Raw genomic sequence first — 144,179 nt, 5'->3', positions numbered from 1 at the left:
GACATCTACAGGCCGGAGGTATGAACACCACAATAAGTCAATTGCAGATCAAATAGACCTGTCAATAAATTCTGAATAATCTCAGAAGTTTCTAAAGCTAATGTCAACTTAATGTCGTCGACACAAACCCAAAGTCACACAACACAGGACTTTAAATAGTTTCAAATTGGAACTGAAGGGTGCTTTAACCCTTTTACTACCACTGATGTATGGCATACGTGGTAGCAGGCTAGGGGGTTTACACACACTGTTTACGTGTGTGTAAATCTAACAAGCCGACCATCAGCTGTCAGGTGCAAGTGAGCTATCCCCCCCCCCCTCCCCCCCAGTATGTTAGCCCTTTCCCTCTGCACAGGTCCCATGCTATGTTTCGTGGGCTCCGCTGTCCCTACTACAGACCCGAGACCAGCATGGAGGATCCTACCAGGTGGAGGGGAAGGAGACCAGCGAACGTCTTTTAACTAATCTCTCCTACCTAGAAAGGAACCCAGAGACGATGTGTGTTTCATCACTTCCTGGTTCAACTGTCACTTCAATGGAGGGCAGGTGAGAAATTTCTTGTGTCTCAATAAAAAGAACCTGTCACAAAAAAACATTATCACATAGGGGATTTTTGGTCTGTATGTGATAAAATATAAAGTTTGTGAAAAAAGTATAAAAAAATAAAATAACCACCTAACCCCAGCCCCTCAAAAAAAATTGAGCCCCCCCCGGACTGTCATCCGCTCTATGCTCTGCCCCTCCAGGACTCACTGGAGCGCACGGCTGTGGAGGGGGTAGGAGCAGCTGGCTCAGGCTCTCAGCAGCACACTGAGAGGCTGAGCCAGCTGCCGGTCAGGAGTCTGAGTGGATCCCAACCTTTTAACTTGGGATCCCTCCAGAGCTTGTACCAGCTCTGTGACTTCAGCTGACAGTGGACCTTAGCCTGCTAAACAGGTCACAGGAGTGCAGAATGAAGAAAGACCAGAAGAGCTTTGGCCCTACTTCTCCTTTAAGCTTCAGTGGCTGGATTACACCTTCTGCTACCAGTAGTTTTCTTTTCTTTGCCTACTGGATGAGTTTTGCTAAAGTATTTTCTGCTTGATGGATCCTGCTCTTTTAGCTGAAGAAGTTTTGTCATCTTTTTATTTATTCTGCAACAATGAATTTGTTAGTATGATGTAAACAGTCTTATGTGGCTATTTAATTCTGTCATGCAACTGCTGAGTTGAAAGAGACCAAATATTGCAGAATCAGTCATAAAATCCGTCACTGGGGCAGGAAGACACACAAATGAATATTTGCCAAACAAAGCAGAAACAGGTAACAGACTACTTATGGCAGACTGAACAATAGATAACTCTCACATGTAGGGAAAAGGGAAAAACCAGAAAGTCTGCAACACTCATATATCACTAAAAGTACCCTTTGGTATTAGATATGCATTGACTGATACAAGTTTTAACTGACAATAGGAAAAAGCAATTGTGCAATCTTTTGAATATGAACAAATAGTATATAGAAAATTTTGGAAACAGTCCATCAGCACTTCCTCACTTACACTTCCTTATTCATGCACAATCATTGACTACTAAGTCACCCAATCATCACTAATGCTGGAACCTGTAGTGTCACCACTGAAAACCAAGCTTTATATGCAGTGCCGGGACAAGGTCATCTGGTGCCTATGGCAGTGATGGGGGGGGCCCATCCAGTAGGAGTGCAGGGGCAGTGAACAAAGAAGCTGTCATCAAAGAGGAGTACGGGAGGGGGGAATCAGAAGGGTCCTCCACCAAGCAGGAGTGCAGGTGGGTGAGCAAGGGGCTCATATCCAGGAGGAGTATAGGGGGTCTGATCAGAGGGGCCCCCATCCAGGAAGTGTTCAGGGGTTGATCAGAGCCCCCCCCACCCCATCTAGCAGGAGGAGTGCTGGGAGTGATCAGAGGGGCCGCCATCCAGGAGGTGTGCAGGGGGAGTGATTAGAGCCCGCCCTCCGTCCAGCAGGAGGAGTGCAAGGGGGATAATCAAAGGAGCCCCCATCCAGGGGAAATGCAAGGGCAGTGATTAGAGGAACCCCCCATCCTGGAGAAGTGCAGTGGGGGTGATCAGATGGGCCCCCTTCCAGGAAGAGTGCAAAAGAGTAATCATAGTTACATAGTTAGTCTGGCTGAAAAAAGGCAAAAGTCCATCCAGTTCAACCATTAAAAAAAAAGTTATATTGCTATACCCACAGTTGATCCAGAGGAAGGCAAAACCAGAGGGCCCCCATTCAGCAGGTGTGTACAGGGGTGATCAAAGGGTCCCCCATCCAGCAGGAGTGCAGTAGGGGTGATCAGAGGGCCCCCCATCCAAGAGTGCAGGAGGGTGGTTAGAGGGGCCCGCCATCCAGCATGAGTGCAGTGTGGGATGATCAGAGAGCCCCCCATCCAGGAGTGCAGGAGGATTATCAGAGGGGCTCCCCACCCAGCAGAACTGCAGGGGACCATCAGATGGAGCCCCCATGCAGCTTGAGTGCAGGGGGTGATAAGAGGAGCCACTCAACCAGCAGGCATGCAGGGAGTGAACAAAGGGCCCCCCTTCCATTCAGCAGGAGCGCAGGGGGCCTTCTTCAACTTACACCCCTCCAGCAGCAGACACCCAGCCAGGAGTGCAGGCAGCTACACCTCCCACAGAGATTTTCACTAAAACTGTGACAATAAAGGGGGCCTCACACAAAAAAGGTAAAAAACAACCAAGTCAGGTCCCCCAAGTTCTATACTAAACCCTTCCTGTCTGATTAGCAACAAAAATGCATCATCATTCAGGTGTGGCGGGGCACCATGATGTCTAAATACAATCCTAGCATATATCCTGGCTGAGTATGTCAGGTACAGCTTGCACAATACTAGACATGGGTTGGGGAACTCAGGTACTTTCAGGTGTTGACATTTTTTACCCATATCACAATCCAGTGGAATTACACATTTAGACCTGCAGACTAATTTTCAGACAACAACAGGGTTGAAAGCAATGACGTCTATAAGTGTCCAGTCACATCCACACCCCGTGGGCCAGTCTACAAACTGCTTTTAGCTTATCTTCATCACTGGAGCAGACAGGACATGTCATGGGTGCTTAAGTCTGAGTCAGTAAAATGGAATTCCAATAGCAAGGAATCTTACAAGGAGATCTTATCATTGGCAACACTAAAAACTTTGGTTTACTAAGTACAAACCCAGCTGACCCTTTCATTTCCCAATTATAATGAACTTATGAATGTATATTGTCACAGAAATGACTAACTGCAGCTTCCTGGGACACAACATCACCACACTTGAATCTCATACTACTGATTAGGGATGAGTAAATTGCTTGTTTGAACTTAGGCTGGGTCCATACCAATATCCTTTTTTGGAGAACATGGCCTTCTTTTGACCGCACATTTTGGTGCATTTCTAGCACATTTACTGCACAACAAAATATGAGGCAAATACTCACTTGCTACCTGTACTTAGGGTGCCATTAACAATTAATGACACTGCAAACGTGACACGTGTTTGCAATGCATTTCCAAAAATGTGTGTTTTCTATACCGTTGGAAATGCCAAGTGTAAATGGAGCATTGGAGTTCTAGGCTCTTTGTGTGATAAAATCATAATAAGCGATGTTAAACTCAAAACCAATCATTAGAGGTGGTGTCTGCATTAGTTTTTTTTTTCTTACCCTAGGTTCACACCTAAGCATTTTCCGCAGCATTTTGCAGTAACATACTACAGTCCATTTAACATGATTTCCTATGGGACAGGTTTACATATCCGCGTTTCCACCCGGTGCATTTTTTGGAAAGGGTCACAGACTTTTTTTAACTACTCGCCTACCAGGCACTTTTACCCCCTTCCTTCCCAGGCCAATTTTCAGCTTTCACCACTGTCGCATTTAAATGACAATTGCGCAATCATGCAACACTGCACCCAAACAAAATTTTTATAATTTTATTGTGACAGAGCTTTCCTTTGGTGGTATTTAATCACCACTGGGGTTTTAATTTTTGCTAAACAAACTAAAAAAGACTGAAAATTTTGGGGCAAAAAGTTTTTCCTTTGTTTCTGTTATAAAATTTTGTAAATAAGTAATTTTTCTCCTTCAGTGATGGGCACTGATAGGAAGCACTGATGGGCACTGATAGGCGTAACTGATGAGGAAGCACTGATAGGTGGCACTGATGGGCATGGACAGGCATCACTTGTGGGCATTGACAGGCATCACTGATGGGCACTGAAAGGCAACACTCATATATGGCACTGATAGGCAGCACTGACTGGCACTAATAGGTGGCACTGGTTGGAACTGTTAGGCGGCACTGACAGGCACTGATAGACAGCACTGATTGGCACTGATAGGCAACACTGACTGGCACTGATAGGTGGTATTGACAGGCAGCTCTAATGGGCACTGATACGTGGCATTGATGGGCACTTACAGGTGGCATTGGTGGGCACTGACAGGTGACACTGATGGGGCTACACTGATCAGTGCCCTGATGATCAGTGCAGATGTCCGCTCCTAGTAATGCCAATTACTGGCTCTCCTCAGGAGCTGTCAGCAGGAGGAGAGGACTGCCGATAACCGGCATTTCCTATTTACATGTGATCAGCTGTGAATGGACACATCTGATCACATGACAGAGATGACATCAGCAACACATGACATCAGCTCTTTACAGTGATGGGTGATCCGCTGTGTCCCAGGGCGCGCACATGCAGTTGGAGTGGGAGGGCGTCATATGACGTCCTCCCAGAATGAGAGAACCGCCGCCCTCCTATCATTACCTTATATGTCGGGCGGGAGGCGGTTAAACGCAAAAAATTGAGTTTTTGGTTCTATAGACTTCAATGGAAACGCTGCAGAAAAGCATGTAGTGCATGTTTGATGTGTTTTGCATTTTAAATCTGCCTAGCAACAAGGAACAAAAAAGAAGGAATAAAAATGCAAAACAGTGCAAAAACGCAAAACGTACCGCAAAAACAGATCAAACGCAAACTGCATAGGTGCTAGGTTAATTGTCTCCTGTCTAATTAGGCAACACAGCACAGCAGTCCAAAATGCTGTGGGGGCGGTAGCGGTTTGGGCAGCAGGGTAGTATGAATGGGCCCTTAGATTTCTTTCATTCAGCCTGCAGGCTGTGTATGGCCAGCTTTAGAAATGTAATCAGATAATAATTCTTCCCAATGCCATGCCCCCTAACCCAGATATCAGTGAAAGCACATTCCTGGCGTGTTTTGGTGCCAGGGATATCCCGGAGCAGCATACAACTACTTATAGACATAAAAGGGTGAACGCAGCTGTACGCAGGTATGTGCTGCTAATTGCGGAAAATGGCCCATGTATACAGATGTAAGTTCCTGAACGTAGACTGTGAATGAGCCCTAAAATGAAGATCATAGTTTCACCTGCTTCTTTTTGCATGTAGTGTTTCAATAAGCTATAATAATCAAATGTAAACCATTTTAGGCAGAAAATCTGTTTATCAGTTTTTATTCAGCTGTCTCAATGTGTGACATGTACTGTGAGAAATATGGAGGCTTCATTTGCTGACCTCTTTCTGAAAATGCTAGTTGCATAGCTGTGTTTGGCTTCAATTTTATCAGTCACTAATCTCCATCAAGAATGCAGCATTGAACTCCAAACTTTTGCAAGTTTAAAATAAAGTATTAAAATCACTAAATCAAAATGACAGTCAGGCAACAAGAATTTTAACTGGTTCAGCACCTCCCTAATAGCAGAAATACAGCTACAGGGTGGCACGGGTGCGCAAAAGCATATATATATATATATATATACATATATATATATATATGATTTTGCAGCTCTTGGTAGGGGGCGCATGTACGCCCTGCTCGCACTGCCATTCGCGGCCTTGGGTGTCAATCACCGGGTCCCGGCCGGTGATTACTCGCCGGCATCCAGTGAGCTGAATATCTCCAGGGGGGAGAGACGTGTGTATAAACAACACAGATCTCTCCCGTCAGCTCCTGCACACTGCTTTGTGTGGCTCTGCATAGCAGAGCCATACAAAGTAGTGTGCTTACAGTGACGCACACACACAGCCCCCATAGTGAAACAGCACACAGTTTACCCTTTGATCGCCCAGTGCCATTAGTACATGTCGGTGCTTTTTATTAGCACTAATCACTATATTGGTGTCACTGGGGATGTCAGTGACACCAAGTCAGTTCCCCGCAGGGTCTGAATGCCCGCCACAGTCCGCAGTCCTGCTATAAGTCGCTGATCGCCGCCATTACATTTTTTAAATTTCAGTATCTATACCGCCATTTGTAAATGCTATAACGTTCATGTAAACCAATTCATTTACATGTAGTGGGATTTTTTTTCAGCAAAGACATGTAGCAGAATACATTTTGGCCTAAATTTATGACAAAATTAGATTTTTTAAATTTTTCATATTGGATATGTTTAATAGCAAAAATATTGTTTTTTTTCTCAAAATTGTCAGTCTTTGTTTGTTTATAGCGCAAAAAATAAAAAACACAGAAGCGATCAAATACCACTGAAAGAAAGCTCTATATGTGGGGGAAAAGAGGACGTAAATTTAATTTGGGTGCAGCATTGCATGACTGCGCAATTGTCAGTTAAATAAAAGTTTAAAGTTTAAAATGTCTATTTTAGGGTATGAATGTAAAATAAAAATGTAATATTAAATTTTAATTTTAACATACATTAATAACAGAGAAATCATTAACATTGTTGACAAAGGAAGCCATTTTCCAACACCAGTGGGCAAACATTTTTTAAAATTCACTTATAGGTTAACCAGTCAGAGTTCATAATGGTAGATTAGATTTACTCCTTCAAAAAAAGTTTCTCACTGCTGTTGAAGGTACTACAGACAACTGCACTAAGCACTGCAGAAACTGAATAAAGGAGAAAACTGGCTTAAACAAATTATAAAAATGCGTTGCCTGGCATGTAAAAATGTAAAAGCAGATCTCACTGTAATACCCAGCACTGTCCATTGAATGATGGATGAATTACTATGGGGGATGAATTACTATATGGGGGATGAATTACTATGGGGGATGAATTACTATAGGGGGGATGAATTACTATATGGGGGATGAATTACTATGGGGGATGAATTACTATATGGGGGATGAATTACTATGGGGGATGAATTACTATATGGGGGATTAATTACTATGGGGGATGAATTAATATGGGGAATGAAGTTTGCCCACCCCTGCTCTAGACCTTCCTCCAAAGCTCTACAGCAGGAAGAAATTCCAGAGGGGCTGGCCTGCAGTGCCTCTCAGCCCTGACCCAAATTTAACCTCCTGACTATCACACCCAGGCTGATACTCAGCCCTCCTCTCTGACAATCAGTATTCTAGCTCCCCCTAGGTAACTAGAAGGGTGCTACATACGCTTGGGGTGGAGTTTAGCTCAGGGCAATATAAGTATTGTTATTTGCGACCGAACTCGGAGTGTTTTCTGCCACTGCACCACGCTACACCTGCCCACATGCCTATAAGCTGTTCAACACTGAAAGTCCTGCTAACACATGATGTACTTTGCCAGTCATGGAAGTATAAATGGTAGTACTTAAACTGTTTTATTTATGGGATCATAGGCAGAACCCAACATTCACAAATAAAAACATTAATAATAAAACACTATTACACATTTTTGTTTGGACCGAAATGGCTGCGGCCACTTTATTGTTGATAATATCAAAATTATTTATTATAACCAACTTGTAACACCTATATATATATAACATATCTTTGACCAGTGAAATCACACATAAACCAAAATATATCTTCACTTACATTTAAGAATACTTCTATATACTTCTATATAACTCAGCTATTAAAGTTCCAGTTATGGCAACTAGTACAAATAACTGTCCCCTTTTGCATGAAAGGGATGAATATCACATAAAAAAGACCTCAACACGGGCAGAAGGGCAGGACGTTTCTTCATCTGTTGGTCTCGCCGACTGACAGCTTGTGATGTAGATTCAAATGTTTAAATTCACATTTCTTAGTGCTACAGCTGTTTAAACATGTGACTCTTTTCCTGTTTTCCTAACTGTTACAGTTGCTATGCAGAATCTGCGATTTTTAAAGCCTGCCATGGTCCCATAGGTGGGTGAGGCAAATTAATTGCTCCCCCACTTCCCATTTTTCCACCCATTCCCATAGTTGCCAACATTTAAAAAAAATTTTAGGAACACTTTTCTTTTCCTGTATGTCCAGAAAGACAGTGTAATTGGAGCAGTATGTTAATTAGGGGTGGGGCATTCATCCACGGGTGTGGCCTAACCTGAAAAGAAAACTGGGTGTGGTTTAAAGTATGCTAAATATTGGACTTGTCTTAAAGGGGGTGTAGTTAAACAGAGTTTGAGATTTTCTTGGGCTCCCCCAAGGAATTTTGCTCTCCAGCCAAACATCCCAAAAAACAAACACACACACAGACTTATCTAAAAAAAAAACTTAATAATGTAAACATAAACAACTGGTCCACATTCACTGATTGGCTGATAGAGGTTACAGCACATCATTACCACTCACTGATTGGTTTCTAGAGGTTACATCAGTCAGTACAGGAGTTGGTCAGAGACTGCAGGCGTAGTACAGAAGAGGGTCAGAGACTGCAGGCATAGCACAGGAGTTGGTCAGAGACTGCAGGCGTAGTAGAGGAGAGGATCAGAGACTACAGACATAGTACAGATGTAGTACAGGATAGGGTCAGAGACTGCAAGCGTACTACAAGACTGTGTCAGAGACTGCAGAAGTAGTACAGGAAATGGTCAGAGACTGCAGACATAGTTCAGCAGAGGGTCAGAGACTGCAGGCATAGTACAGGAGTTGGTCTGAGACTGTAGGCGCACTACAAGACTGTGTCAGAGACTGCAGGCATAGTACAGGAGAGGGTCAGAGACTGCAGGCGTAGTACAGGAGAGGGTCAGAGACTGCAGGCATAGTACAGGAGAGGGTCAGAAACTGCAGCTGTACTACAGGAAAAGGTCAGAGACTGCAGGCATACTACAGGAGAAGGTCAGAGACTGCAGGAATACTACAAGAGAGGGTCAGAAGCTGCAGGCGTACCACAGGAGAAGGTCTGAATTTAAAAACTGTGTAAAGCTTGCCACCCAAAAAGGAGTGGGGACAAGCATGCATAGGACAGCCCATTGAAGTGAATGGGCTGCCCTATGTGCAACATGCGGAAATGTGTGTCAATCTGCGTATGGTGACAGGTACTTACATTAAGCAATGCACATTCACCAATCCATTCTGTTCCCTGCCAAAGAGTCTGGAGTGATCAATCTCTTGGTGCAATTTATCCTTCCTGTGTCTCATGATTTGGGGGGAGACCGCTGAAGATAGTGGTTCATATTTCTGCACCAGCCTAGTGCAGTTAACCCTTTGAGGACCGTAAGGTTTTGGAACGCCAAAAGAATCGATTTTTTTGTTTTTAAAGTTCGTACGCTTCAGTTGCTGTAACTAAGCCATTTCATGAAATAATTGGCAAAAAGCTAGATTCATTTGTTGTTTGTTGATAAGAACTAATATTTTGACTCAAACCAAAAAAAAAAAGAGTTTTAAGTTCTTAATCAGATGATACACGCAATTACAAACATGGGATAAATACGTTCCTTGGTCCTCAAAGGGTTAAAAAAAAACAACTTTCCTGTTGCCATTTGCTATGCGGGAAGGGGGTGTAGCTGGCCAGCTAAGACCAGTCCTAGGTTGTTAATATGGGTCACATATATGTGTTTACCAAACCTGCCAATAACCTCAGTATATTATATATGTGCATATGTTAAAGCCAAAAGCAAAATCATTGCTGTAATTTATGTCTTTGATTGTTATATGACATTTATATATTCATTGTGTTAGCAGAAGCAGAAAAGGAAAATATGCCTTTAAGAGTTAGTATAGAGCTGAGCCAATCACAGACAGCCTCACACTGTACAGAGCCTTAACCAATCCCAGCCAGTTTCACATCTATGCCTGTGTAAAACTCCCTGCTAGGATTTTCTAGTGACACATGCTCACCAGACAGAAGAGGAAACAGACAGTTCCAATCAGAAGAGCTTTATGGAGGCAGAGCAGGCCAAATAGGTATTTAATGCACTTGTGTGTTCCCCTATTGTTTGGCAGTGCAGGTAGATCTGTGTGTTGAAACTGTTGTGTGTGTTTACTTGTAGTTCCACCGAACGAACGAATTTATCAAATATAACGAATCGAATATAGCAAATCGAATTTACTGAATCTAACGAATTTATCAATCTATCGAATCAACCCAATGTAATACAAATTAAACCATTGTAATATGAAAGAAACAAGCCATTGTAAGCAGTTATATGAAGAAGATTGAAGTTATTAAAGAAGTTAACTAAAGTATTCGGTGTGCTCTTTAAACCTACTGCATCCATAGAGCGGCATTGGAGGAATTACAGAGTAAAGTCAGTCTAATCAGACAAAGAAACAGCAATTGCATAATTTTTCTAATGCCACAGCGCACTAGGCACCAAAGGGTGCTGCGCCTGCCACAGTGGAACTATTACCCTCAGAGGTCAAGCAACAGCGCTCCTCAACTTGCACAGTAAAGAGTACACTAGAGAAATAGAGCGCCAACATATACCGCCACGCGGAGACACCTCAGCGAAACAGTACAGGCCATAGCACGTGCGCATTAGTCAGACTGCAACAGACTCTTAAAGTGGCATAACGGCAAAGGCAAGACAGTCAGAGAAAGAGCGCCAAACCTCCTGCACCCCTAGAGAGAGAAAGAGATGCATGGGGGGAGGGCCAGAGTCCAGAGCTAGAGTGCCCGCACCGCTATCCATCAAGAGACCACGTGTTGCATCCATAGAGTTCACGTAGAGCATCGCAAGTTACCGCAGAGTATCGCAAAGTCACCGCAGAGCATCGCAAAATTACCGCAGAGCATCGCAAAGTTACCGCAGAGCATCCCAAGTTACCGCAGAGCATCGCAAAGTCATCGCATCAAGAAAAGTCTCCTTTAAGACTGACATTTGTTTCTGCAACCTTCAGATCACGGTATCCTGTTCTTCAATTAAGGTCAGAGCTTTCCTTTATTACTCACTTATGCACATAGGTTTCTGCAAGAGACATTTTTTGTGCTCAAGAGAATACAGACTTTTAATAAAAGAGAGACATTTATAGTATATGATTTTGAAGTATTCAAAGTGAAAGTAATTTATTGCCTGTGTTTTGATGCTATTACATGTAAAGTGAAAGTCATTTATTCTTGCATTTGCTAGTATTGCATTTAAAGTGACAGGTCCTTATTATTCATATTAATTGTTATAGCATTCAGAAATGGCTGAGCCTAGCATTGCCACCCCACTGTTAGCAGATGCAATGATAGATATGGTAGAAGGTGAAGACCAAGAGAACCTGTCTGAATCTGAAAGGTGCAATGTAACGGTAGTCTCGCCCCAAACAAATATAGCTGAAACAGGTGAACTAAGACGTTCATCATGGGACAGAAAACCGACCCAAAAGGTGCTAGAAAATTTGGAGCAAGAGGCAGCACTGAAAGGAAAAAAGTTTGCCCGAATATATGAGAGGTGGAAAGTATACATTATAGGCATTCGCAGTAAGCTAAAACAAGAAAGCATAAAGGAGAATTTGAGTGAAATAATAGAGACAGTAGAAGATTCTGAGTCAGAGCTTATGACAGCATATGTCAACTTGCGGTCGTCCTTGACACCCTCCCAGGATATTGTAAGAAACATGGATACATGTACCGCAGTCACTAGGGATTTAGTGATGCTTATGAGAGAACTATCATCTGCAGCAAATTATGATGAAGTCAAGGCACGAAAGAGAATGAATGAGCTCTTCATGAAAGACTATGCTAGGTCCTTAGGAGGAACCACAATCTCAAGTCTGACTTCCATCACTAGCAGAAGTGCCAGCCACATAACAGAGTTCTCAAATACATCAGCCAAAAGAAAGGAATTAGCTGAACAACTCGCTGCCAAAAGAGCAGAAGTTGAGATGGAATCTGCCATTGAGGCTCAACGCCATAAAATGGAGGCCCAGCGCCATAAAATGGAAGCCGAAATGGAGGCTCAGCGCCATAAAATGGAAGCCGAAATGGAGGCTCAGCGCCATAAAATGGAAGCTGAAATGAAAAGTCTGGAAAGGCAGAAGGAAGTTAAGATTATAGAAGCCAGACTCAGAGTGCACGAAGAGGATACGAATCAGGGTAGTTATAGATCCAAATCAGTACTAAGTGGAGAAGCTGACTCCTACGTTCTTCCTTACGCCCAGGAAAATGGAAGGAAATCTCCAGCATGTAGTGAAGAAATAAGTCATAGTCCTTTCATCCCTGCTCAGAGACAAAAGAAGAGAGACTCACCTGATTCAGAACAAACTGGAAAAAGAGAACCAGATAATTCAACTCCCATATGTCATGGCAGTGGTCACGAGGATGTTACAACTGCTGACCCGGCGCAACCGCAGAGAAGCTTTCTCACTAGACTTCCTGTTCCAGAACCTACTATATTCTCCGGAGATGTACTGAAGTTTATAGAATGGAAGGCAAGTTTTGAAATGATCATTGAACATAATTGCTCCCGTCCAGTGGACAAGTTATTCTACCTCCAGCGGTATACTGGCGGAGAAGCAAAAAAGGTTCTTGAAGGTAACTTCTATAGGAAAGATGAAGAAGCCTACAAGCAAGCTTGGGAAAAATTAAATGCAAGATATGGTCATCCCTTCTTAGTACAAAGAGCTTTCAGAGAGAAGTTGATAAACTGGCTTAAAATAGGTCCTAAAGAACACTTCAAGCTCCAAGAGTATGGCGACTTCCTGCAAGCATGCAGCAACGCTATCCCACATGTTCAAGGACTAGAAGTATTGAACGACTATGTAGAAAACCACAGGATGCTAGCCAAGCTACCAGAACAAGTGGCTTCTGGATGGAATCGCTATGTGACTGAACAGTTAGATCGCGGCAAAAACTTCCCAAGTTTCAAAGAGTTCTCTGAATTTGTCAATAAGGAAGCACGAATAGCGTGTAATCCAGTAACTGCATCTTATGTCTTAAAACCCTTAGAAGAAAGGCCTACAAGAGAGATAAGACGCTCAAGAGCAACTAGCTTTGCAACCAACACAGCTACTAAAGGTCCAGATGCCCATGAGAGCAAGTTCAACATCACTACTGGGATCAGTAAAGAGTCAGAACCGACAAGTCTTCAGACTACCTTCAAGTGTATGTTCTGTGAAGAGAATCACTCCATACATAAGTGCCAACAATTGAAGGAAAGGTCTCCAGATGAAAAGAAGAAGTTTGTGTTTGATAATCAGCTGTGTTTTGGATGTTTAAGAAAAGGCCACATTACTAAAGAATGCAAGAAAAAGGCCACTTGCAGCGTTTGTAAAGGACGTCATCCTACCCCACTACATGAAGAACGTCCAAAGAAAGAGAAATCCTTAATGCCCAAGGACACTGAGGAAGAAAATAAAGCAACAGTATTCTCTTGCAGAGTGAGAGAAAGAGAAATCAATGGCACGTCAATGGTTGTACCAGTGTGTATTTCAAATCCTAAAAGGAAGAACAAGAAGGTATACGCATATGCGCTACTGGATGCCCAGAGTGACGTCACCTTCATTGATCAAGAAATCTGCAAGAAATTACAAGTGGCCACAGAACCAGTGAAACTCAAACTCACCACAATGACAGGAAGAGACACATTGGTGAACAGTCAAAGAGTCAAAGGACTGAGAGTTAGAGGACTCCACTCAAACTGCATATTAGATCTACCTCCAGCTTATACAAAAGACGACATACCTCTAGATCGAGATCGCATACCTACCTGTGAAACAGCCAACAAATGGGAACACCTATCTGTCATATCTCATGAAATGTCCCCGCTGAAGGAATTTGGTGTTGGACTGTTGATAGACTACGACTGTCCCGAGGCCTTGGTGCCACGAAAGATAATCGCAGGAGGAAAGGGTGAACCCTACGCAGTCCAGACTGATCTAGGATGGGGTGTTGTTGGAGGAAAACGACAGATTGCAGATTCAGGACAGGTGACAGGATTGTGTCATAGAATATCTGTCCAAGAGTTACCAACTGTAAGTCCAGCGAAAGTACTCAAAATTCTAGAATTCGACTTTGCAGACGTAAGTTGTAATGAAAAGAGTGTCTCACAAGAGGACATAAAGTTTGTACAAGTTCTAGAAGATAATATTCAGCAAAATCAACAAGGTTATCTTGAAATGCCCCTACCTTTTAGAGAACGACCTCATCTGCCAAATAACAGAGATCTTGCCCTGGCAAGATTGAAAAGCTTAAAGAAAAGGATGGGAAGAGATCCCAAACTGAAAGACGATTATTTGAAATTCATGAAAGAAATCCTCAAAGAAGGGCACGCAGAGAAAGTTGATGGTCAGCCTAAAAATGGAGAAGTGTGGTACATCCCACATCAAGGTGTCTATCACCCAAAGAAACCGGATAAGATCAGAGTAGTTTTTGATTGCTCAGCAAGGTACAATGATGTTGCATTGAACGATCATCTACTTAAGGGACCAGATCTTACAAACACTGTACCTGGAGTACTCTGTAGATTCAGAAAGTATCCCATAGCAGTCATGTGCGACATTGAAAGGATGTTCCACCAATTTCATGTGAAGGAAGAAGATAGAGACTTCCTGAGGTTCCTATGGTGGGAAGACGGAGATACAGATACAGAGCCAGCAGAATACAGGATGAAAGTACACTTGTTTGGAGCAGCATCATCCCCAGGTTGTGCCAATTATGGTATGAAGTATCTGGCCAATCAGAATGAAAAGGATTGTCCATCAGCAGCAAATTTTTTGAAGAAAAACTTTTATGTAGATGATGGTCTTATAAGCCTAGAATCCTCAAAATCGGCAATTCAATTGGTGAGAGAGAGCCAAGAGTTATGCGCAAAAGGAAACCTGCATCTTCACAAATTCATCTCAAACGACAGAGAGGTACTAGAATCCATCAGTGACTCCGAACGTGCATCAACAATAAAGAATGTGGATCTTAACTATGATCCTCTTCCAGTTCAGAATGTACTCGGATTGGGATGGAATGTAGAAAACGACAATTTTTTCTTTGAAATATCCATGGAAGAGAAAGTTCCAACTAGACATATCATTCTTTCCACAGTAGCCTCAATATATGATCCGTTGGGATTCCTATCACCAGTAATCCTCAGAGCAAAAGAAATACTGCAAGAATTATGCAGACAGAAGTTGGGATGGGACGAACCCATACCTGCAGGCTTGAGGCCAAGGTGGGAGAGTTGGATAAGAGACTTACAAAGTTTGAAAAAAATTCGGATACCCAGATGTTTTGTACCTCCTGATTTCGGAAAGTACAAGAAAATAGAACTTCATCACTTTTCAGATGCCAGTAGTAATGGTTATGGTCAGTGCTCCTACATCAGAGTAATAGGAGAAGAAAAGATACACTGTGCCCTAGTTATGGGAAAGGCCAGAGTAGCACCCAACAATATTCAGACAATACCAAGACTCGAACTAACGGCAGCCGTCGTTTCAGCATCAGTAAGTCAGTTTCTGAAAGAAGAATTGGAATTGAAAATAGATGAAGAGCATTTTTGGACAGACTCACAAGTTGTCCTAGGTTACATAAACAATGAAGCTTGAAGATTCCACACTTTTGTCGCTAACAGAGTTCAAAAAATTCGAAAAACTACAAATCCAGAACATTGGCACTATGTTGACACAAAGCAAAACCCGGCAGATCATGCTTCAAGAGGCCTAAATGTAACAGAGTTGAAGAATTCAAACTGGTTCACCGGTCCAGAGTTCCTTTGGGAAAGGGAAATCATACCCAGTGAAGGTTATACAGAACTGTCTATGGGTGATCCAGAAGTAAAGGTAGTTCAAACATTGAGCACTGCCGCCAAGTGTCAAGATGACATACTTGAACGACTAGCCAGATGTTCAAAGTGGAATACAGTCATAAACATAGTAGCTCGAATTCAACGCTTAGCAAAAGGAATCAGAAAGAAGGAATCGTTGAATGTAGAGGAAAGAGTGAAAGCTGAAGAAACGGTTATAAGACTCATTCATCAAAGATTCTATAGTGAAGAATTGAAGAGACTTAGTCAAGAACCTAAGAGACTTCCAAACAACCACCCATTGTACAAGCTTAATCTTATTCTGCAGGATGGTATACTGAAGGTGGGAGGGAGGCTGGAAAATGCATCGCTACCTAACAGAGTTAAGCATCCAGCAATTCTACCCAAAAATTCTACCTTCACAAGATTGATTATCAATCACTACCACAACAAATCCTTGCATCAAGGAAGAAGCTTTACTCAAAGCTGTTTGAGAGGAGGTGGTTACTGGATAGTGAAAGGAAGCAAAGTTATAGCGAAGTACATAAGTAAATGTGTAATCTGTAGAAAGACACGTAGACCTACAGAAGAACAAAGAATGGCTGATCTACCAGCTGATCGTGTAAACCCATCACCACCATTTCTTTATAGTGGAATGGATTGCTTCGGCCCACTTATCACCAAACAAAACCGCAAGGAGTACAAGAGATATGGTCTGATATTTACATGTCTAAGCTCCAGAGCAATTCACCTGGAAATGTTGGAAGATATGTCAACTGATGCCTTTATCAACGCCTTAAGATGTTTCATAGCCATTAGAGGTACTGTCAGAGAACTTAGATCTGACCAAGGATCTAATTTTGTTGGAGCAAAGAATGAATTGAACAAGGCTCTAAAAGAGATTGATAAAGAAAAGGTAACTGAGTACTTGTTAGAGAAACAGTGTGATTTTCACATGAATGCTCCACATGCAAGCCATACAGGCGGAGTCTGGGAGAGGCAAATCAGAACTGTAAGAAACGTACTAAGTTCAGTGTTGAAGAAGAACGCCGGAAGATTAGATGATGCCTCACTTAGGACACTATTCTATGAAGTAATGTCTATTGTTAACAGTCGTCCACTTACAGTCAACAACATCAACGACCCAACAAGTTTGGAACCTCTAACTCCCAACCATCTACTTCACCTTAAGTCTGATTACATACAGCCACCACCTGGCAACTTCACCAAAGAGGATTTATACGCAAGGAAAAGATGGCGAAGAGTTCAATATCTATCAGAGCAGTTTTGGAATAGATGGAGCAAAGAGTACTTAGCTCATCTCATACTAAGAAGTAAATGGCAAACGCCTAGAAGAAATGTTCATGTTGATGACATAGTGTTAGTAAAGGAAGACGACTTACCTAGAAGTCAATGGAAATTGGCCAAAGTCCTAGAAGCTCGAAAGGATGAAGAAGGACTAGTAAGAAGAGTATTGTTACAAATGGGAGACTCAAAACTCGACAAAAAGGGAAAACGTCTCACAACTCCACTCAAGTTGGAACGTCCAATACAAAAGTTAGTTGTTCTGCTTGAGAGTAACAAAGACACTTGAGAGTTGAGAAACTGATGGAAAATTCCTCAAATTCATGTTCGAATCCTATTACTGAGAACATAGAATTATAGGTAATTTTGGTGGGAGTGTAGCTGGCCAGCTAAGACCAGTCCTAGGTTGTTAATATGGGTCACATATATGTGTATACCAAACCTGCCAATAACCTCAGTATATTATATATGTGCATATGTTAAAGCCAAAAGCAAAATCATTGCTGTAATTTATGTCTTTGATTGTTATATGACATTTATATATTCATTGTGTTAGCAGAAGCAGAAAAGGAAAATATGCCTTTAAGAGTTAGTATAGAGCTGAGCCAATCACAGACAGCCTCACACTGTACAGAGCCTTAACCAATCCCAGCCAGTTTCACATCTATGCCTGTGTAAAACTTCCTGCTAGGATTTTCTAGTGACACATGCTCACCAGACAGAAGAGGAAACAGACAGTTCCAATCAGAAGAGCTTTATGGAGGCAGAGCAGGCCAAATAGGTATTTAATGCACTTGTGTGTTCCCCTATTGTTTGGCAGTGCAGGTGGATCTGTGTGTTGAAACTGTTGTGTGTGTTTACTTGTAGTTCCACCGAACGAACGAATTTATCAAATATAACGAATCGAATATAGCAAATCGAATTTACTGAATCTAACGAATTTATCAATCTATCGAATCAACCCAATGTAATACGAATTAAACCATTGTAATATGAAAGAAACAAGCCATTGTAAGCAGTTATATGAAGAAGATTGAAGTTATTAAAGAAGTTAACTAAAGTATTCGGTGTGCTCTTTAAACCTACTGCATCCATAGAGCGGCATTGGAGGAATTACAGAGTAAAGTCAGTCTAATCAGACAAAGAAACAGCAATTGCATAATTTTTCTAATGCCACAGCGCACTAGGCACCAAAGGGTGCTGCGCCTGCCACAGGGGGGCCGTGACAGACTAGGGACTATTTTTTCATTTTTGGGTCCGGCGGACTAATTTGCAGTGCAGAGGCTCTGTGAATTAAACGAATATCCTAGCCTTTTCTACATCAATCCACAGGGGGATTCTTTTTTTCACTGCCCTAGGCTCATGCAGAATTAAGAAGCAACATCTATGGCTGTCCCTGCCCTGATCTCAGATTTCCGGGACTGAGCAATGGCGGGACATCATTCAAAATATCAGGACTGTCCCGGGTAATCCGTGACAGTTGGAAACCATGCATTCCTCAAAAGGTATCAATAACAGGCAAAACTAGAGAAAACAGATTCCGTCATTTTGCAATTACTCTGGGGCTATCCTAGGTGGCAACGGGAGCAAAAAACATGCCATTCCCACCTAGGGGAGAACAGCACCAGGGTGCCGGACTAGAAAATGTTTTTTATTTGTAAATAACCAAAGCAGAAAAAAAATGTTTTTATATATGCAAGGTTGGGGGAGAAGGAGTACATGGACCTTGATTTGGGCAGTGAAGGGCCGCATTAATGATTTATTAATAATACAGATCTGCATTTATTTGTATCTTTTATATCTGCCTGTAGCTAGTTTTCTGAATCAGGCTTTATTCAGCATTTGCATTACTAGGGCTATCCCAGGTGGTAACTGAAGCAAAAAAACATGCCATTCCCACCTAGGGGAGAACAGCACCAGGGGGCCAGACTGGAGAATGTTTTTTATTTGTAAATAACCAAAGCAGAAACATTTTTTTTTTATATATATATGCAAGGTTGGGGGAGGAGTACATAGACCTTGATTTGGGCAGTGAAGGGCCGCATTAATGATTTATTAATAAATACCGATCTGCATTTATTTGTATCTTTTATATCTGCCTGTAGCTAGTTTTATGAACCAGGCTTTATTCAGCATTTGCATTACTAGGAGTTGGCCAGTCTTTGCCTCTGGATGTATACAGGATGTCGTTGATTTTGGATTCTGTTGGAGAATGCTGTTATTTTGAGAACCGGATATGTTGCTCTCGGCACAGTTGGGGCTTTGGCAGTCTAATCCGCCCTGTGTATATGTCTGGGAGTTGGAACAGGGGTGAAGCTGTCTGTCTGGAAGAAAACTTTCTTCCCTGTTTATTAATTCTTTCCAATCTATTCTTACAGAGAGTCCGATGTTTAAGTGATACCCTTCAACTCTACTACCAGCCTATTCATACCAAGCATACGTAAGATGTCAATGATCTGTAAAAACCTTTAATTATTCATCAGAATTTGTGGTCTAGACAAAATCTTGACTTAGCTTTCATAACCCACTCATTATACAAACAATCACAATTATGTGTGCAGAAAAAAATTAGATTAATGGATTATATTAAAAAGTATAACAATTTCTACAGTGGAAATCCAAACAGGCATTTTAGCCTTTTAAGGAGCTTTTCTAGCATGTGTTCCATATAAAAAGTATTTTTGTCTGTCTGAAAGCAATTCAGCTGGCATGCTAATTTGCATCGTTCCCATCGATGTTGGCCATAGCCGCAGAAAGAATGTAGCGGTGGAAGGTGAAATATTTGAAAATAATTTCAAGTTACCAGATAAGAGAAGAATTCTAAAGCAAAACAATTCTCCCTAGTTCTGGGTTCTAAATTCAAGAATAGGCTTGTATGTACTCTGTATAGGGGTTATTTCCAACATAAGGCAAAAGCACAAACATGTAGTTGTGCATTAGGACAAGGTAAACATTCCATTACCTTTACAAGTCTGTCCAAATAAATTCCTGACCTGTCACAATATTCAGCTACAGCAACAATTTATTAAAAAAAATAATGTGTTTGACCATTAAAGGTCAGTCATTGAACTCCAGTAATGTGACTTTGCCTAGGTCTGTGGAGAGCACCTTTTTCATACTTCCACTTTTGCAACTGTAGCACTACTACTGTAGAAGCTGCAGGGATACTTTCCAAGTCCAATCCAGGCGCATAGGCTCATTCACTCGTTTCTCCAATACCCAGTCTTGGGGGGTGTTTTGGTTTTTATTTTTTTTGGAGAACCTGAATAGGGATGAGGGAGATGAGTGGGATGCTCCAAAAATAGGAACTATGTACACTTGGGGCTTTTATCTAATCTTCAGGACAAGCTATGTCAGAGTCCGTGCTTGAATCAAACAGTGGACTTCAGCTTTAAGGCAGTAATAAAAAATAGTAGTAGTAGTTGTAGTAGTAACAGTAATGGCAGTAGTAGTAACTACTAGCCCCAGAGCAATGTCCTTTTAAAGTAGGCCAGTTGGACAAAGCTTTTCGGAACACCAGCCGGTGTTCCCTTTGCTAGAACCACAGCAGACTTCATAGCACCACAGCGGTAAAATGGCACACAGTCTCTAAAATCCTTTTGGGATTTCTGTACTAACAGGAGCAACTGAATGCCTTCCTCTGTGATGCCAGACCAGATTTTCAATAAACAGCCCCTCAGTCAGCATAGCAGAACCTAAGTCTCAGCATTCAGGCCGCATGGAAGTTGATGCTTGGGAGGGCAACGTGCCCTCTCCTAGGCTGGACCAATCCTGAACTTACTGAATATATAGTTACCCAGCATGCCATCAGAGGCAGTCTCTCTGGGATAGGCTGAGGGTGTATCAATATTCATGTGTCATTTACATAACTCCACAACTATCATCCAGAAACCTCTCAAGTTTCCTGGATATAGAGGGAGCTAGGCAGACTGGCAGCAGCTGAGCCCACAGAGAAGACCTTACTAAATGATCACAAATACAGTGAGCTAACTGTGCTTTTACCTAACAAATAATTACAGCCACTCTGACTACAGAGTAACAACTAAATGTACCTATCAACGACACAACTAATTCTATCTATTTAACCTTAGCACCTATCTGAGAGGGTGCTACGCAACCAAATAAGGAGAACACCTACTTTATATTTGTCACAAGCTCCCATCAACATAACATAAAACAATTAATAAAACTTGCTGGTTACCATTTTTTACTTGTTTAAAATACTAAGACCTTATTCACACGGGGCGTACTAAAGCGTGCATGACAATTACCGTCAATGGGACTATCTGCACAGAGATGTACAGAACACCTGTGCAACCTTGTGCGGGTATGCATACATACACCCTGTGTGAATGACGCCTAACAGGTTCTTCCTGCTTTGTAATGTTTAGGAGGAGAGTGTGAAGTAAAGTTTAACATACCAAGTACTATATTATTCCTACTCCAGACCCCAAACAAGTGGGAATGAAGGAGGTGGCTTGGGACTTTAAATGTTCCTTAGAGGGAATATATAATAACACAAAAAAAGTTAATATACATATTAAAAGCACAAAATATTGCTTGTTTATCATATCAATGTGGTACAATGGACTAGAAATTGCAATTCCAAAGCAGCATGATGGATAAACGCATTTCACACTATTGTCGCTTCCTCAGGATCCAAGCCTTGAATCAAATATGTGATATGGCTCAGGTTATTTTCACCAAAGAACTGACATCACACATGGTGTAAGGCAAAGGTCATTATATGACTCCAGGAATAGATGAATTGATATCCTTCAAGATATCCTTTCAGATGCCATTTTGTGGACCATGTTATGTTATGTGAAGGGGAGAGAGTAGTGCAATTAAGACCTATCTGCTTGTTCTGTGGACCTCATCCACAATTTTATGGTCTAGTGTAGGACAATTTTTGGGCACTACTGATAATGCAGAGCCAGCAGCACAAGGGAAAATTCTCATTCTCAAGCACCACCCCTTCTGCTTATTTTTTTATTTTTTTTTGTAAGCATTGACTATACTTAGGCTTTAACAGAGGCAGCGAAAATGAAAACTAAAATTAAATTTCTTCTTTGTCTTATTTTGCTCCACAATATTAAGATCCATATTTAGTGTGTGCAAAGATGAACAGCACTAGCAGTCAGATTAGTTGTGCTACCCATCTCTAGCAAAACACATTTTCTTTGAATTTGTTATGTTCACTCGTATTACACTTTTCCCAGGACCTTAGCTTAGAACTAATGATCCATGAATTATGAGCTCCTAGTTTTAGTATGAAAGCAAATTTATTTATACAAGTAAATGACCTGACCATTCTGAGCAATACAAGAGAATTGCCCTGCTGAAAAACCCTGTCATAACTGGTTGGCAGTGGTCCCATTTTTAATGCAGAAAGAAGAAGGAAGCTTTCAGTGTTTGCCTCATTCTCCTATCTGTAAGCAGACTGCAACAGGCCCTTATGCACACCATTTCAAGGACAGACCCATGTCTTGTTGTCTGTAGTTCTCTAGGCTATATCTTGTTATAGATTTCTACCATCACAGAGTTAGCAGAAGAATGGTTAGTGGGATCAAATCAATGTTTTTTTTTAACCATAGTGAGGATACAATTTGAAGAAGCAGAATGGAATTTTTTTTTAATTAAAGGAATGTTAACTGTGAATGTGGTTTTTGTTTGTGAAAAGTTGTGCATATTGAATATAAAATAAACCTGTAATACATTTGGGACTTCATTCAAACAGAAGGTATGAAAAAACTTAAAGGGGTTCCGAACAAACATTTTTGACTCAATGGGGGAGAATTACTAGAACTGGAGCACTCAGAATTTGGTGCAGCTGTGCATGGTAACCAATCAGCTTCAAAGGCCCCTTTCCCTTAGACATTCTGATTGGGTCCACCTGCCTGGTTTTCAGGCAGACCAGATCAGAACCTCTATTCTCCTTTATGGAGTGGAGAATATAAAAGGACATGTCTGTTTACACCTACTGACATCCAATCCGGTTTTCCAAAAAGAGATGGATGTGGATTTGTTCCCCTTCCGTCTGTCAGATTAGATCAGATGGCAGTTGGAATGAATTGGACAGGCAGTCCATTTCCATCTGACCGCCCATAGAGGACAGCAGGCTGTGTCCACGTCCACTCTGAATTATTATTATTATACAGGACTTATATAGCGCCAACGGTTTGCTCAGCGCTTTCCATTATGGAGGGAGACAGTACAGTAACAATACAGTTCAATACAAGAGTGATTTGAGGGCCCTGCTCCTTGGAGCTTACAATCTAGGAGGGAGGGGATAGTGGTACAAGAGGTAATTAGTTGTGGGGGATGGAGTGGTAGGAGGAGTAGTGGATTCCAGTATTAGCTGGGGGCGGGGTAGGTTTCCCTGAAGAGATGGGTTTTCAGAGTGCACCTAAAGGTGAGCAGAGTAGGCGATAGCCTGATAGCTTGGGGTATGGAGTTCCAGAGGATGGGTGAAGCCCTTGAGAAATTCTGGAGACGAGCATGGGAGGAGGAGACAAGGGAGCTAGAGAGTAGGAGGTCTTGCGAGGAGCGGAGAGTATGGTTTGGGTGGTACTTAGAGACAAGGTCTGTAATGTAATTAGGGCGGACACGGACCTGTCATCTGCTTGCTCAGTGGTGATCAGCAGACAAATCCTCCGCTGAGCAAGTGGATCTACTGACGGGTGCGCCCTGTGTGAAAGGGGCCTAACTTCAGATTGTTCACTTAAGCTTTGACAAAAAAACCTGGTTTCTTTGCAGAGCTGCATCAGATTTGATGAATGATGTCAAGAGAGAGTTTCTGGTTGAACATTCTAACAAAATTCTACTGGTGTATGGCCAGTTTGAGGCTGCCTCTGTCCTCTCTTCTTCTGTCTCTATATTCTTTATTAGCACATATGCATGCAGCAGAACCTAATTGGTTACTAGTACTAACTCTCCCCCTCTGAGTACTACTGTACTGAAGTTACTACTGGATTAGAGGAAGCCTACACTCACCTGCCACGTTATTAGGTACAGCTGCTCAATTGCTTGGTAACACAAATTGCTAAACAGCCAATCACATGGCAGCAGCTCAATGCATTTAGGCATGTAGACATGGTGAAGATGACTTGCTGAAGTTCAAACCGAGCATCAGAATGGGGATTTAAGTGACTTGAATGTGGCATGGTTCTTGGTGTCACATGGCTGGTCCCAGTATGTAAAAAACTGCTGATCTACTGGGATTTTCACGCACAACCATCCAGAGTTTACAGAGAATGGTCTGAAAAAGAGAACATATCCAGTGAGTGGCAGTTGTGTGGAAGAAAATGCCTTGCTGATGTCAGAGAAAAATGAGCAGACTGGTTTCTGCGATATTCTGATGGTAGGGACAGAATTATGCATGGATTCATCCTGCCTTGTTTCAGTGGTTCAGGCATCTGCTGGTGTAAAGGTGTGGGGGATATTTTCCTGGAACTAGCAAGGTGTAGCTAATAAAGTGGTCGGTGAGTGTATCTCAAGACAGAGTTATGTGTATGCAATAGCCGAATTAAAAAATTCACTCACAATTCACACAAATCCTCATTCTAACCCACCTCCCTCCATTACACATTTGCAAGCAATGTTCCTATTTTTTGGGAAGCATGTACCTTTTTCTGCAGGCTTTTGCACTTCCTTTTATGGTCTTTTAGTAAACCAGGGAGATATTGCAATTGGTCAAATCTGTGACCTTCCTGTCGCTTCACAATGAAGGATGTACTTGTAGGTAGTTGGTGTCAGATGGAGCCATTCCATTACAGATAATACAAATGGGGCGGCTCTGTTTGTGCCTTCTGGAATTCTTACCAATATCATTCCATAAAATGGCGGGGTCAAAGCTGCTACCTTGTCTAGGGCCCCATTCTTCTTTAATCCATCTCTGGACCTGACAGGTTAGAAAACAACCATCTTAAGTGAATTGATCTAGCATCTGAAGTGTCTCACCGGACACAACATTGTTTGTTGTGTTGTTGGACGCCCAGTACCCAGTGCATCCAGAGAGGGAGCTTGCACCCATCCATCTCTAAAGGGGAACTCTGGACATCCCAGGAACATCATCACCTAAGTCCCTGGACCCCAATGATCCTGAGAGGGAGCTCTTTGCATCTACTGGCCCAGACGACTACCTGTTGATACCAGGATATATTATTCAATGCACATAATTAGTGCACGTCCAGTGAGTGCGCATTTCTCATATTAATACAAGGCACAAGCACCAGTTTGAAATTCTGGGGACTTTTTCACTATTTAGTCACCTCTGCGGATATTTGTATATTTACCCATTTTTATACCTTTATCAGGGTAATATATTTTGCTATTCTACATATGATTATTTATCATTCCACATATGATTATTTGTACTTATCTTGGCATATTACCTTTTATATGCATTCGTTTTTATCCTGTTGTCTATTTGTCAATAATTATCGTTTATCTAGATTACTCCACATGATTTTTATACTATTATTAACGCTGCACTATTTGTTTTTGTCAAAATCACTGTTGCTGTCACTTCTCAGCTTTGTAACAGAAGGAAGGCCCCCCCCCCATCCCTATAGTAAGCCATTCTGCCCAGGATAGTCGCCCATCCCTTGTCCCAGTCCTGTTCGTATACCATACCTGTGGGATCGCTCTAGTATCTGAAATTCACTGCAGTAGACTCCATTACTCCAGTGATCTCCTTTATCTTCTGGGTCCTGTGTTGAGCTGCTACCTTGCTACATTCTGAACACAAGAGATTCCCTGCACAGCATGGGTGCCACTAAGAGATACTTTATATTTTCTCAATGAATGCAAAGAGTTCTCTGATTGGACGAGGTGGGATGGTGAGGTCACACGTTCCACCTTGTCCAATCAAAGAATGCTTTGCATTTATAGAGATAATGCAAAGCATCCTCTGAATGGTGCCCGTGCCTAGTGGCCAACCTACTATGTTCACTAAGCAGACGTGCAGCTTTTCCGCATGGGACCCAGAAGCTAGAGGAGATCACTTTAGTAGCAGATAATGCTGTGGTAGCACTTCTTTAATTTGGCCATACACGCATAGATTTCTCCATCACTAAACAGCAAGGATGGATGAATTTCCCTTGCCAGCTATTATATTCTGACAGCCGGCACCCATGGCTGGCTGAATACCCAAACTGTGTCTGCATCTGATTGAATGCAGATACGGTGCAACCAACATTTTTCCACCTGGCTCCTCTGAAAAAGTCGATTGTAAAATCACCTTTTTTTTCAAGCCAGATACTGCAGACTGGGGTATATCTATAGCTTGAATCTCAAATTCCAGCCGTGCAGGGCAATCTTTAGTTACAACTCCTTATCCTGAAACAAGCCGAAGCTTGTAAATATACATTGCCAGTACTCAGTATTGAACTTGAAGGTACAACCGAATTCTTATAAAGATAACAATTTTGCACCTTACATTACCATGAAAATGCAAATACACTGAGCTGGCTGTTCTCTGTAAACTCTTTTACCTAGGCAAATTACAGAGACCTGGCAGGTTTCTCCACCCTTGTGTTTTCACTATAGGAAAAGCAGGGATTAAATACTAATCTGAATTAAACAAGAACCGCACAGCCATGCTGGCCACATCTCGCCAACCAATCACATGCCTCCATGTGTCATTTGCTGCACTGCCTTCTATGCTCCTAACATACAGCGCTTAATCATCGAGAAATCCAACACGCCACTATGTACAGTCGTCTCAGTACAGACAGCACACGGGGGAGGACACCTGGGGATGATGAAATCCTTTAACTACTTACTCGCCACGATATTACTTAATATAATAGCAAAGTCATAGTGTTGGTGGGGAAAACGTACACAAACACGAGGGGAACTTGCAAACTCCATGCAGATAACATCCCTAGTATGGTTTAAAGTGTATATATAGCCAAAGCTTTTTTTTTCAATTGTTCACAGAGCATGGAAATATCAGAACCCCTGTCCAGTGTTGTTATTGCTGTCTGAGTCCCCCATCCAATAGGTTGATCCTCTCCATTTGTTCTGATGAACACTGTCACCAAGAAGGTAACCGATTGGTTATCCAAAGTTTTGCAGCTGTCACCAGAACAAACACAGGCAAATGTTCCTGTGACAGCTGTCTAAGAGGGAAAACTGTGTCTGCATGGGTTTCCCCCGGGTACTCCGGTTTCCTCCCACACTCCAAAGACATGCTGGTAAGTGAATTGGCTCCTGTCTAAATTGGCCCTAGTATGTGTATGTATGAATTTGAGTTAGGGACCTTAGATTGTACACCCCTTGAGGGTTAGGGACTGATGTGAATGTACAATATATATGTAAAACGCTGCGTAAAATTGACGGCACTATAAAAGTACCTGAAATAAATAATAAATAAATAACTCCCCTCACTTTGGAGAGATTTAATCTCCCATCCTGTTGCATCTCCAGGTCAGGAAGTGAATGGAATTCTCTCCATTGGGACACAGACAAAAAAACAAACTTGCAACCCTTCACTACCTACACTATTCAAAAGTAAAAAACATTTTAGCTAAACATATACCTTAACCTCCCTAGCGGTATGATTATGTCAGTATTTCTGTGATCAAAGCAGTACATTGTTTTCAATGGAAATATGTTGTTTTTTATTGTAGGCCTGTAATTCTTAGGAATAACTCACTGAAACCTGTCCGAACAAGAGTCTAGTAAACATCCTGTGTATGATAAAACTTGAAGCACGAAATCATAAATTATAATATAATAAATAAACATACAAAATAATAATATAATAATAAATGTAATTAAATAATGTAATCAAACCAAAAACACTGAAATGTGAAATATAGCACCAAGTTTGCACATCACTGAGCAAAGTCACAGAATCGTTTTCAGTGTCTGATGACGAATTTCCCCACGAATCATCACTCAATTCTGCAAGTGGTTCTAATTTACTATCGCTGTTCTCTAGCTGGTCTAAAACCGCTTTTGACCTAAAGGGACGCTTTTTGGATGCCATGGACATTTCTCAGTTTCCAGGCAGAAAGAACAGTAAAAATGCAGGCAGGGCACAGGACAAAGCACTCGGGACAAAATGTATGTGAAATGCTTTGATACAGTAATGTAATACTATCAGATTTTAGTGTATTGAGTGAATGTCAAATTTTTACATTTTGAATTTCCCGCCGGTTCCTCTCCCCCCCCCCCCTTCCCCGTACGTCCCGCACCTCCCAACGCTCGCAGGGAATGGAACCAGGAAGACGGATGCTGGCTTCTGCCAGATGACATTGCTGGGGACGCTGCAGGGGGGACACCGCGGGAGCGCAGGAAAAGGTAAGTGCTGGAGGGATCCCAGAGCAACGCTGCAGTGTATTCCCAAGTGTAGCTCGGGGTTACTGCTTCTGGTACTGAAAGTTAACCCTGAGCTACACTCGGGAATACCACCAGGGGGCTTAACTTCAGTGTCCAGAGACCTTATGAATCTAACCTGTAAGTTACCACAATGTAGTCAATATTGTATTAAGAAATAAGGGCAGCACAGTGGGATAGTGGTTAGCACTTCTGCTTTGCACCACTCTGGTCATTTGTTCAAATCTTGGCTAGGATGCTAGCTGCATGGAGTTTGCATGTTCTCCTTGTGCTTGATTGGCTTTCCTCCCACATTCCAAAGACGTCCTATTAGGATAATTGGCTTCTGTCTAAAACTGGCCCGTGTGTGTATGTGAGATAGGGACCTTATATTGTAAGCTCATTGAGGGAAGGGACTGATGTGAATATACATGCTGAAAACCACTGGGTAAATTATTGGCTCTACATAACTACCTATAATTAAAAGAAATATAGCCCTAGATAACAAGCTAGACTGGTCAATTAAAGCAAGTAATGCCTCAGTTTCATGCATTGCTTTATCAGACTGTCTCTGAAATACAAAAACATGATAAAGAGACCTTTGTATAATTTCTGTCAAAGTGGTTTGATTACCACTCTTCTATGTAACAGACTGAAGGATCAGAAGTTCTGAGCACATGTTGCTGTCAGCATTGGACAAAGTTGGAAGGAGGTCCCATCGGCTGTCTAACATGGAGCCGATGTCCTGTAGGTTGCAGGTATCTGCAGAGTTTTGAAGATGCCACAAATTTAATGGTCCCTCTTTGCATCTATGGAGCTACCCCCATAAGGGCTTTTGGATATTGCTTGTCCTGTTGCTGCCTGACCCTGGGAACGTCCCAGCCCTAGTGACACTCCAGCTTCTGACACGTTGTATACCCTTTAAATGAGCAAACATCTGTGTTGACCAAAGCAAACAATGGATTCAAAGGTGTCTGGGACAGTACCCAGGCAATTAGGTACTTTAGGATAACAAATGCAAACAGTAATGAACAATAACACTTGAATATACAGCGAATGATAGATACCAAACAAGTGAATGTACCCAGAGAACTCTCTGGTGGGAGGAAAGTTATAACTAGAGAGGGGCTTGACTGCAGGGAATTCTAGTCTTATGATGATGGGTTAAGCTCTATTTGGGCCAGCTCACACCCTGCAGATAATGGGATAAGGGTAGTCCAAGTGTCAGGCCTGAACAGTCTTCCCTGGCACTTTAGAGCTCAGTAATGGCGAAGGGAATATCCTCAGAAAGGGGGGATTTAAGTGGTCAGCAAGCAAGTAGTAGATGTAGCAAAATTGGCGAATTTCTTTGTGATCCAGGTTATGATATCTGCATGCAGTGCCCATGTGCTGAGTGTAACTGAAGAGATTGGGGTTTGGGCTTAAGCCCAATCACCAGAACCTGAAGGTAGTCGACACACGCAGGGAGCGATGCAGGGTCTGTACATCAGCCAGTGGAAGGATGGATGTGGTAGGTCAGTTGAATGTGAACACAGCAGTCCAGGTTGGCGCCCACAGCACGATCCACCAATCGCCAGCAGGAGGGACAGAGGATCTTCTAATGCTGCACAGCGATGCAAACTCACCCATGCACAGACAGCAATGGCTCACAGGATCCTGGTAGGCCACGGTCCCAGCAGCAGGACATCAGCTTTGATGCACCCTGCTGGATCATGAGAACAAGAGAGAGCAGACCCTCTGAAAGCAGCTCTTTAACCCCTTGCCTACTGGGCATTCTTACCCCCTTCCTGCCCAGGCCAATTTTCAGCTTTCAGTGCTGTCGCACTTTGAATGATAAATCCGCGGTCATGCAACACTGTACCCATATTTAATGTTTATCATTTTTTTCACACAAATAGAGCTTTCTTTTGGTGGTATTTAATCACCACTGGGTTTTTATTTTTTGCACTATAAACAAAAAAAGAGCAGATTTTGAAAAAAAAAAAGTTTTCTTTGTTTCTATTGGTTGCCACCTCATTCCTTTAAAACTAAACACATAATAATTACACAGGTTCTGTGACTGATTAAGGTGGTAATTAAACTCACTTAGTGGCTTATCTGCAATAAATTAGCCTCAGAACCTGTGTCATTAATAAGTGTTCAGTTTTAAAGGGATGAGGTGGCAACCTTGGAGGAGCATGTTCTGGGAGGAACTGGATGACCATGCTGTAGCTGTCATTCGGCTATAGCGTGGTAAAGAAGTGGTTAAATAGTCTTTCCTATAGTTCAATTAGAAGCTTGCTGGGGGATGTATTCTAAAAGAGACTTAGGAGTCCCACTGTCCTTGGCTTCTGGGCTCAGAAATATGATGCAAGCAGTCTGAGTACAACACTAAAGGGAGAAACTGGAATGGTCTGCAGCAATGAAGGTAATGTCCTCTGCATTCATATTATAGCTTACACCTGGCTACACATCCATAAAAAAACAAATGGAAACATGCTTAAAGCGGAGTTCCCCTCAACCTATCAAAAAATAAAAGTCAGCAGCTACAAAAACTGTAGCTGCTGACTTTTAAAAAACAGCCACCTACCTGTCCCTCGGTCCTGCAGTGTGTCCCCCGCAGTCCGTTTCACCAGCTGTCCTGTATTCCAGGAGGCCGGCATCTTCAGTGTGGGCACCCGGCTGTGATAGCTTGTGGCTTGCGCATGCGCATGCACGAGTAGCGCTGTGCTTCATGAATGGCCCCGTGGTCTTCTGGGACCTGTCACGTGTCCCAAAGGACTACAGGGAGGGAGGGAGGGTGGACACCTTCCGCTTGCGATCGAACCGGAAGTGGGAGCGGATACCTGACAAATTTGGGTATCCGCTCCTCAAAGGTGCCAATCCTTAATGGGGAGTGGGTGAGCAGTCCTTAAAGCGGAACTTCCCCTTTTGGGTGGAGCTCCTCTTTAAAGTTCTAAAGTCAAAATAGTTTTTCACCTTAATGTATTCTCTGCATTATGGTAAAAAACAGCCCTCTATTTATCCTACCTACCCCATCCCTGAACACTTACCTGACTTCTCTCACTGCTATAGTACTGTTGCAGCACCACTGACATCCTGGCATCATAGGAGACACTGAGAGCAGCCACAGCACTTCGACGGGTGCCCCCATAGCACCCAGCTTGCTAGGGAGGTACCCAGTGAACAGAGTGGATATCTCCACTGAGGGACTTAGCAGAATTAAGGGACTGCCTTGTGCAATATCATTGAACACAGCTGTTAAGTATAACAGATTTTTTTAATTAAAATTATTTTTTTTAAAAATGTTAGTATCAATTTTATTCACAAAGCAAATACAATTTCACTATTGCTGAACACTACAGATTCAGGTATCAAACAAGCAAGTTGAAAGATGCTAGGTGTCAAGGAGCACATCATTGCAGAACCAGTTTTGCTACCCTCTACATTCCAATTAGAGCTCAGGCACAAAATGTCCAACTCTGGCCTGAACGTCTGGTGCATGGACACCTCACAGGATCCTGTCACCCTAGATCCATAAAAATAGAGTGGTGTGTAATAGGGCTAAGGTCTAAATCTGCATGACTAAGCCTGTTCGGGTGAAACGTGGTCTGTAGCTGGGGAATTTCAGTGTGTTTTGTGTGACTACTTGCTAGTTTCCATAGAGTTACCATTTCCACACAAATTGCCTAATTTGTTATAAAGCACATAACTGTATATAAGTTTGTGTATCAATATTTCATGTATCTGAATGTCTAAGCCTTGCTTCTACACGATTGTCGTGGGGGTGGTAAAAACAGGCATTTTCCCTCGTCTGCCCATGTAAATCTTAACATACCTCTACTTGCCTTTGCATTGTGAAATTTAAACACGGCTTGTTGATTTGATAAGGGGTACCTTTCAAACTTGTTTATAAAAGTCAATGCTGTTGCACCACAACAGCAGGCCAAACGCTTGGCAGGATCACCTGCTCAACACTTAAAAGCCGCCTAGCTGCCCTCTGAAAATCCTATATGGATTGCTTTTCAGAGATAGCCACAATGTGAACCTAGCCTTAATCACAAAAAGCTGATTCTAGAATTCGATCCATAGACACTGATTTAAGGATTTGAACCAGGGATCCTGAGATATTTCAGTACTAAAAATAACTCTATGTTAGACTTTAATGGGATTAACATGTAACACTTCCCAGGGGACATAACTTTGTATTTCCGCTCTTCCTTTGTTTTTAATGGTGTCATTTTCACACAAGGGTCCTATACTGCCCTCTCGTGCTGACTGCATGGATCTATTCTAGAATGCTGTATATATACGCAAAAGCTACTCAAAAGCTAAGTAATGTTGATCTTGATTATACATAATATTTTAAAAAATCCTTCTTGGTTTATATGAACTTTCAGGAAATTGCTTTTTTTGCTTACCTAGGAATGCCATCAGCTCCCTTACAGCTCACGCAGAAGCTCAGCCAGGCATGTCTGTATTATAGGGCTTTTAGTGCCTGGGTTATATTAAGGATAGAATGACTGGCTGTCCAGGGCCCCAGATTTCAGGAGGGGGGGGGGTGTCCACAAGGATGTTATAACTTAATAAATGTTATAATTCCTGAAAGCGGATCTTCTCCCTGAAAAACAAATTTATTTTAACCTGGCTCCAGCCCTCACCCTTTCCCACAACTGGATATATTTTGTTTAAAGTGTTACTAAACCCAGGACCCTGCATTCACTCTGTCTGGTCTCCCACAGTACACACAACATGGAAATGACATTATGTTAGTAAATATAAACTATTAAATGCCTTTTCCCATCAGCAGTTAGAGCAGTCTTGTGACTTCTATCAGTGTTCAGCAGAGCACTAGTTTTCTCTAGGAGGATGCAGAACCCCTGACCTATAACTATATTCCCTCATTATACTCCTCAAGAAGCCGCAAAACATGTAAAGATCGGTTGACTAAAGACTCACCTATATCATGGAAAAATAGCTTGTTGGTGTGAGATAGGACCAATGGTGTGATTGTAGTGTATGTATCAAAAAGGTAAGGTTCTTCAGCAAGGGAGCTAAAGGAAAAATGTTTTTCCTATGTGACTCAATGAATGATAATTGTATCGTAAAAAAAAATCTAAATTTTATTGTAAACCAAAAAAGTCTAAAACATACAAAATTATTAATGCACACTCAATATCCTAATTAACATTAAAAACAGCTGAATGTGTCAGATGTGGTGGAGGTGATTTAGTAAAGGCAAATAGGCTGTGCACTTCCAAGTGCAGTTGCTCTGGATCTGAGGGGAACATGCAATGATAAAAAATTATTTTTGCTTGCACATGATTGGAAGAAAGAAATGAACATAGCTTTGTCTCATTTCATAGCTTCCCCTCGGATCAAAGGCAACTGCACTTGTAGTGCACTTAGTGTTACTAAACCCCGGACCCTGCATTCACTATATCTGGTCTCCCACAGTACACACAACATGGAAATGCAATTGTTTTAGTAAGTTTAAACTGCTAAATACCTTTTCTCATCAGCAGTATATAGCAGTCTTGTTGCTTCTATCAGTGTTCAGCAGAGCACTGGTTAAAGCTTGTAGGAGGAGTTTTACTTGCTGCTCTAGGAGGATGCAGAACCCCTGACCTCTGTCTGGACAGTGTTGATTGGCCCTAAGCTGATTACATGCACTCTCCCAAGAAAAAAAAAAAAAACCTCTCTAGTAATACACACCAAACTGAGCATGTGCAGCGTCTCCACACGATATGTCTTATCAGGAGATAAGAGGAAGACACTGGAAGAAGAGCAGGATCAGAAAAGACAGTATCAAACAGCATTTTTACACAATGCAGTGGATTAACCCCTTAGGTTCCACAGTGAATATAACAAACATGCTTTACTGCATATACAGACTGATTTTACTGTTGTGGGTTTAATAACACTTTAATTGCTTTCTAGTTTTCTGTTCTGCAGAGCAGCATTTCCTCCTTTCTCATCTAGGCACGCTCAGCACTTGCACAGATGCACTATTGGGTTCTGCCAGGTTCCAAAGGCTGGACAGAGCCCTCCAGATACATCTGCGCACATGCTAGGCCTTCAAAGATGGTGGCACCAGTGAATGGGAAAGACAGAGTACAATCCAAACGCACACCTTCCTGCATTAAAAATGGCTGTGTGTATAAGTGGGTGCTGCATGACCTTCGGCTGGAACTGAACAGAATCAGCAAGGGAAAATGTCACCAGCACACCGAGGATCACCAATATGGGTCCAAAAGGTTTAATGAACAATCACATAGTTACAGCAAGGCAATGTTTCGGAGTCTGCAGGACCCCTTCATCATTCCTATAGTTTTAATGAACGATCACATAGTTACAGCAAGGCAATGTTTCAGAGTCTTGTAGAACCCCTTCATCAGGCATGTGACCTCTGGACACAGTGGGCACCGGATCGCAGTGCCGCACAATCCCAGGGAGCAAGCAGGGGCAGTGAATGCGAAGGCCGTTTATAAACTTCCACCAGCTCCTGCACTGCTCCCGTCCGACCGTTTATGTACATGGCCCAGTTTCCATAGTGTAGTATTTTAATGTTAAAACCATAAATGTACAGAAGACATAAACGCAGGAAGCCAGCTTACATTTGTAGCCGCTGCTGACCCGCAATCAAGCAGCGGCGTGGCGTCAGCACTGTAACTCCTCCCCAGAGGATGCTCTTCATACACTGATTGCTGCGACAAGCTGCATACTTGCTGGTGGAATCTGACAGTTGTTTGTGCTGCTGTAGTGGCAGCCGATACTTCCGGTGAGTTTGGTGGTGACATTTACAACCATATTGAATTGCCATCTATCAAGCATACCTTTTTAAAGGTGGTGGATGAACACCTATTGAGCACGTTTTCAACATAGCCTGTACCACTTATATGGACGTTCACTATCATTTCCTTTATATCGTTCTTTCACTTTAATTGGCCATTAAGCGCTGCACATGCTGTGTATTTGTATTGTTTTGGGTTGTATACTACCTATTAGTGTCAGCTGCTCACTTTGGCAATCAGCGCAGATAATTGTTTTATTTGATTGGTTTAAAAAATATACATATACTGTAGCTGCTGACTTTTAATAGGACACTTACCTGTTCAGGGATCCAGCGTGGTCTTAACCCGAGCTCTTCGGGTCTCTGGAGCCAGCATCTTTAGTGTGGGACAGCTTGCGGCTTCACAGTCAGCTCCTCACTGTGCATGCCTAAGCTGTGCTGAGCTTTGTATATGTTCACATTGCTTTCTGGGACCTATGATGTGTCCCAGAAGGCTGTGGGGGAAGGGGAGGCCAAGCGTTTTCTCGGATCGCCGCGACAATCCAACTGGAAGTGGGAGCAGGTCCCTGTCAAAACCAGGAACCCCCTCCACCCAAAAAAGTTTTAAAGTGACTCTTTCAACATTATTCCTAGCATAAAGAACTCAACCTTGCCTCCTTTATCACATTAATTTTCTTTTGTCAACATGTCTTTCACTTTCTTTGCTCTCTGATTTTGACATAGCTAATTAGACATTTTTTATGTGTCAACTTTTAGGGCCCTTTCAGACGGTGGCTGGGGGGGTGGTAAAGACACGCAGCCAAATTTCAGCATTTTAAACTCCGGGTGCGGCCATGGCAATTTTAACTTGGGATGCAGAGTTTGACAGGCAGCGCTGCCTGTCAATCCTGCACATGGAGTTCAATGGGGCCGCTCTGCAACTGTGAGCTGAGCGCTTGCATGACAGTTGTGGTACAGTGTCGCAATGAAAAATCGGCATTTGGAAAGTTAAAAAAAAATTGCAGTAGCACCTTTCCTGAACACCTTTCAGCTGCGGTCCTTCAAACCTCAGAAAATAAATCCACTTTGGATTGCTTTTCAAAGGGCAGTAAGCAGTATCGCTGTGTGAAAGGCCTGATGGTCTCAGGCTCCATTGACCTTCTCACTAACATCTTATACAAGCTAGTAGTCATGTAGATACCAATGTTACCTCAATCTCACCATCTTGTGGTGCATTACAGAACTCTGTTTAGCAGCACAGTAAAGCCTTCTTAGAACAGAAATGTATGTCTTATTCACTTACATATCCCAAAAATAAAAGGATTTCAGGACAGTGGGTGGAGCCATGTAAATCATTCCTTCTCACCTCATCATATTCCCTAATAATATAGAAGCATACATTCCAAACTACACACAACTGTTCCAGCCTTTGATTAGTGCAAACCATGGCTTTGATGGTGTAGGACCCACTGCGACAGGAAAACCATACAGGTTTTCCTGTCGCATGTTCCTAATGCTGGCCATACATAGTCCCTGCTGAACAGGCTAGGTTGTGATCCATTAACCTCCCTGAAATTATGTCCATATTTCTGTGCTCAAAGCGGTACTTTTTTTGCATGGAAATATGTATTTTTTTTATTGTAGGTCTGTAATTTTTAGGAATAACTCACTGAAATCTGTCCGAACATGAGTCTAGTGAACACCCCGGGTATGTTAAAATTTGAAACACAAAATCATAAATTATAATTTAATAAATAATCATACAAAATAATAATATAATAATAAATGTAATTCAATAATATAATCAAACCAAAAACACTGAAATTTGAAATATAGCGCCACATTTGCACATCACTGAGCAAAGTCGCAGAATTGTTTTCAGTGTCTGATGAGGAATTTCCCCGCGAATCATTATCACTCAATTCTGCAAGTGGTTCTGATTTACTATCGCTGTTCTCTAGCTGATCCAAAACCGATTTTGACCTAAAGGGACGCTTTTTGGATGCCATGAGCGTTTCTCAGTTTCCAGGCAGAAAGAACAGTAAATATGCAGGCAGGGCACAGGACAAAGCACTAGGGACAAAATGTATGTGAAATGGTTTGATACAGTAATGTTTTACTATGTGATTTTAGTGTATTTAGTGAATGTCACTTTTTGTCATTTTCAAATTTCCCCCCGTTCCATCCCTGTTACGTCCCAACATCACAGGGAACGGAACCCCAATGACAGATGTCGGCATCCGCCAGAGGACATTGCAGGGGACACTGCAGGAGGGACATCGCGGGAGCGCAGGACAAGGTAAGTGATCGAGGGATCCCGGAGCAGCGCCGCATGGTAAGCCCTAGTGTGGCTCGGGGTTACCGCTTGTGGTACTGAAACTTTACCCCGAGCTACACTCGGGAATACCGCCAGGGAGGTTAATGGGTAAGCTAGTTGCACACAAGTCAATCTATTGATTGAAAATGTTCTTTCAATCAGCACTAATTATTATTATTATACAGGATTTATATAGCGCCAACAGTTTTCTCAACACTTTACAATATATACGATTCAACTATACAGTTCAATGCAAGAGGGTTAGAAGGGCCCTGCTCCTTGGAGCTTACAATCTAAGAGGGAGGGGCTGGTGGTACAAAAGATAATAACTCTGGGGGGGTGAACTGATAGGAGAAATAGAAGATTCAGTTATTAGCTGAAGGCAGGATAGGCTTCCCTGAAGAGATTTTCAGAGATCGCCTAAAAGTGGGCAGAGTAGGCGATAGTTGGATAGATTGGGGTAGAGAGTTTCAGAGGATGGGGGAGGCTCTGGAGAAGTCCTGGAGATGAGCATGGGAGGAGCAGACAAGGGAGATAGAGAACAGGAGGTTGTAGGAGGAGCGAAGAATACGGTTTGGGTGATATTTGGAGACAAGATTGGTGATGTAATTTGGGGCAGATTTATAAATGGCTTTATATGTGATTGTTAATGTTTTGAATTTTATTCATTGGGGAATGGGAAGCCAGTGGAGGGATTGGCAGAGAGCGTTTGGATTTGGGGGTGAAAGGACAGATGGGAGTCTAGGATTACACCTAGTACCCTGGCATGAGGGCAGGGACTGATGGTTGTATTATTGATCTTGATGGAGAAGTCAGGGGAGGGGGCATGGAATGGAGAGAATAGTATGAGCTTCGTTTTGGAAAGATTTAGTTTGAGGAAGTGGAGTGACAGACATGCTGATATGGCACTAATGAGTGCTGATGAGTGTATTCTGATGATGGCGCAGCCTCCCCACTGTTAGAATACAATAACACAGTGGGAGGGAATCCCTCATCCACATGCATTCTTTTTGGATAAATATGAATATAAGGAGAACTGAAATAGAGTAAATCTCTGCTTCAGTAGCAAACCTACAAAGGCTTGTTAAAATGCCCACAAAACCCTCTCCCAGCTCAAAACCCTGCAAGATTCTCCACCAATAACAAGATCTAATAACCTTGCTTTACTCATTTTGCCGCTACTGATTATTTACAACTCAGCATTAACTCTTTTTCAGGCCATCCATAGTTCTCTATGGAGCAGTGGGTGTCAGCGGACATGTGTCCACTGACATCCACTGGCACCTGATACAATCCTGTACGCTAAAAACAGATGGATGGGGATCCATTCCCCATCTGTCCAGTGAATCAGATGGGATGACAATCGGGTGTGAACGGACAAGCGGTTCGTTTCCATCTGACCACCCCATAGAAAACAGCCAAGCAGTCCGTTTCTATCTGACCACCCCATAGAAAACAGTGGGCTCTGTCTGTGTCTGCTCTGCAGCAGCAAAGCGAACACAGACCTGTCATGCACTTGCTCATCCGGATCAGCAGGGAGATCCCCCGCTAAGCAAGCAGATCCACTGACGGGTCTGCCCCATCTAAAAGGGGCCTTACCATTTCTGAAAAGACCTCTGCACACTTCATATCCTTGTGAATAATTACCATATTGTGGCTAAATGGTTCGCACTTCCGCCTGGCAGTGCTAGGGTTGTTGGTTTGATTCCCAACCATGGCATCACCTACCCGGACTTTGCATGTTCTCCCTGTGCCTACGTGGGTCTCGTCCAGGTACTCCTGTTTCCTTCCACACTCCAAAGACATGCTGGTAGGTTAATTGGTTCCTGTCTAAATTGGCCCTAGTATGTGTATGTTTGAATGTGAGTTAGGGACCTTAGATTGTATGCCCCTTGAGGGTTAGGGACTGATGTGAATGTACAATATATATGTAAAGTGCTGTGTAAATTGACTGCGCTATGTAAGTACCTGAAAAAATAAATATTTCCATGTGTACTTAAGCACTACATGGTACAGTATATGCCCATTCATTACTAGGCCATTTTTCTGTTTTTAGCACTATGATTGACTGACAATTACTTGGTCCTGCAATTAATTTTATATATTTGTTTAGACAGAGTTTTCTTTTGGTGATATTTAATAACTTCTGTCTTTTTCATTTTTTTACTATATAAAGGAAAAAATATAAAGACCAAAATGTGGGATTGCTTACGTTTACCTTGCATTTCCTTACCTGTGTCATTCCACAGTCATTAGTGGTCAGTGGCACTTTACAGCATATTTAGGCTTTTGCAGCCAAATTGAGAAAACACCTACTTTATATTTGTTCTCATTTGCATATCATAACTTAAAAAAATTGCTGCCTACCTTTAGATGTTCTTTTCTGATAGCTCCAGCACTGAAAATCCTACTTAGTGCTTCTTGTTTATGAGAGGAGTGGGGAGCTGTGTTTGCCACATATAACCCCGTCTGTACTGTGTTGGCAGATCTCATTATCAGTTGTAAACTTGATTTAAACACTGTGAGGCTGATTTAATAAAAATGGAGACTGCAAACTCTGGTGGAGGTCTGCAGAGAAACCAATCAGCTTCCAGGTTTTTTTTTAAGCTGAAGTTAGAAGTTGATTGACTACCATGCACAACTGCACCCGATTTTGTACTCTCCAGTTTTAGTAAATCAACCCATCTGTCCTAATCAGGGGCGGACTGACCATTTGGAAACTCGGGCACGGCCCGAGGGCCCGGGGTCAGTAGCGGGCCCCATGAGATGCCCCTGGTACCTTTTTCATAAGCTTTTTTTGAGTTTGGGCAAGGACACAGGGGCCCCATGATCCCCTATTGCCCGGGGGCCCCATGAGTTGTCAGTCCACCCCTGGTCCTAACAAAGGTTTAAAGATTTAAAAGCTGGCCTTCTGCATTGCATGTTAATCAGAGGAAAAACATGTGTTTAATGTCACAAGCAATTTTCTATCAATCACAAATTCTGGCCAATATTTTGCCCAATACACAGATTTCTTATGATCGTCCATACCTTTATTATTATTATTATACATGATTTATATAGCGCCAACAGTTTGCACAGTGATTTACAATGTGAAAGCAAACAGTACAGTTACAATACAATTCAATACAGGAGGAATCAGATGCCCTGCTTGTTAGAGCTTACAACCTAAAAGGGGAGGGTCAAGTGATACAAAAGATAATAACTGTGGGGGATGAGCTGATTTAGAAAATAAAAGTACAGTTGTTAGGTAGGGGCAGGATAGGCTTCTCCACAGAAAAGGGATCACCGGAAAGTGGACACAGTAGGTGATAAATGGACAGATTGGGGTAGGGAGTTCCAGAGGATGGGAGAGGATTGGGAGAAGCCCTACAGGAGAGCATGGGAGGAGGTGACAAGGGAACTAGAGAGCATGAGGTCTTGGGAGTAACAAAGAGAACAGTTTGGTTGGTATTTTGAGACTAGATTAGTGATGTAACTGAGGGGCAAGTTGTGGATGGCTATGTAAGTTATTGTTATTTTTCTATACCTTCATGTTAGGATGCTGGAATATACCCATTTGGATTGAAGTTATTTATACTCCATCACTGGAGTATACCTTTTGGACTGATATTTTACTACCTTGGACTGTTTAACATTCAGTTTATAGGACTTTTCCATTTCTGTCATATTTTGTCATACTTTAGATAGTGTGTTTTATTTGTATAGCGCTGCACACCCTATTTTCATGTCATATTCCTAGAAAGGCTTAGTGGTTCCTTTTTGTGCATCAGCAGCTTTTTATTGGTGCGCTCGCTAACTCACACATTTATACTCTAAGTTATTGTTAGTATTTTGAATTCAGTTTGTTGGGTGAGTGGCAGCCAATGGAGGGATACCATTTAGTGGCCATAATGCAGCATTTGTCTGATTGAGATATTCCAGAAAATGATGTATATTGTAACCACTATATTAGATCAAAGGAAATCAATGTATTAGGCAATCAACGCTGTCTGGGGCACAGGAGAAGCACAAAAGGAGCGCTGTGCATGCAAATGACACAGCCACCTGGGACAGGGACAAGGGATAAACAGGCAGTGCATTTCTGGGAAAAATAACCCCTTTCTCAAGTTTGGAGGGTGGCATACTAGTAGGAGAATTTAAAGTGTGACTGGAAGGTGCAGGGGGAGTAGTGGTCACCAGTACAAGGAAGGGGAAAATAAGCATTTTTTTAAAAAAACATAAGGTGACTTTAAATTTATCATATGGAAGGTGTCATTTCAGACAGAGGTCCATTTTTTTTTAAACAAAACATTAAGTATAAGAAATTGTGTGTATCCTGAATGGTGATTTATACATACTGTATACAGTAATGGAAATGGCAATAATCTAAAGTGACCAGCAGAGGGAGCAGGTGCACTGCAAGGTCTGTTTACACATAATGTAACAACCGAATGAATCATGAAGGAAATGAGTGAGTAAGCAATCAATAATTGCAACACTGTATGTAACAAGAGGATAGAAAAGAGAAGCAGCATGGCAATAAGTATGATCTAGGGCAGGGGTCTCCAAACTTTTCAAACAAAGGGCTGGTTTACGGGCCTTCAAACTTTAGGAGGGCCGGATTGTAACCAGTGGGGGTAGACAATGTCCCGGGCCCAGCATCAGTGAGAATAAACTTGGGGTACTATTCCTCCCATTAATACCCATCATTGGTATTAGTGGGAGGAATAATGCCCCATCATTGGTATTATTGGGAAGAATAGTGCCCCATCATTGGTATTAGTGGGAGGAATAATGCCCCATCATTGGTATTAGTGGGAGGAATAATGCCCCATCATTGGTATTAGTGGGAGGAATAATGTTTCATCATTGGTATCAGTGGGAGGAATAATGCCCCATCATTGGTATTAGTGGGAGGAATAATGTTTCATCATTGGTATCAGTGGGAGGAATAATGCCCCATCATTGGTATTAGTGGGAGGAATAATGTTTCATCATTGGTATCAGTGGGAGGAATAATGCCCCATCATTGGTATTAGTGGGAGGAATAATGCCCCATCATTGGTATTAGTGGGAGGAATAATGCCCCGTCATTGGTATTAGTGGGAGGAATAATGCCCCGTCATTGGTATTAGTGGTAAGAATAATGCCCCATCATTGGTATTAGTGGTAAGAATAATGCCCCATCATTGGTATTAGTGGGAGGAATAATGCCTCATCATTGGTATCAGTTGGAGGAATAATGTTTCATCATTGGTATCAGTGGGAGGAATAATGCCCCATCATTGGTATTAGTGGGAGGAATAATGTTTCATCATTGGTATCAGTGGGAGGAATAATGCCCCATCATTGGTATTAGTGGGAGGAATAATGCCCCGTCATTGGTATTAGTGGGAAGAATAATGCCCCATCATTGGTATTAGTGGGAGGAATAATGCCTCATCATTGGTATCAGTTGGAGGAATAGTGCCTCATCATTGGTATCAGTGGGAGGAATAGTGCCCCATCAAAAGGATCCAACTTCAAAAAGAGAAGAAGGGAAATAGAATAGATGGCATATATAATTTGGGTGGAGTTCTACTCACACATAAAGAAATAAATATTTTAAATACTGGTTTGAAATGTGCTATGAAACATCCAATTAACCACTTCCAGACCAGACACTTTTACCCCCTTCCTGACCAGGGCAATTTTCAGCTTTCAGCGCTATCACACTTTGAATGACAATTGTGCGGTCATGCAACACTGTACCCAAATGAATTTTTTACCATTTTTTTTAGACAGATAAAGCTTTATTTTGGTGGTATTTATTCACCGCTGGGATTTTTATATACAATTTTGCAAATAAATAATATTTCATCATAAATCTTGGCCAAAATTTATTCTGTTATCTTTTTAGTAAAAAAAAATGTTTTATTTTTTTATTATTATTTTTTATTTATTTTTTTTTACATACTGTCACCCTAGCAGTACAGTGTCACCATGGTGACACTGTACTACTTGTGGGGGGTGATGAAGATTTTTTTTTTTTTTACACTGATTGCTTTTACACCCATATAAGATGTAAAAGCAATCATTTCTCTTTCTTTCTGTCTGCATTCTTGCACTCATTGAGAAGTACTGAGTGAGCTGTGATTGGTCACAGCTTGTCACATGGTACAAGGCTGTTGTGAATAGCCTTGTACCATGTGACCTCTGTGATCATTCACAGATTTCACACGTAGTAAGCAATGATGTCACAAGTGACATCTTGCTTACTACTTTGCATGTGATCACTGATTGGCCAATCAGTGATCACATGATCGGGACCTCGTACAGAGGTCCCGTCCAACGATCGGTGTTTCACTGTGTTCGGAGGACACAGCGAGCACCGGATCGCGGTGCAGGGCGCTCCAAGGGAGCGCGCACAAGCAGGGTGCGGGGAGGCCATTTATAAACGGCCACCCGATCCTGTAGTGCCACCGTCCGACCGTTTATATGCAATGGCCAGTCGGGAAGGGGTTAATAAATTCGATGTTTTCATTGATACACAGAAATATATTAGAAAACTAAATATGAAGACCCTGGGTAGAACACTTTCTACCGCCTAATTTTGATAATTCTCTTCTCATTCCGTAACAAACACTTCAAGCGACACTGGTACCACCCCCACAAATCCTACGTTTTTCTCCTCTTAGCCGCAGAGTTGCATACCCTTCCCTATTCTTCCCCCCCCCCCCCCCCCTCGCATCCCTCACATATTGGTTTTCACTTGTTACTGTTTTGGACATCCAATTTTGTACCCTTAGAATAACTTATTGTATGAAAAATGTATACCTCTATTGTCTCATCTACTCTACCCTTCCCTGTTAAATCAATAAAATGTTTGAACAAGAAAATTAAATATGAAAAAATATTTTTTGGGACTTGGCACCAATAAACAATATAAGGTGGATATCCAGGGAGACAGCTTGAATAGTGGTTTAAAGAATAAGTCTTTGTTCAATCCTAGTATTTCATCTAATCAACATATAGATGTCTTCAAGAATCTAGTCTTGAGAGATTTAGTATCTGTTGAACCTAAACAGAATGTCAACCCAAGATATATACAGGAGGGGATAGAATTATTAGAGAAACATAAGGATATCATCATAGGCCCAGCAGACAAAGGAGGAGGGGTGGTAGTCCTGAATAAAACTTTTTATCATAATCAGTTGGCAGAAATGCTATCTGAAATGAATACTTATGTGACATTAAAGTAAGATCCTACCACTAGTTAAAGAGAGGAATTAAAGACATCGATTCATTTTGGTTATCAAACTAGGGTTTTAAACAAAAAAGAGAGGAATTATTTAAATCCAAGTGTAAGTAGGATCCCTATTATATACACTTTGCCTAAAATTCATAAGGACCGTGTTAATCCACCTGCTAGACCAATAGTCAATGACATTGACTCAGTCTCTGCTCGATTGGGACAATACCTTGACATATTTCTGCAAACCAGCGTATGTTCTACTAGAGCATATTTACGGGACACTAAACATTTGTTAGGGTACTTAGATGAGACTTTTATTGCAGACCATCCTAAAGTTTTCTTAGTGATTGCTGATGCACTACTGTCTCTTAATTGGGCCTTGAGTAGGAGAGAAGACATTCCACACACCCAGAAGATGTTCCTTAGGAATGCTCTGAGTTTTGTCTATCTCATGGTCCTCAACCATGGTCATAAACAGATTTTGCTGTATGAGAGATATATAGATGATCTGTTCCTTTTATGGGCAGGCTCTGAAGATGACCTAGTTGTCTTCCTTGAGGGATTCAACAATAATCATAATAACATCAAGCTTGATTACCAATATAGTTTGGAGGCTATTCATTTCTTAGATTTAATGATCTTTAGGAAAGAAGATACTTTACTAACTAAAACTTACTTTAAACCTATTGATCGTAATAGCTATCTCCCATGGTTTAGTGGACATTACCCATTATGGCTTAAAAATATTCCAAAAGGTCAGATCATGAGACTTAGGAGGAATTGTTGCCAGGATAGCGATTTTTTAGATCAATCAGAAACCATTATAGGTAGATTTGTTGATAAAGGTTATAATCAAGAATTTCTCCAAGAGGCTGTGAATGAGGTATTTAACATAACTTCTTGGATAAAAACCAAAAGTGGAATTGAATGATAAGCATCAATGGGGTTTCATATCTAATTTTCATGCACAATTTAGAGAAGTAGAAAGTATTTTTAGCAGGCATTGGCATATATTAAAAATTGATAGAATATTGGGATCTGTGATTCCTGATAAACCTATGTATATTTATAGGAAAGCCCCCACTATTGGGGATAAAGTAGTTAAAAAGATTTTGGATCCACCTAAACAATTGGGTATGTTTTGGGATAAAAAGGTTTTTACTCATGCAAAAAATGCTCAGCTTGCAGGATAGTCAATAACAAATGTAGTGGACTTACCATGTTCCTTTCTAATTCTAATGGAAGGGAGTTTGATATAACCACTTTCATTACATGTGAATCAACCCATGTAGTATATGCCCTTGAATGTCCGTGTGGTTTGGTTTACATAGGCTGCACAAAAAGACATTTAAAGATTAGAATCCTCGAACATTTGAAAAACATAATGAAAGGCTATAAATATAATAGTGTATGTGTATTTAGAAAATGTCATAATCGAGACCCTTCTTGTATTCAATTTTGGGGAATAGACACCATTCCCCGCATGTGGCGTGGGTCAAATAGAATAAGAGAATTATCAAAATGTGAAACGAGATGGATTTATCTAACGCTTTGACTCCTAATGGTCTAAATGTGGAATTGGATTTGCATTGCTTTATTAGTGATTAATAATTTGTGAATTATGTAATTTAATTTTTATGTTATGTTTTATATTGTTATTGTTGGTAATTTTAATTTGTTTATGTCGATATTATTGTTTATTTATTATATATTGTAAAGCACTGAGCAAACTGCTGGCGCTATATAAATCCTGTATTATAATAATAATAAGAAGAAGAGTTTCATTTATTATGTGATTGTGAGTCACCTTTCAAAGTTTTTTTCACTGCCGATTAGTTGTTTGAACACAAGATGGCAATAGGGAGTAAATGTTTTGTTCCCCTCCTGATAACAAGTCCATTTTAGGCAAATCAGTAGAGTATATGCCATTATGTGCTCATTCAGTAGATGGTGGTAGTACATCAATTAAAGCTGACCTATAGGAGTGTGAGCGGCTCTATAAGAGACCGTATGTCTGCCTGCTGATCACACCCTCAGACGAAGTCATGTGCCGAAACACGTTAGGGCGTGATCAAGCAGTGACGTCATCGCGTACGCCGCTACTAATTATACATTGCATGCTAATAATTATATATTGCATGTTTTGAGTGCAGCTGTCAGGGCTCCCAGGTATGACCAGAGGTGTGTGACTGATGCAGGGAAACGCAGACTTCAGATATGTGATAAACAATACAATTTATTAACACTAACCATACAAACATAAACGCAGTGCAATACTAAACATAATACAGTGCAAACAAACCAAACCACCCACAGATAACAGTACATACAAGCAAGCGTCGTCAGGCAGGCCGGGTCAATATCAATTGGGCAGGTAGGTACAGGGGGAGCAAGCAGAGAATGGTCGGGGTCACAGGCCAGGTTCAGCAGGTAGCAAGCAACGTAGTACAGAGGGTCAGGCAGAGGAATGGTCAGGGTCACAAGCCAGAGATCAAAACAGGTAACAAGCAGCGTAGTACAGAGGGTCAGGCAGAGGGACAGAAACAGGATGCAGGACAGATACAGGGCCCAGGACAAACACAACACCAAGGCAGAGTCTGTGGGTCTGGCCATCCCTTAAATACCCCAGCATCATCAGTTCCAGGTGTTAGCTGGCTGAAAGGTTGAGTCTCTGATTGCTGGGAGCACCCGCTGGCCAGCCCTGGTACTGCAGATCAAAAGGCAGGTGAGTCCCACCATTGCTGGCCAGTCCATTCCTAACAGTACCCCCCCCCCCAAGGAGCGGCCTCAGGACGCTCCAAACAGTCCTAGCTGGGCAAAATGTTCCACCGCCCGGGTCTGGTAACTGGCGGGATATCAAAGACTGGCACACCGGGCTGGACTCCGGGCAGCGGCACACCGGGCTGGACTCCGGGCAGCGGCACACCGGGCTGGACTCCGGGCAGCGGCACACCGGGCTGGACTCCGGGCAGCGGCACACCGGGCTGGACTCCGGGCAGCGGCACATCGGGCAGAGGCACATCGGATTACCAGGCGAAGCAGCGGGCCACCAGGCGGAGCAGCAGGCACCGGGCCCCCGGGCGGGGCGGCAGGCACCGGCCCCCGGGCGGGGCGGCAGGCACCGGGCCCCCGGGCGGGGCGGCAGGCACCGGGCCCCCGGGCGGGGCGGCAGGCACCGGGCCCCCGGGCGGAGCGGCAGGCACCGGGCCCCCGGGCGGAGCGGCAGGCACCGGGCCCCCGGGCGGAGCGGCAGGCGTCGGGCCCCCGGGTGGGTCGACAGCCCTGGTACTGCAGATCAAAAGGCAGGTTTTGGCTCGACAGGCGGGGCGACAGGCATCGTGGTACTGCAGATCATTTGGCTCGACAGGCGGGGCGACAGGCATCGTGCCCCCAGGCGGGGCGACAGGCATCGTGCCCCCAGGCGGGGCGACAGGTCTCGGGCCCTCAGGCGGAGCGGCGGGCGCCAGACCCCCAGGCGGAGCGACAGGTCTCGGGCCCTCAGGCGGAGCGGCGGGCGCCGGACCCCCAGGAGGAGCGACAGGTCTCGGGCCCTCAGGCGGAGCGGCGGGCGCTGGACCCCCAGATGAAGCGACAGGTCTCGGGCCCTCAGGCGGAGCGGCGGGCGCCGGACCCCCAGGCGGAGCGACAGGTCTCGGGCCCTCAGGCGGAGCGGCGGGCGCCGGACCCCCAGGCGGAGCGACAGGTCTCGGGCCCTCAGGCGGAGCGGCGGGCGCCGGACCCCCAGGCGGAGCGACAGGTCTCGGGCCCTCAGGCGGAGCGGCGGGCGCCGGACCCCCAGGCGGAGCGACAGGTCTCGGGCCCTCAGGCGGAGCGGCGGGCGCCGGACCCCCAGGCGGAGCGACAGGTCTCGGGCCCTCAGGCGGAGCGGCGGGCGCCGGACCCCCAGGAGGAGCGACAGGTCTCGGGCCCTCAAGCGGAGCGGCGGGCGCCGGACCCCCAGGCGGAGCGACAGGTCTCGGACCCTCAGGCGGAGCGGCGGGCGCCGGACCCCCAGGCGGAACGACAGGTCTCAGGCCCCCAGGCGGGGCGGCGGGCACCGAGTCACCAGGCACAACCGTGGGCTCCGAGTCAACTGGGATGACCGCTGGCACTGGGTCAGACATTGGATCGTCTGGCTGGACAGCGGGCATCGGGTCACCAGGCATCAGGCTCGACAGCGGGCACCGCGTCATCTGGCAAGGCAGTGGGCTCCGAGTCAACTGGTATGACCGCGGGCACTGGGTCAGACATTGGATCGTCTGGCTGGACAGCGGGCACTGGGTCACCAGGCATCAGGTCATTTGGCTCGACAGCGGGCACCGCGTCATCTGGCAAGGCAGTGGGCTCCGAGTCAACAGGCACGACAGTGAGCACCGGGTCATCTGGTACCGGATTGTCTGGCTCGACAGCGGGCATCGGGTCACCAGGTATGACAGCGGGCACTGGGTCACCAGGCATCAGGTCATTTGGCTCGACAGCGGGCACCGGATCAGGTACCGGATCATCTGGATCAACAGCGGGCATCGAGTCAACTGGCCTAATAGGATCGTCAGGCTGGATCAGTTCATCATGCTGGGTAGAGGCATCAGGCTGAATGCCGGCGTCCGGCTGAGTAGAGGCTTCAGGCCGAGTAGAGGCTTCAGGCCGAGTAGAGGCTTCAGGCCGAGTAGAGGCTTCAGGCCGAGTAGAGGCTTCAGGCCGAGTAGAGGCTTCAGGCTGCATACAGGCATCAGGCTGAGTAGAGGCTTCAGGCTGAGTAGAGGCTTCAGGCTGAGTAGAGGCTTCAGGCTGAACCACGGAAGGCAGGCTCACCGGTTTGGATACTGGCAGGATGGTATTGGTTGGAAAGAATTTTCGCTTTTTTCTGGTTTTAACTACTGGAGCACTGCAAGTAAACGCAGGTCTGCAAACGAATGGAGCAGCTGGAGACAGAGAAGAACTGGAGGATGGAACAGGAGAGGGAGCGGTTGCTACAGAGGGCTCTTTTACAGGGTTAAAGGCAGGATAGGTGCAGCGAGTGGGAACAGGGTACTGACATGCGGTAGATAGCAGGGCAGGAGGAGCTGTTGGGAATGCAGGAATAGAGTTTTGAGGAAATAGATTAGAAGCAGGACTGGGTCTTTGTAAGCTGACTGAGGCTGGGTGCAACAAATCTGTCCATGTCTGCAGTAGGGGTTGAACAAAGCTGAGCTTACACAAAGCCTGTCTGGTCAATGACTGCACTGCGTTTATACAATCTCTCAGTGTCTGTGGTGAACATGTGGAATAACGCTCCAGAAAGTAACCCACATCATCCTCTAATAACCACACCAGGGACTCTACCTGGTCTGCACTAAATGGTGGCAAAAATTCATCCCTGCATTCGGGGGAACCAGATGAAACCAACTCAGCACAAACCTCAATCAAAGGCTGCACCTCAGAGAACTCTGTGCCCTGATCTACTAGAACATGAGCGAGCCGTATACATTCTAGCAGTTCATCCCGGGGATACTCCTTCAGAGTTTGATAAGCATACTCCCTGTCATCAAACACTAGCAGATATAAATATTCAACCTCATCAAGATCCATCCTTCCCATCAACAAGCCAAGATGGCTTCCCTGTGCAGCCACTTCTGGTCAGGATTGGCCTTGGTGTAATGTCAGGGCTCCCAGGTATGACCAGAGGTGTGTGACTGATGCAGGGAAACGCAGACTTCAGATATGTGATAAACAATACAATTTATTAACACTAACCATACAAACATAAACGCAGTGCAATACTAAACATAATACAGTGCAAACAAACCAAACCACCCACAGATAACAGTACATACAAGCAAGCGTCGTCAGGCAGGCCGGGTCAATATCAATTGGGCAGGTAGGTACAGGGGGAGCAAGCAGAGAATGGTCGGGGTCACAGGCCAGGTTCAGCAGGTAGCAAGCAGCGTAGTACAGAGGGTCAGGCAGAGGAATGGTCAGGGTCACAAGCCAGAGATCAAAACAGGTAACAAGCAGCGTAGTACAGAGGGTCAGGCAGAGGGCCAGAAACAGGATGCAGGACAGATACAGGGCCCAGGACAAACACAACACCAAGGCAGAGTCTGTGGGTCTGGCCATCCCTTAAATACCCCAGCATCATCAGTTCCAGGTGTTAGCTGGCTGAAAGGTTGAGTCTCTGATTGCTGGGAGCACCCGCTGGCCAGCCCTGGTACTGCAGATCAAAAGGCAGGTGAGTCCCACCATTGCTGGCCAGTCCATTCCTAACAGCAGCTTCATTTTTTTTATTCTACTAGATTCAGTGTTGATTATCATTATTTTTATGTATCCTTGAAGGCAATATAATTATATATTTTCTGTTTATTTTTTTGCTCATATAATATACAGGTGAAGCTCAAAAAATTAGAATATCGTGCAAAAGTTAATTTATTTCAGTAATGCAACTTAAAAGGTGAAACTAATATATGAGATAGACTCATTACATGCAAAGCAAGATAGTTCAAGCCGTGATTTGTCATAATTGATTATGGCTTACAGCTCATGAAATCCACAATCTCAGAAAATTAGAATATTGTGAAAAGGTGCAATATTCTAGGCTCGAAGTGTCCCACTTTAATCAGCTAATTAAGCCATAATACCTGCAAAGCCTTTAAATGGTCTCTCAGTCTGGTTCAGTAGGAATCACAATCATGGGAAAGACTGCTGACCTGACAGTTGTGCAGAAAACCATCATTGACACCCTCCATAAGGAGGGAAAGCCTCAAAAGGTAATTGCAAAAGAAGTTGGATGTTCCCAGAGTGCTGTATCAAAGCAAATTAATAGAAAGTTATGTGGAAAGGAAAATTGTGGAAGAAAAAGGTGCACAAGCAGCAGGGATGACCGCAGCCTGGAGAGGATTGTTAGGAAAAGGCCATTCAAAAGTGTTGGGGACTTTCACAAGGAGTGGACTGAGGCTGGAGTCAGTGCATCAAGAGCCACCACACACAGATGGATCCTGGACATGGGCTTCAAATGTCATATTCCTCTTGTTAAGCCGCTCCTGAACAACAAACAACGTCAGAAGCGTCTTACCTGGGCTAAAGAAAAACAGACCTGGTCTGTTGCTCAGTAGTCCAAAGTCCTCTTTTCTGATGAGAGCAACTTTTGCATCTCATTTAGAAACCAAGGACCCAGAGTATAGAGGAAGAATGGAGAGGCACACACTCCAAGATGCTTGAAGTCCACTGTGAAGTTTCCACAATCTGTGTTGATTTGGGGAGCCATGTCATCTACTGGTGTTGGTCCACTTTGCTTCATTAAGTCCAGGATCAACGCAGCCATCTACCAGGAGATTTAGGAGCACTTCATGCTTCCTTCCGCAGACGAGCTTTATGGGGATGCTGACTTCATTTTCAGCAGGACTTGGCACCTGCCCACACTGCCAAAAGCACCAAAACCTGGTTCAATGACCGTGGGATTACTGTGCTTGATTGGCCAGCAAACTCGCCTGACCTGAACCCCATAGAGAATCTATGGGGCATTGCCAAGAGAAAGATGAGAGACATAAGACCGAACAATGCAGAAGAGCTGAAGGCCGCTATTGAGGCATCCTGGTCTTCCATAACACCTCAGCAGTGCCACAGGCTGATAGCTTCCATGCCACGCCGCATTGAGGCAGTAATTGCTGCAAAAGGGGCCCAAACCAAGTACTGAGTACATATGCAGACTTATACTTTTCAGAAGTCCGATATTGTTCTATGTACAATCCTTGTTTTATTGATTGCATGTAATATTCTAATTTTCTGAGATTTGGGGTTTTCATGAGCTGTAAGCCATAATCATCACAATTATGACAAATCACGTCTTGAACTATCTTGCTTTGCATGTAATGAGTCTATCTCATATATTAGTTTCACCTTTTAACTTGCATTACTGAAACAAATTAACTTTTGCACGATATTCTAATTTTTCGAGTTTCACCTGTATATCCCAGCTATTTTTCGGCTTGCAGTTTTTTTTATGATAATATTATTATGCAGAATACATATACAGTCATGGTATGACACAAACAAAAAGCCAAATCTGACACATTCCACACAAAACCACAAAAATGGGCTTGGCAAAATGATTGGCACCCTCAATTTAATATTTGGTAGCACACCCTTTGGAAAAAATAATTGAAATCAATCGCTCCCTGTAACCATCAATGAGTTTCTTACACCTCCCTACTGGAATTTTGGACCACTCTTCTGTCGTCAACTGCTTCAGGTCTCTCAGATTGGAAGGATTCCTTTTCCCAACTGCTGTTTTGAGATCTGTCCACAGGTGCTCTATGGGATTAAGATCTGGACTTATCGCTGGCCAGTCCAGTACTCTCCAGTGCTTTTAAGACTCTCTTGTCTTAAACCACTTCTGGGTGCTTTTTGATGTGTGCATTGGGTCATTGTCCTGCTGTAAGACCCATGACCTCTGACGGAGATCCAACTTTCTGACACTGGGCCCTACATTGCACCCAAGAATTCTTTGGTAGTCTTTAGTGTTTATAATGCCATGCACACGGTCAAGACATCCAGTGACTGAAGCAGCAAGGTCAAAACAGCAGTGAACTTCCACCATGTTTGACTATAGGAACTATATTCTTTTCTTTAAAGGCCTCATTTCTTTTTCTGAAAACAGTAGAATAATGGGATTTACCAAAAAGCTGTAATTTTGTTTAGTCTGTCCACAGCACATTCTCCCAAAAGAATTTTGGCTTCCTCGGGTAAGTTTTGGCAAACTCTAGTTTGGCTTTTTTATGTTTCTGTGTCAGCAGTGGAGTCCTCCAGGGTATACCATAGCATCCCTTTTCATTCAGATTGCGAAGTGTGAGTTGACACAGTTGTACGCTGTGCCTAACGGTCAACTTGAATTTGTCTGGAAGTTGATCGAGGTTCTTTATGCACCATCTGAACAATCCTTTATTGCAATCTTTGATTACGTTTTTCTCTTTCGTCCATGTTCAGGGTAGATTAGCTACAGTGCCATGGGTTGTAAACTTCTTGACAATGTTGTGCACAGTGGACACAGGAACATTAAGATCTGTTAATTGATACAGGTGAGTTTAATTACAAATTACAGGAGCATCACAATCTTGGAATGCAATTATTTCAATTTTGAGAAGGTGCCAATAATTTTGTCTAGTCCATTTCTGGGGTTTTGCATGGAATGTGTCAAATTTGGCTTTTTGTTTCTCCACTTTTTTGTGTCATACCAATACAAACAAAAGAAATAAACACAAGAACGCCTAAACATTTGTAATTGCAACAATTTTCTGGGTGAAGTGGTGCATTATCTGCCAGAAATGCAGGGGTGCCAATATTTGTGGTCATGAATATATATATATATATATATATATATATATATATATATACACTGTATATATATTATGAATAATAATATTAAAAAACTGTAATCCAAGAACAGCATAGATATATATTATATGAGCAAATAAAATAAATAAAAATATATAATTATATTGCTTCCAAGGATACATAAAAATAATGATAATCAATACTTAATCAAGTAGAATAACCAAATGAAGCTGCACTCAAACCATGCAACATGGAATTATATATATATATATTATATTGCCAAAATGTGTTGGGACGCCTGCCTTTACACACAAATGATCTTTAATGGCATTACAGTCTTAGTCCGTAGGGTTCAATACTGAGTTGGCCCACCCTTTGCAGCTATAACAGCTTCAACTCTTCTGGGAAGGTTATACACAAGGTTTAGGAGTGTCTGTGGGAATGTTTGACATTCTTTCAGAAGTGCATTTGTGAGGTCAGGCACTGATGTCAGACGAGAAGGCCTGGCTTGCAGTCTCCGCACTAATTCATTCCAAAGGTGTACTATTGCGTTGAGGTCAGGACTCTGTAGCTCGCTCATCCATGTCTTTATGGATCTTGCTTAGTTCATATTGGCGCAAGAAGGGCAATCCCCAAACTGTTCCCACAAAGTTGGGAGCATGAAATTGTCCAAAATGTCTTGGTATGCTGACACCTTAAGAGTTCCCTTCACTGAAACGAAGGGGCTAAGCCCAACCCCTGAGAAACAACGCCATACCATAATCCCCCCTCCACCAAACTTTACACTTTGGACAATGCAGTCAGGCAAGCACCGCTCTGGCAACCGCCAAACCCAGACACATCTATCGGATTGCCAGACAGGGAAGTGTGATTGGTCACTCCAGAGAACACGTCTCCGTTGCTCTAGAGTCCAGTGGTGGCATGCTTTACGCCACTGCATCCAACGCTTTGCATTGCACTTGGTAATGTAAGGCTTGAATGCAGCTGCTAGGCCATGGAAACCCATTCCATGAAGCTCTCTATGCACTGTTGTGCTAATCTGAAGGCCACACAAAGTTTGGAGGTCTTCAGCTATTGACTCTGCAGACAGTTGGTGATTTCTGCATACTGTGCTCTTCAGCATTAGCTGACCCTGCTCTGTAATCTTGCATGACCTACCACTTCCTGGCCGAGTTGCTGCTGTTCCCAGTTGCTTCCACTTTGTTATAATGCCACTAACAGTTAAACATGAAATAATTAGTAGCCACGAAATTTCATGGATGGGCTTATTGCACAGGTGGCAACCTATCACGGTACCACGCTTGAATGCACTGAGCTCTTGAGTGCGACCCATTCTTTCACAAATGTTTCTAGAAGCAGTCTGCATGCCTAGATGCTTGATTTTATACACCTGTGACCAGGGGCGGACTGACAACTTATGGGGCCCCCGGGCAATAGGGGATCATGGGGCTCCTGTGTCCTTGCCCAAACTCAAAAAAGCCTATGAAAAAGGTACCAGGGGCATCTCATGGGGCCCCCTACTGACCCCGGGCCTTTGGGTAGCGTCCAAGTTTCCAAATGGTCAGTCCGCCCCTGGCTGTGACCATAGAGGTGATTGGAACACTTGAAACCAATGATTTGGAGGTGTCCCAATACTTTTGGCAATATAGTGTGTATACAAACAGTGCTGTGAAAAACATTTGCCCCCTTCCTGACTTTTTTGCATATTTGTCACACTTAAATGATTTAGATCATCAGTCAGTTTTCAATATTACACAAAGATAACATGACTAAATCCAAAATACATTTTTTTTAATAATGATTTCATTTATTAGGGGGAAAAGCTGTTCACACCTGCCTGGCCCTATGTGATAAAGTAAATGCCCCCTAAACCCCCTGCTGCATAACCAAGTGCGCTTGAGCTTGAGGTCATAACTGATGGCCGGACATTCTTCTTCAGGGTTTTCTGGTAGAGCGCAGAATTCATGGTTCCATCAATTATAGCAAGTCGTCTAAGTCCTGAAGCAGCAAATCAGCCCCAGACTATCACACTACCACCACCATGTTTTACTGTTGGTATGATGTTCTTTTTATGAAATGCTGTGTTAGTTTAATGCCAGATGTAACAGGACGTACACCTTCCAAAAAGTTAAATTTTTCTCTCATCAGTCCAAAGAATATTTGTCCAAAAGTCTTGGGGATAATCATGATGTTTTTGGCAAATGTGAGACGAACGTTCTTTTTGGTCAGCAGAGGCTTTCACCTTGGAACTCTCCCATGGATCCCATTTTTGTCCAGCCTCTTTCTTATTGTTGAATCATGAACACTGACCTTAACTGAGGCAAGTGAAGTCTGTAGTTCTTTAATGATGTTCTGGGTTCTTTTATGATCTCCTGGGTGAGTCGTTGCTGTGCTCTTGGAGTAATTTTGGTAGGCCGGCCACCCCTGGGAAGGTTCACCACTGTTACTAGTTTTCTCCATTTCTGGATATCGGCTCTCAGCGTGGTTTGCTGGAGTCCCAAAGCCTTAGAAATGGCTTTATAACCCTTTCCAGACTGATACATGTCAATTACTTTGTTTCTCAACTGTTCTTGAATTTCTTTAGGCTGCGTCGTGATGTGTTGCTTTTTTAGATCTTTTAACATGCTTCATTTTGTCAGATAATTTCTATTTAAGTGATTCCTGATTCAACAGGTCTGGCAGTTATCAGGCTTGGGTGTTGAAAGTGCAATTTAACTCAGCTTTCCAAAAAATGTGGTTAATCATAGTTCATTAATGATTTAGCAAGAGGGGTGGGGCACTTATTTTTTCACACAGGGTCAGGCAGAGTTCAACAGATTTTTCCCTTAATAAATGCAATAATCATGGAAAAACTGCATTTTGAATTTTTGGTGTAAAATTTACAATTGTTTGATCTGAACAATTTAAGTGGGACAAATATGCAAAAAAAAAATCAAGAAGGGGGCAAATACCTTTTCACTATATATATATATATATATATATATATATATACACACACATATGTAAGAGGCTGGATCAGGGGCGGACTGACAACTCATGGGGCCCCCGAGCAATAAGGGATCATGGGGCCCCTGTGTCCTTGCCCAAACTCAAAAAGCCTATGAAAAAGGTACCAGAGGCATCTCATGGGGCCCCCTACTAACCCTGGGCCCTTGGGCAGTGCCCGAGTTTCCAAATGGTCAGTCCGCCCCTAGGCTGGATGAAAAACCAGCTCTACCTTGGTATAGTGGACATACAGTATGTATATATCTATGAATAAATCCTACTAGCAGAGAAGGCTCAGCCTGAGCGCAGGAACGTCTTAAATATTTTTATAAATGTTCACAATACATAGTTCATAATATAGTCTGATGCTCAACTCTTTCATTTAGACCATTGAGAGATAGGGTTTGAAGATCCAAAACATTTCTCTCTTGCATAGCTTACAAAAACACTCCGCTGAGGTGAGACCACTGGGCATCTCCTCCAAGATCCACATCCTCAGGCCTATAGTGGAACACTTATGAGTTTCTAGAAAATGTCTAGGGACAATATGGATGTCCTCTCCCTGCTCTATGAAGTGTTGGAGGAAATACAGCTGCAATTATACTGAATGGGCTCAACCAGCCTGTTTGGAAGAGTCCTTAAAAAGGTTGATGATCCCAACTTGTGCAAATTATCTCGTTCTGATGGTGAATATGAAAATCAGCTTCAGTCATTGTATTTGGAAGACCTCAAGCTTTTTCAGGTCATGTTTGAATAGAGTACATGTTTCTTATCTTATAGCAGTATTAACAGGATCAGTGTTCAGTATGAAATTTGGTCTTGGTGGAGATGTTCGCATTGTTACAGTGGCACCATTTGAGTGAGGTGAAGGCTACAGTTCCTTGCCCATGCCACCTCCTGCGACAAAGACCCCAGGTATTTGATCTCTTGAACCTGCTGCATTTGGATTCCATTAAGGAGAACATTGGCCTGTTGTCCATCTGTGATCACCACTCTGGTCTTATTCCCATTGACTCTTAGGCCGTAAGATATGCAATACAATCAATGTGGTAAAGGGTGTCAGTGACCTCTGCATCCATGTTAGAAAATGTAGTACTGTTGTCTGCAAACATAAAGTTAGGCAGGAAGTTTTTCACATCCTACTGGACCCATGTCTGTTCATGAATGCTTTCCAGGTGTTAATCACAATATTGAAAATTGGGGCAAAGTGACATCTCTCTGGCGGACTCCAGTTTGAATAGGAAATTCCTTGGATAATTCATTTTGGATCCACACACTGCTGATTGAATCGAGCCACAGGATGCATTTACATCTTTCAGGAATGATAGGAATCGGGATGTAGTCCAGGATAGCTGAATTTTCACCAGATGGTTTGCGGCATGTAGGCTGGTATTTGTGAAAGTGATGAAAGCGACTGCTGCCCACTACCTGGTTGTTTGATGTAGCAAAGGACAGCAGGTGCAGAATTAACACCATAGCCATAACCAGAATTGACAAATGCTTCTTGCTATCCAGTCCTGTCTGCACCGATATGTGAGCATTGAATTTGTCCACCAGAATGACCAGCTCTGTCTGCATGATCAAATCCATCATATGTTTGAACTGGTCATAAAAATCACCCTTGACTGCATACAGACTGGATGCAATAAGGTATAGGTGGACAGAATATGGGTCTTTACTGTGCCTTTGATGATTATAATGGTTGGAAGGCAAATACACTTCTGGCAGCCTATCCATGGTCAGTGTCCCAGATCTGATGGGATGTAGTTTGAACACTGCTGCGATCAAGAGTTTAGATTTCAAAAATTCCATGGTTATTATTTCTTTTTGTCCAATATACTGTATTGTCCAGTTTGCACATTCCACACAGCGATGCAAATTTCCAGTTTCAATGTCATAAATTTAATTCCTTGACCAGTAGCCCACTACTTACCAGCACCCTGGGTCCCCAATCATAGGACATTTGCACAGTACTTCAAGAGTATACTCGTCCTCATCTCTAGACTATTCCTCTATACATGCAATATATGACAAATCTACCTAAACTCATGCCTTCTCAAAAGGAGTCTCACAGTTGTCCTAGAGAATTCAGAGAAATAGCCCTGGCCATCCTAATAAAACACACACCATTCCCTGCTCATTAGAGTCGTATTTAGAACCTTCAGAGACCTGGTGCAAGAAAGCATAAAGAGCTCCCCTCTGGACCCTTTAGTCTCGTCCTGAGGCCCTTCCCTCTAAGCCTAGGCCCTTCCCACTGATCCCGGGGCCCATCTCAGGGCTCTTTAGACCAGTTTTTCTTAACCTTTTATTAGTCAAGGCAACCTTTAAAATTATGGGCAATATCAAGGCACCCTCTAAAATTATCGACAGTCCCAAGGCACCCTTTAAAATTATGGACAGTCTTGAGGCACCCCATTCTAAAATGTAAAGAACTATTTAAATAGTTTTATATAACGCAGCAACATCCACACACGTAGGACACCCAGTGTTAGAGGTGATTTATTCTTCCAAAGCAAATACACTTTTGCACACTGGTATTGACTAGTTTTCCAATGTTTCTTTTCTCCCTCAGTTTTTCTTCATCACTGAGCTGATGTGACTCCAGAACTGACTGAAAAGGACAGGACAGAGTCAACAAGGCTGCTGTGCAGGCAACCGAAATCCTCCTTATCAACTGATGATGTCATTAGTTGTCAGGATCCTGCAGCTAAAGGGTCATGATGGCGCACAATGAAAACCTGTGCCTTTGTTTAACTAAAAGGCAGGAGTGTTCCACCTGCTGGTTTGTATACCAGTTTTGGGCAATTTTTAGACATTTTGCCAAGGCACCCCTGAAGAAACCTCAAGGCACCCTGGTTGAAAAAGTCTGCTTTAAACTTCATGTACACTGAAACTGCGGTAGGCATTAACTGTGCTGGCAACAGAAACATGCTAAACGTGCCAGAAACGCGTGTAAATGCACTAACATGTTTAGCACTTGGCCGTTTATATAGTTCATTGGCCAGACTACTTGCCACTGAAATTAATAAATTCCAAAGCGCTAAACGTGGCTAGCACTTAAGCACGTTTACACTTTTTTCTGCTGCATTTGGCGTCATTCATGCAACAGCATCATGGGTCATGGGGCAAAGTAATGCACTGGGGCCCCTACCAGGAAGATGATCTGTGGAGTGCTACGTGCGCCGCAGTAAACACTGACTATGGATAAATTATGCCATGTATTGTGCATGACTTTTTTAGTCTGATTAGAAATTTTAGTCGGATTTTTTTACACATTGTACACATACAATTTTTTCAATTTTAATTCATTTTATTTAAATATTTTTTTTCCATAACACTGTTGGAGGTCTAAACAGACTCCTGTTGTCTCACTTTTGAGACAGAGAAAGGCTGAGGACATATTCCCCTGTCCCTTTTTCTATAGCATCAGCTGCACTGCACATGAATGGACAGGAGACAGAGGCTCCTGTCCATTTATGAACTGAAGCATAGTAAACACAGTTAACTATGTGTCAGTTATGAATTAATATGGTGAGTGATCATTACCGATCACTCACTATGTTCACCTAGAAAAGGAAGAGGCCGGTAAATAACATATTTACTGGCCCCTTTCCCCACTCTCCATCCTGAAAATCCATGTGTGTCTGCAGTTGCTGTCAGCAGGAGAGGAAGAGCTGGAAGTGCAGTGGGGGGGGGGGGGGGGGGGGGTCTAGGTAGTAAGGGAAATCCAATAGTGATCAGTGCAGCCAGTGGGGGATATAGCTGAAACAAATCTTTTGTGACTCTCACTGCAGCAGCTGGAACAGGAGATGTCAGCTTTCAGCTGCTGCAGTGAGAGCCACAAAAGATTAGTTTCAGTTATTTCCCCCACCCGCTGCGCTGATCACTCACTCCACATATGATTACGCCTGCTGAGGTGAGGGGGGAACTGGACCTGGGGCTGTGCCTGTGCGAAAAGATAGCCCTGGTCTTGGCCTCCCCCCATAGTGGTGGAACGCTAGGGCCCGGTCGTAAGTCTGACCTTTGCAACCCTGGTAGTTCCACCACTGCTGCTCATACTAGAGCCCAAATAAGATTGATATTTAAACCCCGAAAGGATCCAGAACAATCTATTGCCTTGGTAAAGACAGACTGCATACTCCTAGCGCAAATAATTATCCAACCGAATACAGCTCCTGTTGCCATCACATTTTACTTCACATCAACTTGGCTTTGTTGGAAAGACATATTTTGATCAAGAATGGCTATAGCTCCATTTCCCCATTAGAAATCATATGCTCTTGAGCCTCAATGCTGAAAAGGCTTTTGACAAAATTCTATGGCCTTTTCTTCTTGAAAGTCTTGGTGGTGAGAGTATTTATCTATAATTCACCTTCAGCCTCCCTTATAATAAGCAACTCTCTCAAAAGATACAGAAGTACAGGGGTACCAAACAGGGCTGTCTGCTCTGTTCAGCTTAGTCTTGGATACTGTGCTAAAACACTTGGAAGCTGCTCCACAATTCCATGATATCTAATCCCCTCATAGGGTCACATTGGTAATCAGAGGGGATCCTGCTACCACCAGGAAATGCAACTAACTCAGCACCTCCTCAAAGTGTCACATTTTGGACTCCCTCTGAGATGGTTGCAGGAGATTGTCCATTGTACCTATTTTCATAATAAACAACTGAAGGCAGACATGATTATCCACAAAAGAGCATTTCAGGAAACTGTATTAGAGTTGTGTGTTGCGCGTGGGAGCTGTAACACCTGAAGCTGGCACTGGTGCGCTGGTCTCACTCAGCTGTCAGTGAAAGCTGTGTCTGCAGCAGCTTATGCTGCACATGGAGGGGAGAATTCTATGTAGTAACAGGTACACGTTTTGGGGCTTCTGCCCTTTAGCCAAGCTTGCCTGCTGTGGATCTAAAAGCAGATTTAAATCATCAGTGGAGGGGGACTACCAGGGGCAGACTGACCATTTGGAAACTCGGCACTGCCCGAGGGCCCGGGGTCAGTATGGGGCCCCATGAGATGCCTCTGGTACCTTTTTCATAGGCTTTTTTGAGTTTGGGCACAGGGGTCCCATGATCTCCTATTGCCCGGGGGCCCCATGAGTTGTTAGTCCGCCCCTGGGGACTACAAGAACTAGAATGCCAGAGAACAGGGCTACATTATAGACATTACAAAATACACACTGGTAGAGGTTTACTTGTATAAAAGAACAATAGTCTACCACATGAAATAATATGAAAAGTAAAATAAGAATGGGAGATCAAACAAATGGATGCATTTCTACAATGAAATAAAACTAGACCTAAAAGGAACAAGCAGGGGGAGTGCAACACAGTTGTAAAGATAAAAGGTTAATTCTCTGCATTCAGGTAAAAAACCTTTTACATGCAGCATGGCTTGGGAGCAAGGCTGCAGGAGTGCCCCCCATAGGAAGAGACTTCCTATGGTGAGCACTTGGCTGGGGAAGGAGCCAGGAGTGCCGGCAGGGGACCCCAGAAGAGGAGGATTGGGACTGCTCTGTGAAAAACCATTGTACAGAGCACATAAGTATAGAATGTTTGTTATTTTAATAAAAAAGGGGAAGGTTTACAATCACTTTAAGCCACAGGCAACATTGTATCCAGTAAAAACAGTAACAAATGTAATAGCCTTGGATCATTAAAATAACCATAGAGGTAATATTTTGATGCAGTAATAGGTTTCTTGATTCTACAGAAGAAAGAGATATTAGACCATGGATACACCTTCACCCCATAGAGGGAAGGAAACACAACAGTGAGGGGAACCTTATGGAAAGAGGGGAAATAATTTTCCTCCAAGGTCATAGGAAGCAGATAACACACAGTATAGAACCCCTAGATTTAGAGTACCAGTGCAGAATAGATTCAAACCCCTTAAGGGTTGGAATTACAAATCACCTTGTTCAGGCCCCTATCCACCTAGAGAGGATTTTCAAAAGAGAGGGTATGGGGGCCTAGCATGGAGAGGAAGGGGAGGACCCACCTTCAGAGGAAGGAGGGGGCCCCTTTTTTCCTCCAAAGAGAGGAAGGGGAGGTTGGAGACAACAACATCTAACACCCCATTTGGGAAACTATATAAGAGATGTAAGAAGGAAAGAAGAAGGGGCCGTAGAGGGGGAAGAGAAAAAAGGAAAAGAGAAGGGTAATGCAAGGTATTTTTAACCTGAGTGACACCACATTTACTTAAGATGAACTGAAAGTGTTGGAATTAGGATTAAAATATGCTCCAGACAAAAATCTGGACAAATTTGATACCTTTATAGATTTACAGAAGTTTATTAAAAAGGTGAATATTAAGAAACATTTTGTACAAAAAGGTCTAATAGTGGGACAGGAGGATTAGAAATATATGCATACCAATTTAAGGAATAAATCTACTTTTAACCCAAAGATAAATAATAATTGTTGTGTAGAGACTTTTAAAAAAATGGAGCACGATTTGGAGGAACTAGTAATTCCCCCTATGAGGCAGAAAAGGGATCTGATTAGGGGGTTGGAACAGTTGGAAAAGAAGAAGGACATTGTAATAAGGCCAGCAGATAAAGGAGGAGGTGTGGTCATTCTTAATAAGAATGACTACAAGAAAGAATTAAATAGATTGGTAGAGGACAGGGAGATGTATGAAGTGCTTAAAGGAAACCCCACTAGTAGATATAAAGTCAAACTTAAAAAGCTTATTACATTAGGGGAAAAAGAAGGCATGTTGAATAAAAAAGAGGCTAGGTATTTGGTACCTGATACCCCTATATATCCAGTTATTTACCAATTACCTAAAATACACAAGGACCAAAAAAAGCCACCGGGGAGACCTATAGTAAGTGGCATGGATTCCCTGTTTGCAAGGGTGGGAGAATATTTGGATACCTTTCTCCAGCCTGTGGCTCAAATATTTCCAGCTTATCTTAAGGGCAGTAAGGATCTTATTAATGTTATAAGAGACATGGCTATTAAGGAGAACTGTATCTTGGCTAGTGTGGATGTAAATTAATTGTATACTAATATTAGACATGATGATGCTTTGGATGCTGTAGTGTGGGCTTTACAAAAAAGTGCCAAACTAAAGAAAAAAACAGAGATTTTTAAAACATATCTTAGACCTAGCCATGGGTCATAATTTCTTCTGGCATAGAGGTAAATACTATAGTCAAAAAAAGGGGTAGGGATGGGAGCCAAGAATGCACCCTCAGTAGCTAACCTCTTTATGAGTAAATGGGAACATGAGTCAATATATGGAAAAGAGAGACCACAATTAAAGCTATATAAAAGATATATCGATGATATCTGTATAGTATGGGAGGGATCTCAGGAATTTCTCTTGGGGTTTATCAGAGAGATTGGTAAGAACAAGTATAACATCTCTTTCACTAAAAATATTGATGGGGAGTCCATTCATTTTTTGGACCTTACTATATATAGGAAAGATAAGAATCTTCACACCCATACCCATTTCAAAGATGTGGATAGGAATGGATACATTCTCAAACATAGTTGCCATCATCCCAGATGGCTAAGCAAGATCCCTATAGGCCAGTTTTGTAAGAATCAAATGCAATTGCGATGAGGAAAAAGATTATGAGGAACAATCAGATAATTTAATACAGAGATTTGAAGAAAAAGAATATAAAAATTAAGACCTTATAAAAATAAAAAAATTTGGTGAAGGGAATGGATAGAGAGGATTTATTAAAAACAAAAAAAAAGAAAGTCAAAGATTATGAAATAATGTTCATTACAGGATATTCTAGACAATATAGGCTGATAGAGGATATGTTTAAAAAATATTGGCCAATCCTTTTGCAGGATGATATCCTTAAAAGTATTTTGCCTAAGACACCGTTATTTATTTATACAAAACCATCCACATTGAGGAACAAACCAGCCAAAATGTGACAGACCCTTCCTGCAGGTCAAATACCTTTCTAGACCAAGTCAATTTTTTCAGGTGCGGAAGGTGCTTGGTTTGTAGGACAATTGGGAGTAAAACTAAGACAACGGAAATTTTTCAATCGCATACTAAGGGTAAAACTTATAAGATCAAGAAATTTATTTTATGTACGAGTACCCATTTGACTTACCTTTTGGAATGTCCTTGCAAATTGCAGTATGTAAGGAGAACAACTAGAAAACTTTCAGTACATTTGAGTGAACATATTAGAAATATCAAAAAGGGTTTTAGACATCATAGTTTGTCTTATAATTTCAGACATTTTCATAACAGTGACCCTACACTTTTAAAGTTCTGTGGGATTGATAAGGTGGAGCCTTTCTGGAAAGGAGGCGACATTAGAAAGTTAATATCACAGAATTAAACTAGATGGATTCATAAATTAGACACTTTAGTGTCTAAAGGGTTGAATGTAGAAATAGATCTTAATTGCTTACTTTCCATATTATATTATATTTCTCATTGTTGGTCTGACTCATTTTCCTGCAGTTGAACCCTATTGCATTTAGGTTTGAGTGTGGAAATGATTACAGATTGGGTCCTGTTCCATTAGTAATGTAATATTTTTTTTCTCGGTTCATTCGGATCACAGGTGCATGACGTCCCTCATCGTTTTTATTTTTTTATTTTTTTATTCATTTTATATAGTTTTATTTTTGTAATTTTGTAATTTTTACTTTCATAGAATTTTATTTATAGATACATTTATATTAAAGTTTTTTTAATAGTTAGAATAAGTACCTTATGATTAGTTTTGTTCGGTGTAGGAAATAGAATCCATTATTAGGAGTCTGAAGCTAGTACACCCAACAGGAAGTATTCAGGAAGTGTGTCACTAGGATGGGAGGTTCTTAGAATGGTATATTAAGCATGCAGGGACCGGAAATTATTGTCTGTGAGGCCGCCCTGGAGCGGCAAAACGCATCGACACAATTTCTGGTTGCGGTGGTTTTGTGTGATATCATGTCCGGTGAGTGGAGCGCACGTCAATTTGCGGCGCTCCGGAGCCATCTATGTCATCGCTGTATTGCTGTATATCTTGGAGGCCAAATAAGGAATATGATCATAAGGCTGATATATTGCTGATCAAATGTGAGTGTAATATATATTGCTGGATTTAATTGAATAAATAGCTCAACAGTATTACACTATTAGTGTCCTTTCTGCTTCCCTATATTGCCTGCATGGTGAATTATGGAACATATTGATTAATTGTATCTACTATGGGTCTGACACTGAAATTATTATGTTAAAGAGACGTGATATAAATTTTTTTGGACTTTCTTTCCTTTGCACGTATTTCCTTATTGAAGCACTGAATTCATGAAATATATAAGATTGTGGACTTTATTGTTATACTATTTTTGTGCTGTGTTTATCATTATATATTATGTGTAGGCGTTTTTTGCACCTTTTGAACAGCAGCATCATTTAGTAAAATCATATATACTTTTTTCACATACTGTTCACATATACAGAAGCACTGGTATTGTATTTTAGCATTTCTTGATTTCTCCATCGTGAATGATAATGTTTCAGGGACGTAAAAATATGTATTTCAAAGCATAAACATGATATATAAGGGATGTGTGTAATATATATATATATATATATATATATATATATATATATATACATATACAGTGCTTAGCATAAATGAGTACACCCCAACAGGTTTGTCAGAAAACTTTTCTTTACTTTTCAGAATCAACATTTTCTGTGGGACACTATACTACAAAATACTCCCACAAATGCAGGCCATTGATTGCAAACAAGATTTGTTAATTTGCACACACAAAAAGTATGTTTCCTAACAAATTAATTCAATACCATGTTGCAAAAATGAATACACCTCAATGAAAATCTTACGAGCAAAGCTACATTTTAGACAACAAAATCCTAATTAACAAGAATTCAACCACAGGTGAATCTAATTATTCATTAAACGGGTGTCCAGCAGACAGTTGATTATAAAAGGTCATTACTTAACAAAGAAAACCCCTTCTTATTTCATGCTGTCAGCAATAGCACCACAAGTAAGAGAAATGTCCAAGTTATTTTGATTTTTTTAATTATTTTTACACTGTCCCTTTCATGCTTTTTTATCACTTTTAATGCTGTCACAGGGAATGCAAATATTCCCTATAACTTCAATGGGCATTGTCATATATTCTTTTTTAAGAAATCTGGTGTCTATGAGACTCTGAAATGCTCGTAGCTTTCGATTTCTTGGATTATAGAGATGACTGGCACCATTCTGGTCTCCAATCAGCTCTATGGTCATCTGGCAGAAACACCGGCTGCATTCTCAGGTTCCCCTGACTGCACGGGACTGCCCAAGAAGGCCGTGGAAGGCAGCGGGGGAAGGGGGAGCATAATCTCCCGCTGCTTGTAAAAGCAATCCTGCAGCTAATTAGCCACTAGGATTGCTTTTACATGAAAGCCCATCGCCGGCTGAAAAAAATGATACCAGGATGATGCCTGCAGCTGTAGGCATCATCCTGGTATAGCCATTCAACGTCCAGTGATGTACCAGTACGTCGCTGGTCCTTGTTGGGTATATACTGTATTCTATGTTTTTTTTTGTTCTTTTTTACGTAGTGTGGTATGCCCACCATTAGAATATACCGCCCTGCATCCACCCACTTCTAATGGTGGGCACACATTAGGTCACACGGTGCCACATGTGCCAATTCCAAGATTGTACTAATGTCTAAATGGTGGCACGCTTGAATAAAAATTGTCCACGTACAAGGGGTACCACATATGGAAAAAGGATGGCACAAAGTCCCAAACTATCTTGCCACTGCTCCCCATGTAGTCTGGGCATCCGGGGGGCTCCACGTGACTATCATTTCCCTCATAAATCCAAAACTTATGTGTATAGCCTGTTGCCCTCTCACAGGTCTTATACATCTTGACTACATATCTGGTACACTTGCTGGGGAGAAATTGTTTGAATACATGGTGGCCAGAAAAATTAATGAGGCACTCATCAATGCAGATGTTTTGCTGGGGAGTATAGACATCTGCAAATTTTTGGTTAAGGTGATTTACGAGGGGCCGAATTTTGTGCAGCAGGTCAAATTCAGGGTCACCCCGAGGATGACAGAATGTGTTGTCATTGAAATGCATAAAACACATTATACTCTCATATCTATGCCTGGCCATGGCAGCAGAGAACATGGGCATGTGAAGAATCGGGTCTATGGACCAATACAACCGCAATTAATTTTTTTTATTAATAGGGTTAGGCCCAAAAAAACTTTAATTTGGAAACCGTTTTGGGTTTCCATGCGAATGGTCTGGCAAGGTTTGAATTTGGGTTGGCGGTGATAAATTTTTGTGCATATAAATTGCTTTGATCCACAAACAATGCATAAAAATCTTACGTGAAAAACAGCTCCAAAAAAATCAAGGGGAGTAGTTAAATTTGCTGTTTCCACCTGAATTCTGGGTTAGGCAGTGAATGGAGGAAGTACGGGTGCTGATTCTGCGAACACTGTGGTTTTGTGTGCAATGTATCAAGTGACAGTGACCTACTGGCACTGCACTTGCTGGGGGAGAAGGGGGGGAGTATGCGTAAGGGCTAAACGCAGGCACTGGCAGGTGCCGGGGCTGATCTCGCTAATGCTGTGTTTTTGGGGACACTATACTAACGCTGGTATAGTGCTGATCTGATCAAAGATATTGATCCGTTCACACACTATACTAACAATGGAGGTTTATTGTATATTAGCGTGTTCCTGGCAATCAAGGGGTTAAATGTGATTACTGGTGTACTAACGGGCAATCTGACGCCATCTGGGAGGGGTGTGAAAACCATGGGAGCGCAAATCATATATATATATATATATACGTGATTTTTCGCACCCATACGCCTTGTAGCAGCATTTCTGCTATAGGGCGGTCAGGAAGCGGTTACGGAAGCGCAGTCATGCAATGCTGCACCCAAATGAAATTTACGTCCTTTTTTAGTCCCACGAATTGAGCTTTCTTTTGGTGGTATTTGATCACCTGTGTGATTTTTATTTTTTGCGCTATTAAAAAAAAGGACCGACAATTTTAAGAAAAAAACAATATTTTGGACTTTTTGCTATAAAACATGTCCAGTAAAAAAAAAACAAATATATAATTTAGTCATAAATATAGGCCAAAATGTATTCTGCAACATGTCTTTGCTGAAAAAAAAAAAATCCTAATACGTGTAAATTAATTGGTTACATGAAAGTTATAGCATTTACAAATGACGGTATAGATACTGGAATTTTTTTTTTAAATTCTAATAAAGGTGGCGATCAGTGATTTATGACGGGACTGCGACGGACATTATGACACTGGGGGGAACTGACTTGGGGTCACTGACATCCCCAGTGACACCAATACAGTAATCAGTGCAAAAAAATCCCACTGACACTGTACTAATGGCACAGGGGAGGAAGGGGTTAACATTTGGAAGCAATCAAAGGGTTAACTGTGTGATGGGAGTGTTTTACTAGGGGGCGAGGGGGGTGTGTGCTTCACTGTAAGCAATCACTGTAAACAATGCAGCCCTCCTACCTGTCGGTGTTTGCCAGTAATCACTGGACTCCAGCGGGTAATCACCGGCCGCGATTGGCAGCGCGAGTAGGGCGGTTGCACACCTCGTGCGCGCCCCCTACCCAGAAATGCAAAATCACGTATATATACGTGATTTTGTGCAGCGATGCCGTCTTGCCGCAGTATAAGTACTATGGCTGGTCAGCAATCAGGTAACACCTTCACAGAAATGTCTTCTGATGGCAAGGGTTGAAGAAAATTGCCATGCAAGTTCACTGCAGTTAGCTAAACAAGTAAAAAGCCAAATGGCATGATTGTTTCCCATGACACAACATGGCGTACACTGCAGAGGAATGGCATGCATGTGTGTCGTCAACAAAGGAAGCCTCTCCTAAAGCCCATGCACAAAAAAGCCTGCCTAGAATTTGCCAGGGCCCATGCTGAAGAAGAAGAAAACTGCTGGGCCTCTGTACTATGGAGTGATGAGACCAAGATAAATGTTTTTGGAACTGATAGCTTCAAAACTGTATGGTGTCACAAAGGTGAAAAATGCATGGTGCCTACAGTGAAACATAATGGTGGCAGTGTCCTCCTGTGGAGTTGCATGAGTATTGCTAGTGTCAGGGACCTGCATTTCATTGATGGTATCATAAAATCACAAATGTACTGCTCTATATTGAAAGAGAAGATGCTACCAGCACTCTTTGCCCTTGGTTATCATACACTTTTCCAACATGACAATGATCCAAAACACACATCCAAGGCCACTGTTGCATTTCTGAAGAAGAAGAGGGTGAAAGTCATTCAGTGGCCAAGTGTGTCTCCTGATCTGAGCCCAATCGAATTCTGAAGAGACAGGTTGAGCATCACTCTCCATCCAGTATCCAGGCTCTAAAAGAGGTCATTCTTGATGAATGGAAAAGATAGATGTTGCAATATGTCGCTAACTTGTTTATTCTATGCCTAGAAGAGAGAGAGATATCCCTCCACTGGCTTCCCACTGCCTAATGAATACAATTCAAAGTATTGCAACTCTGCCCTAAGTTACATCACCCATCTTGTCTCCAAATCACCCAGCTCGTCCTCTACACAAGACCTCCTGCTCTTTAGCTCCCTTGTCTCACCCTCCCATGCTCATCTCCAGGACTTCTCCACAGCCTCTCTCATCCTCTGTAACTCCCTACCCCAATCTGTCCAGCTTTCTCCTACTCTGTCTACTTTTATGTGATCAATGAAAACTCATCTCTTCAGGGAAACCTATCTTGCCTTCAGATAACAACTGAATCTTTTATTTCTCCCATCAGTTCATCCTTCACAGTGATTACTTTTTGTTCCACTACTCTCTCTTAGATTGTAAGCTCCCAGAAGGGGGGGCCTCCTTACCTGCTTATATTGAATTGTTGCTGTATTGTCTCCCTTTATTTTGCTGCACAAACTTTTGGCTCTAAAAAAATCCTTTATTATAATAATAATAACAATAACACTGTTTTTTAAGTGTTTTTTTAAAACAAACCTTGGATGATCTGCACTATCCAAGTATCTTCCTTTTTATGTGGATGCTGGCTATGTGGTGCAATGTGGAAGTATGTAAAGGTACTGCAGGTCAGCTCCTAATCCTGTATGGGGATGATACTACAGTATACGCAAGTGAATATTGATCTATAGGCTCTGAGATCTAACCTTCTGCTAAGTTTTTGCTTCAAATCTAGTGGTGATAGATGACCTAGCACTATAAGAGTCTCACTGATTTTGGATGCTGATATTCACATCAAGACAATGAGTGGAGTTTATACAGATCAAACATTATATTTTATTTAAAGCGGTATTAAACCCAAAACCAAAAATGGAATCTATTGCAGCTCACCAGCCATTAGATGTGGTGGCTGCATCAGTTTTTTTCTATGGCTTTTTCCCTCTCATTTCACCTGGTGATCTGGCCATTAACACACCTCCTGTATAAGTGAGACACCACTCTGGAGGAATGGGCACAAGACACAGCAGCACTGTCAGTCTGGGTGGGCGGGGGGGGGGGGGGAGTGTTAAATGTTTGAATACAAATAACAAATTGAAGCCAAACTCCAGCTCACACTTTATAACCAGTTGCAGCAAACATTTTTCCTTTTGGGATAAAGGTTTAAATTAATAAATAATGGCTGATTTTTTTAATAACCCCTGTCAGTGGTAAATGGTCTTTCTCATCCATGCAAGCTGATGCATTCTGCTAGGGAGGTTGAACTTCTGAAAAACAGCTGGCTGGATCAACAGATGAAAATAGAAAAAAGAAAGCCAAAAAAGAAAACTAATGTATCTATCCCATCTAAGAATTGGTAAGCTGCAATATAATTAATGTTCGCTGTGGGTTTATTACTTTGGGCTGTGGAAGAGTTTCATAGAGTCTCACTACATGTGCTGCAACTTATTCTTATATATCTTATTATAAGACTTTATATTTCAGCCTTTTTTGGCAGCTGTTGGTTTATGTAAAAGTTCTTTTGTGTAATGTGTATAATAAGTATTGCATAAATTAAGCTTTCACAGGTTATTTACATTTCTAAGTAAAGTGGCCATCAAGCCTTCAGGCTTGATAACGGACCTTCTGGAAGCCAGGGTACTTTATGCTGAACTCCAAACAAAGTAAGTGTGTTAATTTTCCTTGGAAAAGGGGGATCCAGCAGGTTAGTGCTGTTGTCACACACTGAAAATGGTGTGGGGTCAAGCACCTCTTGGGATGAGGCCCATAAGGAGGAGTGAGTACAGGTGACTGTACTGTTTATTTATTTATTTCAGGTATTTATATAGCGTTGTCCGTTTACGCAGCACTTTACATATATATTGTACATTCACATCTGTCCCTAACCCTCAAGGGGTGTACAATCTAAGGTCCCTAACACACATTCATACATACATATACTAGGGCCAATTTAGACAGGAGCCAATTAACCTACCAGCATGTCTTTGGAGTGTGAGAGGAAACCGGAGTACCTGGAGGAAACCCACACAGGCACAGGGAGAACATGCAAACTCCAGGCAGGAGGTGCTGTGGCTGGGATTTGAACCAACGACCCTAGTACTGCCAGGCGGAAGTGCTAACCATTTAGCCACTGTGCTACCCATCAAGTAAGACACATGAAGGCACCACCAGCTCCAGCAGCATGCTTTATCCTTTCCAGGCACCAGAAGATTGACCCAGTGTGTTATGAAGCATATGTAGCATCCCTGCCCATACTTATTGGACAACTTGTCCATGGTCATGTGTGCCCTGTCACAGAAAGCGTGGTCCAGAATTGCATTACGTTCTCCATACTAGTAGAGGGCAGGTATGACCTTCTGCACAAATGGTGGTGACAGGGTACCTGCCACCGTCATATAACACAGACCATAAATTCGCGGAAGGGGGCTGATTCCATTAGCTATAAGAGTAGCTTCAAAGCTAGCAGTTTTGCCAAGCTGACATTAGGATACTGTGCAGGAGGGGGGGAGGGGGTTGAGAACATTTCTTACGTCTGCTCCAGCAGCTGTGGAAGAGTCATGTCTGAGTGAATTTTGGAGAATTCTACAGAAGTTCAAGGTTTGATACTCATCAGCATGGCCCTATAAACCTCTTTCTTTCTTGACCTGACATATCCTAAACCTCTTAAACACCTTGCAAGACTTCCCTTCCTGCCTGAGGTCACATATGTTACAGAGGGTGCAGCAGGAGAAAGTTGGAGGGGGGGAGGCAGAAAGTGAGGATGGAGAAGGGGAAGTACAAGACGTTTTCTGCTGACTTGTTCCTTGAAGCTGTTCCCACCAAGCTATTTGGTGCCAAATCATGTTTTACTTTATGTATGTGCATGCGTGCTCATGTTTATCTTTGTGCTCATAAACATGACACTGCTCAGGTACGTCACCCACCCCAACATAGTGTTCCTGGACTATGTAGCCAATTGCATATGTGCGGCAATGTTCATGGGGTAGATGAAGCACCTTGTAATGTTTCCATTCCACTGCCTAGTGGCCAACACTATTTTTCTGCAAGGGCCTGTACTAGTAAAGGTCTTTGTATGGGGATAACACTAGTGGTATAATTTGCCCCTTCACCATTCCACCTGGCACAGAATTCATAAACTTCATAAGCTTTCCTTCCTAATTCAACCCCATATCTTTTCAGCAGCAAGAGGAACTGAGAAAAAGCTTAGAAGTTCCAGATTTTACCCTTTCTGGAATTCAAACATAGATTCTTCCAGTCAATGGGCGGGATTTACTACAACCGTAGAGTGGAAAATCTGGTCAGTTCTGCATATAAACCAAACCAGCTTCCAGGTTTTATCGTCAAATCTTAACTTAAAAAGCTGAAGTGAAAGCTGATTAGCTAACATGCACATCTGTGCCAGATTCTGCACTCTCTATTATTAGTAAATCTCCCCCAATGTTTTTTGAAAAATTCACTCCCATACAGGACAGCAAAGTCTACACATATAAACCTGGTCTGGACCCCATGGGTGTAAGAACTACCTAAATGATCATTTCAATCCAGTCTCATTAACCTTTTACAATTATCTCCCCCCTCACCATCAGTAGCCCAGACTCAGTGGCATGCTCCCCGTTTCCCGTACCAAGTTCCCTGTCCATCTTTATTTTAATACCTTCCCCTTCCCCCTTCTCTTCCTTATACCCTTGTTGATCTCATCACCTACAAATGCAGCTTCCCCATCCACAAGCCCAAAAGATAAGTCATCATGGCTTTTCCTTTCCAAAAGCCATTTTTGCTTTTTAAAATATGTTTGGTAGACATTGTTTCCCGATATTTCTTATATACTGTGTTCACTTTGCCTAAGACAGCTCTATTGACTGTTGTCACAATTTGTTTTAGTTTGTACTGTTTCAATAAAAATGTATTTAAAAGAAAAAAGGGGAAGGATAACACTAAAATCCAGTTCTTGATGGCTGCAAATGGCTGTACTAATTAGTGCATGCATGTCGAGAGATGGTGCCTTTGTCATTGCTTTATCGAAACTTCGGCCTTCATCACTCATGAAGTGATGGCCGTAAACATGACCGATCCACTCTCCATTTGCTCAAAAGAAGACAAGCGAACAGTGATCCATTTTTTCTGGGTTGAAGGTGTACCAGGAACTGAAATCTATTAAAGGCTATTGTCACAATATGGGGACAGTGTTTTCTATGGCAAAATGTGTCAATTTAAAGATGCCTAAGAGGTCATCAGTAAGCCACAGACCAACATGTATAGGAAGCAATGCATACATGGCTAAGGGACATTTTTTCCAAAGGGTAAATACAAGCTTGTGGAATGCTGGAACAAGTGCATTGAAATGCAAGGACTATATTGAAAAATGTTAAATGTAACTGTACATTCTCTACTGTTGTTCTAATAAATTATAGAAATATAAGGTGGATAATTATTGACTCACCCTCGTAATAATAAAATGATGTAGTTTTAATAACAAACGTATTGTGATGTATATACCTATAAAGTCCTACTTATTTTTAATTATGTATTCAGCCTAGAAAGGGGTGTTGGTATTATTTATATATGTCTGAAATATGGAAACAATTACTGCTGTATTAAATGATTATGTGTATTAACAGTGAACCTCTCACTTGCTTTATTATGGTATTTTCATAAAATATTTTAAAAGCATTTTGTTATAATATTAATTACAAAAAAAACTGTTGACCTTGTCAGAAATTCAGAACTGTCCTGTATCCTCTGCACACTTCCTCTGTTATCCTAAGGCAGTGATGGCGAACCTTTTTGAGCCCGAGTGCCCAAACTGCAACCCAAAACCAACTTATTTCTTTCAAAGTGCCAACACTGCAATGAAACCTGAATATCGAGCTTTTGGTTTAGAAAAAACAACTCGTACAGTAGTGCAAACTAATTAACAGTACAGGGATGACCAGAGACTGCGGACAGTACAAGGATGATCAGAGACTGCGGACACAGTACAGGGATGACCAGAGACTGCAGACACAGTACAGGGATGACCAGAGACTGCAGACACAGTACAGGGATGACCAGAGACTGCAGACACAGTACAGGGATGACCAGAGACTGCAGACACAGTACAGGGATGACCAGAGACTGCAGACATAGTACAGGGGATGACCAGAGACTGCGGACACAGTACAGGGGATGACCAGAGACTGCGGACACAGTACAGGGGATGACCAGAGACTGCGGACACAGTACAGGGATGACCAGAGACTGCGGACACAGTACAGGGATGACCAGAGACTGCGGACACAGTACAGGGATGACCAGAGACTGCGGACACAGTACAGGGATGACCAGAGACTGCGGACACAGTACAGGAGATGACCAGAGACTGCGGACACAGTACAGGAGATGACCAGAGGCTGCAGACACAGTACAGGAGATGACCAGAGACTGCGGACAGTACAGGGGATGACCAGAGACTGCGGACAGTACAGGGATGACCAGAGACTGCGGACACAGTACAGGGATGACCAGAGACTGCGGACACAGTACAGGGATGACCAGAGACTGCGGACAGTACAGGAGATGACCAGAGACTGCGGAAAGCACAGGGATGACCAGAGACTGCGGACAGTACAGATGACTGCTGACAGTACAGATGACTGCTGACCTTTGGGGAGGGAGGGGGAGCGGGTACCTGAATTTGACAGGTACCCGCTCTTACTTCCGCAGAGTTTTTTTTTTATCTTACCTGTTCCTTTATCCAGCCGCGCGCTGTCTTCCCGGCTTCTGTAGTGTGGGCGCTCGTCGGACAGCCGGATGCCCAGTGCGCATGCGCGAGAAGCGCTGCGCTTTGTGATTGGTCCGGGGGCTTCTGGGATCTGTCATGTGTCCCAGGTACCGCCTTACCATTCACAAAGAGCACTGGTTCTTGCGCATGCGCACTTGGGACCCGGCTGTCACACACACTACAGAAGCCGAGAAGACAGCGCGCCGCTGGATAGAGGGACAGGTACGGTCCCACTGCAGAGCTGCGCGGCCGGCCCAGTATTCTGACACGGCGGCGGTGGAAATACCGGACCGGCCGCTCTATATTCGCTCCATAAGACACAATGACATTTTCCCCCCTTTTTTGGGGGAAAAAAAGTGCAACTTATGGAGCGAAAAATACGGTATTCTCCTGGCGTGCCCACAGATAAGGCTCGGCGTGCCGGCTGTGGCACGCGTGCCACGGGTTCGCCATCACTGTCCTAAGGAGTCTGTTTAGCCCTTCCAGTTCTTAACTTGGGACTGCAAGTCAAATAGCCCCGGTTCACACTAGTGTGATTTCAGATACGACTTGAGTGGCAAAGAATAACATGACAATGAAAATCACATTGTTTGAAAAAATGCCCGTTTACATCAATACGACTGAGCACAGATCAATTTTGGAAAAGGTTCCTATACTACATTGGTTAGATTCCTGTGCAATTTTGGCCTCATAGAATATACAAAACCTATCCAAGTTGCACTACATAATCACACTGAAAGTTGGCCCAAAATTGTATTGCAGCAGTGTGAACCTAGCCTTAGTGCCTCTGCTTTGGAGATAAGGACAGTGGGATAGATTGAGTAATTTAGCGAAAAAAAAAATTGGCCAGGGCTGAGACTACTTAATCCACAAAATTACTGTGCGCTGTCATCTCAAAAGAGAAAATTAAAGTGGTAATAATGTCAAGAGTTTTTCTGAGCCCTACACTTTTGAAAAGTCTTACCTGTAGGTGTCTGTAAGAAGGACTTGGACCTGCTCCATTTAGTGATATGGTCATTGGCTCTAGCTGATGACACTGCTGGTGCATGTGCAATACTTTCTGCTTTCATGGAACATTGAGTGTGCCGTAAATGCAGAAAGCGCTATGCCATGATGGGGACTCCTGTGTGCACACTTGATAGTGATGTTATTGCAGCCTGGTCATTCAAACGGCCAAGGAGCACAAACCTGGAAGGACAACTGAGTGAATATTGAAGCGCCAGAAGGGCTCCACTTGAAATGTAAGTCTGTCATAATGCACTAGTATGCAACTTGAATAGCAATAACTATTCAATATTAGTCATATAAATTTAGGGACGTTTATGAATTCTAAGTTTAAAGCCCAACTAATCTTTCAGTTTAAATTTGCTAACTATACTCCAGGTGCATCCAAACAATAGGTCTTTAACATCTTGCTGTACAATTCTTTGGAAAACAGCTACACAGTACAAAAGACTGTCCTCAGTCAGCAAGCTGCAGTCATGGGGGGGGGGCAAGGGGAGCGTGTCCTATGAAGAGGCAGGGGTGCACTTGGAGCTGCAGCAGCTCCCTTCTCACTCTTCTTCTAGTAAGGGTTGCCAAGCAAACAAGTACATGGAAGACAAGGGTAGGGGCCCATTCACACCAGAACATAGGAAATTCACTTTCTGTGTATGTTTCCCTCACAACTCACTGTAGTTGCAATCTGCTGCAGGTGTTAATGTTACCTTAATGACACCCCAAATGCAGGTCACAATCATATTTTCATTTGCCTGCACCGGATCTCATGGTACGGAACTACCATGTGACACAGTTGCAGCAAATTTCCATGCACTACTTTTGGTGAGTGTGATTTGAGCCCATTTAAAATGATTTGCACTGCACTGAACTGCATGTGAATCATGCAGGAACACGCAGAATGTTCCTATGTAACTTCCGGTGTGAACTGGCCCATTCAAATAGGGCGATTTGAAATTCCAGCTCATAACAGAAAGCACAACGCACATTTAGGTGCTATTATTCTTAATGGCTTCCCAAACACAGAGCAATTCTGCCACGATTGTCACACGATAGAATCAAGCAGCAATTGTGGTAAAATGTGCAGTTAAAAATCATACTAAGCTTGTCAGCCAAAAAGAGGCAGGAGCTCCTTTTGGGTGACAAATGCACATAGGGCAGCCCCTATAGGGCAATCAACGATACATGCAGAGTGAAAGTCATCTGTTTCCTGCTGAACCACCTGATTTTTGGTACAGGTATACCCCACTTGACTGTCCTATTGTATTCTGACAGTGGAGGCTCATCCCCCCATCAGAATACGCAGATCAGCACTGCAGCCATTAGCTGTATGTGCTGACTGAAAGTTGGTTTTCCAGCAGGACCATTCAACAGACGCTTGTCTAATAAATGGCTTCTGTTGAACAGACAGAGCAAAATTCAACCCCATTTTCAATCCATATATACCAGATTTAAGGCGGCAGTAGATAAAGAAAAAAAACAAAACAATGGGCCCCCCACATACTAGTACATTATGACTGGTTTACCTTTACACTGAGCCTTCCAGCACAGAGCTGTCACTGCTCCATGGCACTGCCATCTTCCCCTGGTCTTCCTTTTGGGTTCATAGTCTCTGGCTGTATAAATGGCTAAGTTGCGATGAGGTCATTTCCGCGCATGCGTGCGGGAGCCCTCAGCTATGGCACGGAGCTCTGAAGGTCCAGCACGATATGCTGTCCCTTCAGAGCGCATGCGCCAGTGACATCACTGGCTGCATGTTATGTGAATATCTCCTAAACAGTGCAAGTTTAGGAGATGATCGCTCTATCTACAGGTAAGCCTTATTATAGGCTTACCTGTGGGTACAAGTTCTAAAGTGGACTTTACTTGCACTTTAAGCCTGGGCTCACACTGATGTGGTGCGGAATTCACACTGGTTTCTGTGCGAATTCCTCACTGCATCATAATCACACCCAGTAGCTGCAGACGTTAGTAACTGATCAGAAGATCTGCTGGCTTCTATCATCCAATCATGTGCAAGCAAAAATGCATTTTTTTGTTTAAAATTTCCCTTGCATGTGATGGGTTATTCTTTACAAAGAAAAGCTTTACCTCATTTACTAAGCTCTGGAGCAACTGCACTTTCAGACTACAATTGCACTTTGCAAAGTGCACAGTCTATATGCCTTTAGTAAATCAACCTCATAGTGTGTGATAGCATGCTTCTACACAGAGGACTAGGTAAGTTGCTGGGGGTGGGGTGCATGGAACAGCTCTGTACTTCCATGCACCCACATGTGTGACTCTACAGTCACATGGGCTGCTCCGATGTAATAAAGAGGAAATGCTCTGCATAGAAACTCTCTGAAAGCTGAGCATATGCAGTAGCTGCCAACACTGTTCTGCAAAATCCCCACCGACATTGGGGACATAGACTGGAGAAGGAGATAGATAACAGCAGGATCGACCAGGGTTTTTTTTTTGCAGAATACAGAAAATTAATCCCATAGTGACGGAGTATGAACAGCTCAATATTTATTGATAGTTTTTTATGATGTGGGTTTAATGACATTTTAAATAATAATATTAAAAAAAATAAAAATATTTTTAAAAAATCAGGAAAATAATATTTAAGGGGAGATAGAAAAGGAGTTGATTTGGGCTGAATAGGCTAAACTAGGAGTTAATACAGTGATGAATTGAAACAAATTTTATTAAAACAAAAACCTTTTGGTGCTTGCCAGGTCACTTCAACTGACATCATCCATATAGTAGCTGGTCTCTTTGATCATCAGAGGAATAAACAAAGTAGATACAAAAGTAACAATATTATTACTTTGTATCTTTCTATCTTCCTTCTTTACAATGTTGATAAACACTGTGAGAAGGTCGGTATTATGACAGCAGCAGGTTCTACAGCTGATGTATTTTCTGTTATTTTTGACAGTGGGGATTGTTTGCAAGTGCAAGGTAGTGGTGGTGGGGAAGGAGAGGGAGGGGAAGGGGGCAGAAAGCAGCAGCCATGGGGCAGAAAGACAGGGCGTACTACACATACTCAGTATACTTCCACAAAGTAGTTTTAGGAATATGTAGCACATGAATCCACAACTGGTTAAAGCATATGTGTAGTTCCTACCATCACTTAGTTAACCTTCATATCTATGTATGCTCTGCTCTGCTCATTGCTAATAACAAGTTCTAGTACTCCCCAGTCCATGGTGTGCAGGAAGTGCCGAGATGATGTGCTGTAACCTCTAGCAACCAAGACGTAAGTGGTAATGATGCACAGTAACCACCAGCAACCAATCAGTGAGTGGTAATGATAAGCAGTAACCTATAGCAACCAATCAGTGAGTGGCAGTGATATGCAGTAAACTCTAGCAACCAATCAGTAAGTGGTAATGACGTGCAGTAACCTCTAGCAACCAATCAGTGGGTAGTATAAAAAATCAAAAAGTGTAGCACCACTAAAATAATTGTGTAGAAACAGAAATGTGATCCAGAAAAAACTCCAAAATACAAAATAACAATGCAATTAAAAAAGAAAAACAGTCCACATAAATAATGTCCCAAAAATAAACTTGAAGTATTCAATCCATCACCATAACAAGTGTGATCATTCTTTCTACATATAAAGAGTTCAGAGGTTCAACCCCGCTTCCCTGTGTATTCAAAACTCACTAGAACCAATGGCTGCCATTGCAACAGCATGAACTCCCATGTGTCATATCCAAGAACAATCAAAGTGTATGCGATGTTGCCCAGTAACTGCGTCCACAGGCACCCCTCAGTACATACGGGCTGTGGTAAATAAGGCTCACCAGGAGCAAAATAATCTCCAATAGTGCAGAGTTTGTTAAATTGTAGATAAAAACAATCAAAACAACAAACAATAAATGCTTACATATAAAGCTGCTGCCGACCCAGGCTCTCGCAGCAGCATGACGTCAGCACTAGAAACTCCTCCCCAATGCGTTTTTAAAAAAATTATATCTATGTGTGTGTTTCTTTTTTGGGATGTTGGGGTGGAGAGAAAAATTGTGGGGAGGGGCAGGAAAACCTTTGCCTGAGGTCCAATCAATATTAAAGATGACCCTGCTGACCACTCACTGAACCTGGGAGTTTTTTTTAGTCCCGCTGATGCTAGTGCATTTTTAACTCCCACTGACCACTTATGCAGGGACATTTTTCTTGGTCCCATGTGAAGTGCTGCTTCTCTCTTCCTCTTCTTATAGATGACACAGGAAGCAGCAGGAGCCATTGGTTCCTGCTGCTGTCAGTCAAGTCTTATGAGCAGGGAGTGGGTGCATGGCTCAGCCATGTTGTGTGTGTCTATGAAGACACAGAGCCTAGCTCAGGAGCACACCTGCATACATGACCCTTATCAACCAGCTTGCTGATGGGTCACTTGGAGAGAAGGAGTGGAGAGCATCAGTGGGGGACTCCAGACGAGGAGGTTAGGGACCACACTGTTCAATAACATTGTACAGAGCAGGTAAGTATACCGCATTTATTATTTTAAATGTAAAAAATAAGCTTTACAACAGTTTAAACTCTGATATTGTTCCATAAAATGTGAACAGCTAACAACTATAAAAATGAATACCAAGAGACCTGTAGGAGAACAGAGCAGAAGGGAGATTGGTTGAACGTCACTGGTACAGTTCCCAATTTGAGTAGCCTGTCCCTGGATATGAAGTGTCCCTAATTGTAGCCCCAGCTGGCAGCCCATTTAATGTTCAGCAGTTGTTAGCCGTGACATACAGTACTTTCTGGATCCTTCTCCTCCCTCCCTTATGTTTGATTGGATAGTGTGGTTTGGAAGAGGAGAGAGGGGAGGAAGATACAATATAATTGGCCACAATGCGGCCCAGGGACCTTTACCCTGCCCATGGACCCACAAAAACCAGGGCAGGGGAGAGAGCAGCCTGGAAGTCTGGGAATGGAGCCCTAACCGGGTAACAACTGCTGGGGGGCTCCAAGCTCAAGCACAAGGTCACTGCAGGGGGGCAATGACAGAGGACAACTAAGACAGAGGGGTAGGGAGAATGATGGAGCTGTTGTGTACTGCCTGTTCTCCTTTATTAACTGTCCCCTCTATCAACTTCCCCCTCCATACCAACAGTCCCCATCATCGTCTGCCCACTCTGTACAGACTGTCCCACCATCGACTGCCCCCTCTGTACCTACCATCAACTGCCCCTCAGTACTGCATATTCCCTCCATTGACTGCCCCCTATGTACTGACCATTAGCACCGACTGCCCCCTCTGTACCGACCGCCCCCACCATCAACTGCCCCTTCTGTACCGACTGACCCCACTGTCAATTGCTCCCCTGTACCAACTGTCCCCACCATCGACTGCCCCCTCCACACTACCCATTCCTGCCATCGACTGCCCACTCTGAAATGGACCATCTCCACCATCAACTGCTCCTTTTGTACAAACCATCCTCTCCATTGACTGCCCCCTCCATACCGCTCATTCCCTCCACTGACTGCCCCTCTACACCGACCATCCCCACCATCGACTGCCCCTCCACACTGCCTGTTCCCGCCATTGTCTGCCCCTCTGTACTGCCCATCCCCACCACCGGTTGCCTCCTCCATACTGCCATTTCCTCCATTGACTGTCCCTTCTGTACTGACCATACCCACCATTGACTGCCCTGTTCACACTACCTGTTCTCGCCATCAACCCTCTGTACCACCCATTCTTTCCATCGACTGTCCCTGCATACCGACCATCCCCACCATCAACTGCCCCCTCCACACTGCCTGTCGCCACTATCGACTGCTCCATCTGTACTGCACATTCCCTCTATTGACTGCTACCTCCCTACTTACTCTTCCCACCATTGACTGCCACTGCATACCAACTATTTTTTCCTCCCATTAACTGCTTTCCTTTCAGTGATACTGATTCCGGGGCATTTCTTCCTTCATCTTTGTTAGCAGTACTTTGCTGGTGTGGCTATATACAGAGACATTGTTTTGAACAAGGGCCAGTTCATACTACATGCAGTCCAGTGCATTTTTTTTCTTCTGCATCAAAAACACATGGATAGTAGGTTATATTGTTTCCAATGGCGTAGTTCACACTAATGCGGTCAGTTCTAGTGCGTTCTAGTTCTAGAAAAAAAAGTAGAACATGCTGCATTTCCTTTGCACTGAACTGTACTGGAATACATATCCTTATTTAGATTGAGCAAAAAAGTGTGGGGAAAATGCACTGGAACGCATCAAAATTCACCAAAACAGATCACAAACAAACACGGAGAAATGCATCTGGACTGTGTTTCTATGGTGTGAACAGGCCCTGAAGCATGGTAGTCCCCTGGATGTCCCTAGATTTTTGTAACTTTATAGTATAAAGCATTTTAGTTAGCGACACACACGTAAACAATAAAAGCAAACCAATGAAGGTGCTAATAACGAACAGTAACGTTCTTCACGAGCATGCTGACATCTAAATAAAGCATGCCTTTCTTTTAGGTCACTGCTGCAAACCAGCAATGCAAACTACAGCTCCTGGCGGTGTCTCATGATTCCAATAACAAATATGGCGGCTCGTACAGGACGTTTCCATTGCGTCATGACGTCAAGCGGCCGCTCTCTTTCCTTCGTTGGATAGACCCGGCGCTGCGGACACGTGACCGTCTCATCCGGGTCTTTGCGTTCTTTCACACTCGGCCCAACATGGCAGCTTCAGGTGAGTGTGTTAGAGGGAAGGGGGGTCGCAGCCGGCGTTGGCTTCGCGGCGGGTCGTCAGCCTTCATCTTCCCCGTCCGTGCTGCTCAACGCCCGCCCTGCCTACCCACCTACCCCGTGTGCCTGGCGGCGGGTGGGGGGAGGCGCTGCGCGGAGAGACACGCTGCATAATCCCGGGGCTGGCCCAGGCCGCACCCTGTCTGTGTGAGGTGATTAGCGCGGCCCGTAGGCCGGAGTGGAGGGACGTGTGGGGGCCCGGCGCCGGGTGTAGAGGGGAGGCCTAGGGATGCCAGCTGTGCTCTACAGCCGGGACGTCCCATGTGTGTGAGAGCTCCATATAGCCGCCTTCCCTCCATTTCCTCCAATGGAATCCTCATCCCCGGCTGTTCCCGTGTTACATGGACGGTTATGTGGTGATGACCTCACCCGGCTCCCTCTACTCATGGATGGGGATAGAGAGGTGGCAGTGTGAGGCGTCATGGAGCAGCCATGCTGGGGGGAGGACATGCAGCCTGTGCTCCTCTCCTACAGGCCCAGTAGGGGGGGCGCTGGAGGTGGAATTATTCTCCCCCTCCCTACTTGTTGTGGTACACAGGCCTAGGCAAGGGGTGTCCTGCCTCCAGTCCGGCCTGGCCATGGAATCCCCGCCCCCAGGAGGTCAGCAAGGCCTGGAAGACACGTCAACAATCGGCACCAGGCCGGCCTGCCTTCCTCCTTCCAGATCTGCAGGAAGTGTACACACAGGCACTGCGACATTGCTACAATTGGAGTTCATGCACAGCTGGGTCAGCATGGCTCTGTGTGTGGTGTGCACACCGCTCCCCTCTGGGCCTCCTTCACACTGTCAGCCCTGTGTTTACGTGTCTGTGGAGGATAATCCGAATCCCAGAGATGCAAGTGATCATTTTCAGTGGGACAGTTCACACTGAACGCTCACCTGTGTTTAGCTGCCTTCAGTTTAGTTGGTTCAGAGAAAGGAGAATTCTCTGTGTCCAGGATCCAATTAGAAAGTCGGATAAAGGCAGTTTATAGCCCTTTTTGCCTGGGTTAACGTGTGCGGTATATTGCATGTGATTCACACAGGAACCTCACCGCATTCCTGTGCAAGTCACATGCGATTTATGTGCGGTGCGATCAGAACTGTACATTTTGTATGGCTCTATTCGCACCGCACCAAAAAACGTGCAGGACCCTTTTTTGGGGAATTGGATCGCATGGGTATTCACACCTACGCGATCGGATTCTGCACATCGCACTGCATTTTGCGGACCGTTTTCATGATGTTGTTAACATACACACCCGCAGCGGGTACCTTGATGCAGAGAATACAACGAGGCAAAAACCTTTGAGTTTAGAACCAATTTAAGGGTCTGTTCATGCCAGCCCCTTCATTACGTAACTGCATTGTTGAAGCCATGTTTACTATTTTTTTTAAATCAAACTTTAACCACTTGCCCTCCCAGAGGATTTACCCCCCTTAATGACCAGGCCTCTTTTTGTTACTTAGCACTGCACTAATTCAACTGATAATTGCGTGGTCATGCAATGCTGCACCCAAACGAAAGTTATGTCCTTTTTTTCACACAAATAGAGCTTTCTTTTGGTGGTATTTGATCACCTGTGCGCTTTTTATTTTTTGCGCTATAAACAGAGACCGAAAATTTTGAAGAAAAACTATATTTTTTACTTTCGGCTACAAAAAAATATATAGTAAATTCAGTTAGTTATAAATTTAGGCCAAAATGTATTCTGCTACATGTTTTTGGTAAAATAAAAATCCCAATAAGTGTATATTGATTGCTTTGTGTGAAAGTTATAGTGTCTACAAACTGTTATAGATACTGCAATTTACACCATTTTTTTTGCTATACAGCGCTGCGCTAGTTTGTGCAATAGTTTGCGCATTCAGTATGGTACATAAATGAAATTTTTGTGTCCCTTTTTCACACAAATAGAGCTTTCTTTTAGTGGTATTTGATCACCTGTGCGTTTATTTTTGGCACTATAAGCGAAAAAAGTTTTGAGAAAAAACTTTTCTTTTAAAAAAAAAAACAATATTTTCTCAGTTAGTCATAAATTTAAGCCAAAATGTATTCTGCTACATGTTTTTGGTTAAAAAAATCCCAATAAGTGTATATTGATTGCTTTGCGTGAAAGTTATAGCAACTATGGTATAGATAATGGAATTTACACAGCTTTTACTTTCTGACTGTCCCTCACATTTCTTGAGGTGCTAAAATACCAGGATAGTACAAACACTCCCAAATGACCCCTTTTCAGAAAGAAGACACCCTAAGCTATCTGCTGAGAAGCATATTAAGTCCATGAAAGATTTTTTTTTTTCCACAAGTTTCTGGAAAATGACAAAAACACATGACACAAAGTTGTCATTTAAATTATATCACGCACAAGCCATGGGTATATGTGTGATTACACCTCAAAATACATTCTGCTACTTCTATCGAATATGGGGACACCACATGTGAGACTTTTTGGGAGCCTAGCCACATACAGGAGCCTGAAATCCAATGACCACTTTGAATGCCTAAAGGTGCGTAACGTCCTCATTTCACTTCCTAAGGAATATAAAAAGAGGCATGGTGAGTATTTTGCAGATCTCATTTTTTTCTCACAAGGTTTTGAAATATAAAAAAGGAAAGAAAAAATGTTTTTTTTTCTTCATTTTCCAAAAACTTGTGGTAAAAAAATAAATTTTTCTGTTGATTCAACATACTTCTCAGCAAATAATTTGGGGTGTCTACTTTCCAAAAAGGGGTAGTTTTGGGGGGTGGGGGCATTTTATGCGCAGCATTAGAAGTTTATGCCACACATCACTCACTCTTCTAACCACCTGAAGATCAAGCCTTTTGACACTTTTTGTTCACATGAAAAAAAAAATCTGTATTTTTTGCTAGGAAATTAATTTAAACCCCCCAAACATTATATATTTTTTTAAAGCAAACAATTTGTGTGTGCTGCAATTTTTTTTTATGTCACACAGTACTTGCGCAGCGATTTTTCAAACGCAATTTATTTTTTAAAAATACACTTTTTTTTACTTTTAATGCACAAAAAATGCACAAAAACACAATATATTGGCCAGTTATTTGGTACGATATAAAAGATGATGGTATGCAGAGTAAATAGATACCAAACATGACATGCTTTAAAACTGTGCATGCCCCATGCAATGGCGACAAACTGTATACGTTTTTAATATCCGTAGGTTTTAAAAGTTTTAAGCCTTTACCAGCTACCATTTTAGATTTACAGAGGAGGTGTCGTGTTAAAATTACTGCCCTTGATCTGACGTTAACGGTGATACCTCACATGCATGGTGCAACTGCTGTTTACATACAGGCACAGGGTCAACGCTCGTGCACACAGGTGATTTTTACACTGTCCCTTTCATTTTTTTTATCACTTTTAATACTATCACAGGAAATGCAAATATCTCCTATAACTTCAATGGACATTGTCATATATTCTTTTGAGAAATCTGGGGTCTATCAGACTCTAGATATCTCCTCTGCCCTTACATTATCTAATCAAACCAAGATCGGTGTGATCAGATGTTTTCCCAATTTACAAATGGCGCTGTTTATATGCTATGAATGAAAAAGAGAAGAAATCTCTGCCAGAAAAAGTGTGGTATTCCCATCTTTAGAATATACCACCCTGCATCCACCCACTTCTAATGGTGGGCATACATTAGGGCGCATGGTGCCACATGCGCCAGTTCCAAGATTGTACAAATGTCTAAATAGTAGCGCGCTTGAATAAAAATTGTCCACGTATAAGTGGTACCCCATATGGAAAAAGAATGGCACCAAGTCCCAAACTATCTTTCCACTACTCCCCATGTAGTCTGGGCATCCGGGGGGCTCCACGTGACTATCTTTTTTTTTTCCTCGTAAATCTGAAACTTATATGTATTGCCTGTTGCCCTCTCACAGGTCTTCTACATCTTGACCCCATATCTGGCACGCTTGCTGTGGAGAAATTGAATGCAACGCGGCCAGAAAAATTAACGAGGGACTCATCAATGCAGATTTTTTGCTGGAGAGTATAGACATCTGCAAATGTTTGGTTAAGGTGATTTACGAAGGGCTGAATTTTGTAGAATCGGTCAAATTCAGGGTCACCTCGAGGACGACAGGGTGTTGTCGTTAAAATGCATTAAACACATTATACTCTCATATCTATGCCTGGCCATGGCAGCAGAGAACACGGGCATGTGATGAATTTGGGCTGTGAACCAATACAACCGCAATTCATTTTTTTTTTTTTTTTGTAATGCCCATGTTGAGGGTTAGGTCCAAAAAAAATGTAAATTCGGAAACCGTTATGGGTTTCCATGCGAATGGTTTGGCAAGGTTTGAATTTGGGTTGGCGGTGATAAATTGTGTATATAAATTGCTTTGATCCACAATCAAGGCATAAAGATCTTCTGTGAAAAACAGCTCCAAAAAAATCAAGGGGAGTAGTTACATTTGCTGGGGAAGTATGGGTGCTGCAGAATTTGTGGGCTGCCAATTGGCGTTTGCAAGCACATCTGGAAGGATACTATGGGCTCTACGGGCCTGTGTGCAAATTCTTGGTGGTTGCGGGACAATTCTTGTGCTCGCCACTGTACCAGCTTGTACTGCACTTATGGGACTTGCCACGTCACCAAGTCATACTGCAGTGCTGGTATGTGAAAGACCAGGATGTACTAGGCCGATGGTGCTCGCCAGTTCACCAAAAGGTAGCGTGGCACTTGTACTGGCTCTCTGCTGCATATGAGAGTCATCAAAATTTACCGGCAAGTGCCAACAGAGATCAGGCCTGATTCTGCAAACACTGCGGTTTTGTGTGCAATGTATCAAGTGACAGTGACCTACTGACACTGCACTTTCTGGGGAGGGGGGGGGGGGGTAAGCATAGGGGCTAAACGCAGGTGCCTGGGCTGATCCTGCTAACGCTCTGTTTTTGGGGACACTATACTAATGTGAACGTTGATATAGTGCTGATCTTGTCAAAGATATTGATCCGTTCGGACACTATACAAGCAATGGAGGTTTGTGTATGAGTGTGTTCCAGGTAATCAAGGGGTTAAATGTGATTACTGGTGTACTTACAGGCAATCTGACGCTATCTGGGAGGGCGTGGAAACAAAGAGCACGATGTGATTTTGCGCACCCGTGCCGCCTTGTAGCAGTATTTCTGCTATAGAGCGGTCAGGAAGCGGATACAGAAGCGGTTTGTGTTACGGCGCTGCACTACTTTAACTAACAACTGCGCGGTCATGCAATGCTGCACCAAAATTAAATTAACATCCTTTTTTTTTTTTCCCCCCCATGAATTGTGCTTTCTTTTGGTGTTATTTGATCACCTGTTCCTTTTTATTTTTTGCGCTATTAAGGAAAAAAAATTTTTTGAGAGAAACCATTTTTGGGAGTTTTTGCTATAAAACGTCCAGTAAATAAATGTAAAAATCTAATTTCGTCATAAGCTTAGACCAAAATGTATTCTGCGATATGTCTTTGCTAAAAAAAAAAATCCCAATACTTGTAAATTAATTGGTTTACGTGAAAGTTACAGCATTTACAAATGGCGGTATAGATACTGTTTTTTGTTTTTTTGTTTTTTTACTAATAACGGCGATCAGCGACTTATGGCCGGACTGAGGCGGACATTCTGAAACTGGGGGAACTGACTTGAGGTCACTGACATCCCCAGTGACACCAATAGTGATCAGTGCAAAACAAAGCATACTAGGGGGGAGGGGGATTTTGCTTCACTGTAAGCACACTGATCGAGACAGGTGAGCTCAGCCATCCAAATCAGTGTGCCCAAACTGAAAGGGAGGAGAGATTATTTATTAATACTAATAAAGGTGGCGATCAGCAACTTATGAGGGGACTACGGCGGACATTCTGACACCGGGGGGAACTGACTTGGGGTCACTGACATCCACATTGACACCAATACAGTAATCAGTGCAAAAAAACCCCACTGACACTGTACTAATGGCACTGGGGAGGAAGGGTTAACATTTGGAGGCAATCAAAGGGTTAACTGTGTGATGGGAGTGTTTTACTAGGGGGCGGGCTGTGTGCTTCACTGTAAACAATGCAGCCCTCCTCCCTGTCAGTGTTTGTAGCACCAGGTGATTGACTCCCGGGGCTGCGATCGGCGGCGCGGGTAGGGCGGTCTCGCACCTCGGGCGGGCCCCCTACCTCGAAATGCAGGATGATGTTCATAAACCTGATCCTGTGCACAGGGGCTGCCTTGCCGCATTACAGTCAGGTCCATAAATATTGGGACATGGACACAATTCTAACATTTTTGGCTCTATAGGCTCTATACACCACCACAATGGATTTGAAATGAAACGAACAAGATGTGCTTTAACTGCAGACTGTCAGCTTTAATTTGAGGGTATTTACATCCAAATCAGGTGAACGGTGTAGGAATTACAACAGTTTGCATATGTGCCACTCACTTGTTAAGGGACCAAAAGTAATGGGACAGAATAATAATCAAACTTTCACTTTTTAATACTTGGTTGCAAATCCTTTGCAGTCAATTACAGCCTGAAGTCTGGAACGTATAGACATCACCAGACGCTGGGTTTCATCCCTGCTGATGCTCTGCCAGGCCTCTACTGCAACTGTCTTCAGTTCCTGCTTGTTCTTGGGGCATTTTCCCTTCAGTTTTGTCTTCAGCAAGTGAAATGCATGCTCAATCGGATTCAGGTCAGGTGATTGACTTGGCCCTTGCATAACATTCCACTTCTTTCCCTTCAAAAACTCTTTGGTTGCTTTTGCAGTCTGCTTTGGGTCATTGTCCATCTGCACTGTGAAGCGGCGTCCAACGAGTTGTGAAGCATTTGGCTGAATATGAGCAGATAATATTGCCCGAAACACTTCAGAATTCATCCTGCTGCTTTTGTCAGCAGTCACATCATCAATAAAAACAAGAGAAGCAGTTCCATTGGCAGCCATACATGCCCACGCCATGACACTACCACCACCATGCTTCACTGATGAGGTGGTATGCTTAGGATCATGAGCAGTTCCTTTCCTTCTCCATACTCTCTCTTCCCATCACTCTGGTACAAGTTGATCTTGGTCTCATCTGTCCATAGGATGTTGTTCCAGAACTGTGAAGGCTTTTTTAGATGTCATTTGGCAAACTCTAATCTGGCCTTCCTGTTTTTGAGGCTCACCAATGGTTTACATCTTGTGGTGAACCCTCTGTATTCACTCTGGTGAAGTCTTCTCTTGATTGTTGACATTGACACACATACACCTACCTCCTGGAGAGTGTTCTTGATCTGGCCAACTGTTGTGAAGGGTGTTTTCTTCACCAGGGAAAGAATTCTTCGGTCATCCACCACAGTTGTTTTCCGTGGTCTTACGGGTCTTTTGGTGTTGCTGAGCTCACCTGTGCGTTCCTTCTTTTTAAGAATGTTCCAAACAGTTGTTTTGGCCACGCCTAATGTTTTTGCTATCTCTCTGATGGGTTTGTTTTGTATTTTCAGCCTAATGATGGCTGGCTTCACTGATAGTGACAGCTCTTTGGATCTCATCTTGAGAGTTGAGAGCAACAGATTCCAAATGCAAATAGCACACTTGAAATGAACTCTGGACCTTTTATCTGCTCATTGTAATTGGGATAATGAGGGAATAACACACCTGGCCATGGAACAGCTGAGAAGCCAATTGTCCCATTACTTTTGGTCCCTTAACAAGTGGGAGGCACATATGAAAACTGTTGTAATTCCTACACTGTTCACCTGATTTGGATGTAAATACCCTCAAATTAAAGCTGACAGTCTGCAGTTAAAGCACATTTTTTTGTTTCATTTCAAACCATTGTGGTGGTGTATAGAGCCAAAAATGTTAGAATTGTGTTGATGTCCCAATATTTATGGACCTGACTGTATATGTACTGTGGGCGGTCCCCTAGTGGTTAATGAAATGTTACCCGGTGACATTTCATTAAGTTCTCTTGGCTTCCATTCCATGTGAGGCACTTGATTGCCTCGCACTGCACTATGTTAAAATGATGGCTCATTGTACTTTTTTCAGTGCACGCTGCTTGTTTACCACCACAATGTGATGGTGAGAAGGCATTTTGCAGTGGGACTGCGGCCGAAGAGCTACCCAACATACAGTAGTCCCACTGCACCTGGTGTAAATGGGCCCTTAAACCAGGAAAGGATGATCTGGGAAGCATATGGGCTTGTTTACATTTGCTTTGCCCTCTGTGCAGCAAATTCATTATGGATTTTACAGGTTACTGAGAGGCAGCAATATTACCACTTTGCTGCCTGTTTTAACCCTGTAAATCCTGCACCACTGTGCCGCAACCATGTGCATTGAGCGCAGTTGTGGTCTGGCCTCATTAACTTGAATGGATCATGTTCAGTGGTGGCACAGCCCACCGAGTACAAAAGGGGGTATAATTCTTGAAGCAGAGCTCAGTCATTTGTTTACCCCCCCTCCCCCCGCTGCAAGTGTAAATAAGCCCTGTGTATCCTTCCCAGATAATTTCTTCTGTGTTTAGAAAAGCTAAACACCGGAGTGCCTGTGTGAATGAGACTTCAAACTAGCTGCACACATTAAGATCTTGTTTACACTTGTGGCAAGGGTCCCTGCTCCTCAAAATAGCAGTCTGCACTCGTATCACGTTTCGGGAGCATTTGACAGGTGATGAGGATGCGATTTCTCACCTTTTTACTACGTGCTTTAACTCCTAAATACTTGCACTACTGCATACGCTTGCAGCAATGCCCCATTCTCTTGAATAGGTCAGTGGGCAATAGTGCCCGCCAAATGTGACAGAGGATATCATTTTGCCACTGTTAAGCATCACAGCTGCTGCCTTCACAGCTTACGGGGAAATGGAGTGGTGGTAAAACTGTGGCTAAGCCGCATGTTTTTACTGCATCCCCAACTGCAAGTGTAGACAAGTCCAAAAACATTGAATTTTGTGTACCTTGTGACTAGTAGTGTACTGCTGTGTTTATATATACTTGCCAGCTTGTGCTCACAGTAGGTAAGCACACAGTGACATGTGAGTGTATCAGGAGGCAAGACATGTCTCCGGAGAATGTGGTTTGACCATTTTTGCATATACATGCATGGATTTTGGCACACGTATGTATAATTATGTTATGAGAGAAACTTGGGTGCTGGGTTGCAGTGCAGTCTGTATTCACCTCAGTCTGGAAGCACATGTTCACTGAATACTGATGCAACACCTGATTCAATGTTGACTTTTAGATTACGTTGTGCTCGTGGTGCACTGACAGTTGTCCTCACAGTGCCCATTACAGTACATAATAGAAAACATGTATATATGTTTGTTAAACAAGTATTAGGTTGCAGTGTACACATTAATATGCTGCATTTTATGTTCTCAAAATCATTAAAGTGCATTGAGTTGTAGCTTGACTAAAGTAGAAAGGACCTTTGCTGCCAGGCATGGTGGTTCATTTTTCATGGTCTTTCTTGCAAGCACAAGAACAGAGGTTGCTACTTCAGTGGGAAGACTTTGTAGAATGGGTTTATTAGAAATTGTGCATTTTGGACAGTTTAAAGTTTATGCAGATTGTAAAAAAGTAGATTTGTATTAACACAAGTGGAAGGAATGGCATGGTACTTTTCTGTAGCAGAAATGCTTGTCTAGAGGAGAAGTCGATGGCAGCAGCTAGTCCCCAATTTCCAAGGCTTGTTTACACTTAGTGCCCTCTGGAGATCAATCCGCGTTGGCACATGCTTGCAGCGTTACCCCTATTCGATTGAATAGGTTACGTTTGGTGGGCGGTACTGCTCACCAAATGGAGCAGTGGGTATATATTTTTCCACAATGCAGTGCACCGCAGCATGTGTTACACCCCCATCAGCAGGAGGGGGAGTGTCTGGGGAACCATTAAAATAAGGTCCAGCCATGTGTTTTTACATGTGTCTCAGAAATCTATGGGGAGGGAGGGGAGGACAACTTCTGCTTCTGATCACCTAGGTGATTGCAGCGGAACTGGGGGTGGGTACCTGTCAAATTCGGGTACCCACCTCCCCCCGCTCCCCAAATGTGCCAATCCTTAACGGGGAGCAGGGGACAAAGACTAAAAGCGGAACTTCCCCTTTTGGGTGGAGGTCTGCTTTAAGGTAAGCTTATCCCCTTCGCTGCCAGAGCCATTTTTGCTTTTAGATCATTTTAGGCCTGAAGATTACACAAAAACCCCAAACGGGTTTGAAAACAGTCAGCCTAGAGAATAAAATAGTGTTATTTCTAATTTTTTATACCACGTGATATTATTGCAAAGGTATAAGAAATGCAAAATTTCCGTAAAAAGCGCATGAAAGGGAATTTTATGGCAAACAAATGCAATAAATTACCCAAATTTACTGGTAAAATATAACAAACGAGGTTGTGCTGGGTAAATAGACACTCAGCATGCTAAACCTTAAATTTTTCTGCACCTGTAAAATTGCGTTAAACTTCAGTATCCTATATTTTTTATAGACAATGCTTCAAATGCCCCATAAAGGTAATCAATTTAGTGTTACGGAGGAGTTCTGGTGCTAGAATCCTTGCACTCACTCCAGTGTGTGGTGATATGTAACGTGTATCGCAATCAACGTTTTCATGTGTAGTCGCCTCAATGTGTGCGTTTACGTGTGTGTGTGTGTGTGTGTGTGTGTATATATATGGGTGGGGCTCCATTTTATTTTTTTATGGGGGAATGTTATGTGCTGGGGTGTAAAATTTTTTTTTTTAACTTAGTGTTACTAAACCCAGGACCCTGTATTCACTATATTTAGTCTCCCACAGTACACAGAACATGTACGTGAAATTATTTTAGTAAATATAAACTGCTAAATACATTTTCTCATCAGAAGTTAAAGCAGTCTGGTGACTTCAGCAGAGCACTGGTTAAAGCTTGTAGGAGTTGTTTTCTTTCTGCTGTAGGAAGATGCAAAACTCCTGACACTCTGTACAGTGATGATTGGCCTCGTGCTGATCACATGCACTCCCAAGAAAAAAAAAAAAACACCCCTCTAGCAATACACACTGAGCATGTGCATTTGGCTACTGGTTCAGTCTGTCTTATTAGGTGGACATCTGAACAAGAGGAGGGGCAGAGAAGTCAGGATCAAACAGCTTTTTTACACAATGCAGAGGTCTAACCCCTTAGGTTCCACAGTGAGTATAACAAACATGCTTTACTGCATATACAGACTGATTTTACTGTTGTGGGTTTAGTAGAACTTTAACTTTTTTTTTCATCACACAGGGGATACACAGTCTTTTGTGAGATGGTTTTTTGGTGACAGGGTCTCCTTGAGACATGCAGGGTTTAAGAGACCCTGCATGTCTCCTCTATTCTAGCCAGGAAAGTGACAGCCATGACCCTGAAGTGACGTCACCTTCCAGGTCAGGTCCTCTCTCCCCTCCACTGCCGGCACCTACCATGGCTCTCTTTGGGAATGGAAGCTCACCAGCTTTGGGGGGGGAGGGCACTGTCACCAGGGGCTGTGGAATCAATCAGTGGCAGCGGAGCGCCCTGACTGCTTCCACCTGACAGGTTGGAGTCTGCCTGTCCATTTTATACACAATCTGGTTTGTGTATAAAACCCCCTGCTGTCAGGTTTGTATGGCTCACAGACCTGGCAGTGAAATGGTTTAAGGATAAGTTCACCTTTGGCAACATGTTACATGTTCCACCTGTTTATATGTAATAGTTTGCTTTAAAGGATAGCTAAACTCAAGAACAAAAATTTAATATATTGCAGGTTACAGGCCTTAGATGTGGTGGCTGCATTAGTTTTTTTTTTTTAATTTTATTTTACAAGCAAAGAACTTTTTAGCAAGTACAGAAAATACATGTTGATGTTGTCAGGAATGTGGTGTGCTTTGAAACCACCTGTGTTTTGTGAGCTGTACTGAAGAATATCTTCCTTCCTAGCAATTTACTGCAAACTACCAATTGCCCTGCCCCCTCATGTAATGGATATGAAAAGATAAGAACATGTTTGTAGTCCATATCAGGAGAGCTGCTTGGGGTAACAATCATTTGATCCCTCAATCAGTGTGTTGGGGGAGTGATAAAGGGACCCAGGGAAAGTGTTATTTGCAGGATTACCAGGTGAAAATAAAGCAAAAACAGCTTAAAAAAAAGAAAATGAATGCAACCACCACACCAAGGACTAGTGTACGGCAGAATATTGATTTTGTTTAGATACACTTTTTAAAGACAAGTGTCTTTGAAATACATAAAAGTGGAAACACAACAGCTGTGTGAATTTTTCAGTGCGCTGTCTGCTTTTGAAGGGAACAGCTGCTGCGTTAGGTTTTTGAAAGGTTTGCATTATGTTTTGCTGTGCCAGATGCCTTAGTACTAGACTGTTTGTATTTTACTTTTGATTCCGTTTAAAGGTGCCTAGCATGGATATTCCCTGTGCATCCACACTAAGGTGCGTATACAGCTGCTTTTTTGCTTTTGGCACATGTCATGTTCTAGGAACTGTCTGTAGAATTTCCTTCTTGCACGTTCTATATCTGTACAGTGGGGTGATATGTCAAGTGTGGGCATATAGAGTTGCCTGTGTTGCTGAGCATTTAGTGACCATGTTGTTAGTATCTCATATTGGTAACAGCTTCTCCTTTCAAGTTTTATACCTTTTTTATTGTTGCAAGTGCTATTTTATTTGATTAGTTTGTCATTTGTTTCTAACATAGGATCTTTGGTAGGGGCAGTCATTGTCTCTAAGTGTTGGTTGTATGCTGTGCATTAAAATAAACACACATTCATGTTTACTGAAGGCCTCATGCATATAGGGCAATTTTGCAGCCACTTTTAGGTGCATCAGAGGTTGTGGTGTTTTTTACTGGTTCCAAACGGCCATCCATATCATCCTATGTGTCCATGCACACATAGACTTTTAGTAGCAGTAACGTTTACCAGGGCCAGTGCGTCCAGGAGTAGCAGTGTTTTGGCAGAAAAAACTGACAGCTCCTAAACCCTATTAAACGCTCCTAAACGCCAGTGCCCAGCATTTAGCAGAGGTTTTTTTTTTGCCTGGCAAGGAAAGGGCTGGGAAGCCAGCTGCCCCCATTTTTAACAACGGACAAGTCATCAGCTGTCAGTGGGATTCACCAACCCCCCCAGGTTCTTTGGGTCCTTATCCAAGCATGTAGCCTGGCAGGTCAGGAAAGGAGAGGGAGAGACGAGCGAGCACCCCCCCCCCCCCCAAATACCATCCCAGACCACATGCCCTTAACATGGGGGGGGGGTTCCTTGGGGCATTGGGGACCACAGGTGGTTGTGGGCAGGGGCTTATCAAAATCTGGCAGCCCTCTTTAAAAACAAAAAGGGTGCAATCTTTATCGATGTTCCCCTCGCACACATTCCTGGAAGTACGGCTCGTCAATGGTGGGGGCTGTAGCGACTACCAGCTGGGACTGGAAACCTCATAGGCAAACGTACAAATTCGCCAGCAAAAAAGCTTTTTATTGCAAGAAGATCACATCACAAAAAGTGCAATGTTTCAGAGCCACTCAGGACCCTTTTGTCAAGCAAGCACATGCCTACTCGTTCACCAAAAAAGTGTAAGAGGTAAATAAAAACAAGCTTTTGACCTTTATTTAGTCCTTTATTAAAAAATCAAAAATGAAAAGAAAATTTCCCCCAGTGTAGAGCCATTGTCAATCATGATGCCCACCATCACCACTTACCCAAAAAAAGAAAATCCTCCAGTCCCGACGAAGGCTCCTGCTGTCTGGCAGCTCCGCCATATGGCAATATGGCCTAAATAACCAAGGGACAGGGTCATCTGGTGATGGCACGGGGCATGCTGGGTTGGTGACTTCTCTACACCAAGGGACATTTTTTTTAAAATAAAGTGCTTGTGTTTTTATATACCTTTTTCTACACTGTTTTGGTGAATGACTATGTGGCATGCCAATTTAAAAAAACTAATCTTGGCATGGGGTTCCCCTTCCATACCAGACTCAAAGGGCTTGGTATGAATTGGGGGGACCCCCATGCCGGGGTTTTTTTTTTTTTTACTACATTCAGTTGTTGAGGGGGGTGGCTGGCTCCCCGACCCTCTCCTTAACAATGGCCCTGCTTCTTAACGCTGAAGCAACTAAACGTATCTTACACACTAGGCTAAACGCCACCAAAGAAATACTAAAATCTTAGTGTTTTTTTTGTCCACTTCTAAAGCAGTTTTTTTTAGCTTCTCTAGTGTGCATGAGACCGAAAGAATATGCACACCCTCACCTTTGTATAACAACCCGTTCGGTTAAATAGACCTGAAAGGCAAAAGATTTGTGTATACATATAAAAAAGGTGTATATTTATTTTTATTAGTGATCACACCCTCTGTTCTTAGCTGAACCCTTGTGCTAGGGCAGGACAAACAGCAGTACACTGATCTTCCCAGTGAATGGCTTTGCAGGGGGGTGGGTGGGGCAGTCAGCACAAGTCTGGTCAATGGATTAGCTCCCAGCACAGCCAGAAAACTGACCATGCTGTACCCTCATGCCTAGTGTGGTCCGTTTTTATTTTAAAAGCAAATGGACTGTCAGGAATACCAGGGATTTTACACAAAGGAAGCAATACAAAGACAATAGGATGCTTTTTTTTTTTTTTACAAGTACATGGAACAGCAGGCACAAATCAGGATTATGAAATGCTGGGGTAACATATTATTTACCACAGCAGTGATTGAATCGAGATATTAGATTGTAAGCTTCAAGGAGCTCCTAACCCTCTTGTATTGAACTGTATCATTGCTGTATTGTCTCCATTTATATTTATATTGTAAAGTGCTGAGCAAACTGTTGGCGCTGTATAAATCCTGTATAATAATTTGAAAATATAGCCAACTGTGATTCACAAGCTGGGTGATAGTTTGCATATTGGGTGGATCTATGAGCACATACTTAAGCAAAAAACAAAAAAAACCTGTGAGCTCATTGTAAAGTTGCATTATTTAGAGGTTGTAATAAAGTTTCGGGATAATAAAAATATGCAAAACACTTTTGCAGGACATGTTTTGTCCCTTTGCAAATGTTCTGTAAGTACAGAAATCCCAAGCAGTGTTGTCAGCCCTGCTCTGTTATGTTTGCTAGAATATAGCACACCTTTCCCTATCTTCCTCTCCTTAACTTTGTGTCCCATAGTCCTGGGGGGGGGGGGGGCTTAGGCAAGTCTGATAAAATGTGGGTAGATGTGTTTGTACAGTGGATATAAAAAATCTACACACCCCTTTTAAAATGTCAGGTTTCTGTGATGTAAAAAATGAGACAGATAAATCATTTCAGAATTTTCTCCACCTTTAATATAACCTATAAACTGTATGACTCAGTTGAACAACAAACTGAAATCTTTTAGGTGGAGGGAAGTAAAAAATAAAAAACAAAAATTTGGTTGCATAAGTGTGCACACCCTTCAACTAATGCTTTGTTGAACCTTTTGATTTTATTACAGCACTCGGTCTTTTTGGGTATGAGTCTTATCAGCATGGCACATCTTGATTTGGCAATATTTGCCCACTCTTCCCAAATCTGTCAGACTGCTAAGGACATCTCCTGTGCACAGCCCTCTTCAGATAACCCCACGATTTTTGATCGGTTTCAGGTCTGGGCTCTGGCTGAGCCATTCCAAAATTTTAATCTTCTGGTGAAGCCATTCCTTTGTTGATTTGGATGTATGCTTTGGGTTGTTGTCAAGCTGAAAGATGAAGTTCCTCTTCATGTTCAGCTTTCTAGTAGAAGTCTGAAGGTTTTGTGCCAATATTGACTATTTGGAACTGTTCATAATTCCCTCTACCTTGACTAAGGTCCCACTTACAGCTGAATAAAAACAGCCCCAAAGCATGATGCTGCCACCACCATGCTTCACTGTGGGTATGGTGTTTTTTTGGTGATGTGCAGTGTTGTTTTTGCACCAAACATATCTTTTGGAATTATGGCCAAAAAGTTTAACCTTGGTTTCATCAGACCATAACACATTTTCCCACATGCTTTTGGGAGACTTCAGATGTGTTTTTGCAGATTTTAGCCGGGCTTGGATGTTTTTCTTTGTAAGAAAGGGCTTCTGATTTTAAACGTGTGTCAATTTGAAGTTGGGGGAAAGTCTTGGTCCATTTGATAAGACCAGCTGAAGTTGTGCCTGTGTCCAAATATATATGTGCGTGTGTGTGTTGAAATGTTCTCTAAGGAGCTAAGTAATGTTTAACGCTGATAATCCTTTAGGTGCATAAACTGTCTGGCTCTCTCTAATAAAAAAAACCAACAACTTTGTTTTTCTTTTTTTTATTATTATTATTTTTTTTTAATTTTTAAATAGCCCATTAAACTTCTAAAATGTATCTGTTTAATGAGCACAGCAGAATGTTTCTGGTTCGCCTGTGTTCATGGATTGTCTCAGGGAAGGGTATTATCTCAAGTTTGGTTCATTGCTGATAGTGAAGAGATGAATTCAAGAAAGATAAACAGTTGCTTTGCTCATTATTTTTCATGTATGGCTTTAGATTATGCTACTTGCATCCTGCATTTCAGAATAGCTTCTGCAGAATTACTCCAAATGTTAAAACGATAGCTTTTGACAGGCATAAACTACACTAAGGCTCCTTGAACACTGGGCAATTTTAATAACGCTGGTAACGTTAGGTGTGTAAAGGCGTCTTTAAAAATTTGATTTTTTTTTTTTCCCCGTGTTTGCATTTTTAGCGGGTTTTTTTTGACAAACAAAAAAATTTTTTTTGATCAAAAAATCCAAAAACGTTGTTTTACTGAGTTTTGCTGCATTTTGCAGTGTTAGTGTTTTTATAGCTAAAAAACTCCTCTAGAAACCCACTAGTTCTGGGGGGGAGGGGGTTCAGCCAAAAAACGCTTATTAGTCTGTGTGCATGGACGCACAGGATAACATGCTGCAGAGTTTATTGGCTGTAGAAAAAAAATATGCCTGTATGTCGTAGGTAAGTGAGTAGCTGGCAGAGGCAGGACCTTCCACAATCCATGAGTGGTAGTGAAAGCAGGGCCCATGCAGCACCCAATTGCCAGTTGTTCATTATTACGGGCTAGGAAAAAGTGTCATCTTGTAAACCATGCTCAAAATTGGGCAGACTAGAGTGCAGCAATCAAAGGGTTTTTCAAGGTCTTGTTTAAAGATGGATTTTTAATTTACAAGAAGGTTTTATTACACACTTATACTTATTAGACTTCCTTTTGGCCTGCTTTAATGTTCTGTTTCCTATACTTCCTTTAGGTAAGAAGAAGAACAAGAAGGGGAAGACCTTTACCCTGACTGACTTCCTAGCGGAGGATGGGGGCAGTGGAGGTGGCGGCGGCGGCGGTGGTGGTGGTGGTGGCAGCGGCGGCGGTGGTGGTGGCGGCGGCGGCGGCAGCACCTATGTACCAAAACCTGTCAACTGGGCAGATGAGACTGATGATTTGGAGGGAGATGGTAAGCAGATTTTGTGTTTATGCTGTTTTTGTTTAGATGTGGATGTTGTGAATTGATATCAGAACAAGTTTTCTGAGCCTAAAAACCGGTTCACATCATAGAACCGCAGTCTGAATACGTTTCTGGTGTGTTTTTGCTGCATTCCGGTGTGTCTTTGGTGCATTCTGTTTGATTTTTCTAGTACAGTTCAGTGCAAAAAATGCAGCATGTTCCTCCCTTTTTTTTTTTTTTTTTTTCTTCCTGGAACTGACCGCACTGGTGTGAACTATACCATTGAGAACCATATACCCTACTATCCATCTGTTTTTGATGCAGAAAAAAAACACACTTGACTGCATGTGGTGTGAACCAGCCCTAAAACTTAAAATGTGATGTAAAAGTGCTTCAATTAAACTTATTTTGTACATTAAAGCAAAGTAACGGGTTGGCTTCATTCCCCAAACAAATATACTTGGATATTCTGTGCCCCCATGCTACTTTGTTTAGTACTGTGAGCTGAAGGAAACCTGATGATATAGGGTGGAGGAGCAAGTGACTAACTCCATGTAACAGTGCTCAATTAATCAACAATGTCACATGAACTACAGCTCCAGCAACTTGGCCTATACAGGACTTTGCTTTCATTCCCAGCAGCTGACAGGTGGGAATGGAAGTTAAGTGTCTGTGGGGTCCACAGTAGTGTGAACCTTTTTTGCTGTGCTTTTCGTAGGTAAAACGCAGATTCACTTTAACTCCTTCCTGCCCTCAATCTGTTTTACATTATTAAATGCTTTGCCCTTCTGTAGACTTCTTGGTAAAAATGAAAGCCTTCAGTTTGCAGATGAACACTGCCACCCTCATACTGAAATGCATTGCCATCTGTTTTAATAGTGTTTAACTTATTTCTATTAATGAAACTGTATTAAACTGTAAAAACATGCCTGCGTTTGGCAGTCTGCAATAAAAACAAATTTAGTGTTTGTTTTTTTTTTGTTTGTTTTTTTAAATAAAACAGCGGACCGATTTAAGCTTTTTATGTTTTTAAAACCTCTAAAGCATGCACCGCATACTAGCACATTGACAGACTTGTCTATGTAAATGGATCCCTCCAGCAGTGCGCTGTCACTACTGACAGGGACTCCATCCAGCCGTTTGCTTGAGCCACAATGACATCACTTGTGTGCATGCGTTCAGTGTGCCATTCATTGAGAGCACAGTGCGCATGCGCCGGTGAAATCACCAGTTGCTACGCATTGGAATATTTCCTAAACCATGTACGTTTAGGAGTTATTCACTGTACCTACAGGTAAGCCTTATTATAGGCTTATCTGTACATACAAGATTAAAAATGAAGTTTACTACCGCTTTAAAATGAGCACTCAGTTTTATGTCTTGGTGGGTAAAAGTAAAATTTACTGAACAGAACTAACACTCTTCTTGTTTAAATACAATTCAGTCTCCACAACATGGCATAGTAATGAAGATGATGCATACAGAGCTCCCCCAATTGATCGTTCAATCCTTCCCACTGCCCCCCGAGCTGCACGTGAACCTAATGTGGACCGAAGTCGCCTGCCGAAAAGTCCTCCCTTCACTGCTTTTCTTGGAAATCTTCCCTATGATGTGACTGAAGAATCCATCCAAAAGTTCTTCAGGGGCTTGAATGTGAGTGTTGGGTATATGATTACCTTATGGTTGTGACATTGTGAGAATAAAGATTGAACAGTTTAGAATGCTTTATCTGATTGCAGTTGTATTTCCACCTATTAAGCTGGTACTATGGATTTCTTTCTCGGTGTGGGACGCAGGAATTTAGAAACTGTTTTTGTTGCCACCTATAGGAAATTGGGACACTGGTAAATAGATTGTAAGCCAGCCCCCATCTCACACACACCTTACTTTTTGCTAATGCACAAGGTGGGCAGTTGCAGTTTCTTTCAGCTCTGCTGTGAAAAGTTTTTGTTGCTAGCTTAACTTTGTGGAATATTTTCCTCTGTTACTATATTCAATATTCCTTACTACATCGCTGCTTGAACTGACTTCTACATAGCGGGTTTCTGATTTTCCTCAGCACTAGCCTTAGAGACCATTGGTTTTTTTAGGCCCTGTGCTCTGCATTGTGGCAATTTGCACACCTTAGTGTACCATGTTAGCCATGGAGCCAATTTCGAAGTATTACACAGCTCAAGGTGTGACCCTTTTTCTGAAGAATCACTTGGTGAGTAAAGCCAGCCAGGCTGAAGCGCTATGCTTTCAACAAATATACTTCCGTTCTGTTTCTATTGCCTGCCCATAGTGACTTGGTCACTTCTGGCTGACTGAACCATTTGTCAGCACTAGTTGCCTTGGTTTGTGAGCACCTGAGGTCTTGTATCACATTGGACCTAGTTGCAATCACTGGCATGGACATAACATGTCTTTGCTAAGAAACAGGACAATCCTGGTGCCACAGGTGGCCTCAAGTACCGTATTTTGTGCTCCATAAGATGCACCTGACCATAAGACGCATCTAGGTTTTAGAGGAGGAAAACAAGAAAAAAATTACTCTGAACCCATGGACTACATAGTACAGGAGATGACCAGAGGCTGCGAACACAGTCCAGGGGATGACCAGAGGCTGCGGACCTTTGGGGAGCAGAGGGGGAAGTGGGTACCCAAATTTGACAGGTACCTGCTCCCACTTCTGTGGAGTTGTCCTCCCTCCCTGTCTTCTGGGATACATGACAGGTCCCAGAAGACTGCTGGACCATTCACAAAGCGCACCGCTTCTCGCGTATGCACATTGGGCAGCCGGTTGTGAAGCCGCAAGCTGTCACAGCCGGGTGCCCACACTAAAGATGCCGGCGCCAGGGAGAGAAGACGGTGAGGACAGTGCTGGACCGAGGAACACAGAAGAGCTGAACGGCCGGCCCGGTATTCTAACGCGGAGGCACTGGGAATTCCGGGCTGGCCGCTCCATAAGCCGCACAGACATTTTCCCCCCATTTTGGGGGGGGGGAGTGCATCTTATGGAGCGAGAAATACGCTAATACTCTAGTGATTCTGGGGACATTTATCCAGTATCCCCAGTAGGAAAGAAAACCAGGCCTTTAATCTGGAACCTGGAGTCCAAATTGTTATAGGGTTGTCATCTTTAGAGTCCTTTGGGCGTGGCCAAGCCTTCCTTCATGTCGGCTCAGGAACTCTTGGTTGTTTGTACTAGACTACTGGAGCATTCTGCCTGCAGGGACTCTTAAGCGTGCTCTGGCACTATTCGGTGAGCCCTTTATTTGAATTGGACATATGGCTTCTGTTACCATATCTGATTAAGATTCAGTCTCAACAGTATCTCAGGATAGACTTTTTTTAAGCATCCCAGTCTCCTGCCATTGATTCAGATTTGCAGTGGATTGTTATAGACCTCGCTGATGCAATGTGTATTGCCCTTCATTTGGAGGATCAACCTGCTATTCTGGGCCTTGGGTCTTTTAGAGCTTCTACATGTGCTAATACTTCTCCACTAGACCTGCTACTTGAGACATTACTTTATACTGACCCTAAAGGATCCTGGGCCCCACCTGAGGGTGTTAGAACTTTCTCCTTTGAGAACGAAATTTTTAAATGGGTGGTCTGTTCCAACCATGGATACACCAGTGACCTGCTTTGATCATCCTTTCACATGGACTTGTCCCCTCCGTTTAGCAGGTTCTGTGCCTGCTCAGTTTTTGTCCATATTTCAACAGCAGCTCCATGTTAGATCTATGAGCGAGATGATCCTCTAATCCATTTTTTAGGTACAGAAAAGATGTGGTTCTCTTCGATTGATTTGTTTTGCCCAGACTTGAATGGACACAGATGTAAACTGATGTACATCCTTTTACATCGGACTGCCCATAGACTTGCATTAAGCTTGCGATCAGTCTGCCTGAAAATCTGATAGGCGGCTTGATTGGGAGGCCTGTGTGAGGGGTGCCTGACAGGAATTCCACTAAACTGGTTGAAGATGTTCTCACTTTGCAGAATTCCACTGACAAGACAGTCCCTCCTTTAAATCCCAGTTTTAATTGACTGATCTGAACCTGTGTTGACAGTAACCTTAAAGTGTCAAACCATAGCAGAAGGTGTAGATTCCCTCCATAAGGGATACCTCTGCCACCAAGAAGGCCCACTTTCATAACGTAGCTGCAACAGTTGTCTAGAACCTTGCGAGATGTATGCTTAGATGCTTGCAACAAAAGCCATTGCAATTAATGGTTGTGCAGATGCACAAAGCACTGTGACTGCATAGTTGGATGCTGATCCTTTACCCAAGCAGTATCTGACCTGATTGGCCTTAGAAGGAAGTTAGGCCCTGCTCTTGACACCGTAATTAGCAATGCCACAGGTTGACAGTGTAAGGACTCATTTCTGGAGGTCTGTGGAGGGTTCTGCGGAATCCTATTGCCATCTCCTTTTGGCAGCAGCCACCTGTAGGCCTTCAGAGCCTAACTGCTGATTAGCTTATAGGGTGTGAAGTCCTCTGAAAAGCTGCTGTCATGAAGGTACACCTTTATTTCAACAAGTGAGGTGCTGTTTGTACTTCCAGACGGTTCCATGGGTCCCTCCTCTCTAAAGGGACTACCTAAACTATAAAGTTGACTGAGAGCAGTTTCTGTGGTTCCCTACTTTGGCAATAGACCTTCATTTTCCTTTGGAGGCACGTGCTACTTTGCGGGGCTTGGTATTTGCTGACAGCCCCAGTGTCCATCTAGCATCCCCATTGTGGGATGCCTAGATGCCCTTCCCTGTAGAGGGTCAGTTCTTTGAACTCTTAGTTCTTAGGGGTCTGCTCTTTATAGACCACGAAGACCCTAGAATGACCCAATAGTTCAGTCAAATGGGGTGGTTTCTTCATCCCACCCTGTGAGAACTTTAGGTATCCGTGTACCTTAAGTCTTGTTCCCCAGAACAGATAGTCCCATCTTTGTTGTTATATCCCACTGTATGTCTTCTTGACCTCTACTCCATTGGACATCCAGATGTTGCAGGATTTTCACCTCTGGGAAGGTTTGGAAGTTATTTTGATAGAACAAGTGACATGGTCACTATGCTGGAAGATCCTGAGTACTACCCCCCGACTACATCTTCTTTACAGGCAATGTATTGACATCTGGCTCTCCTCAATCGGTAGATTCCACTCTGAAGGGACAGGTTTCTGCACCTGGGTGTTCAATTCCTGCATGGCAGTAAGAAATCATTGCTGAATGGCTCTGTGCTCCCTTGGATTATCAGCAGAAAGGGGATGGTGTATTTCCAGAGGCCTTTGTGGTACATGATCACCTGGAAATGAGTTATTTGTTTGTGGCTGAACTGCAGCTTATTGAGGAAGTTTCTCTAGATTCCCTCCCTGGTTATGTCCTTACTTGGGTAAATGTTTTTAGTGGTATGGCTAGGGTTCCTGCCTGTCGCTCCACAACTATGGGTGCTTTGTGGGATCTGATCACCTAGAAATAGACCCTCTTTTCATGGCTGACCTGCAGCCTCTTAAAGTAGTTCCCCTAGATACCTTCCTTGGTTATGTCTTTTAATCTGGTGTATGATAGTATTATTTTTCTGCTTCTTGCCTGTTGCTGCATTACTATGAATGCTTCACTAGACTGGGATGGGTCAGAATATTCTTAGGGCTATGTTCTGTGCTCAAAGTTAGGCAGGCTCTGCAGAGTTCCATTCAGGTCCCAGAAACACCCCTTGATAAGCGTTTTCACCATCCTCTTGTTCTTCTGGGGTTTCTTTGGACTAGTTTGGGGTTGCTGTAATCTCTTTATCCCTGCCTACCCTTGTAGTCCATTGAAGGACACTAGTTCCCATCCCTCTTTTTTTTGCCTGCCCTTGGTCCTGCTTTCTCAAATAACTGAGGTATGCTGAGTTAGTTTTTCTGTTTGCCACTGACCCAAACTGTAAAAGGCAGATGTTTTTACCTTTTTGTAAGAAATTGTAATTCTACTTAGATTAATTCAGGTGTCCATGTCCGACAACACATACCTCACTTTGCTGCAGTTAAAGCAATAAGCTTGGTCAAGAACCACTACAACCTGTGAGTGGATAGAGACAAGGCAGCAGCACACTGAGCTCTTCTCTGTGCTCTACTCCTCCACCCACTAGCTCCCTATGCAAAGTAGTAATTTGATTACAGCACTGCCCCTCCTTCATAAGACATACTGAGGTGCTATAAAAAAAATACATTTAAAGTATACCTGCAATGAGCAAAATATGGGGGGCAGTTTGACTTTCTGAAAATGTTAGTTGCTTGGCTGTGATGCTCACTCTATTATTTTATTATTACTATTACCCTTCAGTCTTTAACCTAGAGTTAGAGAAAAATCCAAGAATGCTTGTTTTGGGTAAGTATTAAAGCTGGAGGATCAGCATGACAACCAGGCATTGGTTATTGTCAGAAGGAATGGTCAGCGATGATGTCTTCAATGTTTCTATAAATGACAGATTTTTTCAAGGATTTTTATAGTAATTCATGACTTAGAAGGGGGATCTTTAATGTTTATCATTTTAAAGATTTTTTTTTTTTTTAAGGCAGTCCATAGAGATGAGTAGTTCTCCAATCCGGAGGATTATGTGTAGGCTGAAATGGATCTCTTTTATTGGCATTCCACACAAACTCCTTGACTAACAAATCTTGGCCACAAAATAGTGTGACATGGATGGTAACTCTTCTTTCCCTGCAGTGAAGAGTGATGACAATGAATAAACATACAAACTTGATTAGTGTGATAGTGAATGTTTATTTCTGGATTATATTACTTTTTTTTTTATCTGTAATAATCCTAGTTATTAGGGTTTGTTTTTAACCAATCACCTTTAAATCTGATTTAGTTATTTTTGGGTGGAGCTGTTCAACTGTAAATGATAATTTTCCTGATTTTCTTTGTTCCTTCTCTAGATTAGTGCTGTTCGTCTGCCCCGTGAACCCAGCAATCCAGAGAGATTAAAAGGGTTTGGTTACGCAGAGTTTGATGACTTGGAATCTCTTCTGCGGGCTTTGAGTCTTAACGAGGAAGTAAGTTAATCTGTGATACCTGATATTTGCCTGCCAGGCTTCCTGTTTGTACAGATGGTGAAGGCATGGAGTCTTGGCCAACCATCCATTTCCAATCTCTGTAGATTTCTCCACTTCAATTAAAATTGGAATTTGGCATATATCCTCACCTGACTGCCTAAGCTGACCAGCTTTGTTCAAGTGGAACTGAACCCACCAAAAGCTAAGCCCAAGAAAATATGACAAAAGAAAAAAGACAAGTCATCAGTATTGCCTCTTGTCTTCCTGCAGCTGATAATTTACCATATTTTGTTTTGAAGTGTGTGTGTGTGTGTGCGTGTGTGGCCATTTTCTTAGAGAGAGGACTTTTCTTCCTCTTATCAAAGCCTCCAGGCATGGAAAACCCTTGGAAATACAGTGGCAACATGACCAAATCTTACCCAGAATGTCCCTGATGATAGATGTATCAGAGCCTTAGATCTCACAAGCAGATATGCACCCTCGTACACCAGGAAGTGCACGTTATTTTTGCAGGAGAAATTCAAGATAAAATGTTTTGTTTTTTCCCAGAGTACTGCTTATGCGTGCAATTAACATTTATAGGTGTTCCCCTATAACGTTTTACGTGAATTTGGTTCACTTTTAGAATTCATGTGAGGCACTTTCACAAAATCTGAGCCAGTTTTTTTCCTGTACACCAAAAGAGTTGATCTTAGCTCTACTTTTATATTCTGTGCATTCAATGCAACACAAGATAAAAGTGGCACAGTTTAGAACTGCCTGTCTACACTTTAGTTGCAACATGCTGTTTCATTATTTATTCCAAATTGGTTGAATTTCTCCTCCCTTGTGTGTCTAAAGGTTGTTAACCTTTAGCAATATGTTACGTGCTACACCTGTATTTAGGGTGTATTATATTACAATGAATCCCTCGCCCCCAGAGTTGCAGTTAAAATCAGCTTGGCTGCGTGGGGCTCTGCATGCATCGTTGCGTCATTTGTTCACAGTGAAATGCCAATGAATAAACTACAAGTCCCGTTTGCCACTGTGGCAGATGGACTATAGGAGTGGTGATCAAAACCTTTGTGGTTCATTGAGATTTCCTGCAGCTCTGAAACTGCCAGCACGAATAGAGGTTTGGGCAGAGAGCTCTAGGAAGTGTCTGCAAGAACCTGACATTGCACACATGATCCACGGTTCACAAGTGCAATGCTGTGCACACTCCTGAGAAAATTAGTGTTACTAAACCCAAACAGTGAAATCAGTCTGTAGATGCAGCAAAGTATGCTTGGTATACTCTCTGTGGTTCCTAAGAGGGTAATCCTTCGAATTGTGTAAAAAGGCTGTTTGATCCAGTTCTCTGATCCTCCAGTGCCCCCACTTATCTCCTGATAAGACCTATCGTGTGGAGACACTCTGCACATACTCAGTTTGGTGTGTATTACTAGAGAGGGTTTTTTTTTTTCCCTTGGGAGAGTGCATGTGATCAGCACAGCACTAATCAGCACTGTCCAGACAGAGGTCAGGCGTCCTGCATCCTTCTAGAGCAGGAAGAAAACTACAAACTTAACCAGTGCTCAGCTGGACATTGATAGAAGTCACAACTGTGCTAACTGATGATGAGAAAAGGTATTTATCAGTTTATATTTACTAAAATAGGTTCTGTGTACTGTGGGAGACCAGATATAGTGAATGCAGGATCCTGGGTTTAGTAACACTTTAATGTACTTTTTTTTTTTTTCTACTCGCAAAAGTGCATTTATTATTTTTTTAAACAAAGTTGAACTTGGCCTTTAAGTTGTACAGCTTCAGCTTGCCAGCAATTAGCTGTCATTAGCAACTCGCCTGCTGCTCTGTCTTCTAAAGATAACACCTGAATTTTGCTAGTAATGCTTGTCCGTCTTGAAGTGCTGATGTCATTCTTAAACAGAGTTCCACCCATTTTTACTAATTTTACCTTATTCGTTAGTCCCTGTGAAAAGAAGCACAAGTTGGAAATTTTTTTTTTTTAGATATAGATATAGATATATATATATATATATATATATATATATATATATATATATATATCCTCTGCAAGCCTGCAGTTTAGGTCCCGACCGCCTAGGCGATGACGTAGATGGGCGATTTTGCAAGGTCTCCTGGGATGTCGTTTCCTGTACACAGGAGTCCTTTGGTTTCCTGTGCTCGCGAGCCTTCCTTGCAGTGCTGTACAGGTTGCCCGGCAGGGGGCGGGAACTTCATCCGTCCCCACCATTGCTATGGCAACCTGTACTACACACGTCGCGCCGAGCATTGTCTGTACTGCGCATGCGCAAGAACGAGTGTTATATGCTGGGATAGCCAGCAGCACGAATTCAGGAACTAAAGACCTGCAGGCTTCAGATGCCCACAGCCATCATGGCGACTGCCTGTTTCACAGATCCTGGTAAATATGGACGATTTGCAAAGTAATTACAATGGTTTTAATATTGAATTATTCCAATTCTAAATGATATTTGTAATGTCATCGTGGATCTGCTTTTAAAAAAAAATTTTGGGGGGGACTGAAACTCCACTTTAAAGTAACAGGTTAATAGTGCATAGTGGAAAACGTGCACATGTGCATGCTTTCCTGCACTGGTTATGTACTTGTTCCTAGTTTACTGCAAAGTCTGTTATAAAATATACATGTATGCCTAATTTATAGAAATATTGTATACACTGAGTTTTGCTACGCAGTTGTCATGAGCAAATCTGAAGTGAGTCTCCTTGGAAATCCTATAGTTGTAGCTCAGCTCATAGGCATATGAGCTGCATTCATCACTGTGCTTTCAAGAGCTCTGTAAAGCCAGAACTGCTGAGTATAGCAGAATATCTCTTGTGGTTTTATTTTTCCTTTGTGAGTGTGTACAGTGAGGAATGCTGACTGTGGAAAGGTACACATCAATGCTTCTGCTGACTTTTTTCATTTACCCTAACAGAGCTTTGGGCAGTTCATGCTCCTGTCTGTTATGTTCTGTTAGTTAAAGTTGATAAAACCTTGCTTAGCTTTATTAAGACTACACTTAGACCATCTAGTGCATTATTTGTATTAACATTTTTGTCTGAACTGTTGTGGAAAATCATAAACATTCTTTCACTAGTTGGTTTATCTTGCTCAATTGCCTTGGCTAGACACTTTCACCATTGAGAGCAAAGGAACAGTTGTTCAGTAGCCCACCCCTGACCAACTTATACTCTTGCTTATGCCTCACTGTGTAGAGTCAGACTCTGCATAAGATATGTCAGTTTCCATAGCAAGGAAGAATGATCTGGTAGGAATCCTTTTTTTTTTTTTTTTTTTTTTCTTCTAATATAAACCCATATTAGTTGAACATAACGGAACCAAATAAAACAAAATCAAGTTAGATTTTTAATTCTGTGAGAAATCCTCAAACAAAAACGGTTTGGTCAATCAATGCATCACTGAAATTTATTGTTCCCCAGTAAGGTATTCTAAATTGTACCAAAGTTTTGTGCACAGTTCTGTTGCAGGGAAACCTGCATTGAGTAAGCATGTAAGCTGCTATCATTGATCGCCTCCTGATAAGTTTAGTTATCTGGCTGTTCACTAGTTTGAGTCATGATCAGGGATAAGCATTTATCCAGTAAATTCAAAAAGTGTCTGGGTGAGCAACTTGAAGACAGGTGATAAGCAAGGCAGCTATGTAGCATTTTCAAAGATTGGAGTCAAAAATAATTGTGGTTCTGGTTTCTTACATTCCCACTCTTTTTATGAAGACAGATTTTATTTTTCTTTATTAACGTTCTCTGGTTTCCCAGTCTCTAGGAAACAGAAGGATAAGAGTGGACATAGCTGACCAAGCACAGGACAAAGGTAAGTAGTCTGTTATAATGCATTTGCCTGAAACCCCTTTTGCTACCAGGCCCTGCTCTCTGTTTCTAACCCCATGTGGCTAGATTTTTTATTTTTTTTTATCCACTTTATCATGTTTCACCATTTGTGTTACCTACATCATTGAAAACACCACCCACTAACTATACATTTTCTGAATGCACAGGGCCCATAAATGTTTTTTATCGCAGTGTAGTGTGTGTTACAATGTGAAGGAAAGCCTTGTAATTTGCTGCCCTGTGTGGAGTTAAATTAATGCAAGTTGAAGAGGGGGAAAAAAAAGCACTGCAATTATTAATAATATTATTATACAGTATTTATAAAGCGCCAATAGTTCACTCAGCGCTGTACATTACAAAGGGGGACAGAACAATACACAATAACAATACCAATACAATGCAAAACATGAGGGGATCGAGGGCCCTGCTCTTTCGAGCTTACAATCTCGGAGATGCATTGTAACAATGTATAATCTGTACACTAGTGAGATTAACGCTGGTGTAATCAGGCCCTTAGTATGTTGGTACACTGCATCAACAGATTTAGGCCTCATGCGCATGCATGCTTAGCAGATCCTGTTTGCTGAGGCATAAAATCTCCAGTGCTTTCTGGGGAGCCCAATGCTCCACATGCAATTGCCAAAGAAAGTGAGTAGTTGTATACGGCCATGCTCTGGTAAGCACTAGTAGCTTCTGCGCTGACATTTATCAACACATGAGCCTCACCATGTTTTTGGAGAAGTAGATATGCACACGTACGGATAAATACAGATGTAGCAGACATGAGCGCATATGGCAATTCACTTGCATTGGTGGCTGAATGCAGGAGCTAAAAGTGGCATGGATTTTATACCTCAGCAAACAGGAACTGCCATGTCTGTGAAGCCTTAATGCCTGCAATCAGAGGCTTATTAGTCACTGGTCATAGCTATTAGCAGAGTCTAGAGGACCCTCCTGCTATAATTTCAAAGTCTCTGAAGTGACTATGAGCTTATAACAGAAGGAAATGCAGCCGACATAAGGATTACTGACCAGCTTCCAGCAGTTTTGTTCCGCTGCAACCCATCTGTTGGTGGCAGGGGAAGAGGGAATGATTTAGAACCAAGTTTGGATTTTACTGCTGTATTTCTTGCTAGGAATATTTCCACTCACATTATGCTTTTGTGACAGGATAAAAAAATTAGGGTAATGAATATTCCTGAACAATAGCAATAAAAACCTGACCAATTCTAACTTTGTACATTTTACTGAAAAGTATTTTTCTGTTTCATTTTCGAGATTTAATTTCGCTTCCCATGCCTTTTGACTCCTTGGTATCAGGGCAGGCAGTAAGGAGAGATCTGTCTTTTGGGTATGCATCTAGCAGTAAATGTCCTTCTTGCTTTTGAAAATAGGTTTTAGCTAAAATTGGGTACTACATTTAACATGTTCCCAACCACGCTATAACCAAGAGACAGCTGCAGCGTGGTTGGCTACTTCTGGGAGGGAGTCCATGGACTTCCTCCCAGAACCACACCCCCCGCATGCCCTGCGTGTGAGCTGTGATTGCTGTGTCCTTTGGACACAGCCGATCACATGACTAAGGAACTGGCCAATCACAGCCGTTTTGACCATGTGACCAGCTGTGTCCAATTACAGCTGATCACCGAGTAAATAGGAAATGCCGGTTATTGGCAGTCCTCTCCTTACGCTGACAGCACGTGAGGAGAGCAGAGCCAGGAAGCAGTATTTCGCAGGGGGACATCTGCACAGCGAGTAAATGAGGCGCCGGCCCTAATGAGAAAAAAAAAAAAACTTTATTCCTTCAGGTTATTCTCACACAAGGAATCACTTGGGTGTTCAGTACAAGTGCCTGCTGAGCAGCCAAATCAAGCTCCATTGTCTGCTCCTTTTAAAGGAAAAGTTCACCTCTTAACTTCTTCCTGCCTGGCCTATTGTACATAGATGGCCAAGTGGGAAACCTATTATGCTGGGAGGATGTCATATGACATCCTCCCAGGATCACGCTTCACTTGTACCCCACAGGCCAAGCTCCAGCACGATCTGTCATCAGCCATGTCCATGGGACACAGTCAATGACAGATCACAACATCGGGATGCTGCCGGTATCATGTGATCGCTGTGACCAATCACAGCAGATCACATGACAGTTGTAAGCAGTGAATGGCTTCCGTTCATGCCATTCATTGCCTATAACTGTGCAGTGAGCTGTGATTGGTCACAGTGATCACATGTATAGACTGGGCCAATCACAGCCCATCTGTAGCATATGTGATCAGCTATGGCCAATCGCAGCTGATCACAACAAAAACTACTGAATTAATCTGTTTCGTTAAGTAAAAATGCTTGCTTATACCAATGAAATTCGTTGGTATAAGCAATCACAATGTGTTTAAAAAAAAATAAAAAATCCCAATCACTTGCACAGAGTTGTAAAATGTTATTATGGTAATATTGTATTGCTCTGATCACCGGAGTAGGGGAAAAAAATAATAAAGAAAAAGTAATAAAACAGCACTTTAGCACGGTGTGTGGAAGCAATCAGTGGCGCTGCTGTAGGGCTAAATGTTTAAAAAAAAAAAAAAATCTTAAAAACAACTTGCTCCGCATCTAGAACTACATGTCCTGGGTGTCGGGCAATATATATTGCACATCCCTGATGTCACATGTTCCCCGGATCCTTAAAGCAACCATAATTTGTCATTTTTAAATCTTCCAAAACAAATACCATGCAAAAAAAGACTGTAAATACCTTTTACGGCTGTCCATGATGCCAAACACTGCTCCCTTTTAGAAGAATGATCCTTTGCATTCCTCTTAGAAAATGGGCATTTCCAGAAGCGTTTATCTCCTGAGTCTCCCACAGCTCTCATTGGTTTCTCCTGGAGATCTCTGTTACTACAGGAGACAATAATAACATGAAGGTCTCCTCTTTTGTGGAGAACTTGTGATATTGTTACATGCACACAATGACCACTCTGTCATAAACTCCTGCAGCTGCTTCAGAGTTGCTGTAGGTCTTCTGGTAGCCACTGTGACCAGTTTCCTCCTGACCAGTTTGGAGTGACGTCCTGATCCAGGGAGGGTCTGTGTTGTACCAAATACTTTCCACTTAATAATAGACTTCACTGTGCTTCCAGGCAATAATAAAGCCTTTTGAAATTATTTTGTATTGCTCTCCTGACTTGGCTGTCCACAACTTTATCCCAGAGATCTTTCGAGAGTGCTTTGTCACTCCTAGTTGTTTGCTTTAGTTGCACTACCAGTGACTGAAGTTCTCCAGGAAAGCTCTTTTCATGCTGAGCTAATCAAAATGACTAGAGCTGATCACAGATGAGTCAAATAACTGTGTGCCATTGCAAAGGTGATTAGGTACACCTGATTGAAGTAATTTTGGGGAGGGTGATCCTTTTTCCAAGTTGGTGATTCTGTTTTATAATTAAAAAAAAATTGTGGCATGTTGGTGTTATATCGTTCACTTGGAAGTTATAATTTGCATTGAGTAAATACAGCTGGATAAAACAAAAACTGTCTTCATTTCAGACTGCAAAGCCACAAAATTTAATATTTTTGGGGTGGGGGTAATTCTTTTCTATACCCACTGTATGAACATGTGCTGTGGTGGAAACTTTTTTTTTTAATACAAGAGAAGGGAGGCCGCAAGATTACCAGACCTTGCATTTAATGCACAATCAACTTTAGGCATAGCAATACACTGATAATCAAGTTGTACTACAATATGTGAACAGGCTGTGTCTAGTGGCATTGCCTACTTGATGGCTTTCAGAAGCTTGCTTGCGATTGATGGTCTTATCATTTTACCCCTGATTTTGTACAGTATTTAGCAGTCATGTACAAAGACTTTTTTATCTTCATATGCCTAAGAAGTAACAGCCCAGTAACTTTGATTTACTACAATTTCTGTGTGTTCAGATCGGGACGATCGCTCATTTGGCAGAGATCGGGACCGCAATAGAGAGTCTGATAAAACAGATTCCTCTGACTGGAGGGCGCGTCCCAGCACAGACAACGATGATTATCCTCCTCGCCGTGAGGAGGGCTTCGGAGACAGTAAGTGCTTGTACCCCATAGGGAATCACTCTAGGTCAACTCTGAAAAGAAAGGCCCCTCATTGTCCAGCAGCTTTCCTTTATTCCTAAAGCTGCACCTGTAGTGCTACAATCAGCATGTTGATAAATTTGTATTACTGTTGGACAAAAAAAAATGTAGGGATATTTATGCAATAAGTTAGTGAAGTCCACATATGTAAAGCAGTGTTTTGGTTTTAAAAATATGTATACCCCAAGGAGCCAGTGCTAAGATATTGACGCATTATAGACATTTAGAAGAAGCTAAATGGATGCTAGTGGCTGCTTCAGAGCATGATAAATGTTTTCCTGGAATACTAATGTTAATCTTCTGACAGGGTATCGAAATGACCGGTATGAGTCAGACCGATATCGTGATGGCCCACGCAGGGATGACCGCTATGATCGAGACAGAGGAAGGGATCGCTATGATGATCGTGACCGCCGGGATTATGATAGAGGCAAATATCAAACATGAGCAAAAAACAAAGTGTTTGATGTGGTTTTCAGATTTATCGCTTTTCTTGCATTGCACTCAACTTCTATAATTGATGTGTGATTGAGCTACGTTGATAAGTATTTGCTCTGTTCTCCGCTCTGTAAATACTTTTTTGAAAATGTAGAAAGACTTTTCTCCTGGACAGTATTTTATATATACAAGATACTGACATGAAATGTGTTTCATAAATCATCTTTAGTTTACAGTCTTTCTGCCCTTGCTGAAATGTGCACATAAATTTGTATCTGTTTACACACACACTGAGGAGAATTTACCCAGACTGGAGCAGATAGAATCGATAGCTGTTGTTTATAGCAACCAATCAGCTTCTGCCTTTCAGTTTCTGCTGTACTGAGATTTTGTAGCCATACTCCACTTCGCATGCTCCCCCTCACAGCTCCTTCCTCCTCCACAGCCAGCTTTGAGGTCAGCTGAGTTGGTGCCACTCCACCTACAGTGGAGAAGCTGTGAGGGAGTGCGAACAAAGTGAATATAAGGGTATCTTTCCAGACCAAAAAAGATTTGTGAAAAGAGATTCACAAGAAAAGTGGCTACATTATGGACAGAATGCGATACTCAGAAAAATTTCCAAAAATTATGCTTTATTACACATTAATAATTAACAATCGGGCAATTGCCCTGGTTTGCCATCACCTCAGTATGAGACAATACACACAGACTTAAAACCATTAAAATCACACCAAGACCGGTCTGGATATATATGTGCTGCAAAGGCTATGACAACCATAGTCTAAAGCAGCGGTTCTCAAACTGTGGGTCGCGACCCCTTTGGGTACTCTCACTCTGATGTATATATAGTATAAGTAACAAAGAGCCTTCTTCGTTATTCCTGTAACAGTCCACTCACCACCTGTGCCATAGGTAGTAGAAAATAGAAATATCCTTCAAAGGTACTGCCGTATTGATCCAGGGAACTACCGCTTACATCAGCCGACATTTCGCGGGTTCCAGCCTCTCCATGGTGCCTGTATAGCTCTTGCATGACTCATGGCATGTGAAAATGGCTGCCTCCTTGTAGGTCTGCGTGCATATCGCCAATGCGCATGACCGGAAGTGACGCATGATGTCAACGCGTTTCGCCGATGGGCGTATCTCACTCAGCTTCGTCAGGACGTATCTCACTCAGGAGAGGCTGGAACCCGCAAAATGTCGGCTGATGTAAGCGGTAGTTCCCTGGATCAATACGGCAGTACCTTTGAAGGATATTCCTATTTTCTACTACCTATGGCACAGGTGGTGAGTGGACTGTTACAGGAATAACGAAGAAGGCTCTTTGTTGCTTATACTATATATACATCAGAGTGAGAGTACCCAGAGTGACAATTCCTATATCATTTGTCTTATTACAGGATGGGGATATTATGATGCTTTATATAAGGCATATAACATATATTTCAACAGGCGGAAGACCTATTGGGCCTCATCTTATTTCAAATATCAAAGTGGTTTGCAGTCCACATGTTGTGGTGAAGAAACCATATAAAGCAGGCCTCTGCTATTTGTATTTATCTCCATCAAGACATCAACAGGGACTCTTTCATCCATAAGAATCTTTGCAACTATTTACGTATATCACAAATAGATGGGCCCCAACCACATGTGCCTCTACAGGGTTGTACTGCATGAATCCATCACTATATTACTGGGGTTTATTCCCCCTTCTTTTCATTCTATTTTTTACCCATATTGCCTTGTATAGGCTTAGGGTTATGCTTCTCTCTATGTGGTAACTGTATTTGCTTATATACATGCATGTGATATTATATACCTATGGTATAATTTTCGTAAACACCTCCTACAGGGAGTGTAACCAATGTGCGGTGCTGCAAATGCTTTAGACTATGGTTGTCATAGCCTCTGCAGCACATATATATCCAGACTGGTCTTGGTGTGATTTTAATGGTTTTAGGTCTGTGTGTATTGTCTCATACTGAGGTGATGTTAAACCAGGGCGATTGCCCGATTGTCAATTATTAATGTGTAATAAAGCATAATTTTTGGAAATTTTTCTGAGTATCGCATTCTGTCCATAATGTAGCCGCTTTTCTTGTGAATCTCTTTTCACAAATCTCTTTTTTGGTCTGCATATTTTTTGGCTACTGGATGGAAGCCATATATTGGGTGATACAGTAATTTATATTTGAACCTCTAAACCTATCTTTTACTAACTGTATCTTTCCAGACCATGCTGGTTTCTTTGATTATACCACCTAGGCATGAAGTAGTCAAGTCATAATCTGGTGTTCACTAATGTAAGCTTGTCATTTTTATTTGTCTTAATGCTTATCTTATCAGGTTATGACTCACGGGGAGGTAGTGGAAGAAGAGCATTTGGCAGCGGGTACCGTCGAGATGATGAATTCAGAGGTGGTGCAGATCGATATGGTGGTGATAGGTATGATGACCGGCGTGATGACCGGCGTGATGATAGGTCGGACAGGTGGAACGGCTATTCTCGAAATGAGGAAAGGAAGGAAGAAAGAGGTATATGCAAGATACAAAGGAAAAAAAAAATTAAACATTGTTGCATGCTGTATTAAACTGAATGGATTATATATAAGCTGTTTGGGCATTATGAATCATACATGTTCCAGCTGTTAAATTTTATATCCCTATTTTATCAACATAGGTCCTCCCCAGAGGCCAAAGTTGAATCTCAAACCTCGTTCTGCACCCAAGGAGGAAGAGACCAGTGGTTCAGCACCCTCGAGTCGAGCTGCATCAATATTTGGGGGTGCCAAACCCGTGGATACAGCTGCCCGAGAACGTGAGGTAGAAGAAAGATTGCAGAAAGAACAGGAAAAAATGCAACGTCATTTGGATGATGACCGGCCTCGACAGATAGAAAGGAAGCCACGGGAAAGGTAAGAGTGGTTTGAATAATTTGATGTACTCTCCTTTTATCACTTATATTTCATCCATTTAAGTAATGCTTGCTATCTAGCTTGGTTAAAGGGTAACTCCACTCTGAAGATATGGCATATGCAATCGCTACACAAGCTATATTGTGTAATCGAATGTTATTAAAAATAACCTCTGCAGCACTGTAATTTTTTGTACAATTCAGTGCAGTATGGCAACCTAGAAGTGTTCCATTCAGCATTGGTGTATGGAACACCCCCAGAAATGTTATTTCCTGCTTGCTGATTGTCTCACCGATTTTCCCAGAAGTTTGTACAAAGATACAAGTCAGATTTTAGGCATCCTCTGCAATAAAAAATAACTTTTGTTCAGATACTCCCAAGGGGTTAATAGGTTTTTGATTTCTCAACAAAAGTGGAGTTACTCTTTAAATGGTATCCCTAGTGCAGATACTATACTTGAGTCCCCAGGCCTTTCTCACTAAATTACCTCAAGTTCCAGAGATTTTTTTTTTTTCCTTCATTTCGTTGATTTTTCAGTTTCCACACAATTATACCTTTTAGGTTTTCTATTCTACCCTGAAGTGTTATATATTTTTTTTCCAAGACAGATATGTTTTTGATTTGGCAGCAGATTTGTATTCTTATATATATTAGGAATAAATCGTTAAAAAATAGGAAAAAATGTACTTCAGAATGTGTTACTTAATTTGAACACCCCCAAAAAATTTAATCTGAAGTACATTTTAGATATGTGTGTATATTTGTGTGTGTGTATATGTACGTACACACACACACACACACACACACACACACACACACACACACACACACACACACTCATAGAAGTGAGTCCACCCCTCACATTTTTGTAAATATTTTATTCTATCTTTCCATGTGACAACACTGAAGAGATGACACTTTGCTACAATGTAAATTAGTGAGTGTACAGCTTATTGAAAATGTCCAAATTGGGCCCAAAGTGTCAATTTGTGTGACCACCATTATTTTCCAAATGTATAGTAATAATAGCGAGCGCTCTAGAAAAAGTAGCAGCTAGAACACTAAAAGGAAATCACAATAACCTTAAAGTAACAATCGGTAAATAAAGTGCAGCGCTGAGAAAGGATAAATGGATAAATAAATGTGAATGAATCAAAGTTCATTCAGAATAATTTGTTCGCACGATGTCCTCTAGTAAATGACACCACTGGAAATTTCCACAACAGCACGTATGTCTAAGAGCTTGTCACAGGAAACAAATGGCAGAAGTGCGCACTCACCGACTGCGCATAGGAAATGTGCATAAATGTAACCGCCAAATGGAGTGTAAACAGCAGGCAGATGGTGGGTTTCCCTCAGAAGAATGGTCATCAAGATTGGGTGAAGTGTAACTCTGCTGGATCCTGAGGTCTCCTTTAGGGATGTGTGGATATTCAGCATGGATACAGGGCTCCCTCCTCTGGATACTGGATGTACTGTGGGTATAATAGCTTCTCCAATAGGAGCCAACAAAGGGGGGTGCCAATAGTGTAGTAACTTCAGGTATTTATTGAATAAACATGTTAAAAACACAGGGTGCAGGTACAGATACAAAGTGCCAAATATTAAAGCAGAGTACTGGAGCATTGACCCTTAAGCAAGATGGCCGCCGGGCCTCCTCGTGGTCCAGGCGGCGATGACGTCACACGCTGTTAGCTCCTCCTGAGGCCTTTCATGCTAAGGCACATCGTCAGAGGGGAGGCTAACCTTGCTTAAGGGTCGGTGCTGCAGTACTCTGCTTTAATATTTGTCACTTTGTATCTGTACCTGCACCCTGTGTTTTTATCATGTTTATTCAATAAATACCTGAAGTTACTACACTATTGGCACCCCCTTTTTTGGCTCCTATTGGAAGAGCTATTATACCCACAGTACATCCAGTATCCAGAGGAGGGAGCCCTGTATCAGGCTTTTGTAGCCAACAGTTTAGACATTAATGGCTGTGTGTTGAGTTATTTTGAGGGGACAGCAAATTTACAGTTATACAAGCTGTACACTCACTACGTCACATTGTAGCAAAGTGTCATTTCTTCAGTGTTGTCACATGAAAAGATGCAACAAAATATTTACAAAAGTGTAAGTGTGTGTGTGTGTGTCTGTCTCGTGTGTGCATTTTTTTTTTCTTTTTAATCTCAATGAACAAGAACAATTACCAAAATTTTCACAAAACTGAGTTTTATAGAACATTTGTTTAGCTCATTATATGAAAGGAAAGTTAATAATAATATAACTTAGATTACAAAATCTTCAGTTTTACTTAAATTAGTTGATGCAAAAATGAATACACCCCACAACAAAAACTACTACATCTAGTATTTTATATGACCTCCATGATTTGTAAGGACAGCACCAAGTCTTCTAGGCATGGAATGAGCAAATTGGTGACACCTTGCAACATCTATCGTTTTCTATTCTTCAAGAACGACCTCTTTTAGAGCCTGGGTGCTGGATGGCAAGTTGTCTCTTCAGAATTCCCCATAGGTGTTCGATTGGGTTCAGATCAGGAGACCTACTTGGCCACTGAATCACTTTCACCCTGTTTTTCTTCAGAAATACAACAGTGGTCTTAAATGTGTGTTTTGGATCATTGTCATGTTGAATTCATATAATCATCCAATGAAATGCAGCTCCCCGACACCAGCACCACTCATGCAGCCCCAGAGGAAGACCCTGCCACCACCATGTTTCACTGTAGGCACTATGCATTTGTACTCCTCACCTTTGCGATGCCATACAGTTTTGAAGCCATCAGTTCCAAAAAAACATTTATCTTGGTCTCATCAATCCAAAGTCCCAGTAATCTTTTTTTAGCATGGGCTCTGGCAAAGTCCAGGCGGGCTTTCTTGAGCATGGGCTTTAGAACATGCTTCCTTCATGGACAACACCCACACATGCCATTCCTCTGCAGTGTACGCCATATTGTGTCATGGGAAACAATCATCCCAGTGTAGCTTTCTACTTCTTTAGCTAACTGCAGTGAACTTGCATGGTGATTTTTTTTTTTTTTTTTTTTTTTTCTTCTGCAACCCATCTGATGTCGATGTGTTCGCTTCCGTGGATGGCCTGAATGTCTCTATGAGATGGTTGCAGGTCCATCTTTGTTACATTTTTGTATCTTTTGCTACCGTATTCTGACTGATAAGTAAAGCTTTGCTGATATTCTTGTAGCCTTCACCTTTCTTTTGTAAAGAAATTTTTTCTTAGGCCTTGTGACATTTCTCTTCCATGTGGTGCCATTGCTGACAGCATGAAATGGGACGGGTTTTCTTTAACGCCCTTTTATAATCAACTGTCCACTGGACACCTGTTTAATGAATAATTAGACTCACCTTTAGTTGATTTCTTGTTAATTAGGATTTTGTTGTCTAAAATTTTTAGCTTTGCTCCTAAGACTTTTATTGGGGTGTATTCATTGAATGAATTTGTTAGGAAAAATACTTTTGTGTGTGCAAATGAACAAATCTTGTTTGCAATCAATGGTCCACATTTGTGGGAGTATTTTGTAGTATAGTGTCCCATAGAAAATGTTGATTCTGAAAGGAAAGGTTTTCTGACAAATCTGTTGGGGTGTACTCATTTATCCTGAGCACTGTATATATAATATAAAACTGCAACTTTTTTTTTTTTTTTTTAAAGGTTTGTGATTGCTAAAATTCAAATGACATTCTGTTCAGTTAATAATTTTTCTGCAGACACGTCAATGTCATCCATATAGTCCAACACTTGTTGCAACATGGGGTTTCATTTTGATCTCCTTGCAGACCAAATCCAGACGCCTATGCAACTGTGCAGCAGCATATCACTTCTAATTGTGATCTGTTGCTGGCTTCAATTGCTTAACTTAATTGCTTAGAGATCCTTATAACGGTGATCTTTTGCTGCAGAGAGACCATGGACAGAGCTGCAACAGCTGTGTCCCAGCCTTTGTACTCAGAGGAAGTGCCATGGCATCACAACACTCCTGATTGTGTTTATATTCTCTTCTGCAGTCCTTTTGGAGCTATCTTTAGAAGCCTAGGGTGTCTTTTTAAAACCTTGCGGGGATGAATAGTCGCTATCTCTGCTTCACTTTAAAATAGCACTGTAGGCTCAAGTAGCTAAAGCTGAACATTCTCTTCCACACTTGTAGAAAATCATCTCCTGTGCTGTTACTGATTGCTGTCAATTTCCTGCAGACTTGCATTTCAGCAATATACCCCTTTGAAGCTGCATCCGCTAATTTGAGCCCTTATTCATCTGCTGTCAGAATAACTTCAACCATTTATCAATCCCCTCTCCTCCAAGTCTGGACTGTTGTTGGCCTGCCTGTTTACAGATATTGTCTTTCTCTGCCATCAATTTTGTTCCTGAGTATTATGTGAAAGAACACATCCCTGGTATCCCTTTTAGACGTGCTTGCTGAAGCAACTAATCAGCTGACAACACAGCCAGGCATGTGTTCCTTCATGTAATGCTCTTGATAGAAAAGTGCTGTGACACACGAATGTCAGCCTGTAATGTTGCTCATCACAATAATATATATCCACACAACTTTATATAAAAAAAAAGTCCAATCTTGGTGCTCAGAGGAAAATGCTCATGCAGGTGCTAAACATGTGATCACTCTTATGCAAATCCTTAATGGCTGAAGTGCCCCCTCACCTCCTTGTATCGACCCTACTGGGTCAGCTCGCTCAGAGATACAAACCCCTCAGGATGGTATCAGGATTATTGGCCAAATCCACTTCAACGTATTCCAATCTTCCCATATACAGCCCTGTCAGTCCTCTCCAGGCCATATATAAACAAAAAACCTCCATAGTTTAAAACCTTTTTATTGGGGTATAAACAAATAAAAATGCCCACTCACATATTCCTTCGCCTCTGACACTGAAGATCTACCACATGCTGGAATTGTACTGCATGGGTATACAATACAGGATTTTCAAATATGGCTCCAACTCCGGAAGTGACGTCACCGCGCACCCGGAAATGCCTCCTCGCGTACCGACGCGTTGCGTCACGAGACACGTGACTTCATCACGTGATGAAATCACGTCTCTCGTGACACAACGCGTCGGTACGCGAGGAGGCATTTCCGGGTGCGCGGTGACGTCACTTCCGGCGTGGGAGCCATATTTGAAAATCCTGTATTGTATACCCATGCAGTACAATTCCAGCATGTGGTAGATTTGCAGTGTCAGAGGCGAAGGAATATGTGAGTGGGCATTTTTATTTGTTTATACCCCAATAAATAGATTTTAAACTATGGAGGTTTTTTGTTTTATATATGGCCTGGAGAGGACATCACTGACAGGGCTGTATATGGGAAAATTGGAATACGTTGAAGTGGATTTGGCCAATAATCCTGATACCATCCTGAGGGGTTTGTATCTCTGAGCGAGCTGACCCGGTAGGGTCGATACAAGGAGATGAGGGGGCACTTCAGCCATTAGGGATTTGCACAAGAGTGATCACATGTTTAGCACCTGCATGAGCATTTTCCTCTGAGCACCAAGATTGGACTTTTTTTATATAATGTGTGTTTATTATTGTGATGAGCACCACTATTGGATATTTTTATATATAATTTTGTGTGGATATATATTATTGTGATTCTCATGAGTGTTGGATTGGACATTGGTCACATGTACACTTGATTACACGTTTTGCACTGTGTATATTTTACTCCCTGTGTGCACTGGGGGGTTTTGCATTTATTTGTGTTTTATTTATTGATTTGTAGCGCTGCACTATTTATTTGAGCGCAGGAGGATTTTTACCATTTCTGTAAGCCTGTAATGTTGCCTTACACTCCTCATAGTGCAGCATGTGGGTTAGCCACGGTGCTTTGCAGGTCCAGTGCCGTGTCCCTGAAGACCCCTTCAGGGGTATGCCCACCTTTGGAGGGTGAAGCCAGAAGTTCACTTTATAAAAAAAAAAAAAAAAAATTATAAATGCAGATGTTATGCAGGTAAAGTGCATTTAATTATTTCTGGAGCCTGTAGAGCATTGCACCCACGACCAGCAGGTCCTCTTTGGTAACACATTACATGTTACACCCTAAATATGGGTAAAGTACAGGGTGGAAGCCTTTTAGGCATTCTCCCATAGTACCCATTTTATTCCCCTTTGGGGTGTGTAAAGAATGCTGTCCATGCTTATGTTTGCATGCTTGGACATTCCAGGATGGCTAGGATTACTGGTTTTTGCTCGTTTTCTCTGTCCCGCTGGAGGGCATCTGATAACACTTTAATAAAATGAAAGATTGTTTGCTGCCACTAATTGTGTCCCGTGCAAGAAAATGTATTACTCTACAATGCTAAGCTGCTGCATTCACCAGTAATGTCTGTTCATCACAGACAGTAAAACAAAAAATATCAAGTGTTGTGCTGCTAAAATCTCAAAACTTAGTGTTGCCAACTCTATTCATATACAGTGAAACCATGACTATACCATTTCAATGACATAGATCCATAAATCCATACTATAAATTCTCTTCCACTCCATTTTTAATAATGAAAGTCTTCCTGCTGGTGAGTGAGCCCACTATCCTGATGCTGTAAAACCTTTTTAAACAAAGTGTTTTTCCAGGTGGACCCTCACCTTCATATATTGACCTATAGGTTATAATAGGTCCATATAGCACGTCTCCCCTTCTTTTGGGGTGTAAACAAATCCTCTCACAGGTCATCCAGGCTCTCCTCTCATTTCCACCACTTATTAGGGGTATCTGTATCTTTAATAACTTTGCTATACCACCGCATTAGTTCTGTTGTTCAAACTCGCAGCCTCATAAAGCCACCATAATGTAGTATGTTTAAAACCATTTATTAAAATAACACTTGCATTTCATTAGAAATAATTTGCATGGTAAGAACAATACAAGGCTTCTGATCGCAAACACAGCTCCTTGCCACACTTCTGGTGTTCCAGTTCTGACATTACCTGGCTCCTCCCCACATGTGTCGTCACGTGACTTCATCAGGGGTAGCTAGGTGACATGCGCTGGTTTTTATTGGCTTCGCTCCTTGTTAGGCCTCAGCTCTAGTTTACCTCTTGTCATAGTAACCCTCTATCATGCTGGCACACTGCAAACTAGAGGTTAAAGACAGTACTACAGTAAGATTGCTGCTACCTTCCTATGACTGAACTAATCCCTGTTGGATCATATATCTACCTTCCTTTGATTGGAGCCTTAGACTACAGGGGTCATGACATTGCCCCCTTCTACCTCAGCTCTAATTTCAGTTTTTCACTTTACCCTTGAGCCAGATACTGTATGGAGAAGCTTGAAATTGCAAAAAAATAGTGCACAAACCTTTTTCAATGCCGGTTCCATAGCCGCAAATAAACTACAAATTGTCATTTGACTTTGATCTGTCAAGTCGAATGACGAGTCGCATCGGTGTGAACCGGACCTTACAGTAGTCAGAATCTGCTCACCTTAAAGGCGAAGTTCACTGTTTAAAAACAAATAAATGCACATTTATTTTTAGGAAGTAAAAAATGTGTGGGGTTTTTTTTGTTTTTGTTTTGGGTTTTTTTCGAAGGAGCCCGATGGAGCAATGCACCCATGATAAGGAGCTCCAGAAGGTGCAAATGTTGGAACATGTTACTTGTTCCACCCTAAAAACTGGTGGAACGTGTTTCAAAGGTTCCTAAAATTCCCTACACTAGCTAAGACCTTACTGTTTCACACATTGGTTGAGCCTATGCTTTTGTGGTATCTGGATTTACATCACAGGCACTGCCCACTTCCAATTTCCTACCTTAACAGGACTCATGCCCCGTGGAGGATAATCCCATATTTAGAGGTCCCTCCTTAAGGATGTCTTTGCCTTAGTGGGATCTGCCTTTCAGCCTAAAGTTTTATTTAAAGCAGTTAGTCACACCATTGCAGCCAGGAATATGGCACAATCCCAGCTCATCCTTTAAGAATCGCTCTGTCCATCGTCAGCTGGAACATTTTGCCTTCTGCCTTGTGATACTGTGCAAGTGGCTTGATTGGCACACTTCACCAAATTTCTATATTGAGCCTTCTGTCTGTACACATGTGCAGCAATCTCTGGCCTAAATGTTGGTCAGCTGAACTCCCCTGCAAGAAACACCCTGAGTATTTACTCTTTAAAGGAAATGATGGGATAGGCGTACTCTCCTCCCCCAGAAAAAAGATTTTCTTCTCTAGTATGTCTTCTATATCTGATGTTAGAAAGGGTTCCTTTCATCCCCCCGTCTTTCAATACTAAATCTGAGAAAGGAACATACTTTCACAAGTCGACATCACCGTCAAGACCAGCACAGTGATGGGGCTCCCCACCTCTGTTAGCCTCCTTGGCCTTCTGGTCCTAGAACATCTAAAACGCCTGGATTCAAAGTGTTTTCCAGGGGCTACAAATTAGATTTGTGCGCTCTGTCTTCTTCATGCCCTCCAACTTACATCGTTTACAACTTATAACGTTTCAAAACCGAATTGAGGAGGCTGGCCGATTCTGGATCTGAAGATTCTAAACTTGTTCCTTCAGATTCATAAGATTTTCATGGGAAAATACCCAGCCAGTTATTGCTTCCATCCTTCTGGGGGGATTTTCTGGCCTCGCTAGACATGCAGAATGCTTATCTCTACATTACCATATTTCTGCCTCTTCAATGCTATCTGTGGTTTGCATTGGGCGATCAGCGTTACGTTTGTCGCCTCTCCACTGCCCCTTTGATCTTTAGCAATGCATCATTGGTGTACAGAACATTTCCTGCTTCTGTGATTGGCTATTTTTTTTTTCTCTCGGAAGCATGCGCTAAGATACAAATAACATTTTTAGACATCCCCGATATTAGAAATGTAGGTCTTGGCACTGTGCCAAAAATGTAGAGGCTGATCTGCTGAAGCTTTACTACTTCAGCAAAATGGCAGGCTCCAGCAAGAAGCAACAGGAACAATGCTGAGGGCAATTTACAGCATGCATTAATTTTGGTAGTACAACTATTGTGGAATGTATGTTCCTTGCTAACGAACAATATTTTTTATTAAGTTATGGCTACAGTTCCTCTTTACCGCCGGGCATTCTGATCATGTGACCACTGTGATTGGCAGTCGCATGATCAGAAAGCTCCTGATTGTAAGTATATATCGGGAGCTCTCCGGTGCCTACTTGTTACTTTGCTGGGAGTGCACAGTTTGCGCTCTCCAGCACAGTAAAGTGTTTGACTAGCATATATATGGCCATTTACATTAAAGCCCACCTGCCGAGAGACTGCATGTATACGCCAGGTTGGCAGAAAGTGGTTAATGTATGCTAGAGTAGTATTGTTCCGTGGATGTGCCGTGATACTGGCATTGGAGCAGGTGGTGCTTTTGGTCGTTCTAAAGTTTGCTGAGCATCAGTTTTCAGTTGTGCAAGTTTCATTTAATTCATTATCCTGTAGGCATCCAAGCTGGCGAAGTGAAGAAAACCAAGAAAGGTCTCGGACTGGAAGTGAGTCGTCTCAAACAGGCACCAGTGGATCATCCTCAAGGAGTAAGCGAAGCATAGAATGCATTTATCTTTCTATTCTTTTTAATTTGTATGACAAATAGTTAATGTACAAATTAACGATTTCAAAAAAGCTGCAAGCGGCTCTGACGTAAAGGCAAATTAAAGCAATCGAGAAGCATAATAAAGCATTTTTCCTGGAAAAAACCTCCCTTGTGTACACATTCAAGACTGCTGCTGGGTGCCACCATCTTATGTGATGTTGGCAACTCCCACTGAATCTGTGCTGTCACTCCAGTAAAACGTTAGTATTCCCATTCACTTCTGTCCTGGCAGCTGCATCAGATTACATAACAAGGTGAAGGGAAGGGCTGAGGACCTTGGCTAGCACTGATTGTTCCCAGATGAGAAGAGAACTATGACATGCAAGGAGGCAGCTGGCTGTGCTAGGAATTGGCTAGTCAAATTTTCTAACAATTTAAAAGCACATTGCAAGTAAATAGTAAAAGATAAATACTCCAAGGAAGCTTTTAAAATAATTAACTTTTCTGTGCTTTTACTTGTCATTTCAGTTGATGGCAGGGTCTCTTGAAATATTTCAGTTTTAAAGACCAGTGCTGGCCAATACACAATTTGAAAAATCATTCAATCTCATTTATAAATAAGGAACCCTTGGTTGTGAGAGCAAACAATATTGCATTTTGAACGGTAAATCAGTCAGTGGACATAAATGAATAGTTTTATTTTTGTTTTGTCACATATGTGCAGTACTGACGGTTTGTTTGGTTTTTTTTTTTAACGGGCAAGAAACACGTTAACCTTTCAATTTATCATCAATTCAGAAGATATTTTCCAAACTTTCTTGGCTCAAAAACCTCAAAACCGATTTTCTATTTGTGGCCATTAACTTGACAAAAAACTAATGGCGGATTTCTAATTATTTTTCGTCCAGTGTATGGCCTCCATAAGATTTCAAAGACTACCATGGGAATGCAATTATTTTAGTAAATATACAGCAAAATACCTTTTCTCATCAGCAGTATATAGCAGTCTTGGCTGGCCATGCACTGGTTAAATTTGTAGTAGGAGTTTTCATTCTCCTCCTGACTGTCCTGTGAGGCTGCATAACAACCCAATCCTCTGTCTAGACAGTGCTGATTGGCCCTTTGCCAATCACATACACCCTCCCAAAAAAAAACTAGCAGTACACAACAAACAGAGAATTCTTTTATGTAATAGGTCTTTTTACTGACCAATAGGCCGGCAGTGTGGGAAACCATACCTTTAAAGTAAAAGTCTAGATTTGCCTAATATTTAATTTGCCCGCGTCTCTGCATCTACTAATTGCTTAGATTTTTTTTTTCCTTTTTTTTATCCACTAAACGTAACATCTGCTGATGCATTCTTCATCATATGCTCAGTTTCAATTGTCCAAGCTTGTGACAGGTTTAATTTAGATTTTATTATGATTCATATTATATTGGGCTATGCAAAGTTTTTGTGTCAATTTACCTATTAGAGGTTTTATGGTACTGAGTATTAACTAGGAGTGGCACCAAAAATTAACATACTGCTGCAGTGTTATTACTAACAATGATATAGTTGCGCTTTGTTGGATAGCTTTTTTTTTTATCTCTAAGTGTGTCTTCACACTGCCCCTGTCTGGTCCCGCTATTCTTTGGGCAAAGCGCAGCTAACCTGTGGATTAACTGCACTTTCCCATAGACTTCTATGATTCCTGCAGTTTTGGTGCAGTTTCAGAGAGCACCAAAGATGCAGGAGTTTTGGTGCGCTTTCTGAAACTGCACCAAAACCACGTGACCTCATAGAAGACTATGGGAAAGCTCAGCTAACGCACATGAAAACCATTGGTTAGCAGCTGTTTAGGAAAAGGGCAGGGAGGCAGTGTGAAGCCGCCATTAGAGTGTAAAGTGATGCACTGTAACATATTTCTGGTTACTGCTCCACAGTCTCACGACGGAGGGAAAGCGAGAAATCTGTGGAAAATGAAGTGTTTGGAAAAGATGAGGAATCTCCTAGCTTGAAGTCCCCCAAATCTGATTCCCAGCTCCCTTTAAAAGTTATGCCTGCCCCGCCTCCTAAGGAGAATGCATGGGTGAAGCGTAGTACAGCACCTGCCCCTTCTCGCTCCCTCAGTTCAGAGTCCTCCCAGAGGTAAGAGTACCTAAATCACAGCTGTGGTGAAATGTAATCCTGGGTTCCCTCTTATTACTTCTGAGCCCTTCAACTGTACTGTTCACCCTTGAGGTGCTAATTTGAATACATTCATTATATAATTTTTTCCTTTCTTAAAAACTCACTGGAGGCTCAAACGGCAAATAACTGAAGAGAAAGGAAAATATTTACTTTACTTTTGGACAGTGTAATGCGAGCACACAAACTAGTAAAGGGAAACGAGTCCTGATGGACCATGACATTGAAAAGCACCTCAATGCTCTTAGTAGTTGCTAACTTTCTAATGTGTAATTTGAGCAGTGTCTGATAGGAATATATGCATTTCATAATTCACATACATTCCTTAAAGAAAAGACTTCCATAGAATTGAATGCTTTGGACAGATGTGGGTAATATTTGTGTTTACTTCTAGTGGAGGAGAGAGACCTCATGATTCAGAAACGCGGCAGCCTGTGAATGTGCAAAGAGGTAAGTTCCTTGTCAAAAGAGACCTCTGTATTCATATGTTACATGTTTTCCCCAGCACTTATTCATTCCTTTTTAAAGCAGATGAGAACAAAGTAGATGGTGTGGACCATGTGTCGATGTCTAGTGGACGTGGCATTGGAGATCGCAATAGAGTGTCCGATAGGTAAGCTGGGGGGGATGGGCAAGTAAACTTCCTGGGGATGTTTCTTGGGGGTATGGTAGTAAGTTTTTTTTTTTTTTTTTTTTTTTTTTTTTTTTTCCCCAAAAAGCTGGACAGGGCGAGTCCCCTTGTCAGAATGCAATGGCACAGTGGGGGAGATCACTGCTTGTGTTGGTATTGCAAAATTGTTTTTTTTTTTTCTCCTTTTCATTCAGTCCACTGCATTAGAAGAGATGAGGGGAGTGATTTCTGATGAGGCTGATTTGATAAATTTCATGATGTTTATAGCCAGCCATAGATGTTTCAAGTCTCAGCCAGTTCAGTGGGGACCAGCTGAGATCCCATCAGTTTATGGGCAGGCTGATTGTATCCAAGTCAATCCATCCATTGATTTGGGTAAAACCAGCTTGCTGAGTTTTCAGCATGCGATTATTACCAGTGGCTATAGCCACTAACAGTAATTGTGTTCTCCCGGCAGGGACAGCTCCCAGCGCTGGGATAACACAATAGCTCTGCTGGAGGGATTCCCCCATCAACACTTGACTGTCTATCATTGACAATCAAATGTCTAAATGTCACTACTACAAAAAAATTCTGAAGATTATACAGTTTTTTTATTTATTTTTTTTCATAGCAGATTTATGGAAACATTTTTTTCTAAATATACATAATTGAACTGTTGAATGGTTATCTTTTAGATGTCATTTGTGTATACCAGTTATTTTTGAAACGGTATCAAGCTGGCAATACATTATACAATTTTCTTCTTCAGTTTGCTTTAGACTTTTTACCTTCAACTATGTAATGCAAAGGCCTGTTTTGCTTGAGAAACCTAGTGTTTTTAACACTACCACATCCACTCACTAACACACAGATTAGGCTCAATAGATGTGTAAAAATATAAAGAATTGTCAGAACTGTTTTAAGGCATATTAAGTCTATCTTATAGCAAGAATAAAGCATCAATACAGCACCGGATATTGTAGCATCACCCATTGCTCAATGATTGGGGGACTCCAGCAATCAGCAAGGGGAAACCGGGAAATCACCGCAAAGGCACGTCTGCCGCGTCTTGAAATAAGTCCCAAATTCCCCTAGAATCCCCCTTTTATATACATAATTTGCAATGTCATTATCTAATGCCATGTGCAGTATCTCCTGGTTATATAACATCATGTATGATTCTGCATAGTAATTAGTCAATTTGTGATCGGCTCGTGCCGTCATGCGTAGTATGTTTTGATTAAATGCACATCTGGTGAATATGAGTTATAGCTTTGGTTTTATCCAGTTTAATGTATACTTCCAACTTGTTGTTTTGAACTCCAGTTACCTCTCCAATGGTTATAATCGCTAGCATTATGACCGTTGAGTGTCAATCACTCCTCATCCATACATCCTATACACTCATGTCACATATGTATCACAGGGCCTGCCTGATTGCATACAAATTGAGTGTTTTTAGGGTTGACTGCAAATTTATATGGTTTTGGTAAATCTAAAGGAAAATTGTATAACATAAGTGTTTTATGCTTAGTAAACTTTAGATTTGGAGACATTGAAAGTAAAGTTGTTGTGTTTTTTTTTTTTTTTTCCCGTTCCATTTACAGGAAAGATGTGGATTTAAAGACTGGGTCGGAGCCAAGGAGGAAAGATGAGCAGGACGCTGTAAGTTATTCTACTTTATGCTGGTTTATTTGCTGTCCTTTGGACTGCAGCTTCTGTGTAACAGAGTTCTTTTATATCTAAACACTAATAAAGTGAAAATCTAAATTGCAGAAAGTGGTTGTCTTGGGTAGTACATCAGTGGTTTCCCTAAAACTAGTGTTGCAGTTATACTGACCTATTTTATGTCTTTGAAGCATGTTAGGGCCAATGCATTTTTTGTATTTTACTTAAGCCTGTTGGAGGGGCTCACATGCCTCTGTATGGTGTTGATCTAAAGGTTTAATTGTGATGGCCCCTATTGTAGAGATTCCAGCAAACTTCCTTTTCTAGAAACTGGCACCAGGGCAGGGAGTGACTGGATTTCTCCCAGTGGCTACACAGCAATAGAATGTTTAAGTGATTTCTTCTTTAGAATGGGAAATAATTGGAGCCTATTCACATTTATTACTGTGTGCCATTTTGATTACTTAAATTTGAACTCTAGGTGGAGATATAAAGAAAAAAACAAACTACAAATAAATGGTGGTGTGCATTCATTAAAAACAATCAACTTGTTTTAAACTAAAGCAAGTACCTTAATTTGACTTGGTATCAGCATCTTTTATTCCACTGTACAGTTGGCATTTGGGGGGGAGTAGTACTATGAGCTAGGCAGGAGTGATGTAGTACATGTGCTGAATGGAAAGAGAGATGACCTCATCAGTGTGCTGCTGCTCCTTTGTTATATAATCACAGGCTAACACAGGAAAGTATTTGATGTAATGTGTAACTGCTGAATCAACATGGCTGTGCTTTCTTGTATGTAAATATCCGCATTGGATGGACTAAATTACAAATCATTTATCAGTTAACTACTTGCCGACTGTGCTATAGTAAAAAATGGCTACAGCACAGTCGACTGGTTCTGGGAGGCCATCTATTGACGTCCTCCAAGAACTCCTGCCCCCCTGCGTGCCCCTGGGGCGCGCATTGGGAGTGCTCTTTGATCGCAGAGAGGTAAAGGCCCTTTGTCACATCATCAGCTGTGTCAGCGTGAGGAGAGAGCCCGTAACCGGTGATTCTCACAGGAACATCTACACTGATCATCAGGGCACCCTTATAAGTGCCCATCCGTGCCGCCTCATCAGTACCCATCAATGCAGCCTCATCGGCGCACGTCGGTGAGAGAATAATTACTTGTATGCAAAATTTTATAACCAAAACTAAGAAAAAGCATTTTTGTTTGGTCTGTCTCAAAAAAAAAATGGTAAAAATTTCATATAGCTACAGTGTTGCATGACTGTGCAATTGTCATTCAAAGTGTGAAATTGGCCTGGGCAGGAAGGGGGTAAAAGCGCCCAGTGGGCAAGTTGTTAAACGCTCCCATACATGTGTTTCAATTATGTATGTAGACAATTGCCTGTAGTTCAGTTTTGACTATTTCATTGGTTCCTAATCAATATGTATCGCTTCACATTACTAGACTGAAATGACTAAAAATGTCTGGCCTTTTGTCTTTAGGTTTGGTTCACACCAAGTGCTTTCTGCAGAAATGCACTACAGTCCATTTAACATAGTTCCCTGTGGAACACGTTCACATCTATACTTTTTTGAACGGCTGCATGTTGGAAAGGGTCAAGAACTTTTTAAAACAAAAAACATTGCGTTTTTGGTTTAATAGACTTTATTGGAGACTCTGCAGAAAATGCATGCAGTGCGTTTTTGCATTTTTTAATCTGCCCAGCAACAAGTTAAACCCAAAAAAAAGCATGTGAAAAAACCCTCAAAACGCACCGCAAAGCATTGCAAAATGGACAAAATGCAAACTGCATTGGTTTGAACCAGGCCTTAAACAATTCTTCAAACTTTTTCATATTCACTCCACTCTTATTGCATTGTTTTTCTCAGATCCTGATGTGGCAGTTTTTATTTTGTGACCCAAACAAGCATCGTTACTTATTTTTTTTTTTTCTCTCCTATATGTGCAGAAATTCAGCCAAGCAAGTAAATACGCAGCTTTGTCTATGGATGGAGAAGAGGAGCCTGAAGAATACGCAGACTAACTTGGGGAATATCTGTGTCCATTGGATTCCTTCCTCCCTCTCCTTTTAATCTCCCATATGCCCTATTCCATAACAGTCATTGGCATAAGCCAGAGCAAGAAAAGCAACACCCCTTCCAGCTCTGTCCCCTCAGAAATCTAAAAGCAGTCCAATTTTTGACACCTCCAACAATGATCTTCAGTTAGAAAAACAATGAGCTGTTTGTTCTCTTGCATGCTGCTGCAGCTTTTTACCGTGTGCGTGAAATAGGAGGGGGGCGTAAGTGCAGTTTGTGGCGAGGAAGCCCTTGATTGCAGTTCATGCTTTCTTTGGGAAAGGGAAGTTTAACAGGATTATCACATAGTATATTAAATGCTTCCCGAAAACCTCTGCTACACTGCACAAAGGTTATCTTTTTTTTTTATGCCAGAGAAGACCTTGATTCCACGAAGGAGCATCTCATATAAGACTTGGGTGGCTCCCAGAGCTTCAATTTTAAGTTTATTCCTCCAGCACATAGAGAACTTGATGGACTTGATGTGCTGGACCTGATTGATTGCATTTTTAGCACATTATAATAACAAAATGAATTAATACGAAGCCCTAATTTGCAGCTTCAGTAGTGAAATGAAAGCCTTCAGATGCTTGGTTTGCACTCAGAATAGAACAGTTTGCCAGAAGCCTCTCATCCACTATGGCAAAAGAGAAAAAAAAAAAAATCAGATAACTAGATATATCCACAGACTGAAACCATGTTGAATAGGAGAATCCCCCTCAGACTTGGTGTGATGCTGTGGGTTTCCAGGAGGCTGCTGTAGCAATGAACTTTGTTCGTAGGATGTTTTTTATATAAAGTATCTGGAAGAGGTGGTGTTTGAGTGGCATGTTGCATCCAGACACTGCCTTTCACACATCTGACAAATCCTGAATCAACATCGGTCCTCTTCTCTTCCACCCCACCTCAACCCCTTCATCTGGCCTTCCCTAATTTATAACTAATGTGCAGCGGAGAGCTGGGTCCTTGTCTCTCTTGGGCCAACTCTTGAAACCTTGGTTTAACATTTTACACTTCCCACTGAAGTGTAATCTGAAGAAAATATATAATAAAAACTTGTAATGATTTGTAATCAGCTTTCTGGGAGATGTTTTATTATCATGTAAAGTACCTGACCAACCCTCTCTATTTTTGTTTTCTGTTTATCAGCTCTGCCCTCCCTCAAATAAACTAATCTTTAAAGTATTATGTCTGTTTAAATGTTTGTCTGTCATCTGTAAAAGATTTCGTCTTCACACTGTGGAATAATTGTGTGGTTTTTGAGGACCCCTAAATATAATAGGAGACATTTATTAAAAGCTGTGCTTAGTTCATTGTGGTCTATTTTTTTTTCTTCTTCTACAATAGAACTTTAGGAACTTTAGCACAGTTCTGCAATGTTTTTTTAAACACATACTGTACAGAATTATTTGTGAATACTATGCATTCATGAGACAGAAATATCTGTCAGTTAAAGGCGTTAAACATGAAGTAGTTGTACTATTTGGCGGATTTTGGTAATAAAGAAAGGTGTTATTAGAGTACAAAGATTTTGAAGTATATCAGACAACTTGGGTTATACTGCTGCCTACAGGAGAAATTGGACAAAAAAAAATAGCCAATTAAGTAACTGTTCCCACACTCCCTTCTGGTTTTGGATTTTGCTAGTGTCGTGGGTGGGTGGATGGACATCTTTTTGGAGAAAAGTTTAACCATTTTTTGCTAGACCTTTCTTTTACTTTGGTTCAGAAAAAGGAGTCATTCTCTACAGGACACTGGCTTTTTTACCTTCAGGTGATTGGACAGTGGCAAAAACAGGCTACAGGGACATTACCCCTATATAACTCCTTCCACTCCCAGCTAGCCTCAGTTATTTTTTTAGCGTTCTTAGGTGGTGGGCCACCTATCTGACAGAATTTTACCATCTTATTATGGAAGGTTTCTTTCTCTACGATCATCCACCAAGATGATTCTTTCAGGATGCTTCTATCAAGATTCCTGCTGCACCACAGCCAGTGCAGCTTCTGAATCTGTTGACTGCTCAGCAGAGCTTTAGGATCATACCCAGACCCTGCAGGATGGAAGAACTGAGACCAGCCTGTAATGTCGCTGTCATGCACTGAATCCTGCTATAGGCCCTTTGCACCTAGTGCAACATGTGGCATTAGTCATTGGGTGCTATACAGTTTCATGGCCATGGTCTGAAAGACCCTGTGGGGTATGCCCAGCCCATTGTGGGGCTGGCAAATCCAGGACTGGGTATTTTTTTGTTAATTCTTCCTGCACAAGCTTCAGAGGTGAGTAGAGGGTGGAAGCCTTTTAAACATTTAATTTTGTAAAGCGCTGCGCAAACTGTTGGCGCTATATAAATCTTGTATAATATTCATTCCTAAGATGCCCCTTTCGTTACTCCAGACACCTTAACCAACCCCCACCAAAATCTTCATGGCTAAAAGTCGGGAGCTCCAAGTTTGTCTTTTAAGTTTGCTACCATTTTTTCCTGGCATTGTGGTACCTGATTTCTTCCCCCTTGGGTGCCTAGTGCACCCAAACACATACTGCACATGCACTACCACACTTTCAGTTGAGTTACTGCAGCCATTTTCTGGGCTAAACATTGGACCTGCAAAACCTCTGGTCTCTCTCCTGGTGGCACAGTATTGTTTGTTACTGCATTACCTGCTTGCCACTAATGCATTCCCCCTCCCTCTCCACAGCTGTGGAGTTTGTGAGTACCCCTTAGGGTACGATATTCACAAGTATGGCAGATATTGAGTGCAAAGGAAGAAGGGTCAGATAGACTTGTTAGCTCAGACTTCGCTCTAATGGAAGTAGTAGTGTGCTTTGGGCCACACTCTTTACTTTGATGGGTACCACCAGTCTGGTTGTCTGTCTTCCTCTGCCCATTATGCTGACTCCTCTGCCATGCCAGCTTCTACAGTGTCTGATTTGATGGGCAGAATTTCTGGCCTTATCAAGGCCATAAATGGCAGTTTTGCCCCTTTAAGAACATGATGGGATCATTTTCTGTCTGTAGCCTGTCCTCGATTATCTTTACCTCTTGATCCAGGAGAAATAAAGCTCTGGAAGTTTAATATACAAGAAAGTTTATACAGAAATGCAACAGCCATTTCCAGTTGGGATAACTAAAGAAATATTATACTCTTATCAATATAGATATGTGAAGAACAGAAACTACAAATGGCTGAGGAGTACCATATAAAGTGAATCTGTTTTCAGAGAAATGAAAGCAATTCCTGAGAAACTAAAGCTGTTACATATTCGAATGGAGGTATACAAAATGGATGCTAGTTTAAAGATAATTTCCTTACATCACATGCCCTCCAGAAGATTTGCCACCCTTCCTGACCAGGGCATTTTGGTGCTGCGTGATTTCAACTGGTCATGCAATGCTGTACCCAGACAAAATTTATGACCTTTCTTTCACGCAAATACAGCTTTCTTTTGGTGGTGTTTTGATCAGCTCTGGGTTATTTTTTGCACTATGAACAAAAAAAAAAAATTAATTTCTGTTAAAATATCCTATAAACTCAAATTTAGACCAAAATGTATTTTGTATGTCTGGTAAGAAAAAAATCCAAATACATGTATATTGTTTTATATGCAAGTTATAGCATCTACAAACTATGGAATAGATACTGGAATTTACACCATTTTTTGCTATACGGTGCTGTGCTAGTCTAACTGACAATTGCACTGTCATGCAATGATGTACATAAATTAAATTAGTAATTTTTTTCCCAAAAAATGAAGCTTCCTTTTGGTAGTATTTGATCACCTCTGCAGTGTTTTTTTTTTTTTTTTCCTCTGTGCTATAAACAAAAAAAGCCCAAAATGTTTGAAGAAAAATTTCTAATTTCTGTTATAAAAATATCCAATAAACTAAAATTTCATCACATTTAAGCTAAGATCTATTTTGCTACATGTCTTTAGTTAAAAAAAAAAAAAAAAATCCCAATAAGTATAGTAATTGGTTTGTGTGAAAGTTATAGCATCTACAAACTATGGTATAGATACTGAAATTTGGGAAGCTTTGACTGTCTATCACATTTCTTGAGGCGCTAAATGCCATGGCAGTACAAACATCCCCCAAATGACCCCTTTTTCGGAAATAGACACCCTAAGCTATCTGCTGAGAGGCATGTTATTATTATACAGGATTTATGTAGCACCAACAGTTTGTGCAGCATTTTACAAAATGAAGGTAGACATTAATTACAATACAATTTGGTACAAGAGAGAACAGGGCCCTGCTCTTTAGAGCTTACAATCTAAAAGAAACGGAGGGCCCTGCTCCATGGCAGACCCCCCCCCCCCCCCCCCCCACCCACAAAGTTGTCATTTAAATGGTATATTGCTCACACATGCCATGGGCATATTTGGAATTACACCCCTAAATATATTTGGCTACTTCTGAGTATGAGGATACCAAATGTGAGATTTTCTGGGAGCCTTCCAAGAACTTGTAAAATATTCTATTGACTTAGCATGCCTCTCAGCAAATAGTTTGGGGTGTCTACATTCCAAAAATGGGTCATGGGGCGAGGGGATGTTATCTTGGTATTTTATGCTTAGCATTAGAAGCTTAAGCGACACATCGCTCTTCTAACCACTTGAAGACCAAGCCTTTTCTGACATTTTTTGTTCACATGAAAAATAATCAGTATTTTTTGCTAGAAAATTACTTTGAACCCCCAAACATTATATATATTTTTAAAGCAGATGCCCTAGAGAATAAAATGGTGGTGTTGAAATTTGTCACATGGTACTTGTGCAGTGATTTTTGAAACAAATCTTTTGAAAAAAAAAATACACATTTTTGAATTTTAATGCACAAAAACACAATATGTTGGCCAATTGTTTCGTAAAATATTAAAGGTTATGGTATGCGGAGTAAATAGATGCCAAACATGACATACTTTAAAACCGCGCACGGCCCGTGCATTGGCAACAAACTACATACATTTTTAATAGCTATAGGAGATGCTTTAAAAGTGCGTGTAATCTTGCAAGCAACCAAAAAACAAGAACCAAAGAAATTAAAAATTCCAAATGGGACAAAACCAACTCTTCAATTAACCACTTGTCCTCCAGAGGATATACCCCCCCCTTCCTGACCAGACCATTTTTTTAAATACGGTGCTGCGTTAATTTAATTTTTTTCCCCACAAATAGAGCTTTCTTTCGGAGGTAAAAAAAAATTCTGGAAAAATACAATGTTTGACTTGCTATTAAACACGTCCACTTAAAAAAAATAAATAAAATTTTGTCAAATTTAGGCCAAAATGTTTTCCGCTACATGTCTTTGCTAAAAAATACCCCAAAAAACTCTCCATACGTGTAAATTTATTGGTTTACGTGGAAGTTATAGCGTTTACAAATGGCGGTATTTATGTTGAAATGTTATTTTTTTTCTACTAGCAATGGCTGCATTCAGTGACTTATAGCGGTACTGCAGCAGGCATTCTGATACTGGGGGGAACTGACTTAGTGTCACTGACATCCCCAGTGACACCAATACAGTGCTAATAAAAAACACTGACACTGTACTAATGACACTGGGCAGGAAGGGGGTTCGCATGTGAGGCGATCAAGGGGTTAACTGTGCTGTTTTACTATGAGGCTGTGTTTCACTGTAAGCACACTGCTTTATAGCAGAGCCATACAAAGCAGTATGCTGGAGCTGACGGGAGAGATCTGTGTTGTTTATACACAGGTTTTTCCCCCATCGGCGATCACCGGCCGGGACCCAGTGATTGACAGTCGAGGCTGCGAATGGTGGTCCGTGTAGGGCGAGCCTACCCAGAACTGCAAAATCACACACGTGTGATTTTGCGCACCTGTGCCGTCCTGTAGCAGTATTTCTAGGACGGCACGGAAGCGGTTAAAGGCGCTTACACCCTTCACACATTCATCAATTTGTCTCAAAATCTAAAATGGACAAATTAATGCAGCACCTTCCTAATAGTAGACTCACCTTAAAATCCTAATAGCAAACCTAAATGTTCATATATATACAAAAATAAGATAAAAATGCCACTCAAGTTTTTGGTGCTGAATCACACCAGATATAAAGCGCGTAACAGCAATACACTTTCCTCCGGTATCATTCCTCTGATCTCGTGTTGCATCGTGACGTCAGCTAGCCCCTCCCTTATGCGTTATGCCACAGGTCACATGGCTTCCTCTAGGAATATGTTGCTGCGTCAATCTGCACTAGTCTTGTATACTCCATTAAAACAAATGAAAGTGTCGATCTGCTAGCATAAATCAATACATATAAATATATGAACAAAATATGCGTCGCATGATCAACTTAACCACAGGAACCATATTCTTATCACTTCACTCAATATTATTCCAATACCGATACCTCCCCAAATACCACTATACTTTTGCAATTACTTTCCTAATGCATAATGCAACACTCATTACTCAAAACTATAAGAATACAATTATTAAAATCTTCCTAAAATACTATAAAACAATGTTAATTAAAAATCTGAAATTAAGAATTACTTAAACACAATAATTCTAACTTCACACCTTTGGGTACAAGGGATCCTAATTCCTATATCCACCAGGACTCTCTTTTGCTCAGTTCCCTAATCCTATTGCCCCCCCTCCAATGCCTGTTATATCTTTCTATTCCCTAAAACTGTAAATCTTTAAAGTTCTTATGTTTAATTCTAAAGTGGTTAGACAAACAGTGTTTTTTATATCCTATACAAATTTTAGACATGTTCCTTTTAATATGATATTTTTTTTCTCAAATAAAGTGTTATAAACAACAAAGCACTATTTCTGCCTATTCTGTTTTTTTAACGGACCGTTGGGACAAGGAGGATAAGGAGATACAAGATTCTAAGTTTGCTGTGGGAGGAGTATCATCAGGGAATCCTCATTCCATTAGTCCCATTGAGAGGACACAAGCGCGGTGTGACCAAACCATTGTATAATGTGAGGTTAAAAAGGTCCAGTTGAGAGCACAATCTGGGTGTTTGTGGAGGAACTTTATGAAGATATAAAGTGGTGAAAGAGTGAAGGAATATCAAGATAGATGGGACTTATATATACAATTGTGTTCAAAATAATAGCAGTGTGTTGAAAAAAGTGAATAAAGCTCAAAATCCTTCTAATAGCTTTTATTTCCATACACACAAATGCATTGGGAACACTACACATTCTATTCCAAATCAAAACATGAAGAAAAATGTCAAATTTATGTTGTTCCTCTAAAAATTGAAGAAAAGTGAATATTAGACTGTTCAAAAAAATAGCAGTGTTTGTATTCTTCTTTACAAACTCAAACATTCACTATATAAACTGAAAAATGTTTGAAGATTTTGCTTTCCTTTGAATCACTTAATGAATATTTAGTTGTATAAGCACTGTTTCTGAGAACTGCTGTACATCTGTGTTGCATGGAGTCAACCAACTTCTGGCACCTGTGAACAGGTATTCCAGCCCAGGATGATTGGACTTCATTCCACAGTTCTTCTCTATTTCTTGGTTTTGCCTCAGAAACTGCATTTTTGATGTCACCCCACAAGTTTTCGATTGGATTAAGATCCGGGCATTGGGCTGGCCACTCCATAACGTCAATCTTGTTGGTCTGGAACCAAGATGTTGCACGATTACTGATGTGTTTGGGGTCGTTGTCTTGTTGGAACACCCATTTCAAGGGCATTTCCTCTTCAGCATAAGGCAGCATGACCTCTTCAAGTTTTCTGATGTATTCAAACTGATCCATGATCCCTGGTATGCGATAAATAGGCCCAACACCGTAGTATGAGAAACATCCCCATATCATGATGCTTGCGCAACCATCCTTCACTGTCTTCACAGTGTACTGTGGCTTGAATTCAGTGTTTGGGGGTCGTCTGACAAACTGTCTCCGGCCACTAGACCCAAAAAGAACAATCTTACTTTCATCAGTCCACAAAATGTTGCGCCATTTCTCTTTAGGCCAGTCAATGTGCTCTTTGGCAAATTGTAACCTCTTCAGCACATGTCTTTTTGTCAACAGTGGGACTTTGCAGGGGCTGAGAAGCCACAAGCTGTCACGGCCTGGTGCCCACAGTTGAGATGCCAGCATCAGGAAGATAAGGGACGGTGCAGGTGAGCACATCGCTGGACCCTGGGACAGGTAAGTGTATGTTTATTAAAAGTCAGCAGCTACAGGTTTTGTAGCTGATGACTTAATAAACACAAAAATAACTGGACCTCCGCTTTAAAATCAGCTGGTGCACTCTGTTCTGATGAGGAAAGTTGAAGTGTCTACATCCCTTTAGTATTTAACCCTTGTAGAGTATAACACATTAACAGTGTAC

The 144,179-nt window shown here is 42.1% G+C and overlaps 1 protein-coding gene across 2 annotated transcripts; it reads left to right on the top strand.

Annotated features, from left to right (window-relative positions):
- The first annotated feature begins 83,912 nt into the window (after positions 1–83,912).
- EIF4B (eukaryotic translation initiation factor 4B) lies at positions 83,913–137,031 on the top strand. Of its 2 annotated transcripts, none has more exons than XM_089691477.1 (15): positions 83,913–83,982; positions 101,257–101,454; positions 102,890–103,098; positions 108,347–108,463; positions 112,247–112,301; positions 116,252–116,389; positions 116,745–116,867; positions 119,222–119,410; positions 119,556–119,790; positions 129,232–129,323; positions 131,249–131,453; positions 131,887–131,942; positions 132,021–132,105; positions 133,713–133,770; positions 135,738–137,031. In XM_089691477.1, the coding sequence occupies exons 1-15, from the start codon at positions 83,970–83,972 to the stop codon at positions 135,810–135,812; spliced, it is 1,848 nt and encodes a 615-aa protein (XP_089547603.1). In that variant the 5' UTR covers positions 83,913–83,969; the 3' UTR covers positions 135,813–137,031. The 2 variants fall into 2 exon arrangements, with proteins under 2 accessions (XP_089547603.1, XP_089547605.1); XM_089691479.1 differs by having other exon boundaries at positions 83,916–83,982; positions 132,024–132,105.
- Positions 137,032–144,179: the final 7,148 nt, after the last annotated feature.

This window comes from Staurois parvus, unplaced genomic scaffold (genome assembly GCF_062004578.1).
Source record: "Staurois parvus isolate SC_StPar_1 unplaced genomic scaffold, SC_StPar_1.0 ptg000562l, whole genome shotgun sequence".
NCBI lineage: Eukaryota > Metazoa > Chordata > Amphibia > Anura > Ranidae > Staurois > Staurois parvus.
Note: the sequence above shows the minus strand (reverse complement) of the source record. Positions and strands in the feature narration are given on the sequence as shown.

Coding starts and splice junctions, on each gene's coding strand:
- EIF4B (XM_089691477.1), top strand. Junction 116,868..119,221: donor CCGCCGGGATTATGATAGAG/GCAAATATCAAA, acceptor TTATCTTATCAG/GTTATGACTCACGGGGAGGT. Junction 119,791..129,231: donor GAAAGGAAGCCACGGGAAAG/GTAAGAGTGGTT, acceptor ATTATCCTGTAG/GCATCCAAGCTGGCGAAGTG.